Source organism: Pelophylax lessonae (assembly GCF_965119305.1).
Source record: "Pelophylax lessonae genome assembly, chromosome: 5".
Lineage (NCBI taxonomy): Eukaryota > Metazoa > Chordata > Amphibia > Anura > Ranidae > Pelophylax > Pelophylax lessonae.
In genome coordinates, this window is record NC_138772.1 from 499,458,351 (window position 1) to 499,602,529 (window position 144,179).

Below are 144,179 nucleotides of genomic sequence, written 5' to 3' on the forward strand. Positions count from 1 at the left end.
GGGCAGGAGAATGCTAGGAATGTGATTGGAGTGACTAGGGGGTCCCTAGGCCAATCATTAGTGAATACGCCCCCCAGTATATAAGATCGCCCCCGCCATATTTCTAGCATTGTTATACTGGACATGGAAGAGAGTGGAAGCAGTTCTGTTAATTTTACTTTAAAAGTGTCATTTAGCATTTATTAGTGTGAGGAAAGGGATATCTAGTGTAGTTAGAGTGCTCCTTTACACTTAAGTTAGCTTCAAAAATGGGTGACCATACCCTTCCATGTCAGGGTGACCGCTATAGAGAAATGATCATTTCTCTGAGTTGCTTCGGAACTGGAATATGGCTTCTCACCAGCCAAGCATTTTTTATGCTGCAGGGGCTGCCACTGCCAGTGCTTTTTTGAGGACATGTTTGATGTTAGACATGACATCTGAACATGTGTATAGGGGGTATATATACACATATATGTCTGAATATATACCCCTAGACATATATAGGTGTGATAGTAGCAGAAATAAATGCTTGCGCTAATGAAATCATTTACAGTAATATATTTCTGCTACTATCACACCTATATATGTCTAGGGGTATATATTCAGACATATATGTGTATATATACCCCCTATACACACGTTCAGATGTTTTGCCTGCCTCAAAAGAACCCAAAAAAATGCAAAAAAAAAACGCTAGCGTCAAAAAAAAAAAATGCCCAGGTGTGTTTTTGCTGGCATTTTTTGGGGGGTTTTGGAGGCAGGCAAAACATCTGAACTTGTGTATAGTGGTGTATATACACACATCCATATATTTATATACACACCTAGACATATATAGGTGTGATAGTAGCAGAAATAAATGCTTGCGCTAATGAAATCATTTACAGTAATATATTTCTGCTACTATCACACCTATATATGTCTAGGTGTGTATATAAATATATGTATGTGTGTATATATACCACTATACACAAGTTCAGATGTTTTGCCTGCCTCAAAAGAACCCCAAAAAATGCCAAAAAAACGCTAGCGTCAAAAAAAAAAATGCCCAGGTGTGTTTTTGCTGGCATTTTTTGGGGGGTTTTGGAGGCAGGCAAAACATCTGAACTTGTGCAAAGTACCACTATACACAAGTTCAGATGTTTTTCCTGACTGCAAAGAACCCAAAAAAATGCCTTCTATTAAACCGGCAAGGTGTTACAGCAGCGGAGCCAACCTCCTGTGCTGAAAGTTTTCTAATACAAACAATCTTTTTTTTCATGGTTCTGGACATGCTACAGAGCTGAAACTTCACATGTACACTTTTTAGACCCCCCAGATACGAAATCCAAAGTAAAAATCAAAAAAATCTCTTTTTGTTTTTAAATTTTTCAATAATTGGCTTTTTTATCAAAAATGACAATTTTTAAGAACTTTTTTTGTGTGATTTGGTATCTGGGGGGTCTAAAAGGTGTACCTGTGAAGTTTCAGCTCTGTAGCATGTCCAGAACCAGAAAAAAAGATCATATAGGTGTTAAAGTTAAAGGAGGGTCCCGACCCACATCCCTGTTCTACTGAAAAATTATCTTTTTTTTTTTCATGGTTCTGGACATGCTACAGAGCTGAAACTTCACATGCACACCTTTTAGACCCCCCAGATACTAAATCAAAAAATCTCTCTTTTATTTTTTTTTAATTTTTTCAATAATTGGCTTTTTTATCAAAAATGACAATTTTTAAGAACTTTTTTTTGTGTGATTAATAGTTAATGAGGCATGACCCAGAACCCTAGGCACTTTTTAGGGGCATTTATTGGGTTTTAGGGCTTAAAAATGGCGTTTTTTGATTACCGAAGTTCGGGTCCCATTGATTTCAGTGGGGTTCTGAAATCCGGGCCGAACTTTTGGAAAATTCGGGTGTTCTGGTCGAACCGAACTTTTCAAAAGTTCGATCATCCTTAATGTGTATTTGTAGATTATTTTTTGGGAATAAGGATATCATTTAGTATAATTTTAAGAATCGTTAAGTTAGAACCAGATAGTTTATGACAAGGGTTAGAGGAGCCAAAAAAAAATCACGCACTTAACTAGTGCAAACCACAACAAATCCTTATTAAAACTGAAGGTGTTTATATGTAATGAGTTTCATTACATGCAAAAAAATAAGAGGATTATTTCTAAATTATTCAAATGTATCCTTTATGCCTCAAGGCTAACTGTGTATCCAGAACCACCTGTTTATAGTACCGGTACAGCCTAATATTACACAGCGATTTATTCCAAATCCCTTTAACTGCTATGACTGTGTCCCAGCTGGTCATGATCAAGGTAAGATTTAGGAACTAATAGGACAAGATAAAATTGGCTTAACCACTTGAAGACCAGGCCTTTTCTGGCACTTTTTGTTTACATGTAACAATCAGTTTTTTACTTAGAACCCCCAAATTTATATTTTTTTTAAAGCAGAGACCCTAGAAAATAAATTGGTGGTTTTACATCTCTTTAACAGTATTAGCGCAGCGTATTTTTAAATGCAATTTTTGGGAAAAAAGTACTTTTTTGAATTTTAGTGCAAAAAAACACAATACATAACGCAATATTTTTGTAAAATATAAAGGATGATGTTACGCTGAGTGAATAGATATCAAACATGTCATGCTCTAAAATTGCGCATTCCCATGCCCCTCACTGGCAACAAACGACGTAAATTTTACTATCCATAGGTGATGCTTTAAAAGCCTTTACAGGTTACCATTTTAGATTTACAGAGGAGGTCTGGTGCTGGAATTACTGCCAATGATCTAAAGTCCACGGCGACATGTGTGGGACCTGTTTGCATGCGCGCGGGACTGATGTGTGCGTTTGCTTTTATTTTTTATTTTTTTTTACACTGTTGCTTTCATTTTTTTTTTTAAACTTTTTTATTGCGTTCGCAAGGAATGTAAACATCCATTGTGACAGCAATAGACATATGACAGGTACCCTTTATGGAGGCATCTGGGGGTCTATAAAACCCCAAATTCCTCCTCTTACCTTGAAAGCATTCTCAACACCAAGATTGGTGTTTTTGAATACATTTGATTTTCAAACAAATGGTGCTGTTGACATCTGGGTAAACCAGAAGTGATGCTTCTGAACAGCACAGTTTAAAGCTAATCCCGGCTTTGCTTGGCTGTCTGGCCAGCTGGCAGATGCACTGGCGGAAGTCCCCTCCAGCTGCTTGTAAAAGCAATCCAGCGGCAAGTTAGCTGCTCCAATTGCTATTACAATAGAGCAGACCGTCGGCTCTATAAAACGGTACCGGACTGATGCCGGTACAACCACTTGAAGTCAAATGATGTACTAGGTACATGATTTGGGGGCAAGAGACATAAAATCCTCTACTGAACCAAAGCATTCAAAGCATGACTGAGCCTCCTTCAAACAGAAGATATTTAATTTAGGGGTTTTCATCATAATCTATAAAACAAGGGATTACAGTATTCCTTGTTTTAGCAATGTGAGTGGAGCATGGCAAGTCATGCCAGCTTAGCTTCCAGAACCGCTGGTTTGGATACCAGTTAAAGCCTAACATTATGCAACAATTTTATCAGCAACATAATATACATTTGACTATTTCAGGCTGGTGACCATCAGTATAAGGAAACTATGACTTCTTTGGAGCTTGGGGTCCAATGAGAAAGTATACCCAGACAAGCTGTGGTAAGCGAGTATTAAAAACCCAAACTTTCTCCAAAGGGCCGGTGTAAAGCAGCAAAGACATTATTTAAAAAAATGTCCTTTTGAGTTATATCTGTTATTGCATTTATTAACTGTAGAGTATCTACAGTTGACAGGTACCCTGTCTGAATAGGTCCCTTATATTGTTGAGTTGAAGTAAAGCACCAGCGGTATATGACAATTGACTGAGCTACTTTGAATTGGAAGCCCTATAAACAGAATCATCAAAGTCTGTACATCCTCCGCAGTGCTTATGGCTTGCTTGCTGCCAGACCTCAAAGCTACGCCTTCCTAATGGTGCTCAGATAATTGTCATGCATATTATGGTTTCCTGTTTGCTGCCGGCTTATGGCTGACACCCGTGATGATGCAAAAAGGGTACCCCCAATTGTTTGGGACTGTAAATGCCACTAAAACACTGAAAAAAGTATACACTGAAGTATTAAAAATTCAATTTTATTGTACACAGAAAAATCAAATACTAATCATACACAGTTGCATATTCCAAACAGAATTGATTGGATATACATCAGAATTAAAATTGCATTCAAAAACAGACCATTTTCCTTACAGAAGACTCCTAGGTACATCTGGTGGAGAGAGCCGGACAGGACCCTACGGGTTTCGGGTATGATACCCTTCTTCAGTGACAACCAAAGTTCAATACACTAATTGTGCCTATATGGATAGATTTGCTTTTAGTGTTAAGACACCCTGATGATGGCCCTGATCAGGAATAAAAGGGAGTCTTGATTGCTGGGATCATGGTACTTTAATGACTGTGCAGTTTGAATGCCTATTCGGCACTCATTGTAAGGATGAACATTTAGGCAAATGTGTAGATTTTTTAGGTGCTCCCAGTACACCTATGACCAGGGCTGCTGTTAGAAATCACTGGGCCCCGTACAGCCTACCTGGCAGGGCCCTCACCCCCCCCCCCCAATATATCAAGACACTATCTTCACTAAAAATACACTAAAATCATTTTTAGAGGACACAAACATAACAGAGGACCTGTGTAAATGTTTACAATAATTTTATTTTACAATTTTTTTAATTATTTGTTACAGTGTTTAATTATTATTTTTTTTAAATACATGATTTTTTTACAGGACAGGGAAGCCTGCAGCGCTGTAAGGGGGGGGGGGCACAGTGAAAGGGGGCACACTAGAGGGAGGGGGGATCAGAAGCAGGCAGAACAGCGAGGGGAATCGGTGCTGGAGAATCAATTACAGGAATAAGGCCCTGTGTCTGTGTCTCCCACGGCAGCAGCTGAAAGCTGGCAGGAGGGGGAGTAACTGGCTTTCAGCTGCTGCAGAGAGCTGCACAGGGCTTCCTTCTGTAATTGCCCCTCCGCCTGACTGCACAAGTTCTTCTTGCTGTTGGGGCCCCCATGTGTGCACGGGCCCTCTACAGGAGGACTGGTGGTCCCCCCTATCAGCGGCCCTGCCTATGACTAGCATGTTCTTTTTCTATCATCATTAGTAATTTGCCTTATGTTCAATTGGCACTATTTAATAAAGCCACGGTCTTGCCTTTTTTCATTTTGAGTTTGTGTTTGCTTCATAATTTGGGTAAGACTGCTTTCATGTAGTGTTTTATTCGTGTGCTTCTCAGTGGTCATGGCCAGTCATTAGTTGTCATGCGAACAATGAAATACAGAAATTTGCTTACTTATGTATGATAAGCGTTGTTTTGCTTAGACAAAGAAAGAACACAAGGGAAGAGAGTCAAGGCTGATAATTTATTATAACACTATAGACTGGAGATGTGGGACTTGGGTGTTCTCCTGATTAGGTGTCATTCTGACAATGGCTCCGATAATTACAGACCTGTTGTGCCAAATGATAAATCCAGCCCCACTAAAAGACTTCTTCATGAAAACGTTAACAGCAATATTATAGTGTTCTTTATATTTTGATGGCATGTGTATTCGTATTCAAAGTCATTTTTCTTTTGCAGTAAGGATAGGTTCATTTATATGTAGCATGTATAGTCCAGCACTGTATGGTAGTAAAAATATACCTTGATGTGGATCAGTAGCCTTTGTGACTGCCACTCTTCAAATTTCCCAAAGGATCATATAAAAAAGATATACAGTTATGAGGTGCAAAGCACAGGACTGCCTAGGCACAGGAAAAGCATGTTTTTTTTTTTTTCTGCTGGAATCCAATAGAAAAATTGGCCACAATTAACATTTCTGGATGTTCACTAATAACTAGCAAAATGGTCACTATTTGAGTTCAGGTGCACCGTAATGCTTGTAATACAAAGCTTGATTGATTTTATGTAGATGAAGGCTGTACTCATGTTCTTGTCTGCCACTATACAATGTATCTCCAATTCTCTAAGCGTGGGTTTCATGTCTGCCACTATACAATGTATCTCCAATTCTCTAAGCGTGGGTTTCAAAGTGCAGCTTCACTTTTGTTGAAAAAAAAAAAAAAAAAAGCCACTCTCCAAATGCAGAATCATACCTGCGTCTGTTCTTAAGAAACTGTTGTTTGCCTTACCGTATTCTTTCTCCAACTGATTTCTGAATGTGAAGGTCAGACTCCCAGTCCTGAGCATTATCAGAGCTCTGATGAGAAAAGCTTCATCCGAAGTCAGAGATTATAAAACGGATTGGCTAAAAAAATGGAAAATCTTAATACTATACTGTAGATTGTAGCTGTGCTCACTTTGAATATCCAATCACATGCATAAATGAACAGGAATTTGCTTTTCACTTGATTGAACAATTTGTGATCTTCACTCAGATTATCAAGTGGAGATTCTCAATTCGGGATTTTTATCTCACTTAAAATTGCAGGGGATGCTTGAAATTGGACTTGTATCTCAGTACTTCTGGCAAAAGCAGTAAGGCACACATGCTCTATACAAGTATCATGTACAAAAGTCCTCCAGATTACTATTCTGCAAGGAGGCAACCTTTAGTTTAAAGAAATTTCAATGTCAGCAGAATAAAAAGTAAAGGTCTTTTATTATTAACACTGAACTACGATGAGGCCTGCCTATAAATTATGCACAATATTTTATTATTTTTAGAAAACACACTGTTCAAAAAAATTAAAGGAACACTTTTAAATGTATAGCATCAAGTCAATTAAACTCCTGGGATATAGATCGGGTCAGTTACTGTAAGTAGTAGAGATGGTTGTTAATCAGTTTCAGCTGCTTTGGTGTTAATTAAATCACTAGATGGGCAACATCAAATGATGTGGCATCCTTTCAATCCTAACACATTACCCAGTCCATATCAGTATAGATATCCAGCTTGATATTTTTCCCCATGGAGATCTGATGTTTTTTCAAACAGTTCCTTTAATTTTTTTGAGCAGTGTTCATTTGTGTGGCTCCAACTTGTGTTTTGTGGTGTTATTGGTAGGTTGGATCAGTGGCTTGCTTTAAGTTTCCCCTCAGAAGGCGTCGATCCTCCAATCCCAGTTGACGCCTTCTGAAGGGAAACGCGTTGGGTAGGAGAAGCCCCACTGTCATATCTCGCGGACTGCACTGCAGGCAGCCGCGATTACCTGTATTTCTTCAAGCGATTTTCATTTGAAGGAATGTAAGTGTCCATTTTTAGCTTAATAAACTGTTCTATTGAGGTAATGCAGCTCTTACTTTTCTTTTGTGTGGAGTCTATCATCCAGCGCCTGTTAAGTTTAGTATGGAGCAGCATTTGTCTGTGTGAAAGAGCCTTTGTGAAACCTCCTATGTGGATAGCAGCAGTTTAAAGCGGAGTTCTGGCCTATTTTGCAACTTTAGTGATTCCTGGAGTGTTCGCTATGATGACCAACAATTGGGCATTTTGGACATTGGGGTCCCTTACCTTATTTTCAGGGCATTTTTTATTGTACTTCCTCCTTCTCCCCCCTCTCTGGCCACGGACACCTACATCACTTCCACCTTTGCATTGCATCCTGGGAGCTGTTTGTCATCACTCCCAGGAGGCTGGAACTCCCAGAACACTCCCTGGAATCAGGAAGAAGGACACAGCAGATTACACTGCGGCTTCAGATGCCCACATCCAAGATGGCCATGCTCGGACAGCATTTTTAAAAGTAAGATTTTGACTAAAATCCAATACTGTATACCTTGTAAGTATGAGAATAGCGGTTCTGTAAAGGGCAATGGATTAGTATTATAGGGGGTATTTTTAGTTATAAAAGGTATTTGAGGTCAGAACTCTGCTTTAATACAACACCATCCATCCCTGTGGTTCCATTGTGGTCCCTTTATGGGAATATCATTCCAAGTTTTCTTTCATTGACCATCCATCCCTGTGGTTCCATTGTGGTCCCTTTATGGGAATATCATTCTAAGCTTTCTTTCATTGTCATCTGGTAAGAGGCACATATTTTTGTTAACACGTGGTGTCACACTGTGTGTGGGGAAGACACTGTGGCTTGTGGACCTTGTTTCCAGTGATCTAATGTAGATTATATGCTACTTTTTGGTGGAATGTTGGTAAGGAGCCAGCATACTACAGTGTTTGGATCATGTTTATGTCACATGGAATGTTTGATATTTGTTGACCTTTGAGAAAGGATTATCACAATATCTGGAACACTTTTGTGAAGATTTATATGTCACCTATATAATACCTTTGTACTAATTCACGTTTGACATTATATTTTATTATAATGGATGTTATCACTTTTTAACACTGAGGTGTTACACAGTTCATTATTATTATTTTTCACCTATGTAATTTCTTTGGTTTTATTTTAAACCTTTATTGGATGTGTTTATGTCCATGTCATTTATTGTTTAGCGCACTAGTTTAACTTTTTTTCAATACTGGCTGATTTTAACATTAATACGATATACAATAGCTCACCTATAAAGGAGATAATAAGATTAACTTATCGTTAACATCTTTTTCTTGGAATATATTATGGGAGGTAGTGTTCTGAAACATTGGATTATATTGCCACCTTCACTAGAATGGACACTGGCAAAAAGCAGCCCAGTATAACCCCCACTCCCAGCATGCCACAGTTTTGTAGCAGAAAATAGTAGTGAACCACTACAACAAGGAACCTTTGTTCATTATTGTACTCCAAGAAAATGATTTTACAGGTAAGCCAAAGTCCTCTTTTCTTACTAGTAGATTAGGGGACATAGGAAAGTATCCTAGAACATTAGGATGTCCAACCACCATCCTTTTCAGGAGTGGGGAAGAAAACAACATAGGCTAAGAGGCCCACAAAAATCAGCATAAACCAAAAATGCTATTGAATTCATTTTCATATTTAAAGCAATCGCCCCCATCCATCCATGTCTCCATGTTTAGAATTTGCTTAAAAAAATAAAACCCTAGCATTTCTGACTGTGGCCATCTTCAGTAAGGGAAGATGATTCATGTATTATTTACTTCCTAAAATCCATCTACCCTTAGCTCTAGCATGCAGACACGAGGGTGTGCTTAGCTTAGAAAACCCCTCCTTCCTTCCTGAAGACTCCTGGGATGTATAACATAATTTGCCCAGGCCTGGGAACCATGAAGTAACTAAAGGAATGGAAAAAAAAAAGGTTAAAACAAATAAATACGATATACTTTTCTATCATTTATCAATGCTAGCAGTATAAGGATTATAAATCGTCAATGTTGATTGAGAGAGTGAAGTTCCTCTTTAACACATGTTACATAGTTACATAGTAGTTGAGGTTGAATAAAGACAATAGTCCATCCAGTTCAACCTGTGTAGGTGTGTGTGGCCGTAATAATTTCTCATACCCCTAAATGTTCTGATCCTTGAGATGTATGTCCAAGAGTCTTTTGAAAGTAGCCATACTTACTGCAGAAAACTACCTCTTGTGGCAGAGAATTCCACAGTCTTGTAGTCCTAACAGTAAAGAACCCCCTGCGTTGCCTGAGGTTAAAACGCTTCTCCTCTAATCGAATTGCATGTGCTCGCGTCCTCATGCAATCCTTGCGACTGAATAGTTTTTTTTCTATGCTGAGATATTTGTAAATTGCTATTATGTCCCCTCTCAGGCGTCTCTTCTCCAGGGAGAATAAATTGAGCGATTGTAAATGCTCTTCATAATTTCATAATTAACCACTTGCCGACTGCCTAACGCCGATCTACGTCGGCAGTCAGCCCCTCACAGGCAAAGTGATGTAGGGCTACGTCACTAGCTTGTGAGGGTCTAGGGAGGGAGCGCGCGCCCCCGGAGGCGCGCTCCCGCTCCCGCGTGGTCACGGACCCCCCCCGCGCGTGTGACCAGCGGACCCGATGTCCGCCGGTCACTCGGCGATCGGCGGGGGAGAGGGAGAATGTCAGGCAGCTTGTGTAAACAAGCCACCTGTCATTCTCCTCGCTGTAAAGACACTGATCAAACGGATCTAGTATGTAGATCCGTTGATCAGTGTCCTTACAGCTCAAGCCACAGCCAATCACAGTAGAAAGCACGCCCCTAGGGATACACACAGCCCCTCCCTCCCAAATAAAGTTAACCCCTTCACAACCAGTGTATTTTTACAGTAACAGTGCATATGTATAGCACTGATTACTGTAGAAATGTCACTGGTAACCCCAAAAGTGTCACAAATGTCAGTCAAGGGTCCGATCTGTCCGCCCCAATGTCGCAGTACCGCAAAAAAAATCGCAGATCGCCGCCATTACGCGTTAAAAAAAAAAACAACAAAAATGACAAAAATCTTTCCCTTTGTTAGTAAACGCGATAACTTTTGCGCAAACCAATCAAAATACGCTTTTTGTGATTTTTTTTACCAAACATATATAGCATAAAACAAATTGGCCGAAAATTTTAAAAAATTTAGATTTTTACTTTTTTTTGGGGGGAATTTCATATAAAAAAATGTGAAAAATATTGTTATTTTTGCAAAATTGACGCTCTTTTTTTGTTTATAGCGCGTGATCAAAAAATCGCACAGGTGATCAAATACCACCAAAAGAAAGCTCTGTTTGTGGGAAAAAAAGGACGTCAAATTCGTTTAGGTACAGCGTCGCACGACCGCGCAATTGTCCGTTAAAGTCACGCAGTGCCGAATCGCAAAATACCCCCTGGTCAGGAAGGGGGTAAAATCTTCCGGGGCTTAAGTGGTTAAGGTCCTCCAATTCCCTAATTAGTTTAGATGCCCTTCTCTCTAGCTCCAACACATCCCTCCTGAGGACTGGCGACCAGAACAGGACAGAATACTCCAGATGCGGTCGGACCAGAGTTTTATAAAGTGGTAGGATTATAGTTTTATCTCTGGAATATATCCCCTTCTTTATGCATGCTAATATTCTGCCGGTTTTGGCAGCTGCAGCTTGACATTGCATGCTATTGCTTAGTCTATCCTCTACTAAGACTCCCAGATCTTTCTCCATTTTTGATTCCCCCAAAGGTTCCCCCTAAAGTGTATTGTGTGTTTATGTTTTTAGTCCCCAAGTGCAAAACCTTACACTTCTCCACGTTAAACCTCATTTGCCATGTAGTTGCCCACTCTGTTATTTTGTTCAGGTCATTCTGTAAGATATCTGCCTCATGCTGTGCAGTTATGGCCCTGCCCAATTTTGTGTCATCTGCAAAAACTGATATAGAACTAATGATCCAGTCCTCAATGCTGTTTATGAATAAATTGAACAAGGTTGGTCCCAGGACTGAGACTTGGGGGACCCCACTTACCACCCCAGACCAGTCTGAGTATGCGCTATTTATTACCACCCTTTGGACACGCCTTTTTAGCCAGTTCCGTATCCAAGAGCAAACCTTGTGGTCGATGCCTGCAGACCTTATTTTATAAATTAAGCATTTCTGGGGAACTGTATCAAACGCCTTAGCAAAATCCAGGTACACCACAAGCACTGTTATAACAGAAGACTAGAGGGCAGCATTGCAAATCTGAGAAATCAATACCTGAAACTGAAGTCCAAGTAGTATGAGCTGAAGTAATGGAATAAATAAATGCTTAAACACTACCAGGCCTAATGTTTAGATACATTTTAACATGTTTACATGCAGTTTGGTGCATCAAGCATTTTTTCAGTCCAAAAGTTTCTCTCCTGAAGTTATGGTTGTTTTTTCAGCCTCTATTATGCCTGTAGGCACCTATGTGTATAGGCTAGCATGATGGGGCGTTTAGAGGCATAAACAAAAACTCAAAAGCCCTTAACAGCTCAGTGTTTGGTATTATTATTAACACTGAACTACAAAGGGGCCTGCACGCTTTTTTATTTTTAATGTCCAGTGTGCATGAGGCCTAAAGAGGCATGATCTGTGAATTTTAAAATAGGATTTACATTTTTTTTTTTTATTTGTTTCAATTTTTTGTTTGATAGATAGCTATGTGAATGGAATAAGCTTGACATAGCTATTCTCAATCTTCATTAAAGGAAGGCCGAGAGACTGAATTTATGCATGTTACAGCCTTAAAAGCCCACACAATTTTCTTTCTTAAAAACAGTGCATCACAATGCATGCTATGTGCACTGTGGGGCTTCTCAGCGATTTGTGCACTGCCCCGTATTGTAAAGTGCATTGGGGTGCTATTCACGATGAATGACACCACAATGCACATATAGCAGGTGTATTGCCATGCGTTGCAGGAATTCTGTAATTTTGCTCATTCAGAGCATTAAATGTAAAAGTCTTTTAAAAATACATCTAATGTAAAAGTTACTATAATAACAATTCAAACGTGTTCTATTAAATATAAATTCAAATTATTTATTTTTTAATTATTATTTATTTTTAATAAATCCTACAATAATTGTTGAAAATATATCTGTCTTATTGCTATTAGATTAACCTTTCTCAAACAGGTATCTATGGAACCCTGGGATTCATTCAAAGGTTACTGGGGGTTCCCTTGAGCAATGAACAATTTCTGCTTCTTACAGTAAGCTTTTGACACCACCTAGATGTAAGCGGGGATTCTTCCCAATGACCACAAATGTAAGGAACATCCTTCCCAGTCACCATACCACCAATGCACCCTCACCTGTAGATAGAGTAAATATTAGTAGGGATTCTCTGAGACTGAGAAGTTGCTTTAAAGGTTCCTCCATCCTAAAAAAAAAATTGAGAAAGGCTGCTGTAGACTACTGTAAATCGTCTTTATTACTTCCATTATACTAAGTAAAGCCCAAATTTTTAACCACAAAAATAACATTCCAGATGGTAAGCTCCTGCAACACAGAACTGATGTATGATGGGATGCCACAAAATAAACCCTATATAACTGCAGATAAAAGATAAAAAAAATACACGTGTACATATTTGAGAATAAAATAGAATTTATTTAAAATTTTATTACTTAATTTTTATTACACATTTTAGAACAAAATGTCTCACAGACAAAAATATTAAAAGGTTTTGCTATATTCTACTTTAGCTAAAATACATGGAGCTCATAAGTGAAATGTAACTGGTATAAACTGCAAGTACTAAAGGATATAGAGGGAGTTTCTGAATCCTTAGGTTAAACTTGTGGTCATATACACATCTAGAAAGGTTTTAACATTAAAGCAGGTATGGAATTTATTTTACAGTCTTTATCTGCAGAGCACATCTAGAGCCCCCCAAAACTTCTTCCTGAATGTCAGGGCATGGGCATGTCATCCTCCCTCATCCCAGAATGCATTTTTCAGTATCTGAGTGACCTACTGGAGTGTCCAAGCATTGCCACTTGGAAGGCACAAGGTGTATGATTATATGTCGACTCCCAAGAAGTCAGTATTTGAATAATTACTTTAGGGGTCTCAGGAGGCCACCTTTAGGCATTTATAGTAAAATATAAGGTATATCCTGGCTCATTTTTTTTGTTGCCTCCAGCCTTGTTCCCACAATACAATGCACAGGGTGCTAATTAACCTTCTTCAGGCATATACATTGTTACATAAGGGTATATGGATATGCAAGCAGTATGTTTTTAAAAAAGTCATTATTTTCATAGGCACTTCAGGAGGCCGATGGGTGTTGCTGGAGGGACACATCACTGTGGGGAATTACAATCTGACTGCTTAATCTGTCAGTTTTCGTACAATCAGAGTTTTCTACAGGTATATTATAAAAAATTAGGTGGTCAATGCTTTATTTTATAAAAAAAAAACATATCAATATAATAATAAAAAAAAAAACAATTTCATTTGTTTCCCTATTTGTATGTGAATTATTATTTATATTTCATACAGACCCCTTTGGTCACCAACTATGTTACATGATCAGTGCAGTGAACAATAAAATCAGAATACATCTAAGACCTCATTCCTCTGTGCTAGTATCGCACCCTCTTTATCATGGTCTTATCCTTCCTCTGTTCTCTCTTTTAATAGCCTCTTTAACTCTCCTTTCTATTCCTTTCCCACCTTTTGTCTCTTCTCTTTCTCTTCTCCACACAATTTTCTCTTAAGCATACCATGCTGGTTGTGAAGTTTTTGAGACGCTAGTTGCTCCCTACCTTCACGGTATTGGAAGCCTTCTCGAATCGTAGGGTTGCATATTACTCAATAGCATTTTGATCTAAATGTATAACTTTATGGCTTTCTTTTATATGGGTAAATCATTAATACCTCAACTTGGTTTGCCAGAGCTGAGTAACGGGGGAGCCGGGGTTGCCCTATCTCTCCTGAGGGGACAGTCTTAGCCACCAGTAGGGGTCTCCTTGGGATTTGGCAGGCCTCTCCGGATCTCCATTTCACGGCGCATAACTTTTCCTCTGCGCCTTTCGCATTGTGGAACATGTGCAGACCATTTGCTTACTTACACTTTGAAGTTTTCGAAAGTTGTATGTATTCTGTTTAGTATGTTTCAATTTGTCAAATATTTGCTTCTAGTGCATGGTTCATAATTGCTTGTTTTGTATCTGTTCCATTATATTACAAATAAAAATCTTTTGAAAGTAAAAAAAAATCAGAATACATTACTAAAGGGATCATGAGCCGTAGAGTCTTAATACTGGCCCATATGTGCTTGATGCCTAAAAAAAGGTCTCAGATTATTATGAGAACAGTGGATTGGGGTAAACACAGCTTCATCTTATTAATTCAACTTCCTCTACTTCTTTCATACTATAAATCAACTCCATAGTTAGCCAAATAATGAAAACTTTTTGTGTGGCTGATATCACTGTAGCTGCTATGCAAAAAGCAGGAAGAGTGACAGTACATAGCCATTGATAGCTCCCTCAACTGGCTAATGTGCAGATCTATACATGTAATGCAATTACAAAAGTATGAAAAAATCTAGCAGGTAAAAAAATATAGCAATTATTTAACATGAAACATTAACTGAAAAGAATTCTAGGAAGGTTTTCTTTTTTTTTGGCAGAAGAGACATACTATATGACTGACCTGCTAAGAGAGTTGAGAATCTTCACTCAATAAATTATGTGAATATTCAATTCAATTATCCAGACAGGAAAAGAGAAAAACAAATTTCTGTTCAATTTGAATACTTAAAAGGGTGCTGATGAAATAGGTAAACAGGAATTTGCTTTTCACATGATTGAATAATTGAAGTGAATAGTCATCTTATTTTTTAAAGCTGATTTATGGGCTCCCCTTACCCCCCATCACCCTATAACTGATTGCTGGCATTAAAAATAAAATCCTAATTATGCCTTTTTTACTCACCTAAAGCTGTAGTCATGTGACACTCCAGTCCAGTGTCATCTCTCTTCTTCTGTTTACTGGATGTGGAGTTCTTCTTTAGGCGTTCAAGTCACTCCAATGGCTGTCCAAAAGTGGGGTCCTCTCTGAATCCAATAGAGGGGACTTCAGGGAAGATGCCAGTGAGAGGGGACTGTCAGGGGCCAGCTGGTGTAGGCACATCTGCAGTGCTGGACAAGCGATTCCCCACACCTGAAAATATCGAGGGACCTGGATGGTGGACTTAAGTGAATAAAGTTAGAAATAAGTGAATAAAGTGAGTAAAGTGAGTAAATATCTTACTTCACAAGGACTGGTGAGAGGAGGGAGGGAGGGCAGTTAATATTTGCTAAGAGCTGAGCTTTAGATAAAGATTATCAACTCCCCTAGCAAATCAGCCATGTCTCTTGTATAATAAAACCTTCCTAACTGCCTGCTTGCAAACTTGTCTAGAATGTACAATGAATGAGCTTTAGTTCCGCTTTAAGGTACATGTTGAAAATTAACTTAACATATGAGAGATATGAATGAACACTTCTCTTTAACCGCTTGCCGACCGCTGCACGACTATTTACTGCGGCGGTCAGCCCCGTACAGGCAAAGTGACATAGGACTACGTTGCTAGCCTGTGAGCCTCTAGGGGGCGAGCGCGCAAACCAGAGGCGCGCTCCCGCCCCCGCTCGTTCCCTAACAAGTCCGCACGTGTGACTGGCGGACCCGATGTCCGCCAGTCACTCACAATCTCCCCGTGGAGAGGGAGAAAGACAGGCGGCTAATGTAAACAAAGCCACCTGTCATTCTCCATGATCTAACTGCAGAGATCATACGATCCTGCTATGTAGGATCGTATGTCTCTGTGGTTACATCACTAGCCACACCCCTTTACAGTTAGAAGCACGCCCCTAGGGACACACTTAACCCCTTCATCACCAATAAAGTTAACCCCTTCCCTGCCATTGTCATTTTTACAGTAACAGTGCATATTTATAGCACTGATTACTATAGTAATGTCACTGGTACCCCCAAAAGTGTCAAAAATGTCAGTCAAGGGTCTGATCTGTCCGCCGCAATGTCACAATCCCGCAAAAAAAAAAAAAAACGCAGATCGCCGCCATTACTCGTTAAAAAAAAACCCACCAAAAATGACAGAAATCTTTCCCTTAGTTAGGAAATGCAATAACTTTTGCGCAAACAATTCAAAATACGCTTATTGCAATTTTTTTTACCAAACATATGTAGCAGAAAACAAATTGGCCAAAAATGTTAAAAAATTTTGATTTTTACATTTTTTGGGGGGAATTTCATATAAAAAAACGTGAAAAATATTGTTATTTTTTCAAAATTTACGCTGTTTTTTTGTTTATAGCGCAAAAAGTAAAAATCGCACAGGTGATCAAATACCACCAAAAGAAAGCTCTGTTTGTGGGAAAAAAGGACGTCAAATTTGTTTGGGTACAGTGTCGCACGCGCAATTGTCCGTTAAAGTCACGCAGTGCCGAATCGCAAAATAGGCCCTGGTCAGGAAGGGGGTAAAATCTTCCGGGGCTTAAGTGGTTAAGGAACTCAGTGATTAGGACAAGAAAGCAAATTTCAGAACTTTCAGTGAGATCTTTATATAAAGCTGATCATACATATTACAATCTGATTATACAATCTTCTTCAGATCTACCAACAGTGATGTAGTGCAAGGATTTCATTGATTTGGTACAAATTGATTTGATTGTTTAGATTTCATTTATGGTAATTCAAAGGAGAGTGTATTACATTATAATACGAATGGCCATCTAAAGAATGTTTGCATTGAGTAGATACTGTCTGGCTTTAGACCTACAGTATACAAGAGTGCAGTTCTTCCTCTAAGCTCCTCATTAGTACAGGACTAGCACATAGTGAGGGGATGTGTTCAAAGGTCAAAAAAAGCATAGCCCAGTCCAAGAACACCTCTAAGTACCAAAGAGATGCATGAGGTCATTGGGCCATTGGTTGACCAGGAATCTGAATCATAATTATACACTGCCTGGCCAAAAAAAAATTAACTAAACTAAGCATGCAGTAACTATCCAATAGGATAATTACTGCATGTGCCCAAAGAGCGAGGTCAGCTCACTACCTGAATATATTGAATGACCAGGTTATTCCATCAATGGATTTTTTCTTCCCTGGTAGCACGGGCATATTCCAAGATGACAATGCCAGGATTCATCGGGCTTAAATTGTGAGAAAGTGGTTCTGGGAGCATGAGACATCATTTTCACACATGGATTGGCCACCACAGAGTCCAGAACTTAACCCCATTGAGAATATTCGGGATGTGCTGGAGAAGGCTTTGCGCAGTGGTCCGACTCTCCCATCATCAATACAAGATCTTGGTGAAAAATGAATGCAACACTGGATGGAAATAAATCTTGTGACATTGCAGAAGCTTATCGAAACAATGCCACAGTGAATGTGTGTTGTAATCAAAGCCAACGAAATATTAGAGAGTGTGACCTTTTTTTTTTTTGGTAGCAACTTTTTTTTTGGCCAGGCAGTGTGTTTCACAATTTATTTAATATTTTCTGAATGTTATCTTTCTTCTGTTCTCATTGCAGAGCTCATACTTAGTGAACTATATCATTCCACATGTCATATTTTCTGTATTATGTGATTGCAGAGTCAACAGTTTCCAAATCAAGTAATTTAAAAGATCATGCATCAGGGATTACATTGTATCACATCATTAGTGAATACAAGTGGAAACCCTCCTATTCTTTTCAGGCAAGGAAGCTGCCATCTTGACCTCTGTTTAATCTTCAACTGCCATGATGTTGCACATGTGATCAGTATGGACACCAGCCATTGGATGGTTTGACAGTTTGGTTGAGAGCACAACCAATGTGACAGTTAGCATTCCCGACATGCTGGAAATGTAACTGCTTGTTATACCGATGGGTTTATTTCCGCTTATTAAACACAAAAACAAAAATGGAATATATTGCAGCTTGCCAGTTCTTTGCTGTATTGGCTGCATTTGTTTTCTTTTCTAAGCATTTTCCCCTTTATTTTCACCTGGTGGTATGGGCTGGAACATACTTGCTGCCTTTGGTTGTCTCTAGTCCACTGAAAGAGCAAGGGAGATACCTTTGGACAGCAGCATTGTCAGTCTGGAGGGGAGGGTAGTATTAGATGCACCAGAAGATCTAGATGGTCTTGACTAGCAAATTGAAGCTGAACTCCAGCTAATACTTAGATACAGTAACCACTTTTTTCCCTTCAGGTATAAAGGTTTTACATAAATGTATAAAAGCTGACAATTGTAAGCACCCTTGTCTGTGTTAAAGAGTTTATCTCAACCCTCTAACTTTCACTTTTGCATGACCATGTAATTGTCAGTTAAAGTAATGCAGTGCCATATCACAAAAAATGGCTTGGTCATGAAGGGGGGTAAATCTTCCAGAGGTCAAGTGGTTAAACAGCTAGTTCACCTTTACAAAAAAACTGGAGAGAGCTTTTCTCTGATTCAACCCCTTCACATAATCTTTACCCCCCCCCCCCCCCCCCGATGCAGTAGCTGTAAGCTCAGAGTTTGAGAGCTCACTCCTGAGATGGAAGAGGTGATCAGTAACGACTAGGCCTCACTTAGAAACCTCCTAACAGTGCCCTGAAAGTATTCCAGTCAGGCTTTAGGAGATACATAAATGGCCCGTTAATGGTCTACACCTATAGCAAGAGCTTTATTCAATTTTAGTCTGAACTGCACAGTTTGTTTTTCATCTACAGATGCGCCTCTTTTTTTGTAAAGGTGAACTAATCTTTAAAAGGAAGTTGAAAAATAAGACACAAAATATATACAAAAGTATTGGGACACCTTCCTTTATACTCACAGGAACTTTAATGGCATCCCAGTCTTAGTCCGTAGGGTTCAATATTGAGTTGGCCCAATATTGAGTCTGGGAAGGCTGTCTAGGAGTGCGTTTATGGGAATGTTTGACCATTCTTCGAAAAGCACATTTGTGAGGTCAGGCACTGATGTTAGAGAGAAGGCCTGGCTCACAGTCTCCACTCTAATTCATTCCAAAGTATGGTGTTCTTTCGTGTTGAGGTCAGGACTAGCCAGTCATGTTTCTCCACCCCAAATTTGCTCATCCATGTCTTTATGGACCTTGCTTTGTGCACTGGTCCAAATAATTTGGTGGAGGGTTTTTTGGTATGGGGTTGTTGTTCAGGGGTTGGGCTTGGCCCCTTAGTTCCAGTGAAAAGAACTCTAAAGGCTGCAACATACCAAGACATTTTGGACAATTTCATGCTCCCAACTTTGTGGGAACAGTTTGGAGATGGCCCCTTACTGTTCCAACATGACTGCGTGCCAGAGCACAAAGCAAGGTCTATAAAGACATGGATGACTAAGTTTGGGGTGGAGGAACTTGACTCTCTTTCAAAGAGTCCTGACCTCAACCCGATAGAACACCATTGGGATGAATTAGAATGGAGACTGCGAGCCAGGCCTTCTTGTCCACATCAGTGACTGACCTTACAAAGGTGCTTTTGGAAGAATGGTCAAACATTCCCATAGACACACTCCTAAACCTTGGGGAAAGCCTTCATCTTGTCCACATCAGTGACTGACCTTACAAATGTGCTTTTGGAAGAATTGTCAAACATTCCCATAGGCACACTCCTAAACCTTGTGGACAGCCTTCCCAGAGGAGTTGAAGTCTTTATAGCTGCAAAGGGTGGACCAACTCAATATTGAACGGACTAAGACTGGGATGCCATTAAAGTTCATGTGCGTGTAAAGGCAGGCGTCCCAATACTTTTGGTAATAGTGTGCCTATTGGCCAGGTCAACAGGTGAAAGTAAAGGTAAAAAAGAGAAAGAAAAGAAAATTAATGTAACCACCACATTTAAAAGATTGGTTAGGTGCAATACATTACATTTTTTGTTTTGTTTTGTGGTTTAATAACATTTTATATTTTTGTTTTTGCCTTTAATAGCACTTCAAAGAGAACCTGTAACCAACTTTAAAAATTGCAGGAGGGGTCTGATGAATTTCGATTCATGTATGGATTGTTTGGCTTAGGGCTGATATTATTATTTGAGATAAAAAGGCAGAGGCAGGATAAACATGTATTTTTGCACTTATCAAACAGATGTAGCAAAACTCTTTTCTAGTGGTATATTTACCAGACTGAAAAGAAAGAAATAAGATCAAGAAAAAGGGTTGTCTTATGCTTTAATGTTCCTCCTGCTCTACAGATATGTACTGTATATAATCTTCCTTATTGGTGATTCCACATGTTCCAATCTAATTGATTTTGTAACACATTTTTGTAATCAAATGTAGAAAAGCATCTAAAAAAATTAACTATATTTCTTCATTCTTTTAGATAATATTTTTTTTATGTTCTCAGTTCTTTGTAGCATGCTAGTATTAAAAACTATTTATTTTGCTGAAATCCCTTGGAGCATGAAAAAATCTAATGAAAATGAGATGAAAATTCTTCATGGGTTTGCAATCAAAATGGGTTCAAATGAATCAAAATTCATAATGGGTTTACAATCAAACTTTTGAAAATAATTTCAAACTATCTATAAAAGCAGCAACAATATTTGTATTAGCACTGAACAAGCATGTTACCAAATCTGATAAAACTTTCCAAAGAAATCTACAAATTTTAATTCGTAGGGACTTCTTTAAGATCTCATAACAGATGTTTTTGTAGCACCATGGCCAGCAGCCTGTACAAATCAATGACTGGCTAACAGACACCATAGTTGTACACACAACACCGCACATTTAGGTGGAAACATAGCACCAGCACACTATGGATCTTCAGGTTAAAGCGGAGTTCCGGGCACAAAATCGGTATTTTTTTTTTGTGCCCCTCCGCTAGCTACACATAACCTGAAAAGGAATTGGATAGTTATTTTTTTTTTGTATACTCACCTTGTAATTGAAGATCGTAAATACTCACCTCAGGGTACTTCCTCCTCCAGCGCCGAGGCTCACCCCGTCACTTCCTGCCTCGCGATGATTCCTGGGAGCTGAACGTCATCGCTCCCAGGAATCAATGACGGCACCGGCCCCGCACGTCACTTCCGGGCGACGCCGCATTCCCCTGCTAAACAGCTTCTGGGCATGCCCAGAAGCTGTTTAGGAATACGGCGCCGCACCGGAAGTGACGAGAGGGGCCGGTGCGGCGCATTCTGGGAGAAGAAGACGCGGAAGAAGACACCGAAGAGGACCGCGCCGGCCTCAGCTGCCCACAAGAGAGATGGAAACGCTGTGGAAGAAATTTTAAAAGTAAGTATTTCTTCTAAAAGGTAAGTGGGAACCGGGACAGATCAGAGGCTAGCCATTGTGGAATGTGCTACCCCTAAATGTCCCGGGGGTATGTTCAGTAAAAAATCATTTCTGTGCCCGGAACTCCACTTTAACATCTATACATTTAATAAAGCGTAACTCCACTTTTGTTGAGAAAAAAAATTTCCCTCTGGGTGATCTCTGTACATTGCAAGGATTATAACAACCTTTATTGCAGATTCCTACCTTTTGTTATTCTTAAGTAATCACTGTTTGTTCCTCTGTGCCCCTGTGCTGAGCGGGTCTAATGGTAGTCGTTTCATAATTATCAATCAGCTGTGCATCTGCAGAGCACTAATAAAGAAATCTGCTGGGCCTGCATCCCTTTAGATGTGTTCCTATTTGGAGTATCTCACCAAAAATTACTTTTTTTTTGCAGGGGATGCCAGCAATCTGACTTGTATCTTATTCAGACTTCTGGGAAAATAAGTGAGCCAATCACACAAGCAGGAAATTATGTTTCTGGGGTGTGGTCAGTATACATTCTGTGTACAAAACAGCTCCAGGTAGCCATACCCACATGGAAGGAAAATATATTTAAAATATATTTTTAAAAAAACATTTTTAATTTATTTCTCCCAAATATATTGGAAATAAATTTGAAATGCTACAATTTTGGCCATATTCAATATATTTCTAAAGTTTTTTCCCTAAATTTATTGGAAATATATTTTTCTTCCATATGGGTATTGCATTGCATTTTCAGAAAATTACAGCGGCTGCAGATTGAAAAGGAAAGGTAATTTTTATTACCATTCAATTACAATATGATTTGTGTCACAATTGTATACGCTATATTATTTTTTCTTTATTTGCTATTTTTTTCCCCCACGAAAGTGACGTTACCCTTTATTCACTTAAGGACCTCCCCATGCAGATATACTGCGGCAGGGTGCCCCCCCCCTGCGCGAACTGACGTACCTGTACATTAGAGGTGATTTATTTCCTCTACCTTTTCACACTGGTACTGACTAGTATTCTCTGGAATCTCTTTTCCCTCAGTTTCTCTTCCTCTCTGCTAAAATGACCCCAGTGCTGACAGAGAGGGGCAAGGGAGGGGCAAACAATGACAAGATGTCATTGGTTGTTAGGGTGCCAGTGGCAGACCCACGTGGTGCCCAAGGTTTTTTTTTGCTGTACAATAAAATCCTGTGGTTGCCAAAAAGGCAGGCTTCATCTACTCGCTGGTTTGTTGCCAATATTTGGGAAATTTGTGGCAATATTTAGGCATTTTGCCAAGGCACCCCTGAAGAGCCCAGAAGGCATCCTGGTTGAAAAAGGCTGATCTAGAAGATCCATGATGTGCTGGCAATATATGCTGTAATATACGATGTTACTGGTTTCCAGCTGATTGTTGCTACATTACCCACTTACTCCTTGCCATTTCCAGGAACATGTGCTATGGGAATATTAAACATCACACATTTAAGTGGTTACATACGTACAGGGTTGAATGAGTGACCCTGGACACAAACCGCCTGTGTCCAGGGACACTCATCTGTTCCTGTAGACATGTATGAATGTGTAGTTACAAGCATATGGCCATGGTGTCTGTACGACTGTCATTGATTTATAAATGTCCTTGTTATTTACTGCTGGACTGTCTGCTAGTAATAAGTCTGGGTGGGGGCAGTTTTATTGCATGGTTAGTGGTCATCAGTGGCAGAAGGTCCAATAGACAACATATCTAAGCATCGATTTACATCCACTACGAAGTATACATTAAACAGGTTTTTCATCTGTAGAAGACCTCATAATGATCTTTTTTCAAGTTTGCAGAGAAATTAAAGGGTAAGTGCACACCAAAATTTATATTCCAGATTTAGGTAGATGTTGAAAAGTTACAGCACTCAAAGTGTTACTAAACCCACAACAGGAAAATCAATCTGTATATGCAGTAAAACATGCTCGTTATACTTTGTGGATAAGGAGTTAATTCTCTGCATTGTGTAAAAAAAGTCTGTATGATAATAAAGAGCCAGGGGGGCACCCTGAACATGCTCAGTTTGGTGTGTATTGCTAGAGAGTTTTTTTTTTTCTTGGGAGGGTGCATGTGATCAGCACAGGGCCAATCAGCACTGTCCAGACAGAGGATCAGGGGTCCTGCATCCTGATAGGACAGGGAGTGCAGAATGAAAACTCCTCCTACAAACTTTAACCAGACACTGATAGAAGTCACAAGACTGCTATATATTGCTGATGGGAAAAGGTATTTAGCAGTTTATATTTACTAAAATAATTGCATTTCCATGTTCTATGTACTGTGGGAGACCAGATATGGTGACTGCAGGCTCCTGGGTTTAGTAACACTTTAGGCTTTTCTTATATCTCTCATGGCCTTGGCAGTACAATCTCTGCACCTGACTTTCCAGGTCTGCGCACCTTTTGAAGCCATGACAAGAAGGTTCCTCTCAACTGCTAGATGTTTTCTTTATTTTTATATTACAGAAAATCTAATAAGAGGAGCAAAAGAAAATCATTTAAGTGTGCAACATAACTATAGGGACGGCAGGCATACAGCCACCAACTGTGGCAGACTCAGCCAATTATAATTGACTTACAAATGAAATTACATTTTTTGGCAGTGCTGATATACACTTGGAAATGTAAATATACACGTTTTATCCTTTTGCATAATGAAAGGGAAAATATAGTGATTTTTGGTTAATTTTATTTAAATTTGTTTCTTATTTTTTACATTTGTTTTATTTTAAAGTTTATAAAATTATATTGTATCTATATTTTCATTATTTGTGAAAAATCTTTATTTTTAATTTTTTTTTAATGAACATTTAAAAAACACTCAGTTTGCAGGTCCGGGTAGGCTTTCTAAATGAAAACCCAGCACTAGCTACATGCTTGTTGACAACCCGTGTAAACTGACTAATCTATATAAGGCCCAACACTGTTAGGCTGGCCATACATTATACACTATTCCTGATCGTTTTCCTTTAGATTTACCTTCAACTATGTAGTGCAAGGGCCTGCCTGATTGCATACAAATTGAAAGTGTTTAGGTTTGACCTCATTTTATATGGTTTTGGTCAATCCAAAGAAAAATTGTGCAAGAATTTTGTATAATGTATGGCCAGCCTTAGGAAAAAGGGAGGGGGTGTCACTCTTCTGACTCATTCAGTTGTGTGTGTAATCTAACATCCAGAAATTCAGGGGCTAGTCACAGCAAAGAAATAATTCATCTTCCAGAAAAGATTATGCTGTGACATCGAGCTCAGCACCAGGCTCGGTTCACACTGCCGCAACTTGAGATCTGACTTGTGAGACCCCAAGTCACGTTAAATCTCATGTTAGTCATCACTCCGACTTCAGAAAAGGTTCCTGTACTACTTCAAGGCAACTTCTATCCGACTTGTATTCTATACTTCTATCAAAGTAGTACTCAAGTCGCCAGGAAGTCACCTGGTAAAGTCGCACCACATGTCGTGAACCAAATATAAGAGGTGAATTTGTAGTATTCATATGCAATAGGTCATGTTCACTAATTTAAAAAAAAATAATATTTGTTCAGTCTAGTGCATGATACCTAAATAAATAATCAAATACAATATATACAAAGACATATTCCCTTTAAAGGTTATGGCTATTTTTGCTGGTTTTGAACCAGTGTTCTAAAAGTAAAATGCAATCCTGGCATGGAATGTGAAATTTAGCAGCACTAAGATGGGGCAGAACAGTGGCAAAGTCTTATGAGTACAATCTCTACACCACAAAATATTATCCTGATTGAAGCATTTTATATGTTGCAAGAAACATTGGAAATCAGCCCAGTCATCTCATTTATGACCCTAAAAAAAAGTCCAGCCAGAATGCTTTTCTTTTAGTTGTGGATAGATTTGGGAAAATAAATACTTCTGCCACATTTCCATTGCTTTCCGTGACCCCATTGGAGAGGTTTTACTTGATTTCTTGTCCCTGTGACAGCAGCAAAAGAAAGAAGGGGAGCTGTTGTCACTTTAGTTGACAAGACAGACACACTAAATAATAATCTAACAATAGTAGCCCTTCCCAGTTTACTGAAAAACATGCTTTGCTGTTCTCTGTATCAGTGTTAATTTCGTCGACTAAAACCGACTAAAACGTTTTCGTAGACTAAATTAACACAATTTTAGTCGACTAAAATACGACTAAAATTAAAACAATTCAGGTGACTAAAATACGACTAATACTAAAATGGCATTTTAGTCAAAAGACTATAACTAAAACTAAATCGAAATTTGCTGCCAAAATTAACACTGGTGCATGCTCAAAGCTTAATACCATAAATAATAACATATTAGATTTTTCACTCCAGGACCAGCAGTAGTATATAATGAGTTTGGAAATTGTAGAGAAATGCATTACAAATTACAATTGAACTACACCCATTCGATTTATAGATGACTAAAATGAGTTTTAGTCAACTAAAATGTAGGAGGTTTTAGTCGACTAAAATGTACTGGAGTTTTAGTCGACTAAATACGACTAAAACACTTGCAGAAGACTAAAATGGGACTAAAACTAAAATGCCATTTTAGTCCTAAGACTAAGACTAAAACTAAAATGAAAATTGCTGCCTAACACTGCTCTGTATTCCCACTGGAGGGAATTAAAATTACCTTGGGTACCCAGTAGAGAGATTTTCCATCACTTCCTGTCCCTAAATAATGTTGTCACTGTTGAAATGATAGATCACAAAAAAAACTTTCAGTGCTAAAATCACAACAGGATTTTTCTTGCAGAAAATGGTCATGATATGCTTGAATCCATCCAGCAGCTCTGTAGGAAACAAGCACCAGAAGTGGTGCCAGGAAAGTCATACACAAAGATTCCAAACAAAATGAGCGCTTAGAGGAACCCTTGTCAGATGTAATAGTAGCACTGTATATCACGTGTGGGTATAAGAATTACACCAAATTGGTTTGGTAGAGTAAATTCATACTGTAAGTTTATTAAAGTGAAGATAAAACCATTCAAGTAAAAACCATGGGGTTACCACTACAGCCACAGTATGCAGAGGGTGTCCAATGGGTTGCAATGGATCACTATGAGGAAAACACCCAGTATACAATGCTTACTCAGCCCTTGGAATTCGCAGTAAACTCTGCTGGTGCTGCGGTGACCAAGGCAGCTATGCAAAGTGTAGGTGGTGGTGATATCCCAATGGTGTGGGGACCTGGGTTGGAGAAGTCAATGCCCCACTGGGAGAGAAGCCGAGACCGGCACCCCAGTTGTGATGTCATCCACTCGGAGTTGTGCCCTCCAAAGCGAGGTTTGGCCTGGAGCTGGAGCATGTGTGGCTAGTGTAGAAAGGTGAAAGCTGTCACCATGACAATGCGTTTTGCCATTGCCCTTTGTCCTTCAAGTGCTGTTTGGAATCTTTGTGTTGAAATGATGAATGGGTAATGTGGCTCTGAAACATCTGTATTCATGTTTTGGGACTAAATAAAGCTTTTTTTTTAGCAACATTGGCATACTGTTGACAATTATATATGATCTGAATTGTGTGGGATGGGACTATCTGTTCTGTTTGTTGCTTCAGCCCCCACTATTTTGAGGTTCCTTTACTGTATGGAATGTGCTAGGTTTTATCTTCTGTTCGTTACCCAAAATGGACTTAGATCAGGACCTGACATTCTATTTCTTCTCCATTCTATCCACAACTCAAAGAAAAGTTTGGACTTTAATTGGGCTCTATTACATTGGCAGTCTAGGAGCTGCCTGTGCTGACCTCCTTCTAAAAAATGCCACCTATCTCTGCTGCAGTCCAACATGTCCCAATGTGTTAGGGCTAGAGCCCTCCAGGTAGAAAATGCTGATTGAAAGGCTCCAAATCTGACTCAGAGGGTGTAAGACTACAGGAGAGAGGGCTGCTGATTTATGTAGTTTGACTCTGCCGCATGACAACCGGGGATAGACTTTAGAAAGGCTGTGGGCAGATTTACTACCTAAATGAGCAGTAAAACTCTAACTTACCATTGTAATAAAAAAGAGGCAATTGGCATTTTATTTTAAAAATAGGTTCAATAGGGCTTTGTTACTTTCTGAGTTATTGACCCAGAACAAATATACAGAACAGCAAAAGCAGAGTTTGGAACTCCTTATCTGCTTTCTATGTAAGCGATTTTAAAGTATTGAAGCCAAAGGGTCAACATGGCAGGCAACTAGCATATTCAGACAGAAGCCAGCTATGGTAGCCTCCATGTTTATGTTTCTATAACAACTGGTTTACTTTAAAGAAGAATGATTTAAGTTTCCAGTATAATTATTAGTAAATATCAAAGAGAAAAGATGGGATTTTCAAAAACATAAAAAGTGAGAAATTCTAAAAGCATGTCTGGACACTTCACACTACCTGCAAATAAATACACAGAAAGGAAATTATACATTTAATACTGTATAAAAAACATCATGGGTTACCAAAAATCATCTCCACCACTGCTTCTCGTACTTGCTCGCTCTCTGGTTTTTAGTCGTAACATCTCCATGACACTTTTGGCATAAATGTCTCGCAGGTTCACATTTATGTCCGATTCCGTACTTATGTTTTTCATGAGTTTCTTCAATGCTTCCCTCTGTCTGAGTGCAGCTTCTTTCATCTTTAATGTAAAGTAACAGGCAGCAAATCGGTCATTTATAATGGCAATGGGCAATGCTAAGACTAAAATCCCCGACAAGATGCACAGGAAGGCAACTATTTTACCAAATGTCGTGTCCGGCCTAATATCACCATAACCAACAGTTGTCATTGAGGTTGTTGCCCACCACCAGGCACTTGGTACACTAGTAAAGCTTGTGTCAGGGACGTTGAATTCAACAGCATACTCCAGGGCAGAGAATATGGAGATACCTACTGACAAGAAGAGAAGTAACAGACCTACTTCTTCATAGCACTGGGCAATTGTCAATCCCAAAGACTTCAAACCTGCAAAGGAATAGCAAAAATGTTATTTTGTACGTACTGAATAAAGTGATTGTAAAGCTTTTTTTTAAAAAAAAAAAATCAAATAACAAACATGTATACCTGTACTTACCTGCTCTGTTCAATAGTTTTGCACAGAGTGACCCTGTTCCTTCCCTTCTGGGTCCGCCCCCCCCTCCCCCCAGTGATCTTGGCTTCTCCTATTCTGTGTATGCCCCCATAGCAAGCCATTTGCTATTGAGGCAGATGTGCGGGCTCAATCCCAAGCTAGGCTGCATTTGTCTATAAACACACACAGTGTGGCTTGTCCCCACCCCCACTTTCTCCTTACTGGATTTAATTGACAGCAGCAGGCTAGCACTGCCAGCAGAGCTTGCTCTGAGGAAGGGGGGACGTCCCTGTAAAATGCATCAGGTTGCCAATCGAGTTGTGCATTGGATCAGGGGCCACTCCACTGTCAGGGTGCCAGGAAACCTGACCACACAGGGATGCAGGTAAAATAAAGTAGTTTATTGGAGTAAACAACAATAAACGCACAGCAAGAGTGAGGAAGTGAGAGCAGGAACAAGCCAGGGTCAAGTCCAGAAGCAGGTAGTCATCCAAGCCTGGGTGGAGTCCATAAGCGAGTAGTCTGCTGATGTCGGGTCATCTGCCAAAGCAGGGTCGTCTGCTGAAGCTGGGTCGAGAGCCAAGGGAGTCATTAGCCAAGCCAGGTCATACATGGAGGAACGCGGAGAACAGAAGACTGCTAACAGAGAGGCACCTTGGAGCACAAACACAAGGCCAAGGACTGCAACCCATCAGGTGATAGATATGGTCAGGTGTGCAGCATCATCACTGTGCTACACCCAGGCAGCAGGCAGACAAACCCAGGAGCGTTCCACAGGACCATAACCCTTCCAGTGCAGGTATTGAACCTGACAGACGAGAATCCAAGATGCTACTAACCTCATACTTCTCATGATTGCCCACAGGAATGGGACAAGGGTTAGGAAGTGAAAAAGTATAGCGATTGCAAACCAGTGGCTTCCAAAGTGACACATGAAAGACATTGGAGATCCAAATGCCAGGGGGGAGACCAAGGGCATAGGCCACCAGGTTCACCTTACGGAGGATGTGAAAAGGCCCAACAAAACGGGGTGCCAGTTTTGGAGTGGGCACCCTGAGATTAAGATTAAGCACACACTCTCTCCCTGACCTGGTAGGAAGGAGCAGATAAACATCTCCAGTCTGCCTGGAGTTTCTGATGCTGTGTAGAGACCCGTAAAGTCTCTTGAATCTGCACCCAAGAGGAATGGAGGGCACGAAGATGATCCTCCACAGCCGGGATGTCCTGTTACGAGAACGACTTGGGCAACACAAGCAGGTTGGAACCCATAATTGGCCATGAATAGAGACATTCCGGAAGACGAGTTGATGGCAGATTTCCCGGCAAACTCCGCCCAGAGTAGCAGATCAACCCAATTGTCCTGATGGTCCGAGATATAGCAGCGGAGTAATTGCTCCAGAGCTTGGTCGGCGCCACCATTGGACTGTGGATGGTAGGCCGAGGAGAGTTGAAAACCAACTGGGAGCAAAAGCGCGCCAGAACCTGGATAAAAACTGGCTCCCATGGTCTGAGACAATCTCCTTATGCAACCCATGTAAACGGGAGACCACCCTGGCAAACACCAATGCAAGCTTCTGAGTGGTAGGCAGCCGCTTAAATGGAACAAGGTGGCACATTTTGGAGAACCAGTTGACAACCATGAGCATAACTGTACAACCTCGAGACACAGGAAATTCCACAATAAAATCCATGGCCAGGTGAGACCAGGGACGCTCTGCATTGGAAATGGGATGCAGTAGGCCCAAAGGAGATGTGTTCTGGGACAGACCAAACAAGCAGGCACATATGCAGCAACATCAGTGCAGAGAGATGGCCACCAGAACTGACGGGAAATAGCCCAGGACATCTGGTTCTTACCAGGATGACTGGCAGTCTTGGAATTGTGGTACGCACACAAAATGTGCAACCCCTCAGGTACAAAACATTTGCCAGCAGGTCTCTCAGTAGGAGCATCAGGTTGGGCAGCCAAGATCTGTTCCCCAAGAGGAGAGGTTAAGTTGGTGCGGATGGCAGCCAGGATATGATCTGAAGGTATGACCGGTGTCGGCTCGGAGTCTTACTTGGACAACTCAGAATACTGGCGAGACAAGGCATCAGCCTTAAAATTCTTGGAGCCGGGCAAATAGGAGATCACATTGTTAAAACTAGACAAGAATAAGGCCCATTTGCCCTGACAGGGTGTAAGCCTCTTGCCCTCTGAGAGATACTTAAGATTCTTATGATTGGTGAGAATGAGAACTGGAACCACATAACCTTCGAGCAAGTGTCTCCACTGTTTGAGTGCCAGGATAATGGGCAAGAGCTCTCATTCTCCAATCTCGTAATTGCATTCAGCTGGAGACAGCTTCTTGAAGTAGAACCCACAAGGAAGTAAGGGGCCATCAGGTGTCCGACGCTGAGACAGGAGGGCGCCTACTGCTGTCTCAGACACATCCACCTCTAGAACAAAGGTCAAACCAGGAATGGGATGAGACAGAATGGGAGCCAAAGCAAAAGCAGACTTGAGGGCCTTGAAAGCTTGGATGGCAGCAGGCATCCAATTGCGGGAATCGCTGACCTTCTTGATCAGATCTGCGATAGGTTTGGCCAAAGAGGAAAAGTTCCTGATGCATTTCTAAAAATAGTTGGCAAACCCAAGGAGAGGCTGAATGGAACTGAGACTGTTGGGGCGAGGCCATTCTATAACAGCCAAAACCTTCTGAGGGTCCGTGGAGAACCCTTCAGCAGAAATGATGTAGCCCAAGAAGGCAACATGAGACAGATGGAATTCACATTTTTCAAGCTTACAGAAGAGCCTATTCTCACGTAACCATTGTAGCACCCTTCTGACATCCAGGTAGCGTGATTCAATAGAGTCCGAGTAAATCAAGATGTCATCCAAACAGACTATCACGCATTGCTGCAACATATCATGCAAGACACGATTGATGAAATCCTGGAAGACAGCAGGCGCATTGCACAAGCCAAAGGCCATCACCAGAGATTTGTAATGACAGGTTCTGGTATTAAATGCGGTCTTCTACTTGCTGCCCTCTTTGATCCCTACAAGGTTATACGCGGCCCATAGGTCAAGCTTGATAAAGACCGTTGCTCCCTTGAGGCGGTCAAACAAGTCAGTATTCAACTGAATTGGGTATGCATTCTTGACTGTGATGTGATTGATGCCCCTATAATCAATGCAAAGTCTCAACTTACCCGCTTTTTCTTTACGAAGAAAAAAATCAGCACCCACTGGAGAAATGGACTTGCGAATGTGCCCCCGGGCAAGCGCATCTGCAATGTACTCCTCCGTGGCCTTATTCTCTGCAACTGAGAGAGGATAAACCCTACCATGAGAGGGAATGGCACCAGGTTGCAAGTCTATGGCACAATCGTACGGATGACGAGGAAGAAGAGTACAAGGGCACACATTGTCAAATACATCTTGATACTTGATACATCTTGATAATATTCAGTAGGAAACACTGAATCCGAGGAGGTACAAAATACCTTAACAGGCCCATAGATACAGTGGGTACGGAAAGTATTCAGACCCCCTTAAATTTTTCACTCTTTGTTATATTGCAGCTATTTGCTAAAATCATTTAAGTTCATTCTTCTTCCTCATGAATGTACACATAGCACCCCATACTGACAGAAAAACACAGAATTGTTGAAATTGTTGCAGATTTATTAAAAAAGAAAAACTGAAATATCACATGGTCCTAAGTATTCAGACCCTTTGCTCAGTATTTAGTAGAAGCCCCCTTTTGATCTAATACAGCCAGGAGTCTTTTTGGGAAAGATGCAACAAGTCTTTCACACCTGGATTTGGGGATCCTCTGCCATTCCTCCTTTCAGATCCTCTCCAGTTCTGTCAGGTTGGATGGTAAACGTTGGTGGACAGCCATTTTTAGGTCTCTCCAGAGATGCTCAATTGGGTTTAAGTCAGGGCTCTGGCTGGGCCATTCAAGAACAGTCACTGAGTTGTTGTGAAGCCACTCCTTCGTTATTTTAGCTGTGTGCTTAGGGTCATTGTCTTGTTGGAAGGTAAACCTTCGGGCCAGTCTGAGGTCCAGAGCACTCTGGAGAAGGTTTTTGTCCATGATATCCCTGTACTTGGCCACATTCATCTTTCCCTCGATTGCAACCAGTCGTCCTGTCCCTGCAGCTGAAAAACACCCCCACAGCATGATGCTGCCACCACCATGCTTCACTGTTGGGACTGTATTGGACAGGTGATGAGCAGTTTTTTTAGCAAATTTTAGCAAATGGCTGCAATATAGCAAAGAGTGATAAATTTAAGGGGGTCTGAATACTTTCCATACCCACTGTACAAACAGTACCACACTGTGGAGAGAGGATCTCGACCGACTGCCAATCAAAGGTCGGATTCTGTTTCTGAAGCCAAGGGTACCCCAAAACAACGGAGTAGTGTGGGGACAAAATAACCTGGAAACAGGTCGACTCCCTGTGAACAGCCCCTATCGCCATATTAACCGGAACAGTCTCATGGGTAACCTGTGTCAGTTTCAGGGGTCTGCCATTAATCACCTTGATAACTAGTGGAGAAACAGGAGGTTGCAAGGGTATGGAATTTGCAGTAGCATACATACTGTCAAAAAAATAACAGCCAGCACCGGAGTCTACCAACACCTGATTAACCACTGAACCTGCTGCCCAGGAGAGGACAACTATGATTAGCAGTTTACCTTTACGGGAAATCAGAGATCTGTCCTCGACAGGACCTTAGTTGCGAGCGTTTCCCAGACGGGTCGGGCAAGATTTCAGGAAATGCCCACCAAGACCCCAATTTAGGCACCAGCCCTCCCTCCTCCTTAAGGCCCACTCAGCCTCAGAAAGGTGAGTGAACCCCAGCTGCATGGGTTCACAGCCAGATACACCCTCCCCAGGAGGCGTTGGAGGTGAGGGAGGAATGAGTAGGAAAGAAAAGGTAGGAGCCAACCTGGTAGGAGGTCTCCGCAGGCTCTCCTTAAATGATGGTCTCTCCCTGAGCCTGGTATCGATCAAAATCAGAAAGGAAATGAGAGCCTCGGGCTCATTAGGGAGATCCTTGGCTGCAATCTTGTCCTTCAATGCAATGGTGAGACCATGAGAGAAGACAGCCACCAGAGCCTCATCATTCCAGCCCACCTCAGCTGCCAGGGTACGAAATTCGATGGCATACTCGGCAACGGTTTGTATACCCTGTTGAATGGATAGGAGCAGTTTGCCAATGCTGGGTCATCTGCTGAACCGGGGTCGTCTGCTGAAGCCGGGTTTAGAGCCAGGAGAGTCATCAGCCAAGCTAGATTGTACACTGAGGAACATGGAGAAAAGAAGACTGCTAGCAGAGATGCACATTGGAGCGCAAACACAAGGGCAAGGACTGCAACCCATCAGGTGATATATATAGTCAGGTGTGCAGCATCATCACTGTGCCACACCCAGGCATCAGGCAAGTGATGATGCAATCAGAGTTTATAAGAGGCTGCTAGCAGTCTGCACATGTCCAAGATGGCTGCCAACAGGAGGGCAGGGTAAGACCTTGACATCCACCAGCTCTGGATCTGTGATTGTGTAATACAATGCTTGCATCTTTCTCTTTTTGTGAGTATGAATTTGGCTCATGTGTATATAACAATAAATCTTCTGGTAATGCACTAGGCCGTTTGCTTTTCCTACAGTCCCACACAAAGATCTCAATGGAATGTGCCAAACCAATGCAGATGTAATTTTGGACCCAAACTAGACCATAATGAAGGGGTACCATATCTTTATTAACTCTGGTTCCTAAAGGACCCTAAGACCTCGCCCAGCTGTAGTGACAAATTAGTAGATACAAATAATATCTTATCGGTATTCACTACACTTGGTCCCAGTCTGGAAAGATAATACAACTAAGAGCAGAAGGTTGGGGATGTTCACCTGACACTGCATCACGCGTCTGAACATTAGGTGGTCTCTCAAACCTCCTTACTCCACCTCCCATACTCCTCTAACACCACATGGAGTTCTAAACATTGTAAGTGTCTAACCCATCACACCACATCTTTCCCTGTCATTAACCATCTACAGCTCTGTCCTTTCAAATCCTGTCAAGCAGGACTTATGTTAATGCTTCTGTACCCAGCTCCAGGCCTGGCTTTCCTATTACTGTAGCAACAGTTGCTTTGCAGTGGCTTGGAAAATATCAGGGTTGCTTACATAATAAGATCTATATAAAAAAAAAATAATAATAAAAAAATAAATAAATATAAAAAAATAAATATATATATATATATATATATATATATATATATATATATATATATCATTGGGTTTCATAATACAGCCCTGTTTTCTTGCTGGGTGAACTAAAAAATGTATAACCTGTAAAGCTCTTACTTCAAATACTTTGCATTTTCATTCCATGCTCTGTTGAATATTAATACATATGTATTTCCTTTTGACCGTGTTCTGCCACAGACCTGATCCTATGGGAGTCTGATGAGAATTTTAATAACTGGCTGCCTTTGGCATCAGCGTCGCAATAACAGGGAAGGTTAAAGGATGAACAAATGTATTTAATAATAATTATTTTTCTGGTATATTAATGTTTCACAATCTCCTGAGCAGCAGTCAAAAAGAAATGAATGTATTTTAATTATTTATGTTTAGGGCTATAAGAAATGAGTTATGGGTGTTTGAACTTTATTATGTATTTTTTTTTTTTTTTTTTTATTAAGAAATTATACCATAGGCTATATTTACTATTGTTGAGTTTTAAATGTGATTTGAATTGTCATTATTTTAAGGGCTGGACCATCGAAAAAATAATTGGTGTGAGATAATAAAAGTCATAATCTTATTTGAAAAAAAAAGTTTTTTTTGTTAATCCGCCTTAATTTTACTAGCATATATACTTAAAATGGGAGTAAACTCCCATCTCTGACTTTTACCTATAGATAAGCCTATAATAAGGCTATAATAAGGCTTACCTATTGGTACTATAAATATCTCCTAAACGTGCACGGTTAAGAAGATATTTACTGTACATGCAGCCGATGACATCACTGGCGCATGCGCTCGGAAGGAATCGCCAACCTAGGTCGTTCCTTCACAATCCTGTGCCGTAAATGGCAGCTCCCATGCACAACCCAGAAGGAAGACCGGGTAAAGATGGGAGTGTCTGCAGCAGGGCAGCACGGCGCTGGAAGGCTTCCTTTTCAGGTAAGTTTAACATAATGTACTAGTGTGCTAGTATGCAGGTTCAGGGTACAAAAAAAAAAAAAAACGCCCAGCGGTTTACTACCACTTTAGGATTGTCTTCATACTGGAAGACTGTTTTATATGACTTCTAGATGAAGTATCTAGATATACAACCCCAATTCCAAAACATTTGGAGCACTGTGTAAAATCTACACACAGCATAATGCAATGATTTGCAAATCTCATAAACCTTATTCACAATAGAAAACATAAAAATGTTTAAACTGGAGGAAATGTACCATTTATAGAAAAAAAAAAATAGGGTCATTTTGAAATTGATGGTACTAGCAACATGTCTGGAAAAAAGTTGGGACAGGGCAATAAAAAAGCCAAGAAGGGCTGGAAGAACATTTTGCATCTAATTAGGTTAATTGGCAACAGGCAAATAACATGATTGGATATAAAAAGTGCATCTAAGGCCCCTTTCACACAGGCGGACCGTTCAGATCCGCCTGTCTGTTTTTTTTTGGTGGATCTGAACGGTCCCCCCATGCATCCCTATGGGGCATCGGATGTCAGCGGAGACATGTCCGCTGACATCCGATCCGATCTGTCAAATCTGGATGGATGGAAACCCTATTTTCCATCCGTCCAGCGGATTGGATCGGATGGGATCGGATGAGAACGGACCCGATGGTCCATTCCCATCCGATTCCCCCATAGAGATGCATGGGGAACTGACAGCTGTCTCTGCACACAGCGCGGAAAACAGCTGTCATCCTCCTGCTCACCGGGGGATTGGCAGATCGATCCCCCGCTGAGATAAACGGATTCCGTCCGACAGACGGATAGTGTGAAAGAGCCCTTAGCAAGATAAATAAAGTATGGGTTTTTGAGATTTGCAAATCATTACATTCTGTTTTTATGTATATGTTACAAAGCATCTCACAACTATTCACATCAGTCACAGCACCCAAGGGAGGTTTATGCTTGAAGCCCCCACCAGAGTCATACACAGTACAATTTTGGTGGGAACTAGTATCTACAGGCTTTTTTGGAAAATATAGGAATATTTAAAAAAAACTGCCACACTGGGGAGATTTTCCTTCACTTCCTGTCCTAGAGACACAATGGGAATAGGGTTGCCACCTCATCCCTTCAAAACCAAACACATATTAATTACACAGGTTCTGGGGCTAATTTGATGCAGACAAGACACTAAAGCTGGATACACACTATCCAACTTTTGTGGTTAGATTTCCTTCAGATTTACCTTTTCTATGTAGTGCAAGGGCCTACCAGATTGCATACAAATTAAAAGTGTTTAAACACTTAAGCCCCAGCTCTATTTTGGACACTTTTTGTTTACAAGTTAAAACCAGTATTTTTTCCTAGAAAACTACTTAGAACCCCCAAACATTATATATATTTTTTTAGCAAAGACTCTGGAGAATAAAATGTTGGTCATTGCAAAATTTTTTTGTCACGCGGTATTTGCGCAGCGGTCTTTAAAATGCAATTTTTTTGGAAAAAATTTGAAAAATCACATTTCGCTGCATTTAAAAAAATACTAAACAGCAAAGTTAGCCCATTTTTTATATATATTTTGAAAGATGATGTCACGCAGAGTAAATAGATACCCAACATGTTACGGTTTAAAATTGCCCCCCCCCCCCGTGGGATGGCGACAAACTACGGTCAATAGAGATCTCAATCTGCGACGCTTTAAATTTATTTAATGGTTACCAGTTTAGAGTTAGAGTGTAGCTCTTTTTTTTAAATTATTGCCCACACTCTGGCGATCGCGACGATACCTCACATGTGTGGTTTGAACAGCGATTTTATTCGCGGCTCGACTTGCGTATACGTTTTTTTTTGTGCGCGAGCTAACGGTGACGGTTTCCTATTTATTTTTTCTTTTTTTTTAACTTTATTACAGGTTTTTTTTAAAAAAAAATCTGATCACTTTTATTGCTGTCACAAGCAATGTAAACATCCATTGTGACACCAATATGTAGTGACAGGTACACTTTATGGAGGGATCGAGGGTCTAAAAGACCCTAGACCCCTCCACTACACTTCCCTGTATGCAAAACACCGAAAACGGCATTTTTGCATACAGCCGTTTTTCAAATCTGCCGCCTTTTGCAGCACAGTAACCCGGAAGTGACGTCATGGATACCGCCTCCGGGTTACGTCATCGGAGACCCGATCGATGCCGTTTCCGGCATTCATCGGGACTCCATCCAGCCGGCGGATGTGCCGGCTGGGTGCTCGGGGCTCCCGGTGGGACGGGAGCCCCGAGCAAAGATACGGAAGGCGGCGGCTCACCCGGGTAACGATCGAGCGGCTCCCGAGCCGCATCGGTCGTTACCGACGGTAAGCCAACCGTCGGCTTCAAACCACGGTACCGGGATGGTGTCTCTAGCTAGAGGCATCATCCCGGTATAACCCCGCAAAGTCAGCCGACGTACCGGTATGTTGATATGCGGTAAGTGGTTAAGTTTGACCTCATATTATATGGCTTTGGTAAGTCTAAAGGAAAAAGTCTTCAGAAAATCTTATAGTGTGTATGGCCCATTAGTGAGTTTAATTACAACCTTAATCAGCCACAAAACCTGCATATTTCATGTGTGTTCAGTTTTAAAGGGATGAGGTGGCAACCCTAAATTGGAAGCAACTAGAAATTTGTCCACAGTGATTGCAAATCCCCTTTTTAACAGCTGTCACTGGAACAGATTTCCCAATTGATGATTTACCTCTCTGCTCCTGTCCTGGTTTAGAATCACTTTCTGTCCTGGTAACAAATAACGAGGGTGACTCTCCCCAGCAGGAATACAGATAACAATGAAAACATAAGGGAGGTGCTAATATTTTCCTACTCTGTTAAAAAAAGCGTGCTAACCTATTCATCAAAAAATGCATTGTCTACTGCTGAACATTTTAGCTTTAAATTGCTGACTTCTAAAGCTGAAAATCTTTTTCTTTTAGTTTTTGGATAGAGTAGGGGATGGTTAACAGCTATGATTTTTATTTTTGTCTGGGAAAATTCACATCTCTATTTGTCCAATTGACCACTGTTACCTAGACTAAAGTCTAGTACACATGAGCCAGTGGCAGGCCCATCCATTGGGGGCGCAGGGGCGCCGCCCCCCCCCCCTCTCCATGCATCCGGCCCCCTAATCTACATGCAGGGTGCAAGATGCATGGGATTTCAATGGGTTTCTTTTTTTTGGAAGCACGTGATTAAAGCCAGAGGCTCTAATAGGCTTCAAAAAAGGGTGGGCTCAGGGTGCAGAGCACTGCGCCCTGAGCTCACCCAGTTGTGTAACAATATTGAATGAATATTCGCTATTGTCACACGGATTCTCCTCCTGGCCAATCAGGAAGCGGGTCCTGGGACCCATTTTCCGATTGGCTGAAAGGAGAAGCCATGCTATTGGCCAAGGAGGAGGAGGGAGGAGATGCAGGGGAAGCCCCACCTACAGAGGAGACTGGGGGGTTATGGTATGCGGGCTGGAGCTGATGTGGTCCGGGGGGTATGGTGTGGTCCGCCTGCCGCCCCCCCCTCCTCCCCGGCTCATGGAGCACCAGCTGCCACTGACATGGGCTGAAAGTCGAGCAGCATTGGCCTTGTTCAACAAAAACTGGCTGACATTCGACCTGTGTGTACAGTAGCCAGTCCAACAGAAGCCAGCCGAAGGGGCATGACCCAAAAAGGTCTACCCACCAATAGCTGAGAGAGCGCTGACAGGAGTATTCTGGTGGCGACACAATAGAACAGCAGGAGAGATCGCTGTACTATCATCGGATTGTTAGTAAAGTGGCTCCGACCTTGTCATTTTTTTTTTCTTTCAGCCTGCTGGGTTGAATGGAAAAAAAAAAAAAAAATTAGCAGTGTGAACTAGACTTAACAATGAGGAAACATCTAAAAGTTGAGTTGTCACTACAACAAAAATGTAGATCAGGAATTCTTAGTGGACTCCACATTATTCTCTCAGTAGAGGCCAAGAGAATGACAGCACAGTATTACAGTAACTCAAAGTAACTAGAGGTTACTTGTTTGTGGTCAGATCAGATGTATTCTGATAGGTAGCTAATGAAGCTATTGCTAATTATTTATTAAAATGAATGTTTCACATTCAAGAGAGGAGCACTACTGCGCTGTATATTGTCTTTTAGTATTCAACTTACAAATAGAATATATTATGCAAAATGCTAGCTAACACGAGTCAGAAGCTTAAAATTAAAACAACTGAGAGAAAAATCTACATACATGGTTATGCAGAAGATAGCATACCAAAGGCTAAACATAAGGAAGGTTTGAAGACCTTGTTTATGAAGGTAAAGGAAAAAAAAAGTAGACTTACTGCTCACCATGAAAATAAAAAGCAAACCAAAATGATTTCACGTGGCTCTATTAATCCTCAGCTAATAGAGGGGAAACAATTTCAGACAGTAACAGAATTTATAAGCAAAAAATTGGGGGAGCATACCCATGTAATTCTAAAGCTGGTGCAGCTATGAACCAAGAGACAAGTGTATATTAAAAAAGAATAGCGCACACATGCAAAAGAAACTACCAAATTTTAAGACAATCCATAAATAAAAATGGGGATTTGGTCCCACCATATGGCCATATAGTGCTCAAGCCCACCACTACATCAAAGTACCCCATTATCAGTGGGTCCTACACTATCCATGAAAAAGAGATGAATCCAGCCCTTCTAACCCTTGGAGATAATACTCCTTGCTGGGAAAGATGTGGAAATGCACTACAGGGGACTCCACCTATATCTACTTGATAGTGGACACTGATAGAGTACAGGTGTGTGTGGGGGGTGGGGTGGGATGCTCAACCTCGGTAGTCTGGTCTCCCCCAATTTTTTGCTTGTTTATTATGTATTCAGTCTGACCAGACTACCGAGGTTGAGCATCCCACCCCACCCCCCACACACACCTGTACTCTATCAGTGTCCACTATCAAGTAGATATAGGTGGAGTCCCCTGTAGTGCATTTGCACATCCTTCCCAGCAAGGAGTATTACCTCCAAGGGTTAGAAAGGCTGGATTCATCTCTTTTTCATGGATAGTGTAGGACCCACTGATAATGGGGTACTTTGACGTAGTGGTGGGCTTGAGCACTATATGGCCATATGGTGGGACCAAATCCCCATTTTTATTTATAGATTGTCTTCAAATTTGGTAGTTTCTTTTGCATGTGTGCGCTATTCTTTTTTAGTAACAGAATTTATGATCTTGATTTTTTTGAAAATAGGAGCTTCAGATACAAAATCAAAGACCTTTGTTTCTTGCGGAAAGCAGTGCCAAACCTGCACAAGATATTACCAAGCAGTCACATACTTACAACAAAATTTCTGAGCCAGTGCCCTCTCCAGAAAAACAAATGTCTGCACAACTTTATTCTTAAAATACAAATCTGTTCCTCTGCTATCCCCTCCCCCTATTTTTCTCTGTCCTCTTTCTCGACATTAGTGTTACGTTGTAGCTTGGGACTTCCCCCACTCCTCCGTATGGAGTCTATTCCCCGCTCGCATGTTTGCTGACGTGTATGGGACATCCTTTACTGTTGGAGCCCCATCACGTATTGGCGTGCAACCGGTTCCCCAAATGTAACACAACCCTTATGGGTGCTTGGGGCTGGGGTCCTGCTTGCCAAACTACAGTCTCCCTTGTTTAGCCTCCTGCAATAGATGTTTTGGCTCCTGGTAGGACCGGGGGAGGTCTCATCATTACTACTGTCCTCCTTGTACTTAGCAATGTTATTCGGCCACACCTTTGGCTGATGCTTTTTAATGGCACGTATCTCTTCTTATTGGTACCACAAAGTTATTTCACATCGCTTATGATATGCTGACAATGTATTCTTTTATACTGAGTTGTCCATGTTGACAGTTTGTAACTCTGTTGTCATTCTCAATAAAAACATTTGAAAGTAAGTGCCCATTCACACTATCGCGACTTGTCAGGCGACTGGTCAGCCTGACAAGTCGCGGTCCATGCATTGCTACAGGAATCGTTCTGATAGGAGAGCTATGACTTAGAAAGTAGTTCCTGTACTACTTCGGGGCGACATCGGAGCGACTTGCATTGACATTCATTATATGAAGTCTGTGCAAGTCGCGTCGAAGTCACGGTGCACGCGACTTCACAGGTCGCTCCCGAAGTCGTGCAGCAGTAGTGTGAACCGGCACTAAGATCCAAATCTGGGCTTAAACTGCATGTCTGTTCTGCAATAAAAATAAACAAAAATGCTGTTTGCTAGCATTTTTTTTATTTTGATGTTAATTCCACTTTAAAGGGGTCGTAACCCCCCCCCCCCAAAAAAAAAAAAAAACAGAAAACCCTGCAAGACAAAGGCATAATGAACTAGTATACATCGCAAACTAGCTCATTATGAAATACTTACCTTAGAACGAAGCCCCCGCAGTGCCTGCCCGCTCAGCAGTGACACGCCCACATGTTCGGCTGTCCTGCTTCCTGGTTCGCATCCTCCAGCCATCTGATTGGCCGGAGGCGCGATTACATCACTCCCGCGCATGCCTACGGCACGGGTGGCCGTTCCTTCAGAGCCCATGTGCCGATGACATAATCGGCTGCATTAAAAGTAAATATCTCCTAATCGGTGCAAGTTTAGGGGATATTTACAGTACCTATAGGTAAGCCTTATTAAAGGCTTACCTATAGGTACAAGTTATCAGAGAGGGTTTACAACCTCTTTAAGATTACATGAAATAAAACACAGCTACTACAGAGTTGTACTGTGCATTATCTAAAAAAATATTGAAACAAATGAGTAACATGTACACATTCAAATAAAAGAAAAATAAAACCCTATTCTTACAGTAACAAGCAGAATAAGAGGGATTATACTGTGAGTTTTCTTGTCCAAAGCACTGCACTTTAAAGCCACCCTTGTATTAAAATGCAAGGTCCCACTATTTCTTAGAATTAATGCGTTCCCTCATGCAGGAATACATTCACAACAGCTTTTAAACCAGAACTCCTTGCTTACTGCCACTGGAAAAAAAGTCTGTTTTTTACAGAACTCAATAGTTCAAGCTGAGATTTACTCATGAGTGAATAAGCAATAGGATTATTATTAGAATCTCAACTGCCGGACATGGGGTATCTCAGTTGTGAGGGCTCAAAGTGGAAAAATAGAATGTGCTCATATATTTGCACCTGCACAAAGGAACCCCAGTGAGTTTTCTTTTGCAAAGCACTGCACTTTAAAGCCACCCTTGTATCAAAATGCAGTCCCACTATTTCTTAGAATGATTGCGTTCCCTCATGCAGGAGTACATTCACATTAGCTTTTAGACCCGAACTCCTTGCTTACTGCCACTGGAAAAGTCTTGTTTACAAAGCTCAATAGTTCAAGCTGAGATTTACTCATGAGTAAATGATCAATAGGAGTATTAAAAGAATCATAACTGCCAGACATGGGGTATCTCAGCTGGGAACGCACAAAGTGGAAAAATAGAATGTGCTCATATATTTGCACCTTCACAAAGGAACCCCAGTGAGGTGAATTGTTGATTTTTTTTGTATTACACTTGAATAAAGAGCTAATTTTACTAAAGATGCAAGTGATGTGTTGGTGACTTCTTGGGAATTTGTAGTCTAAACAGTAAATCCAGGACTAAAAACCTGCAAGTAAAGATCTTTTACTGTTCTCACTCTTTAGAAAAGCTATAGTGTTTTGGTAATTTTTTTGTAATGCAATAAATATTTATTTGTAAAAACAAATAATAAAAATAATTAAAATTAAAGTATATATTTATTAAAAATTATCTAAAACACGTTCACAAGACATTCCCTGAATGAATGAATGGTTTAAAAAAATCAACAAGATTGCCGAAATGGAGGAACTTATAAATATTGGCAAAGATACACCAACGAAATTCTACCAGACTTGGGCACGTTGGTTGCACTTCCGAACCACAAACCAATACACAGAACTTAAAGACGGGATTATCTTACAACAAACATAACACATTTTACAGGAAATCCGCATATAAATTAGGGGTAGTAAACTTTTTCCCTCGTGAAATTCAAACTCTATCTTTACAGGGAGATATCCCCCCCCCTACACCAGGGTTGTGTGGGGCTATCTCCCCTCAAACAAATTGGCTATACAGTGTTAAACATCTTTGATCCAAACTGACATATGTAGAGTTATGTCGTATCTTATAAATTATGGTCTAAATTGATCCTGTATTTCTTCTTGCCTTTCTTTTACATCCCCCCCCCCCCCCCAACATTTGTATTAAGTTCTAAAAACCTATGCTAATAACTTCACTTGTTTATGTACCAAGAGGACAAGAGGAGTGTTACTTTCTATGTATTCGATGTATGTTGATTATTGCTGTATTGTAGTTCATTTAATTTGAATAAAATAAAACTTTTATTGAAAAAAAAAATGATCTAAAACACAAGTTTCAATGGTTGAATCTTAAACTAAAGTCATTATAGTTTCCTATTAAATCCCGAAAGCCTGAGCAAATGGTCGTTGGAATGGGGCACCTATCCATGCTGCTATATTTGTTTTGGAAAAATGGGATTCAGTTATCTGAAAAGAATATTTGCTTTACAAAATTAAACTTCATTTAGCTTGGAGAAGAAGATAAAGCTGTGTTCACTTCAACCATTCAATTGTGTGCAAAGAAAAATGCATTTTTTTTCTGTTAATTTCCTTTACCCCTGATTGGGTATTTAAAGTAACATAGTTGACCTCATCCACTAAGAAAAGTAAAGGTTCGCCTTCATTTTAAACAAAACTCCTATCTAGCCCACAAGCTACACTTAGGGATTAAAAAAATAAGATCCACTCATTTTGCACAGAGTTTTAAGTATTTTGGTGGAGCTTACAGTTATAGTGATATTCTGAGATGCTGAATGACAGTTGAACTTGTTTCACCTATTTCCCCAGCAACAACATTTCCAGTGTAACCCTCAGACATTATGGCAATAGACTTAAAGAAAATTAAAGTAGGTTTTGTGTACCTCCCATGCATTGCTCTTTTACATGAGTGGTAAATAGGGGATATTTAGGTAACTGTAACTCCCTTGCTGACTGCCAAATCCTTCCAACCCCACCACCAATGGCATTCTACAATGTCAGTGATGGAGAATAGGCCCACCCACCTCTGGCATCCTACAATGAGCTAACCAATACTTAAAGTGGTCCTAAAGGTTCAAGGTTTTTTTTTTTTCTTTTTTTTTTTATACCCTAATGCTTTCTGTCCTTTCACACTGAGGCACTTGAAAACTGCCCATAAAACACTGAGCACTTTTGAGGTGCTTTTCAGGCATTTATCATGCGCTTTTAAAGTGTTAGTGGTGTGCATTTTTTAAGGACACGTGACTCAAAAACTGCTTCAAGAACAATTCTGAGGCACTTTTGAAGCACTTTTTAGGCGCTTTCTTTTCATTTCAAAGGACAGGGGCATTTCTGAGGTGCTTTTTTTAGCGCTTCAAACATGCTCCAAAGATGCTGCTTGCAGGATTTTTTTCACCGTCCCACCAGTGCACTGCCCCAGTGTGATTGCATTCATTGATTTTATTGGGAATAGGTTTTTGTGAGCTTTTCAGACTTTTTTTAGTGCAAAAGTGCTTGAAAAGCTCCTCAGTGTGAAAAGGCTCTTAAGGTCAAATACCTTCTTGTCGCAGGTTCCCCCAGCCCCTTTTATACCTACCTGAGCCCCATATTGATCCATCAATGTGCATGAGAGCAGTGTCTCTCCTCGGTCTCTCTCTCCTCATTGGCTCACACTGCAGTGGGAACCATTGGCTCCTGCTGCTGTCAATCACAGCCAGTGAGCCAATGAGGAGAGAGTGTGTGAGGGGGGTGGGCGTATGGACAAGCCACGCTCTTTGCTTGCAATTTTGGGCACTCAGCAGCAGGAGCCAAGACTGCCGGCAGGGGACCCAAAAATAAGAGGTTTAGGGCTGCTCTGTGCAAAAACATTGCACAGAGCAGGTAAGTATAACATGTTTGTTATTAAAAAAAAATCCTTTAGAATCACTTTAGGAGAACTTTTAACATGTATTGTCATATGCATAGTTAATTCATTTAGTCTTGTTTCCACATCCTATGCAAGAAAACATAGGAACTAGGGTGCAGAAAAATGGCAGCAAGTGTTTTGTACTGATGAGTCAAATTTAATATATATTGTACTGTAGCAGGAGGCAGTTTGTTCACAAAGGGCCACAGAGTGGTACAATAATGAGTGTCTGTAGGCAACAGTGAATCATGGTGGAGGTTCCTTGCAAATTTGTGGCTGCATTTCTGCAAATGAAGTTGAATATTTGTTCAGGATCAAAGGTGTCCTCAATGCTGAGAAGTACAAAAGATACTTATCCATCATGCCATACTATCAGGAAAGCAAACAATTGGCCCCAAATGTATTCTGCAGGAGGACAGCAACCCCCAAATATGCAGCCAATGCCATTATCTTCAGTGAAAATAAGAACAAGGAGTCCTGGAAGCAGGGCCAGACTAGCCTACAGCCTTCCTGTACCATGTCTCCACTGATTCCTTCCTGATTCCCCAAAGAGGCAATCAGATATTCCCTGGATAAACGTTACCTTTAAATATTAGTATCCAGTTATATTATGTGTATATAGGAAAGAATCCAGGCTTTTCTTAAAACAATCTTTTGAGTTGGCCAAAATCAGCTCTTGAGGGAGTCTATTCAACATTTCAGAAATCTTACTGTGAGGAAGTCTTTTAGTATTTGGAGATGAAATCTCTCTTTTCCTCCAGACATAAAGAGTGCCCCCTTGTCCTCTCTAATGACCTTAAAGTGAATAACTATATGGACCACATATGTATTTATTTATGCATGTTGATCATATTCCCCCTAAATATCCTCTTCTCAAGAGATAAAAAATTTAGTTCCTCTAATCTTTGCTCATAGCTGAGCTCCTCCATGCCTCTTATCAGTTTGGTTCCCCTTCTCTGCACTTTACACTTTGCTCAAAACTGGGCCCTAAACTGAACTGCATATTCCAGATGAGGTATTACTAATTATTTGAACAGGGGCAAAATGATATCTCTCTCTCTGGAGTCCATGCCTCTCCTAATACAAGAAAGGATTTTGCTTACTTTGGAAACTACTGCTTGGCATTGCATGCTATTAATAAAGTGGAAGTGGAAAGCCGCTGCTTGCCATTGCATGCTATTATTAAAACGGAAGTGGAACTTTCGCTTTAAGTGGTCCTGACCCCCTGACATGTGGCATGTCATTTTTTTGTGGGGGGGGGGGGAGCAGGTATCTAGTTTTGATGGGTACCCACTCCCGCTCGGGCCGCCTAGGCGGCTCGGGTAGAAGTTCTTCTCTCCCCCTCCCTCCCTGCAATCTTCTGGGGAACGTCACAGGTCCCAGAAGATTGCCCGTCCATTCAGAACGCACAGCGTGACTTGCGCACCTGGCTGTGAAGATGCAAGCTGGCCGGGTGCCCACACTAGAGATGCCAGCACCATGGGGAGAAGATGGAAAAAACCGAGGCTCCCCCCGGCCGCATTGCTGGACCGTGGGACAGGTGAGTATGTGTTTATTAAAAGTCAACAGCTACACTTTTGTAGCTGCTGACTTTTAATAAACAAAAAAGCCAGTGGAACTTTGCTTTAACTTATTATCTACCAGAACACCCAAATCCTTCTCCACCATTGACTCCCCCCGCTATGCTCCTAGTATGTATGATGCATGCATTTTCTTAGCCCCAAGTGCATAACTGTACATTTATCAACTTTAAACCTCATTTGCCACATAGTTGCCCAATGAAACAATGCTTTGAGGTTGGCTTGTAAGTTGGAGACATCCTGTAAGGACATTATTCCACTGCATAGCTTGGTGTCATCTGCAAACATCGAAATGGTAATTTTTAATTTAGTGATCGACCCATATTGGTTTTTCGTTGCTGATACCGTTACCGATATTTTGGCCAATGCATATAGGTATCGGCCGATATTGGCCAATATTTTCGTACATTTAAAAAATGTTTTATTTTTTATTTTTATCACTTGACAGGTACTCTTTTGGAGGGATCTGAGGGGACCCCTAAACCCCTCCTCTGCACTTAAAAGCATTCAAAACGCCAAGTTTGGCTGTTTTGAATGCTGTCATTTTTTTTAATCTGGCGCTGAGTACCCGGAAGTGATGTCATGACATGGGTTTTTACACTGAGACCCGATCAGAGCCGAATGCGGCTTTGATTGGGTCTTCGGCGGGCGTGCTGGCTGGTTGCCCGGGTCTCCCGGTGGGACGGGAGATCTGGACGAGCTGCGGAATGCGGTGGGAGGGGGGACATCCCCTCCCGCTCCTTTTAATGACAGCCGAGCACTTCTCAGCCTCATCGGTTGTCATTACAAGACAGCCGACCGTCGGCTATGGATGCTAGTACCGGGGTGTTGCCTCTAGCTGCAGGCATCACTCCGGTACAAGCACTTTCCCGAAATATCGGCAATATTGGTGACCTTGGTGGCCGATTCAGATATATCGGGGGAAAGTGCAGATCGGCCCTCGATATATCGGCTTTGCCGTTAATCGGTCGATCACTACTTTAATCCCAGATCCCATATAATTTATAAATACATTGCAAAGTAATGATCCCAACACTGAACCTTGGGGTACACCACTGATAATCTTAGGCCATTCAGAGTCTGAATCATTAACCATTACTCCCTGATGTCCGTCTTTTAGCCAGTTTTCTATCCATTTGCAGTTTGATTTTTCCAAGCTGTAGACTTTACCTTACACATTAGCTGTGTATGGGGAACTGTGTCAAGCACTTTGGCAAACGCTTTGGCATTTACTTTCCATTTTGTTAATTGATAAAAATAAACTATTAACATTTCTATTCCTGAAATCATTCCTAATTTACAGCATTTTTTCACACTTGCCTATACAGTATATACAGTGCCTTGCGAAAGTATTCGGCCCCCTTGAACTTTGCGACCTTTTGCCACATTTCAGGCTTCAAACATTAAGATATAAAACTGTAATTTTTTTGTGAAGAATCAACAACAAGTGGGACACAATCATAAAGTGGAACTAAATTTATTAGATATTTCAAACTTTGTTAACAAATAAAAAACTGAAAAATTGGGCGTGCACAATGATTCAGCCCCTTTACTTTCAGTGCAGCAAACTCTCTCCAGAAGTTCAGTGAGGATCTCTGAATGATCCAATGTTGACCTAAATGACTAATGATGATAAATAGAATCCACCTGTGTGTAATCAAGTCTCCGTATAAATACACCTGCACTGTGATAGTCTCAGAGGTCCGTTTAAAGCGCAGAGAGCATCATGAAGAACAAGGAACACACCAAGCTGGTCAGAGATACTGTTGTGGAGAAGTTTAAAGCTAGATTTGGATACAAAAAGATTTCCCAAGCTTTAAACATCCCAAGGAGCACTGTGCAAGCGACAATATTGAAATGGAAGGAGTATCAGACCACTGCAAATCTACGAAGACCTGGCCGTCCCTCTAAACTTTCAGCTCATACAAGGAGAAGACTGATCAGAGATGCAGCCAAGAGGCCCATGATCACTCTGGATGAACTGCAGAGATCTACAGCTGTGGTGGGAGACTCTGTCCATAGGACAACAATTAATCGTATACTGCACAAATCTGGCCTTTATGGAAGAGTGGCAAGAAGAAAGCCATTTTTTAAAGATATCCATAAAAAGTGTTGTTTAAAGTTTGCCACAAGCCACCTGGGAGACGCACCAAACATGTGGAAGAAGGTGCTCTGGTCAGATGAAACCAAAATCAAACTTTTTGGAAACAATGCAAAACGTTATGTTTGGCGTAAAAGCAACACAGCTCATCGCCCTGAACACACCATCCCCACTGTCAAACATGGTGGTGGCAGCATCATGGTTTGGGCCTGCTTTTCTTCAGCAGGGACAGGGAAGATGGTTAAAATTAGATGGGAAGATGAATGGAGCCAAATACAGGACCATTCTGGAAGAAAATATGATGGAGTCTGCAAAAGACCTGAGACTGGGACAGAGATTTGTCTTCCAACAAGACAATGATCCAAAACTAAAAGCAAAATCTACAATGGAATGGTTCACAAATAAACATATCCAGGTGTTAGAATGGCCAAGTCAAAGTCCAGACCTGAATCCAATCGAGAATCTGTGGAAAGAACTGAAAACTGCTGTTCACAAACGCTCTCCATCCAACCTCACTGAGCTCGAGCTGTTTTGCAAGGAGGAATGGGCAAAAATTTCAGTCTCTCCATGTGCAAAACTGATAGAGACATACCCCAAGCGACTTACAGCTGTAATCGCAGCAAAAGGTGCCGCTACAAAGTATTAACTTAAGGGGGGCTGAATAATTTTGCACGCCCAATTTTTCAGTTTTTTATTTGTTAAAAAAGTTTGAAATATCCAATAAATTTTGTTCCACTTCATGATTGTGTCCCACTTGTTGATTCTTCACAAAAAAATACAGTTTTGTATCTTTATGTTTGAAGCCTGAAATGTGGTAAAAGGTTGCAAAGTTCAAGGGGGCCGAATACTTTCACAAGGCACTGTATACACAGTGTGCACTAGTGCCAGAAATGCACCATATAAATCTTCTGTTAATGGTTGAAAAAATATATGTTCCTATTTCTGAAAGCTAACATATGTTTAAGGTCCACACAGGTTTAAAAATGTTAAAAGACAAACTTTGTCTCCAAAACTATCTCACTATACGAATAAAATGTTTGGAATCATTTTTAACTTTAGAAAAAAATATCCCCATTCTACTACTCAGTATTTTTTTTAGCTCCTTTAGTCTTTAAAAGCTAAAATTTTATGTATGTAAATATTTCCTAGCAGAGCACAGAGGCTGTTTTATGCTCTACACCCCAGGATTCTGCAACCCAGCTGCATAGAGGTAATAATCAGAAATACAACCAGTGCTTGTGTGTATAAAGCAAAGCTTTTAAAGTCAATAAGAAATGTAATTTTATTTTTACTGACAAGTAGAATCAATTCCCTGTGCGAAATAGGTGTGGATTCTTAAGCCAAGGAGCTGAAGTTAGGCAACGTTTTTATTTTGGAAGCTGTAATGTGCATTGAATATGGTATTTCTTTATTTAATAGGAAATTAAAGCTTTACCAGGCTGTTGGCTCTTCTTTATTGGAGTTTTCAAGTTGTACACAAATAAGCAGGTGGTGATATACACAATGTACAGACCCATAAAGGGCTTTTTCCTTTTGGCCCTCCTCACCATAACTTCTCTGGTTATACTTTTCATTGCCCCCCAAGCCATGCTTTACAGGCTGTTGTTTCCATGAACTGTTTTGTTGAGGACTAAACAAGCCTGAAACAGCTGTATGCAGTTTGGAGTAAATGGATCAATGTGATATTAGGATGCCAATGGTTCTGGGTGTAGAGTTTGCCACCGGGCAAATAGAAGGTTTTGCATGCCACTACCCACTATCCTCAAAAATAAATGTTGTCTATTGGTGGAAGTGAGAAATGAAGATAACTGTTTAACCCCTTCCCTACCGCACCATTATAAAATGACGTCGGCAGGAATCCTTTCTCCATCCGGGCGGATGTCATATGACGTCCGCCCGGTCTCGCCGCTACTGCGCGCCCCCGGGGGCGCGCAGCGCGGCGATCGGGGGTGAGGCTCGTCCCTCGGACTGAGCCCAACCCCGATCAAGGTAAACAGCCAATGAAATTGGCTGTTTACCACGTGATCGGCTGTGTCCAATCACAGCCGGTCACAAATGTCAACAGAGAACAGGTAACTAGCTGTCACCGTGTTCTTCTCCTCACACACTGATCCTGTGTGAGGAGGAGATTGTGGTAACAGCTAGTTACCAAGTACAGTGCACGCCAACCACACTGATTGCCCCCCCAATAAAAAGCACCTGTCACTAGCCCATCAAAGTACCCGATTACCTGTCATCAGCCCATCAGGTACTCTGATGACAGGTACTCGGGTACTCTGATGGGCTGATGACAGGTACTCGGGTACTCTGATGACAGGTACTCGGGTACTCTGATGGGCTGGTGACAGGTACTCGGGTACTCTGATGACAGGTACTCGGGTACTCTGATGACAGGTACTCGGGTACTCTGATGACAGGTACTCTGATGACGGGTACTCGGGTACTCTGATGACAGGTACTCGGGTACTCTGATGACAGGTACTCGGGTACTCTGATGGGCTGGTGACAGGTACTCGGGTACTCTGATGACAGGTACTCGGGTACCCTGATGACGGGTACTCGGGTACTCTGATGACAGGTACTCGGGTACTCTGATGACAGGTACTCTGGTACTTTGAGTACCCATCACCGGAGTACCCGAGTACCCGTCATCGGAGTACCCGAGTACCTGTCACCTACCCATCAGAGTACCCGAGTACCTGTCACCTACCCATCAGAGTACCCGAGTACCTGTCACCTACCCATCAGAGTACCCGAGTACCTTCCACCTGCTCATCAGAGTACCTGACACCTGAAGTACCTGAGTACTTGCCACCTGCTCATCAGTACCCATCACTACTCATCAGTACTCATCAGTACCCATCAGTACCTATCACCTATCAGTATCAGTACTGATCATCTGTACCCATCAGTACAGTATCAGTATCACCTATCAGTATCAGTACTACTCATCAGTACCTATCACCTGCCTGTCACCTGCCCATAAGAGTACCCGAGTACCTGTCACCTGCCTATCGGAGTACTCGAGTACCTGCCACTTGCTCATCAGTACCAGAGTACCTGTCACCTGCCCAGCAAAGTACCCGAGTACCTGTCACCCTTCATACAGCCACCATGTCTAAGTCCAAAAAGGTTTATATACGTCCTCCGTTTAAACCTAAATACCAGTGTTATGGCAGCAGATAACGGTTGGCTTTCCGATAAGGGTGGTCCCAGCGGCGGATTCGCCGCGGGATGACCCTTCCGGGGTGGCGGAAGAGGTGCCCCCCCCCCGCCGCATTCTGGTCCTTTTCCCCGCTTACCGGTCCCAGATCCTCACAGACAGGATGTCGAGTGAGGGCAAGCTTGCCCTCACTCGACTCTATGGTCTTGGAGGACCGGAGCTACGGCAAACGTCATTGCCTAGCAACCAGTTTAAAGGTCCCTTTTTTTTTTTTTTCATTTTATTTAATTTTTTTTAATTTTTTTTTTTTCTATCTTTTAGTGTACTTGTGAGATCTGAGGACTTTTTGACCCCAGATCTCACAAAAAAGAGGTCCTGTCGCGCCTTTTTCTATTACAAGTAATGTAAGTAAAGTAGTGTTAACATTTCTTGTAATAGAAATAAAAATGATCAATTTTTTTTTTTTTTTTAAAAACAGTGTAAAAATAAAAAATAATAAATAAAATAAATAGTAAAAAAAAAAAAAAAATTAAAGCGCCCTGTCCCCGTGAGCTCGCGCGCAGAAGCGAACGCATACGGAAACCCCGCCTACATATGTAAACAGTGTTCAAACTACACATGTGAGGTATTGTCGCGATCGTTAGAGCAAGAGCAATAATTTGAGCCCTAGACCTCATCTGTAACTCTAAGATAGCAACCTGTAGAAATTTTTAAAGTGTCGCCTATGGGGATTTTTAAGTACCAAAGTTTGTCACCAATCTGTGAGCGTGCGCAATTTTGAAGCATGACATGTTGGGCATCTATTTACTCGGCGTAACATTATCTTTCACATTATGGAAAAAAATTGGGCTAACTTTACTGGTTTCTTATTTTTTTATTCAAAAAAGTGATTTTTTTTTCCAAAAAAATTGCATTTGGAAGACCGCTGCGCAAATACGGTGTGATAAAAAATATTGCAATAATCTCCATTTTATTCTCTAGGGTCTCTGCTAAAAAAAATATATATAATGTTTTGGGGTTCTAAGTAGTTTTCTAGCAAAAACAACTGATTTTAGCTTGTAAACACCAAATGTCAAAAATAGGCCTAGGCAAGTGGCTAGGAGGCATGATGATGCTCCTTGGATATTGGGCCCCTCTATATGGCTAGGCTGTGAAAAAGTCTCACACATGTGGTATTGCCATACTCAGGAGGAGTGGCAGAATGTATTTTGGGGTGTCATTTTTGCTATGTACATGCTATGTGTTAGGAATATCCTATAAATTGACAACTTTGTGTAAAAAAAAAAAAGTTTTTATTTTTTTCCCACATTTTCCAAAAACTTGTGGAAAAAAATTACATGTTCAAAGGACTCATAATGCCTCATAGAATATACGTTGGAGTGTTTGCTTTCCAAAATGGGGTCATTTTGTGGACTTTTCCATTGTATTGGTGCTCTAGGGCCTTGAAAAGTGTGATAGGTAGTAAGAAAGTTTTATGTGTATTTATGCTCCTAAAACGCCTTATGGTGCTACTTGGACGTGGAGTCTCTTTTTGTGGCCAGGCTATGTAAAAGTCTCACACATGTGGTATCACCATATTCAGAAGGAGTAGCAGAATGCATTTTGGGGTGTCATTTTTGCTGTGTACATGCTATGTGTTAGAAATAGCTTATAAATTGACAACGTTTTTGGAAAAAAAAGAAAAAAAAAATGTTTTTCTTCATTTTCCCAAGAATTGTGGGAAAAAATTATAACTTCAAAAAACTCACCATGCCTCTTACTAAATACCTTGGACTGTCTACTTTACAAAAAGGGGTCATTTGGGGGGTATATGTACTATCCTGACATTTCAGGGCCTCAAGAAAGGAGATAGGCCGTCAGTACATCTGGTGTGATCAATTTTCAGTAATTGGTACCATAGCTTCTAGACTCAATAACTTTCACACAGACTAAATAATATACACTAATTTGGGTTAATTTTACCAGAGATATGTAGAAGTATAAATTTTGGCCCAAATGTATGAAGAAAAAATTATTTTTTGCAAAATTTTATAATAGAAACTAAAAAAAAGTGTTTTTTTTTCAAAATTTTTGCTATTTTTTTGCTTATATCACGAAAAAAAAAACCCCAGTTGTGATCAAATACCACCAAAAGAAAGCTCTATTTGTGTGAAAAAAATGATAAAAATTTTGTTTGGTTACAGTGTAGCATGACTGAGCAATTGTCATTCAAAGTGTGAGAGTGCTGAAAGCTGAAAATTGGTCTGGGCAGGAAGGGGGTCTAACTGCTCTGTATGGAAGCGGTTAATGAAGACTATGTTGTGTTTCAGACAGAACACTGGAAACCCTACCAGTGGTGGGCTGAAGCATTACAGGGAGGGTAATATTACTATAGCCCCGTACACACGCACAGATTGTTGGCCGTAAATTGTTGGCCAACGTCCGATCTGCCGATTGTAGGCTTGTTAGTATGATGCTTCTGACAACCAACTGCGAATTTTCGGCCGAAAAAAATCTGGTGTGCATGCTATAAAACTTTTGTTGGCCAACAAAAAAGGGCCGATTGTTCCTCAGTCAGTACAGATTTCGTCAGACAAAAATCAGATAAGCAAGACTGGGCATGCTCAGAGAAGAAAAAACACAGGGAAAGTCAACCATCACATGACATCACTTCTGAAGTTGGTTGGTTTTTGTTGGCCAACAAAAGTCCAGTGCAAGTCTGGAGCACATTTCAACCAACAAACAACACTGGACAAAAGTTGGCCGATTAGTTGGCCAACAATCTGTGCGTATGTACAAGGCTTTAGGTCCTCACTAATCAGCAGCTTTGTTTTATAGACAGCATTAGCAGATTAATAATTATTTATCAATTGTCAATGACATGAGGGGCAAATTATAAAGCTTGTCTCAATGCTGTGGGGGTTGATCTACAGGAGGAATAAAGAATGTTCACTTATATTCTCTTCTTTGCAGCATATGTTACCAATACTCCAGAATAGTCAAAACTAACAACCAAAATTCACATCCTTACAAATAACATTAGTAATGTCTGTATTTCAGTCTTTTGAGATTTCTGGATTCAATTTTCTTTTCACTGCCTATTTTTTGCACTGCACGTGGTTTACAGGAAAGGCCGATCCCGATCTCACACATACCAGAAAAGTGATCACACCTGCAAAGCACTTCACATTTGCCATCAGGGCGAGATCACACAGTAGTTATAAATACAATGCTGCTGCTACTCGCCGAGTCGCCAATTATATGCTCTTCTTAAAAGAGAGTAGAGAAAAAGATTCTGTGCTTAGGATTATTGTTGTGTAGCTCTGCTTTGTTGGTGAATATGCTAAATATCAGCAGCTTTGTGTATGCGCAATAGATATTTTCAGGCTGAAGCTCAATGCAGTTTAATCTGTAGCATAAATAAAAACACAATTTAATCTAGTTAAATGAATCCAGTTATATATTTTTAGAACTTTTTTTTGATTCCACACTTTTGAATGATCATACAACTGCATTAAAGATGAACTGAACTGTGAAAAATGTGCCCAAAAAAGGCAAGCAAAAAGCAAGGAACTAGTGACCACTATTGCCTGTGGTTTCTCTGCATCTGATCTTTCCCTATTACTGACTTACCTTTTTTATGTTCTGTTATCTGTATGCAAACAGCCATATTTGGTTGAGGCAGGGCTTTGCTTTCCCATGTCAGAGCCTCCAGCAAGGAGAACAGTGAGGAGTATGATAGTGACATCACCAAATCTCACTCCTCTCTAATGCCCCGTACACATGCGTCGATAGTTGGCCGTGAATTTTCCAACGTCCGATCAGCCGATTTTCGGCTTGTTAGTATGATGCTTTTGACAACCGATAAAATCTGGTGTGCAGGTTATAAAATTTTTGTTGGCTGTCAACACAACGGACGATTTTCTGTCAGTAAGTACAGATTTCGGCAGACAAAAATCTGATGAGCAAGACTGGGCATGCTCAGAGAAGAAAAAACACACGGAAAGTAAACCAGCACATGACATCACTTCAGAAGTAGATTTTTGTTGGCCGAGAAAATTTGTGTGCAGTCTAGGCACATTCCAACCAACAAAACACCACTCTGGACAAAAGTCGGACGATCGGTCGGCCGATAATCGTTGCGTGTGTACGAGGCATTACTCTGCAGATATATACCTGTAAGGGTGTAGTAACAGGAATGCCTAAACCAGCCTTATTTATTTATTTTTTATAAGATTTTATTGGATTTCAGTTGCACCAACAAAATACGTTCTGTAAAGGTGGTACAAAAGAAGAAAACACAAAAGCATATGCAGACAAGTATCCGGGTATCGGGGGGAAGAGGGTCCAGGGGGAATGAGGAAGAGAGAAAACAAGGAGAAAGAGAAGAGGAAGTAGGGAGGGGGAGAGGACAGGGGGAATGGGTGAAAGAGGGGGAACCCAGGCCTGGATTGACAAGCTTTGCGCTAACAGTGAGCTCAGATATATCAAGCAAGCTAACATAAACTAACTAAGGAGTAGGCAGGTACCAAACTATTTAGGACAGGACATCAGAACATGTTGTATGATGAATATATTATGGTGAACATTACTGAAGATGCAAACATCTTGAGAGCACTATCAGGGCAGATGAGTCAGTGGAGCCGTGGCGGAGTTCAGAAGAGGGGTTGGTGGGAGTATTGGAAGGTATTTCCCTGATCCAGGACACAACCCACAGAGGGTGAGTCTCTGAGGCTGGTAGTACATAGGCAATGTAGTTGTCCCATTTATTGTGGAAGAGAATAGATTTATGATGTTGTGAGAGAATTATATCCAGTTTTCTGTACATCACCGGACACAGAACAGCCATATTCATTACTATATGGGTTATCCGGCACCTATAGGTGAATGGACACCGGCAACAAACTAGACACAATGTAAACCCATATAACTCCTCCCATAAAGGAAGCACCTCCGTTTTTTCGTCAGTGTCTTAAAATCACGGAGGAGAAGCTCTCAACATTTTTGTGTTTTTTTTCACAGAAGAAGAAAGAAGATTATGCTACAAACCCTGATCAAAGATCTCTGAATCTAAAGGGATTAGCCATCAGATCCATTCAAAAAAAGTCAAAGACTAAAAGGATGGTACCTGAGCCTCGGGAAAGGAGATACAAGGTTTTGCCTGTAAGGTTATCCTTTTTAGGCACTGGACCCTGGGATCTGGACCCTTGGTAAAACCAACCCCAAAGGCACTCCCGCAGGGTGCTCTACAGGTCCAAGGGAGTGGCCCCTCAAATCAAGGGGACCCAGTCCTTGAAGGTCGGCAAGTGACAGAAACTCACCGTGGTGGGTGAAGATTGGATTCTTATTATTATCTTGCGGCAGGACTGGTAAGTCCACTTGAAAAATATTTGTAAAACTATTTTTATGCACTGTTCCCTTTACGAATAACAGATACCGAGTGCCATGTTGGGTCTCTACAAGAGATAGTAGGTGTATTAGCTATGTCAAAGAACACCTTGTTTGTTTAAACATATTTTTGCTCTCTCCCTGTGCAAAACAGTAGGTGAATCAGTTGTGTCAAAGCACACCTTATTTGTTTAACCACTTCCCATCCAAGGACGTACCCGTAGGTCTTTGTTTTTCAGTGGTTATACCGGGATTATGCCTGCACCTACAGGCATCATTCTGGTACCATGATTTTCAGCCAGCGATTCTGTAGAAGGCAGAAGTGATCTGAGTGGCTAATTAGCCACTCAATCACTTCTGCGCGTGGAGGAAGGAGGTCCCACCCCTCTTCCCGTCACTGCCACCTCTCCCAGGCTCTCTAGTCCCATCGCAGAGGCTAGGAGAGATGCGGCCAGTGGCAATGGCTGCCTGGGACAGAGAGAGAGGAACTGATGTCATTCCCCTCTCTCTGTAACCCTGAAAACCGGGAGCAATGAGTATTCATCACTGCCGGTTCCTCCCCTTTGTTTACCTAGCCACCAGCGGACAGAGAAGCAGCTTATCAGACCAATCTCAGTCCTATCAGCTGCAGGGGGGGCCAGTGGAGAGATTTGGGGTCTAATAGACCCCAAATCTCTCCATAAAGAGGACATGGCCCATGCTATCACAAGGGATCTTGTTTATCCCTTGTGGTAGCAATACAGTTTGTACAAAAAAGAAAATGGAAAGAAAAGTTGAAAAAAAATGCATTGAATAAATAAATTAAAAAAATTTAAAGCACCATTGTCCCACCGTGCTTACGCGCAAATGCGAACGCATATGTTACTCCCACACGCATATGTACCGTGATCGCACCACACGTGAGGTATTGTCGCAAACATCAGAGAGAGAGCAATAATTCTAGCACCAGACTTCCTGTGCCACTACAAAACTGGTAATCTGTAAAGGCATTTAAAGCGTCACCTATGGGGAATTTTGAAGCATGACATGTTAGGTATCTATTTACTTGCCGTAACATCATCTTTTACAATATACAAAAATATTGGGCTAACTTTATTGTTTTGTTTTTTTTATTCATGAATGTGTTTTTTTTTCCCAAAAAATTGCGTTTGAAAAACCGCTGCGCAAATACTTTGTGACATAAAAAATTGCAACACACACCATTTTTCCTATAGGGTCTCTGCTAAAAAAAAAAAAAAAAATATATATATATATATATTTATAATGTTTGGGGGTTCTAAGTAATTTTCTAGCAAAAAAAGTAGATTTTTACATGTACAGTAGGAGCGAAGTGTCAGAATAGGCTTCTGAAGGAGGTGGTTAAACATATTGCTCTCAGCCTATGTTGTTCATCTAAAACAGTAGGTGCATCAGCTGTGATAAAGCGCACCTTGCTTGCTTAATCTGCTTTCACCCCATGTTGTTTGGTGCGCAGGTTTTCGCCTTGGCACGAAAGTGCCAACGTTTTCATCTCCCAGGAAGGCTCCAGATCAGGCAGCGCCTCCAGTGATGTGTCTGTGGTGAAGGATTGTCCAGGTGCACGTGCAAATTTTTGCCATTTAAGCTCAAGCGTTACATGGAGCCAAGAGGGGCATGTCTTGATGCGATTGGTGTGCACGTGGATGCGGCCGTGCCTGTAGCATGCCGCACATGTGCAGTACAAGCGCAAAAGGTGCGATTTCTTAAAGAAGTGTTTCCACGTGCAAGCCTCTGTCAGAGGCTAGAGGGAACGCAGAGCAGCAGCAGCTGGGTGCATGCGTCACTGTGGTGCATGTTTACAGGCACCGACAGATTCTGTTACTTTGGGATAATCAGTGCTGTGATAAGCTGTATAGCTTGGCACAAACCTTGAGTACACTAAAGCTAATACCTCAAGTTTGTCTTGCCTAAGAGCAATGTCCACCCGAAAGAGGAGTAGGGGGGGGGGGGCACAGTTAGAAGGGGCACTGTGATGCCACCATCAGGGCTAGAAGATCCTAGCCGTGCTTCCTCCCCTGAAGGGCCAGAGGCTACTAGCCAATCTGAGCCATTACGGTTGTCAGGCATAGTAGCCACATCCAGTGCTTCTGTCGCAGCCTACGTCACTAAGGATGATTTGGCATCGGCGTTGGCCAACCTTAAGGGTAAGATTGCTGTCATGATTGTAGCTATGTAAGGAGGGAGGAAACATGATAGATCCCCCTCACCTGAGCCACCCCCTAATTTAGTTCAGGATTGGGCAAAGGATGCAGAAGAAGAAAATGGAGTATACACGCTGTTGATGCGGCCATTTTTTAATTTAACATAAGTTTAACTTGTCCTGTGGATAATGCCCAGGATTTTAAAGATCCAGCTGGTGAGAAGTTGGAATATTTGATAAAAGCCTCCTTTACTGTTGCAGGGTCTGCAATACAACCAGCAGTGGCAGCTATAGGAGTTTTTCAGTCTTTAAAAGACCGTATTAAGATGATTCCTTCTCAAGAAGAGTCTGTGGAACATTTGGCAGATCTACCTAGAACTTTGTTTCACAGTAGATGCTCCTAAAGACTCCATACAACAAATGTCACATGTTGCTCTTTTGTCAGTTAGCATGCGCAGAATCCTGTGGCTAAAAAGCTGGTTTGTGGAATTACCGTGTAAAAAGTTGCTGGCAGGTTTTCCCTTTCATGGAGAACGCCTATTTGGAGATGATCTGGATAATAATATCCAAAAATTTGGGGGGGGGGGGGGGAATAGTGCATTTCTACCTGTTAAAAGGAAAAACAAACATCCTACTTTTAAGATTCCAAGCACTCAGACAACCAGTGCTTCTAATACCAGGCAGTTGCGGTGGCCCCAGCCATCTGGATCTAGAACCAAGCCTTCAGGGCAAGGGCAGAAGAAACCCTGGGCCCAGAGACCTATCAAGTCTAGCTCTAAATTTACCTTGTGAAGGGTCGCCCCCACTCAGTCGAGTGGGAGGAAGGCTGCTACAGTTCTCGGAGGTCTGGGTAGAAATAACTCAAGACAACAGGGTTATTTCCACTATCTCGCAGGGGTACAAACTGGAATTTTGGGTGTTCCCGCATCCTCGGTTTGTAAAGTCAAACATATCTGCAGATCCTCTATAATGAAGATCTCTGTTTCTGGCTATTGACCATTTAAGGTCCCAAAGAGTAATTACAGAGGTTTCTAAACATTCATACTTTCCGAATTGAGTCAATTCTCTCAGTCATGGCCTCCCTTCAGGGAGAGGAATTTCTAACATCCATAGACATCAAGGATGCCTACCTTTACGTGCCTATTTTTCAGGCCCATCAAAGGTTTTTATGCTTTGCAGTAGAAAACCGTCATTTTCAGTTTGTGGCTCTGCTCTTCAGGTTGGCCACTGCTCCAAGAGTGTTCACAAAGATCCTAGCTCCAGTATTGGCTGCTCTAAAGTCTCAAAGGATATCAGTGATAGGATATCTATATGATCTATTACTAATAGAACAATCGGCTTTGGCTCTAAGCCGGAAAATATGTTCCGTACAGTTCAGTTCTTAGAATGTCTGGGTTGGATTCTGAACTTGGCAAAGTCCGCATTACAGCTGGTCCAGCATCTGGAATATCTGGGTTTCCTTGTGGATACAATACAAGCAAAGGTATTCTTGCCAACAAGAAAGGTCACAGACCTGAAGGATCTGGTTCGGTCCGTAAGAAGGAAAAAGTATCCTTCTGCACGTTTTTGCATGAGGTTATTAGGGAATATGGTGTCCTCCTTCACAGCAGTCCCCTATGCTCAATTCCATGCCAGACCTTTACAGAACAACATTCTGTCAGCATGGGCCAGAAAGGTCCAGTTCCTAAATGGGTACATTTCTCTAGTACCAAGAGTACGCCAGAGTCTAAGTTGGTGGTTGTTAACCATAAATTTTGAAAAAGGGGAATCCTTTCTTCCAGTAGTCTGGAAAATAGTGACTACAGACGCCAGTCTCTCCAGCTGGGGAGAAGTTCTGGAGGAAGCCACTGTTCAGGGAAAGGGGTTTTGGGTAGAAAAGAGTCTTCCGATCAATATCTTGGAAAGCCAAGCAGTTTTTGGGGCTTTAAAGTACTAGACGCCCAGACTTTGGGATTACCCTGTCAGGGTACAATCTGACAATGCCACAGCTGTGGCTTATATTAACCATCAGGGAGGCACCAAAAGTCAGTCAGCCCAGAAGGAGGTGAATCTCATGCTATCCTGGGCAGAGAAATTTGTTCCATGCCTATGAGCGGTTTTCATTCCAGGAATAGAAAACTAGCTGGCAGACTTTCTGAGTCGTCAACAGATGTTTCCGGGGTAATGGTCCTTACACCCCAATATCTTTGCATTGATCTGCCAACATTCGCGGATCCCAGATGTAGATCTGTTGGCATCCAGGTTCAACAACAAGTTGAATAGATTTGTGTCCAGGAACAGGGATTCACTCGGAATCGGAGTAGATGCCTTGGTGACTAAGTGGGAGGAATTTACCCTGATGTATGCTTTTCCTATGGTGCAGCTGCTGCCGCATCTTTTACGCAAAATACAGGTAGAGGGGAAACCAGTAATCCTGGTGGCTCCAGCATGGCCCAGGAGATTTTGGTATGCACAAATTCTAAAACTGGCAGTGGCCGGGCTTTGAGTTCTTCTACTATGTCTGGACTTGCTCCCTCAAGGTCTGATATTCCACCCTGCCTTACAGTCTCTAAATTGGGCAGCTTGGCTATTGAAGCCATGATCTTGAAAGAGCAGGGTATATCTGGCCATGCAGTTAGAAAAAACAGGGACAACCAGAACCAAAGAGGGGGAAGGCCCTAAAGCACACAGGGTAAACAGGGTATAAATGAAATAGTTCCCTAACAAAAAATAATGACACAGAAATACAGTGGGTACGGAAAGTATTCAGACCCCCTTAAATTTTTCACTCTTTGTTATATTGCAGCCGTTTGCTAAAATCATTTAAGTTCATTCTTCTTCCTCATGAATGTACACATAGCACCCCATACTGACAGAAAAACACAGAATTGTTGACATTGTTGCAGATTTATTAAAAAAGAAAAACTGAAATATCACATGGTCCTAAGTATTCAGACCCTTTGCTCAGTATTTAGTAGAAGCCCCCTTTTGATCTAATACAGCCAGGAGTCTTTTTGGGAAAGATGCAACAAGTCTTTCACACCTGGATTTGGGGATCCTCTGCCATTCCTCCTTGCAGATCCTCTCCAGTTCTGTCAGGTTGGATGGTAAACGTTGGTGGACAGCCATTTTTAGGTCTCTCCAGAGATGCTCAATTGGGTTTAAGTCAGGGCTCTGGCTGGGCCATTCAAGAACAGTCACGGAGTTGTTGTGAAGCCACTCCTTCATTATTTTAGCTGTGTGCTTAGGGTCATTGTCTTCGGCCCAGTCTGAGGTCCAGAGCACTCTGGAGAAGGTTTTTGTCCAGGATATCCCTGTACTTGGCCGCATTCATCTTTCCCTCGATTGCAACCAGTCGTCCTGTCCCTGCAGCTGAAAAAACACCCCCACAGCATGATGCTGCCACCACCATGCTTCACTGTTGGGACTGTATTGGACAGGTGATGAGCAGTGCCTGGTTTTCTCCACACATACCGCTTAAAATTAAGGCCAAAAAGTTCTATTTTGGTCTCATCAGACCAGAGAATCTTATTTCTCACCATCTTGGAGTCCTTCAGGTGTTTTTTAGCAAACTCCATGCGGGCTTTCATGTGTCTTACACTGAGGAGAGGCTTCCGTTGGGCCACTCTGCCATAAAGCCCCGACTGGTGGAGGGCTGCAGTGATGGTTGACTTTCTACAACTTTCTCCTATCTCCTGACTGCATCTCTGGAGCTCAGCCACAGTGATCTTTGGGTTCTTCTTTACCTCTCTCACCAAGGCTCTTCTCTCCCGATAGCTCAGTTTGGCCGGACGGCCAGCTCTAGGAAGGGTTCTGGTCGTCCCAAACGTCTTCCATTTGAGGATTATGGAGGCCACTGTGCTCTTAGGAACCTTAAGTGCAGCAGAAATCTTTTTGTAACCTTGGCCAGATCTGCGCCTTGCCACAATTCTGTCTCTGAGCTCTTCAGGCAGTTCCTTTGACCTCATGATTCTCATTTGCTCTGACATGCATTGTGATCTGGAAGGTCTTATATAGACAGGTGTGTGGCTTTCCTAATCAAGTCCAATCAGTATAATCAAACACAGCTGGACTCAAATGAAGGTGTAGAACCATCTCAAGGATGATCAGAGGAAATGGAAAGCACCTGAGTTAAATATATAAGTGTCACAGCAAAGGGTCTGAATACTTAGGACCATGTGATATTTCAGTTTTTCTTTTTTAATAAATCTGCAACAATGTCAACAATTCTCTGTTTTTGCGTCAATATGGGGAGCTGTGTGTACATTCATGAGGAAGAAGAATGAACTTAAATGATTTTAGCAAATGGCTGCAATATAACAAAGAGTGAAAAATTTAAGGGGGTCTGAATACTTTCCGTACCCACTGTATATCAAAATGACAATAATTTATTAGAAATATACAATGTAATCCAATGTGAAAGAAAAAAAGGCACCGAACCTTCCCCTTGATCACAGTAAAAAACAGACTATATTGTCATTAAAAACAAGAACACATGCACCCCACACACATACTGCTGCGAACCACCAAAAGAGCATATATAGAATAATTGATAACCAAGATCATCAAATCAAAATCATGGGTCAAACCAGGGCTATCACCCAAAGCCAATCAGTGTCAGGACCCTTACACATGCAAGGATGGATATCGGCTGAAACCAGTGAAGGATCCAGGCACTGAGCTAAATATGATGAATAGCTGCTGGATAGATACACACACACAGGCAGACCAAAATTGCACGTCCCAACCAATTCGGCAAGGGACCAGTACTGTCTGGGCGTGGTAAGCCAGCCAACAAGATGGAGCCTGTCTAACACTGGAAGTAAAGCATTACCTCATTAAGCAGGAAATGCACAGCAAGGCCATATCTCAAAGAGAAATAGCATAAAAAGAGGGGGCTCTAACAATTCCAGTGATGGACAGAAAGGAGCCTAGCATAATCACATAAAAAATTCCAATATCCATATAATAAATAAATGAATGGGGTAAGTGTGAACTAGGCAATAAACAGTGTATTCATATAACCAGTTCCTTCTGAGAGGCACAACGAGGAACCGATACTCTAAATGGAATGAAGAGAACAATGTCCCACATGGAGAGATAAATCCCTCCACAAGTGCTAAAGCCAATGAGCTATGGAGCTGAAAAGGACACAACAAAGTCAATTAATGATGAAAACTGATACCGTCCATACCGTCCAGCGGGGTACCTTTGGAAAATTGCATGCCAGAGAGTGCTTCTCAGTAATTTGCTTCCATCGAACAGCCCAAACACTTTAGAGTGATCCAGTATATACTTCGGAGGCCAGTAAATGTGTAGCAATCATGTAGCACCTGATGCAGCAAGAGTCATAGAACAGCACGTAAATAGGTGCAATATAGTGAGTAACAGAAAACCTCCGCAGATCAGTGCATCCACTCAGTGCGCGTCTCCAAAATTGGAAAGCAAATATTTCAAAGTCATGATGACCACACACTTAGAGCTATACTGCTTCTGAATATTAGCAGAAACTGGAAAGCTGTAACTCACAGGATACAATGATGCAAAGTTATCACTAATAGCACTGAAGATGGAACCATTCAGTGCGGGTCTCCAAGGCTGGAATAAAGGATATATTCACCATTGCAGGCACATGTACAGAGTCTGACACTGGGATTGGCCCTGGATCAAATGGCCGAGTGAACACTCCAGGAATAGAGGTGGTGGGGGTCGATGCAGAGCCCATAGGGCATGCACACAAAAAGAGAAGCACTAAAAATGAAGGTACCTCGCAGGACTCGTAGTGGATGGATCAGCAAATTTATGGTAGATCAGTACCGAAAAACTGCAGAGTCCATGGCATCTCCAAATAGCTCGAAAATAAAAGGCAGACATTCAATCTCGACCTCTCATCCTCCAGGCTGACGAGAGCTCAGGTGAGACACAGCAGACAGGTAGTGTGACGTCGATGCATTTCGCTGACCAATCAGCTTCGTCAGGACGTCTGGCCCTGCAGTCTCTACCTTGATAAATGCTAGAAAACCGGTCTCTAGAAGCATTTATTACAGAGTCATCTGGTCATCAATCTCGTGTGAGGACAGGAAATTGCATTCCTGCAAATACATGACTGGGAGAATTCTAGCCTTCTTGCAAGCAGGTGTAGATCTGAAATTAGAATTAGGCACTATTAAGGGTCAAATTTCAGCCTTATCGTTTTTTTCCAGAGACCGATTACTTCGCATTCCTAAGTCCAAACCTTTGTTCAAGGGGTGCAATGTATGCTTCCATCAGTGAGGCCACCATTGTGTCATTGGGATCCAAATTTGGTGCTGGCAGTTTTACAAAAACATAATTTTGAGCCCATGTGGCATATCCCTCTGGTTCTGTTAACCAGAAAATTGGTCTTTTTGGCTGCAGTAACTTCAGCCAGAAGAGTATCAGAATTAGCAGCTCTCTCTTGTAAAGAGCCAATCTTGATATTGCATCAAGATAGGGTGATTCTACGTCCACACCCAGGTTGGTTTTTTGCCGCTTGGTGATGTCCGCTTTTCATTTGAATCAGGACATTATACTGCCTTCCTTCTTTCTAAATCCTCAAACAGTGGAGAAAACGTTATTAAATTCTCTTGATGTAGTACGTGCATTCAATATTTATTTGAAAAGATAAGCTCAGATTCATAATACCGACCTTTTGTTTGTGCTCCCGGAAGGGCCCAGGAAAGAGCAAGCAGAATCTAAATCTACTATTTCTCAACGGATTTGCCAGGTTATTATCCAGGTGTATGGTTTAAAAGGGAAGGTTCCACCTTTTCCAGTAAAGGCACATTCTACCAGAAAACGAGGTGCCTCTTGGGCAGTTCTCCATCAAACTTCTGTGGCTCAGATTTGCAAAGCTGCGACTTGGTCGTCAGTGCATACGTTCACTAGATTCTATCAAGTGGATGTTAGGACCCAAGGAGAGTCTGCATTTGGCCACAGTGTTCTGCAGGCAGCTATGTAGATCTTCTGTGGTCTGATGGTGGTATTTTATGGTGTCCCCCCCCCTCAAGTGCATTGCTTTGGGACATCCCATATAGTAATGAATATGGCTGCTCTGTGTCCCGTGATGCACGATAAAGATATGTAGCACCCTTGTCTTAATGCAAGGTTGCTGTTAAATTTAGTTTGCTGAGCCTTAACTAGCTTGGCTGTAATTATTCTGTGGTCATTGAACTTCCCTTCTTAATCTGGGTTTGACTGCGGTTCTCCCTTCCGTCAGTAGGTGGCACTGTTGCCTCTGACACTAGAGTGAGAATTACAGTTAAACAAACTGTTAATGTCCATGTGTCTCTCAGCCAATCACAGTGTCACTACGGCATTGTGGGAGATCTTATTTAAGCGAGGGGAGGTTCAATAATCGGTCTCTTCCCGCCCGGACCCCCTTGGGGGAGGGTGTGTGCTGCTGTTTGCTGCTGACTAGGCCTGAAGCCTGAGGCCTGGTCAGATACCTGGGATTCTGCTGAGGAGAGCCAGCGACCCACATGGGAAAGATCATCCACAGACATCCAGTAACCTGTGTGAGTAACCTGCTTGTTTCTTATGGAGGACAACTGTCCAGACAGTACAGACCACAGAAAGGGATTGTGTCTAGTGGAGAGAAGATGTCTCCCAGATCAATCTGAAGCTCATGGATACCTAATGATTCTCAAGGTCTGCTATCCTGTACTGCTGTCTGAATACCTGTCTTTTGCAATGGGAGTCTGCCTAATAGACTGTTCTTAAAGGGTGTCCTGGACCCTACCCCTCTCTCCCCCTGTTTATTCTTGTCCTGTTGAGAAGAAATAAACTATTCTTTTACTTCAGCATAAAAGTGACTGGCGCCCAGCATTTATTTTACCTGCATCACTACCCACCATGCCTGACAATCCACACCCACAGGAGGTATGTAGCCCCTCTCTGCCTCTGAAGGTTATCACTAGGCCCTAGGGGGTTCTGGGGGTGCGCTACAGATATATGGATTTTTCCTACAGCTTACCTGTAAAATCCATTTCTTGGAGTACATCACGGGACACAGAGGTCCCTCCCCTCTTGTCTGGGATGTTTATTGCTTGCTACAAAACTGAGGTACTTCTTATATGGGAGGGGTAATATGGGGGGACTTCCTGTCTGATTTGTTGCCAGTGTCCATTCACCTATAGTTGGCATTAAACCCCTATTAAAATGAATATGGCTGCTCTGTGTCCCATGATATACTCCAAGAAAAGAGAGAGAGGGAGGGAGAGGGGGGTCACATGACCTGCACAATATTTGAAAGAAATAAGGTACAAAGGAACATTTTTAAAAGTTTAGAAGGATACAGATTCATTTCTATTGCTCATTACATGTGAGTAATGAGTTTTAGGCTCTGTCTCCACTAGTGCGACTTGTCATGCGACTTTGAACATAAAGTCACAGCCCATTGATTTCAATGGCACCCATTCCCATCTATGCCATTTTGAAAATCAACAACTTTGAAAAGGTACCTGCACTACTTTAAAGCGACTTTGATCCAGAGAGTGTAAAGTTGGATCAAAGCTGCACTCAAAGTGGCACTCTAAATCACACAACTTAAGAGTCGCACTAGTGGAAACGTAACCACTAGGCTACAGTGCACCTTTGGAGTGAGACTTTGATGCGACTTTGAGTGCAGCTTTGATCCAACTTTACACTCTCTGGATCAAAAGTTGCATCAAAGCAGTGAAGGTACCTTTTAAGGTCGCTGATTTTCAAAGTCGCATAGATGGGAACGGTGCCATTGAAAGCAATGGGATGTGAATTCTCATGCGACTGTGTGTTTAAAGCCACCTGACAAGTCACACTAGTGGAAACAAAGCTTTAGTCTATGTTTCCACTATTGCGATTTAGAGTGCAACTTTGATGCAACTTTGATCCAACTTTACCCTCGCTAGATCAAAGTCGCAATAAAAGTTGCATCAAAGTAGTGCAGGTACCTTTCCAAAGTCGCATAGATGGGAACGGGTGCCATTGAAATCAATGGGCTGTGACTTGCCATGCAACTTTGTGTGTAAAAAGTCACATAACAAGTCAAACTCGTGGAAACAGAGCTTTAGTCTATTTTTCCACTATTGTGACCTCAAAGTCGCGTGACTTAGATCCAACATTACACTCTTTCAAAGTAATTTGTTGTGTCCAAAGTCGCATGACAAGTCGCACTAGTGGAAACGTAGATGTAGTGTAGTTGCCCCTACTATGGTCATTGTAGACGGTGAGCTGAGACCCCATTCAAAGCCCAACACAGCTATACTGTATTCCTTTTTTCAACTTGGCACTCCGTGACTTTAACTGACAATTGCGCGGTCATGCAATGCTGTACCCAAATGAAATTTTTCCCACAAATAGAGCTTTCTTTTAGTGATATTTGATCACCTGTGCAATTTTTATTTTTTGCGCTACAAACAAAAAAATAGCGACAATTCTGAAAAAAAAAAAGAAAACAATATTTTTCACATTCTGCTATATGACATTCCCCCCAAAAAAATTTAAAAATCAAAATGTTTTAACATTTTAGGCCAATTTGTTTTCTGCTACATATTTTTGGTAAAACAATCGCAATAAGCATATTTTGATTGGTTTGCGCAAAAGTTATTGCGTCTACTAACTACGGGAAACATTTATTTCATTTTTATTGGGTTCATTTTTACTATTTTTTTTACTAGTAATGGCGGCAATCTGCGATTTTTTGCAGGACTGCGACATTGGGGCGGACAGATCGGACCCGTGACTGACATTTTTGACACTTTTGGGGGGGGGGGGGGCAGTGACATTACTACAGTAATCAGTGCTAAAAATATGCACTGTTACTGTAATAATGACACTGGCAGGGAAGGGGAGAACATTGTGGGTGATCAAGGGGTTAAATGTGAGCCTAGGGGAGTGATTCTAACTGTGGGGGGTGTGGCTTGTGAAATGACCATAGAGACCTGTGATCCTATATAGAAGGATCACAGGGGCTCTATAATCATTCCAGGGGGAAGAACGGTCAGCTGTGTTTACAACAGCTGACCGTTCTTCTCTTTTCTCTCTGCGGGAGCGCACTGCTAGTGGCACGCACTCGCCCCCTGGTTGCCTCCAAGCGACCGACGTAGACCTGCGTCGGTTTGCCTGGGAGAGCCACACTGCTACAGTAAATATGCGGTAAGAGGTCGGCAACCCAATAAGGGAGAAAAAATTGGATTTTTTCATTTCGACATATAAGGCTGAACTACGCTGATGTAGCACCCTCCAAGGTAGGTGCTAGGTAAATTGTAAGGGAGGCCTTGCCTACTTATCAGCAGGTCCATATTATTCAGCTAGGCTGCCATGTGTTTCCAGGTGTGCCTGTTGTGTTGGGGAGTCTCCCCACTGCACACAATGAGGGCTCTCATTGGACAGTGGAGGAAACCTGACCAATAGCACACCAGGGCTTGTATCTATCCCAGTGAGGGCAGATTCTGCCGCAATGCATCCTGGGAGGGGGTATAAGTCTGTGGGGAGCACATGACAGGTTGTCTTTGGCGGGAAGCAGAGTCCCAGGAGGGAGGTGACGGCTGTCTCTCCTCCTTTCAGAGGAAAACGGGTGTCCCATGTGACTTGCTTGAGTGGACACGGGGCTGAACTGAGCTGCAGAGGGATCCAGTGTGCTGAGGGCCAAGTGGAGCTGTTGGCGCCGGAGTTTCAGGAAAGCATTCTGAGTCTTGAGTACTGCAAACTACCCCTGGGGTCTGCCTAGGAGAGGGGACCACTCCGGAGAGGTCAGAGGGATCCAGGAGCTAGCTAGCCGGTGCAAAAGTAGTAGCAAAGGGGGTGCCAGAGTTAACCCTGAAGAGTAAAGGGGGTGCCAGAGTTAACCCTGAAGAGTAAAGGGGGTGCCAGCGGTTGGGCCCTGAAGTGTTAAGAGTTGCAGCAGTGACCACATGTAGCTACCTGAGTCAGTGAAGACTAAAGGGAGCAGTGTAAAAGGACTTTTGAGACACAAGGGGGTGTCAGAAGTCAGAGAGAGTTCACAGACAGCAAATCAGTATTGACAAGAGCCAACGGGCGTTGACCGGCATTCAGCCAGCGTCAAGTCAGCGTCAAGAGGCATTTTTCTCAGTGTCCCATTCTTTGTATATAGTTGAGCCAGAGGAGTATCCCACTCATTCCCTGCTCCCATCCAAGTTCTCAAAATAAATACAAAAACCACAGATGCCGAACTGTTCCTTGTCTCAGTGCTCACACTAGGCTGTACTTCCACTTTAAGTCCTGTAAGATGTGAATTGGGGCCTCCATGGATCAGACCTGTGTTTCCGGCACATCTAACAGATGTTTGATTGGATTAAGACAATTTAGAGGCCAATTCAAAACTCTGAAAATACTTTCTTCCATTGCTTTTTGTGGTCCAGTTCTGATGCTAATATCCCCCACTGAATGCACTTTTGGCTGTGGACACAGGTCAGCTTGGGCATCCTATGCAGCCCCATAGGCAACAAACGGTGATGCACTGCGTGTTCTGGCACCTTTCTATTGGAATAAGCATGCATTTTTTCATTAATTTGTGCTTGCTACAGTAGAGTGGAGACTGTGAGTCAGGCCTTCTTGTCCACATCAGTGCCTGACCTCACCAATGCACTTCTGGAAGAATGGTCAAACATTCCCATAGACACATTCCTAAACCTTGTGGACAGTCTTACCAGAAGTATTAAAGCTGCTATATCTGCAAAGGGTGGGCCAACTCCATATTAAACCCTACGGACTAAGACTGGGATGCCATTAAAGTTCATGTGCGTGTAAAGGCAGGCATCCCAATACTTTTGGTAATATAGTGTATGTGTAACTGTGCATAATAACCAATCAGCTACTAACTTCAGCTTCTAACTTCAGTTATGCTTTGACAATAAAACCTAGAAGCTGATAGGTTACCATGCATGGCTGCACCAGATTCTGTGGGCACCAGTTTTAGTAAATCCCCCCCCCCCCCCCATAAAAGATGTAGGGTTCACACACACTTTACTTGCTGCATGTGTCATCACTAGAGGAATTTCCTGTTTTGACGAGGAAAAAGAATTAGATAAAAGGGCGTTAAACGAAGACTCCCTGATATTTAAAATCATAATATTTAAACAGACTGTTTAGATATAAAAAGTCATATCTTTATTACAAATCGCTAAATGAACATAAAAACAATCCCCCCTTCTCCTCTTCGACTCTCCCCCCTAATATTATATATATATATATATGTGTGTGTGTATTTATTCATTTTTTTTCTTCTCTTCGCTTTCTTTCCATGGGATAGGAGGTTTTTATATGTGTATCTGTATTTACATTTCTCTATTGCTATGCATTGATTACGTGTGTTTATTAACACTGGGTATCTAGTCAGACATTAAAAGACTGAAGCCCTGAAGAAGTGGCTGTGACCACGCAACGTGTAGGCAATTTGTACTGTCTGACCATCAACCTTATTTTTGTTTTTATATCTGAGGGCTTTTTGTTGCCCTTTGATTTGATATGTTTTTTTTTTTTTTTTTTTATGATTTATAATAAAGATATAACTTTTTTATATATAAACAGTCTGTTTAAATATTGTGATTTGAAATATCAGGGGGTCATGGTTTAACGCTCTTATATCTAATTCTTTTTTCTCATCTTACATGACACTGGGTTGATGACCTCCCGATATTTAGCTGGTTAAGCTATCCATATCTGCCCTTTGTATATACCAACTCTATTACTATGACAATTTCCTGTTGTGTCCGAGTCCCACGAAATAGACAGGAAGTGAGTAGAAATCTGGCAAAAAGGAAAAACAAGGAAAAAAAAACAAAGAAGCTGACAGAAGTTTTGACTTTTCTACATTCTAAAATAAGCCAGCAAAGCAGAAAAGGCGTATTGTGCTTTCCAACTTCCAAGTCAAGAGAATTCAAGCTTAATTTCAGTCTGATTTCAAGACAGAATCAGGTACTTATTCTACTTTTGCCAGGGGGCATTGGTACTCTTACCATGTCCATTTCCTCCAAAGTATCAATTTTGACACAAGTGGCATGGAATTTAAACATAGCTACAGACCATGAATTCATCTTCTCATCTCCTCTTCTCTGCTCCTTCACAGATACACCGAATTAACCTCTGCTTTACTGCAAATCTATGTAAAACTCATCCTGTGTAAAACTGTTTCTGCAGTCCTCTGTAACACTGATACACCAACTAACCCTACAACTGTTTATATTTTTTATAAAATTGAGACAGATTTATCTTCCTACTTTGTTTGATCAGACCATCACCTGTTTTATTCATAAATAATATTGCTGTGCCAAGTGAATAAATCAATCGATGTAGAAATAATGTCAAAAATAAATATCAATCTTATCAAAACCAATGAATAAATTGTGACATCAAGTGGTAATATTAGTCCCAGTTCACAGTGAATATAGAAGTGACATGATAGTAAACGAAACAATCTTCATCTGTGAACGTGATCAAAAGTGCTGCATGCTCCACTCCAAGTGCTCCTAGTGACTGGTATAAGATTAGCAGCTCACCTTGAAATCGGACTCCTGAGAGTCAAACACGCTTTGGGATAACCACATCCCCCTGATGTCCCTTCCTATCACCGCCTTCAAACACTCTCCAAGCATATAAGGAATCCGGTGGGTCTCTATTTTAAATAGGCTATTTATTCTCACAAAACAGATGTACTGTATATACACTTACATTGTAAAGCACTTCAAGTAGTGCAGACTTACAGAGCATCAAAAATATTGCCTGTAGCCTCCAGGAATCAACGTAGTGATGAGCAGGCTCCTCCCCCGTACGCGTTGCGGCAGAGACTTCATCAGCGGCTTAGCCCCTCATCCCTCCAACCAGCAGTTACCCAAAGAAACATTTGCCTCTATGACAAAATCTCACCCTTGTCCTGCCTTGACCTGGCCACTTCTCTTTACAACAGCTCACTCTCTTTCTCCCTGGACACACTTGCTCTTCTCACAGAATTAAGCCCTGGCTGCTCAAACCAAACAAAGGACTCCAGAAGTGTCAAAAGACATAGTCATGCTCTTAGCAAGCACATCACTGGTTCACTAACTGATATATCATTCTGGATGTCGCACCCCCTTTCTTAAAATCAGTCTTTCAAAAACTAATTTGGCAATTTTTTCTTCTCCCGTGCCCCTCTCCTGACTTTTCCTTTCAGCTCAGTAGCACAGCTACCCCCTCCAAAATACCAAGGTGATAGGTGTAATCTTAGACTCTGATCTCTTTTATACCCCTCATCCAATCATTGTCCACATTTTGCCTTGATATTCTGTAACAATTCCAAAATATGCCCCTTTTTTACCAGTGACAACACAAAGCTACACCAATAATTCATTACGTTGTTATCTCTCACCTCAACTATTGCGACACCCACCTCATTGGCCTACATCTTCACAAGTCTATCATGAAAGCTGCTGCCAAACTCATCCTCCTTACTAACTGCTCAGTGTCCACTACCCCTCTCGGCCAATCCCTCTACTTCACAGGTGTCAAACACAAGGCCCGCGGGCCAAATGCGGCCCCCCAGGCCATTTAATGTGGCCCTCGCACCTCTCCTGCAGCTGCAGCAACCCCCCTTGTCTCTGCCCCCACCTTGTCTCTGTAGTCGACAGCAGAGAGGACAGAACTCCTTTGCCAGATCCTGCACTCCTCTGTGTAGCTGTAGAAAGGCTCCTCTTTGCCCCCCCCCCCCCAGGACATGGGGTGCTCTGGAGATCTAATCCTACAGATATAACCGGCCCTTTAAGGGCAACCATAATGCTGATGCGGCCCACGATGAAATGGAGTTTGACACCCCTCCTTTTGATCACCTAAGTGAACTTCAAAATATTTACAACAACATACAAAACCATTCACAAATTTGCTCCCAGCTACATGACCAGCCATGTCTTGATTCAAAATATTACCCAAACTGTGATATTTGCTCCCAAAATCTCCTGCTCACCTGATTCCTACTCACCCCCTCCTTTGATCACATCCAGGACTTCTCCGGAGCCTCTTTCATCTTCTGGAGCTCCATACTCCATTCCTGCATAGCTATCTTCTACTCTGCCTTTAGTCAATTCCTGAAAACTCATTTCTACAGGAAGCCCTATCCTGAATCTTCAACTAAAAGTGATCCTTCCAACCCTCTTGCCTTGAATTGTTTTGTAATTAGACTGTCTTTTTTATTTATTAAAAGTCTACTCAAACTGATTGCACAAAATCTAAACCCTAAATAAGAGTTAGAGCCGGTTCACACGGAGGCAACACGACTTCGGGGGGCGACCTGTGAAGTCGCGTGCACTGCTGTGCACCGCGACTTCGGCGCGACTTGCAGGGACTTCACATAATGGAAGTCTATGCAAGTCGCTCCCAGGTCGCCCCAAAGTAGTACAGGACCCTTTTTCTAAGTCAGAGCGACTTTTTTCGCTCCTATTAGAACGGGTCCTGTACTACTCAATGGACCGCGACCGACCACGACTTGTCAGGCTGACAAGTCGCCTGACAAGTCGCGACAGTGTGAATGGGCTCTAATACTAATAACAATAATAATAATAATTCTATATAATTTTTTTTAAATAAACACCTAACTAGGTTGAATTGTGTCTTTTTCATATCTGCCTGAAATAGAGAATGAATTATGTATTACTTTTACTACTCACAGTTTTTAATATTTTATCACTGTAAACAATCCAACATGCAAAATATAACTTTTTTTTGTCTAGCTGTGGTAAGGGTGCTAAAAGGTTAGATCCTCCATGAGACTTTATTGCACGTTGTGTCTGTGAACTAGTTTCCCTAATTTCATGTCCTAGTGGCCAAAGCTGGATTATCCAGAAGGCAACCAAGATAAGAGCATAGGGCCTGGTGGATGCCCATCTATAGCCTTAATTCTCCTGCAGTAAACCCTGGAGATAGTACAATCGGTCAACGTTGTTTACCCACCTGTCATTTCACAAGAAAGGATGTACTTTTAGGTAGTTGATGTGTGATGGGGCAGGATATACCAGTACAGGCGATGCAAATGAGGCAGCTTCCCTGTACATATTGCAATCCTTGTCAGTGTCAATTGAAATGATGATGGACCAAAGGTACTGCCTTGCCTAGGGCCCCATTGTTCTTTAACTTATCTCTACTAGTCACAGTGGCGACCCTAAACCTTTCCTGGAATGCATTCTCTATACATTTCTTAGAAGAGTTCAAAGGAGGGTCTATATATATACTGTATACATATATTTAGCTTAGCAGTTGATTTTCATGACAGTCCTCGGCTACTTGCAGAAAAGTGCCTGTCATTTGTTTCCATTGGGGTTTTCTCTGGCGGATCTGGAAGATAGCTGCTGTCTCAATTGTGGATCTGCTAGTTTTAGTATTAATAAGCTTGCTTTGATGTGTTCACATTTTCCGATGTTAATTTGGGGCATAAGTGTTGACTACGTGGGCATTTTTGTCTGCTGGGAGGAAGAGCCATAAAGGCGGATTGAGTAGCCCCCGAAGAGCAGGGGACAGCTGTCCAAGTGTCCATGTGTTAACACTGAGCAGAAAGGGCATTGTTCAATGGAAAATGGCAGTGTGATTGAAAAAGTAAGGCTTGGCAGTGACTGCTGAAGTTCAGGTCTGTCAATGAGTCTAAACCTTTGGCGTGATACCTTGCTATGATCACCCTGTGTGATCACAAGCATTATCATACTTTGGTGGGTGAGTGCTTTCAGTATAAGTTGTATCCTGAATGCAGCAGTACTGGGTTTTTTGCTAGAAAGCAAACCAACCAGGTGCAGAAAATTAGCACTTGAACTGTCCATATTGAACACTTTGGGATGTTTTCCATTTTTATTTCATGTACCTTCCGTGTAGTAAGTCAAAACCTCTAATATACTGTTATATATATATATATATATATATATATATATATATATACAGTATATACACTATATTACCAAAAGTATTGGGACACCTGCCTTTACTTGCACATGAACTTTAATGGATCCCTGTCTTAGTCCGTAGGGTTCAATATTGAGTTGGCCCACCCTTTGCTGCTAAGACAGCTTTAAGTCTTCAACGAAGGCTGTCCACAAGGTTTAGGAGTGTGTCTATGGGAATGTTTGACCATTGTTCAAGAAGCGCATTTGTGAGGTCAGGCACTGATGTTGGAGAGAAGGCCTGGATCACAGTCTCCATTCTAATTCATCCCAAAGGTGTTCTATTGGGTTGAGGTCAGGACCCTGTGCAGGCTATTTCATGAGAGTGTAAAGGCAGGCGTCCCAATATTTTTGGTAATATACTGTATTCAGCTTCATGAGTTTTACCCAATTAAAAAGGGTGATTAACAAAGATTAGAAAAATAATGTTTTGGGGTCGGATGGGAACAGCATTTTATTCTTGTCAGTCTTCATTATTCCTCATGGATTTTTTCTGTTTTGTCCCTTTTAGACAATCCTCTCTTGGGGCCTTTTTCAGCAGAAGCAATTCATTTTTGTTAGGTAGCTGCAGTAGTAAGTGCGGGTTACATGTGCATCAAAGATGATGTGTACCTGGACAGATCTTAAAGACTGAATAAAGCAAAACATTTTTTCAGCCATGAAAATCTTATATTGGGAACCTAATGGTAAGTCTGAAAAGTGTAGAACTCCTGACCACTGTCCTTCTCTTTTGTGTCAAGCCCTCCTTGTCCCCCGATATAGACCCCTTCATCTTGACCTACACTCCATCATTAACCCCATTGTAGAGTGCAAGCAACAACCTGCAGTGGATACTGTCAAACACACAACTGCATTCACTCTCCATTCTGCAATATTGAACAGCTCCTGTCAAATTAAGTTAGATGGTAAATTAGATGCAGCTATAACAGCTTCAACTCATCTTGGAAGACTGTCCACAAGGTTTAGGAGTGTGTCTATGGAAATTTTTGACCATTCTTCCAGAAGTGCATTTGTGAGGTCAGGCACTGATGTGGACAAGAAGGTCTGGCTTGCAGTCTCTGCTCCAATTCATCCCAGGTGTTCTATTGGGTTGAGGTCAGGACTCGGTGCAGTCCAGTGAAGTTTCACCAACCCAAATTGGCTCCTCCATATCTTTATGGACCTTTTTTGTGCACTGGTGTGCAGTCATGTTGGAACAGGAAGGGGCCAAAATGTCTTGGTATGCTGATGCCTTAAGAGTTCCCTTCACTGGAACTAAGGGGCCAAGCCCAACCCCTGAAAAACAACCCCACACCATAATCCCCTGTCTACCAAATCATTTGGACCAGTGCACAAATCAAGGTCCATAAAGACTTGGATGAGCGAGTTTGGGGTGGAGGAACTTGACTGGCCTGCACAGAGTCCTGACTTCAACCTGATAGAACACCTTTGGGATGAATTAGAGAGGAGACTGCGAACCAGGCCTTGTCCACATCCGGGCCTGACCTCACAAATGTGCTTCAAGAAGAATGGTCAAACATTCTCATTAACACACTCCTAAACCTTATGGACAGCCTTCCCAGAAGAGTTGAAGCTGTTATAGTTCCAAAGGGTGGGCCAACTCAATATTGAACCCTACGGACTAAGACTGGGATGCCATTAAAGTTCATGTGCATGAAAAGGCAGGTGTCCCAATACTTTTGGTAATATAGTGTATATATACAGTATATCAGTCATAACATTAGGACCACCCACCATAATATGACCATCCACCTAATACTAAGTAGGTCCCCTGTGCCAAAACAGCCCTGATCCATAGACTCCACTAGACCCTCTGAAGGTATGCTGTGGTATCTGGTACCAAGCCATCAGTAGCAAATCCTTTAGGTTCCTTTAAATTGTGAAATGGGGCCTCCATGGATCAGACTTGTTTTTCCAGCACATCCATCAGATGTTTGATTGGATTGAGACCTGGAAAATTTGGAGGCCAAGTCAACACCCTGAAAACATTTTCTGCCACTGCTTTTTTGGTCCAGTTCTGATTCTAATGTCCCCATTGTAGGCACTCTTGGCTGTGGACACAGGTCAGTTTGGGCATCCTATGCAGCCCCATACGTGACAAACGGTGATGCACTGTGTGTTCTGGCACCTTTCTATTGGAATAACCATGAACCTTTTCATTAACTTGTGCTACAGTAGCTCTTCTATTGGATTAGACTAGAAAGCCAACCTTTGCTCGCCCACGTGAATCAATAAACCTTGTCCGGTCATGACCCTGTCACCAGTACACTGGTTTTCCTTCCTGGGATCATTTTTGGTAGGTCCTGACCACTGCAGACAGGGAACATCCCACAAGAGTTACAGTTTTGGAGTTGCTCTAGTTGTCTAGCCTTTAGAATGTGGCCCTTGTCAAAGTCAAAGCCTATTTTTTTTTGCCTTTAACCACATCAACCTCAAGGACAACATGTTGTCCTCTTGCTGCCTAATATATCCCATCCAATTTCGGGTGCCATTGTCACCAGATAATCAATGTTATTCACATTATCTGACAGTCGTCATAACATTTAAATACAGGGGGGAAATAATTATTGATCCCCTGCAGATTTTGTAAGTTTGCCAAATTACAAAGAAATTAACGGTCTATCGTTTTTATCATAGTATATTAAATTACAGAGACAGAATATTAACCAAAAATCCAGAAAAAACACATGATACAGATGTTATAAATTGAGTTGCAGTTCAGTGAGTGAAATAAGTATTTGATCCCCTACCAACCAACAATAATTCTGGCTCCCACAGACTGGCTATAGTATGAGGTCATGTGGTACACAGATTAGTCCTGTCAATTTAAGAAGATGCTCCTAATGACAACTGATTATGTGTATAAAAGACACCTGTCCACAGAATCTCTTTCTTCCATTCAAACTCACCATTATGGGCAAAACCAAAGAGCTGTCATAGGACGTCAGGGGCAAGATTGTAGACCTGCACAAAGCTGGAATGCGCTACAAGACCACCAAGAAGAAGCTTGGTGAAATGGAGACAACTGTTGGAGTGATTATTAAATGGAAGAAATACAAAATAACCATCAATAGCCCTTAGTCTGGAGCTCCGTGCAAGATTTTGCCCCATGGGGTAAGCATGATCATGAAAAAAGTGAGGAATCAGCCCAGAACTACGCGGGAGAAGCTTGTGAATGATCTCAAGGCAGTTGGGACTACAGTCATCAAACAAACCATTGATAATACAATATGTCGCCATGGATTGAAATCCTGCAGTGCCTGCAAGGTCCCCATCCCCAAGAAGGCACATGTACAGGCCCATCTGAAGTTTGCCAATGAACATCTAAATGATTGGGAGAAGGTGGTGTGGTCAAATGAGATGGAAATTGAGCTCTTTGGCATTAATGCTAACTATTACCCTAAGAACACCATCCCTACAGTCAAGAAAGGCGGTGGAAACATTATGCTTTAGGCCTGTTTCTCTGCTAAAGGTACAGCCAGAACACTGAAGATGGGTCTTCCAGCATGACAATGACCCAAAACATACCACCAAGGCAACAAAGGAGTGGCTCAAAAAGAAACACATTAAGATGGAGTGGCTTAGCCAGTCTCCAGACCTTAATCCTATAGTAAAGTTATGGTGTGAGCTGGAACTTTGAGTTACAGCCAAGAAACCTTAAGGATTTAGAGAAGATCTGTAAAGAAGAGTGGACCAAAATCCCTCCTGAGACGTGAGCAAACCTGGTAACCAACTACAACAAACTTGTCATTTTTTTTACTTACCTCGTGTACCCTGTGCTGCTTGCCAACAAAGGTTTCTCCACCAAGTACCAAGTCATGTTTTGTTTGGCGATGAAATACTTATTTTACTCACTGAACTGCAACCTAATTTATAACTTTTATATCATGCATTTTTTCCTGGATTTTTGGTTGATATTATGTCTCTATCATTTGAAATACACCTATGATAAACATATTAGACCCTTCATTACTCTGTAAGTAGGCAAACTTACAAAATCCCCACTATATATATATATATATATATATATATATATATATATATATATACAGTGGGTACGGAAAGTATTCAGACCCCCTTAAATTTTTCACTCTTTGTTATATTGCAGCCATTTGCTAAAATCATTTAAGTTCATTCTTCTTCCTCATGAATGTACACATAGCACCCCATACTGACAGAAAAACACAGAATTGTTGACATTGTTGCAGATTTATTAAAAAAGAAAAACTGAAATATCACATGGTCCTAAGTATTCAGACCCTTTGCTGTGACACTCATATATTTAACTCAGGTGCTTTCCATTTCTTCTGATCATCCTTGAGATGGTTCTACACCTTCATTTGAGTCCAACTGTGTTTGATTATACTGATTGGACTTGATTAGGAAAGCCACACACCTGTCTATATAAGACCTTCCAGATCACAATGCATGTCAGAGCAAATGAGAATCATGAGGTCAAAAGAACTGCCTGAAGAGCTCAGAGACAGAATTGTGGCAAGGCACAGATCTGGCCAAGGTTACAAAAAGATTTCTGCTGCACTTAAGGTTCCTAAGAGCACAGTGGCCTCCATAATCCTCAAATGGAAGACGTTTGGGACGACCAGAACCCTTCCTAAAGCTGGCCGTCCGGCCAAACTGAGCTATCGGGGGAGAAGAGCCTTGGTGAGAGAGGTAAAGAAGAACCCAAAGATCACTGTGGCTGAGCTCCAGAGATGCAGTCAGGAGATGGGGGAAAGTTGTAGAAAGTCAACCATCACTGCAGCCCTCCACCAGTCGGGGCTTTATGGCAGAGTGGCCCGACGGAAGCCTCTCCTCACATGTAAGACACATGAAAGCCCGCATGGAGTTTGCTAAAAAACACCTGAAGGACTCCAAGATTCTCTGGTCTGATGAGACCAAAATAGAACTTTTTGGCCTTAATTCTAAGTGGTATGTGTGGAGAAAACCAGGCACTGCTCATCACCTGTCCAATACAGTCCCAACAGTGAAGCATGGTGGTGGCAGCATCATGCTGTGGGGGTGTTTTTCAGCTGCAGGGACAGGACGACTGGTTGCAATCGAGGGAAAGATGAATGCGGCCAAGTACAGGGATATCCTGGAGAAAAACCTTCTCCAGAGTGCTCTGGACCTCAGACTGGGCCGAAGGTTTACCTTCCAACAAGACAATGACCCTAAGCACACAGCTAAAATAACGAAGGAGTGGCTTCACAACAACTCCGTGACTGTTCTTGAATGGCCCAGCCAGAGCCCTGACTTAAACCCAATTGAGCATCTCTGGAGAGACCTAAAAATGGCTGTCCACCAACGTTTACCATCCAACCTGACAGAACTGGAGAGGATCTGCAAGGAGGAATGGCAGAGGATCCCCAAATCCAGGTGTGAAAGACTTGTTGCATCTTTCCCAAAAAGACTCCTGGCTGTATTAGATCAAAAGGGGGCATCTACTAAATACTGAGCAAAGGGTCTGAATACTTAGGACCATGTGATATTTCAGTTTTTCTTTTTTAATAAATCTGCAACAATGTCAACAATTCTGTGTTTTTCTGTCAGTATGGGGTGCTATGTGTACATTCATGAGGAAGAAGAATGAACTTAAATGATTTTAGCAAATGGCTGCAATATAACAAAGAGTGAAAAATTTAAGGGGGTCTGAATACTTTCCGTACCCACTGTATATACTGTATATGTATATACAGTATAAGCACAGTTTGAATTGAGTTCCACTTAAACTCGTGAACAGAAATTATCTAAGTTACTAATACCATGTAGAGAATTAAGACTGGAAAATGTAGCTGAGTCAGTCTGCTAATTGGTAATATTGTGCATTTAAATGTTTTTCTTCTCCAGAGAATATTTAAATGTATTACCACAGAGGTTGGTAATTAAAATGAAGACATAAAAGTGTATTCCTGTTTAAATTACATATATTATGTGATGCCAAAAACCAAATGTATAACAAAATGACTTACAGAAAATGGAAGGCCCTTATGACAAACTAAATTATGTTTTTTTTTTTTTTTTTTTTTTTTTTTTTTAGGCAGAAATGAAGGCTAGACCTTTCTTTTTTTTTTGGTAGAGTAAGGGAGGGTTACAAACCTTGCCAGTTTTTTTTTGTTTGCCATCTATGTCTCATTGGAGAGAAGTATCTTCATTTCCTAGCCCATAGTTAAAGCAGGTTAGAAAAAATCTATCCAAAGTGAAGGAACCTCTGGTTGTCACCAGGGTCAACAGAGCTAGTGTCCCCATTGGAGGTTTTCCCCTTTATTCCTTATATGGTGCCAAACCCAAAATGTGTAATCTTTTTTGACGTTCAGTGATTATGGTAAACAAGAAAAATAAAGAGAGTACATCTCCCTAACGGGAAGAGGAGGGGGTGAACACATCACACAAATGTCCAAATTCAAACTCTTCACTCTATCCCAGAAAAAGGGTAACTGCTTGTTTTATTAATTTTACCTGGCATCTTGAAATGTTTTGGAATTTAAAATGGAATTATGGGCAAAATAAAAAATGGCATTTATGATGCAATTTGTCAATAGCATTATTACATCAGTTTTAATTTTTTGAGTCCCCCTTTATATTAGTTTTACTACTTGTTGTCCCCCTTCATCATTAACAATGCAGCAGAAGGGGTGAAGCTGCATAGCTATTAGAAGAGGGGAAAAGAACCACTTGCATTAGAGGAGATATTTCACAACTGATTGACTTAGTCTACCACCACTTTTTGAATTCTATAAGCCTACTTATTCCCACACCATTCCTATGTCGCAGTCCCGCTAAAAATCGCAGATCGCCGCCATTACAAGAAAAAAAAAAACAATAAAAATTACATAAATCTTTCCTGTAGTTAGCAAACGCGATAACTTCCGCACAAACCAATCAAAATACGCTTATTGCAATTTTTGTTACCAAAAATATGTAGCAAAAAACAAATTGGCCTAAAATGTTAAAAAATTTAGATTTTTACATTTTTTGGGGGGATGTCATATAGCAGAATGTGAAAAATATTGTTTTTTTTTTTTTCAGAATTGTCGCTTTTATTTTTGATTATAGCGCAAAAAATAAAAATCGCAGAGGTGATCAAATACCACCAAAAGAAAGCTCTATATGTGGGAAAAAAAGGACATCAATTTTATTTAGGTACAGCGTTGTATGACCGTGCAATTTTCCGTTAAATTAAAATGGCCTGGTCATTAAGGGCGCAAATCCATCCGGTCCAGAACTGGTTAAAGTAATGCAGTGCTGAATAAAAAATATGGGCTGGTCATTAAGGGGGAAAATCTTCCGGTCCAGAAGTGGTAAAGACAAGGACAGTGAGTGGCAGCTGGTCCATAAGGGGCGCAAGGGCGCTGCCCCCTTAGTTTGCATAATCAAATCATATAAAGATTTATTTTTAAAAAACTGATAATATGACTAACATTTTTTAACATCTTAAAGTTCAAAATTGTTAGTGATATTATCATTTATTTTAAAATCAATGTGTGTGGCTGTGCACTGTGCAGGGCGCCAGACTAATAGGTTTCTATTAGGTCCCTCATTTTTTTACAAGCACGTGATTAGAGCCTGAGGCTCTATTCGGCTTGTTTTATGTTGTCCTCAGGATGCAGAGCATTGCACCTCGGACCCTCCCACTTTATGATTTTTGTGAATCAATCTTTGCCATCGGTTTCCGGCTTTCATCCCGGCCAATCAGGACAGGAGGCTGAAGATTTGGAACTCTTACATAAGCCTACTGAAGTGGCTAGTCTTATACCTCCTACATAAGCCCACTGAAGTGGCTAGCTCTAAAACTCTTACATAAGCCCACTGAGATAGCTAGACCTTATAACTCTTACATAAGCCCACTGAAGTGGCTAGCCCTAAAACCCTTACATAAGCCCACTGAAGTGGCTAGCCTTATACCTCCTACATAGGCCCACTGAAGTGGCAAGCCTTAAAACACTTACATAAGCCCACTGAAATAGCTAGACCTTATAACTCTTACATAAGCCCACTGAAGTGGCTAGCCCTAAAACTCTTACATAAGCCCACTGAAGTGACTAACCTTATAACTCCTACATAAGCCCACTGAAGTGACTAGCCCTAAAACTCTTACATAAGCCCACTGAAGTGGCTAGCCCTAAAACTCTCACATAAGCCCACTGAAGTTGCTAGCCCTAAAACTCTTACATAAGCCCAATGAATTGCCTAGCTCTAAAATTCTTACATAAGCCCACTGAAGTGGCTAGCTCTAAAACTCTTACATAAGCCCACTGAAGTGGCTAGCCTTTAAACTCCTACATAAGCCCACTGAAGTGGCTAGCCTTATAACTCCTACATAAGCCCACTGAAGTGGCTAGCCCTAAAACTCTTACATAAGCCCACTGAAATAGCTAGACCTTATAACTCTTACATAAGCCCACTGAAGTGGCTAGCCCTAAAATTCTTACATTAGCCAACTGAAGTGGCTAGCCCTAAAACTCTTACATAAGCCCACTGAAGTGGCTAGCCTTATAACTCCTACATAAGCCCACGGAAGTGGCTAGCCTTATAACTCCTACATAAGCCCACTGAAATGGCTAGCCCTAAAACTCTTACATAAGCCCACTGAAATAGCTAGACCTTATAACTCTTACATAAACCCACTGAAGTGGCTAGCCCTAAAACTCTTACATAAGCCCACTGAAGTGGCTAGCCTTATAGCTCCTACATAGCCCATTGAAGTGACTAGCCCTAAAACTCTTACATAAGCCCACCGAAGTGGCTAGCCCTAAAACTCTCACATAAGCCCACTGAAGTTGCTAGGCCTAAAACTCTTACATAAGCCCACTGAAGTGGCTAGCCCTAAAATTCTTACATAAGCCAACTGAAGTGGCTAGCCCTAAAACTCTTACATAAGCCCACTGAAGTGGCTAGCTCTAAAACTCTTACATAAGCCCACTGAAGTGGCTAGCCTTAAAACTCCTACATAAGCCCACTGAAGTGGCTAGCCTTATAACTCCTACATAAGCCCACTAAAGTGGCTAGCCTTAAAACTCCTACATAAGCCCACTGAAGTGGCTAGCCTTATAACTCCTACATAAGCCCACTAAAGTGGCTAGCCTTAAAACTCCTACATAAGCCCACTGAAGTGGCTAGCCTTATAACTCTTACATAAGCCCACTGAAGTGGCTAGCCTTATAACTCCTACATAAGCCCACTGAAGTGGCTAGTCCTAAAACTCTTACATAAGCCCACTGAAGTAGCTAGCCTTATAACTCCTTCATAAGCCCATTGAAGTGGCTATCCCTAAAACTCTTACATAAGCCCGCTGAAGTGTCTAGCCTTATAACTCCTACATAAGCCCACTGAAGTGGCTAGCCTTATAACTCCTACTTACGCCCACTGAAGTGGGTAGCCGTATTACTCCTACATAAGCCCACTAAAGTGGCTAACCCTAAAACACTTACATAAGCCCACTGAAGTGGCTAGCCTTATAACTCCTGCATAAGCCCACTGAAATGGCTAGCCCTAAAACTCTTACATAAGCCCACTGAAATAGCTAGACCTTATAACTCTTACATAAACCCACTGAAGTGGCTAGCCCTAAAACTCTTACATAAGCCCACTGAAGTGGCTAGCCTTATAACTCCTACATAGCCCATTGAAGTGACTAGCCCTAAAACTCTTACATAAGCCCACCGAAGTGGCTAGCCCTAAAACTCTCACATAAGCCCACTGAAGTTGCTAGGCCTAAAACTCTTACATAAGCCCACTGAAGTGGCTAGCCCTAAAATTCTTACATAAGCCAACTGAAGTGGCTAGCCCTAAAAATCTTACATAAGCCCACTGAAGTGGCTATCTCTAAAACTCTTACATAAGCCCACTGAAGTGGCTAGCCTTAAAACTCCTACATAAGCCCACTGAAGTGGCTAGCCTTATAACTCCTACATAAGCCCACTAAAGTGGCTAGCCTTAAAACTCCTACATAAGCCCACTGAAGTGGCTAGCCTTATAACTCCTACATAAGCCCACTAAAGTGGCTAGCCTTAAAACTCCTACATAAGCCCATTGAAGTGGCTAGCCTTATAACTCTTACATAAGCCCACTGAAGTGGCTAGCCTTATAACTCCTACATAAGCCCACTGAAGTGGCTAGTCCTAAAACTCTTACATAAGCCCACTGAAGTAGCTAGCCTTATAACTCCTTCATAATCCCATTGAAGTGGCTATCCCTAAAACTCTTACATAAGCCCGCTGAAGTGTCTAGCCTTATAACTCCTACATAAGCCCACTGAAGTGGCTAGCCTTATAACTCCTACTTACGCCCACTGAAGTGGGTAGCCGTATTACTCCTACATAAGCCCACTAAAGTGGCTAACCCTAAAACACTTACATAAGCCCACTGAAGTGGCTAGCCTTATAACTCTTACATAAGCCCACTGAAGTGGCTAGCCTTATAACTCTTACATAAGCCCACTGAAGTGGCTAGCCTTATAACTCTTACATAAGCCCACTGAAGTGGCTAGCCTTATAACTCTTACATAAGCCCACTGAAGTGGCTAGCCTTATAACTCTTACATAAGCCCACTGAAGTGGCTAGCCTTATAACTCCTACTTAAGCCCACTGAAGTGGCTAGCCTTATAACTCCTACTTAAGCCCACTGAAGTGGCTAGCCTTATTACTCCTACATAAGCCCACTAAAGTGGCTAGCCCTAAAACTCTTACATAAGCCCACTGAAATGGCTAGCCTTATAACTCTTACATAAGCCCACTGAAGTGGCTAGCCTTATAACTCCTACTTAAGCCCACTGAAGTAACTAGCCTTATAACTCCTACTTAAGCCCACTGAAGTGGCTAGCCCTAAAACGCTCACATAAGCCCACTGAAGTGGTTAGCCTTAGGTGATACAGATCGTCAGCAGATAATTATTTACACTCAAAGGGTGGATACATAGGAATTTTATCAAAAACAGTAGAAAAGGGAACTACAATTACAAAAAAATGGTAAAAACTATACAGTAAATTATTAGTTATGCAATTGTCTCAGGTAGCACATTTATATAGGGAGTGACATTTTAACATTTGAACAGTTTACATCATTATTTAAAATGTTATTGTATGCACACATTTATGTCTTATTGTTTGTGACATAAAGTGACCTTTACATTAGATGCAGAATGTCATTCCAATTAAGCAGATAGTAGATACATGTGTTTTATTCCTTCCATGAGGCAAGGAGAGGGTTGTGTCTAAAGAGCACCCCTAGGCAAAGCACAGAGGAGGGTCCAGACCTAACCCTCTGGACTACAGCTGCCCTATGTTCCTGTGCAGTCTGTGGGCACAATGAACTAATCTGTTGTCTTCACATTAGAGGTAAGCAATGTAAGTGTGAATCTGATCACAAGAGTTATAATTAGGATTTGCTATCACTATGTAATCTACAGAACTAAAAATACACTATATTACCAAAAGTATTGGGACACCTGCCTTTACACGCAGATGAACTTTAATGGCACCCCAGTCTTAGTCTGTAGGGTTCAATATTGGGTCGGCCCACCCATTGCAGCTATAACAGCTTCATCTCTTCTGGGAAGGCTGTCCACAAGGTTTAGGAGGGTGTCTATGGGAATGTTTGACCATTCTAACGTTGGAGGCACTAACATTGGAGAGAAGGCTTGCCTTGGAATCTCTGCTCTAATTCATTCCAAAGTTATTCTATCGGTTGAGGTCAGGACTCTCTGCAGGCTAGTTCATGTGCGTGTAAAGGCAGGCGTCCCAATATGTTTGGTAATATACTGTATTTGGCTTCATGAGTTTTACCCAATTGAAAAGGGTGATGAATAAAGATTATAAAAATAATGTTTTGGGGTTGGATGAGAACAGCATTTTATTCTAGGCAGTCTATATTATTCCTCCCGGATTTTTTCTATTTTGTCCCTTTTAGACAATCCTCTCTTGGGGCCATTTTAGGGGAAGCAATTCATTTTTGTTAGGTAGCTGCAGTAGTAAGTGTGGGTTCTGTTGCTGGTAACATGTGCATCAAAGATGATGGTGTACCTGGACAGATCTTGAAGACTTAATAAAGCAAAACATTTTTACAGCCAGCAAAATATTATATTGGGAACCTAATGGTAAATCTGGAAAGTGTAGAACTCCTGACCACCGTCCTTCTCTTTCATGTCAAGCCCTCCTTATCCCCCTGATATTGTCCCCTCATCTTGGCCTACACTCCATCATTACCCCATTGTAAAGTGCAAGCAACAACCTGCAGTGGATGCTGCAAACACACAACTGCATTTACTCTCCATTCTGTAATATTGAACAGCTCCTATCAAATTAAGTTAGATGGTGCACACCTGAGAATCAACAGGTGAACGACTTTTGGGACTTTGCTAAACCAAATAATTCTAAAAAAGGAAAGGCAGCATGGCATGTGAAGCCCGTATGCAGCAGGGTAGCATGCTATTTATGACAAGTGCCTAAAGTATCACTTTGGGACTTACAGAATAGGGTTAAAGTGGTTGAAAACCTCAGACATGAAGTATGTACAAAGCATATCCCTGTATTGTGTGTGCTAATCACAATTAAGAGCACTAAATGTAATTTCCGACTGCTGCTTCATTCCTCTGTTATCAGCATGATTAACTTCTGGCAAAATTTCCCAACACCAAGAGAAAAAAGGGAGCTCCAGCTAATTGACAGCCTCAAATCTGTTCCTGTGTGAAAAGGGGGTGGGATGAGGGGGTTGGGGGGGGGGGTGTTCCTTTCCTCCAATCAGCTCTCAGAGCTCTCCTCACTGAGCTCTGTAGAGTGTAACTTTAGCTCTCCACCCCCTGTTTTCAAACAGCTCAGACAAGCCTTAAAAATTCCAGACTTTGAACCTATGTAGAGAGGAGAATACTGCAGGTAAACTGGTACAACTCATGTAGGAGGATTTGTTTGATCTCTGTGAGAAGCTAGTCACTTTAATGGGTTTACAACCACTTTAAAGAATACTAGGTTAAAATCAGGAATCTTTTCAAAGTTTTTATATATACTATTTAGTTCAGATTGTTGTCTCCCTGGTTTTATTATACCAGAAAAAATACATATACTGTACTTTGAATATTAATTCCTTGATATTACATTACACACTGCATTATGAAGGTAAGTTTTTGTTCCTGCCATCTTCCAATTATTACTTCAAAATAACACTACATATATTACTTGACAAATTTTAATATTTATATTACTTTAACCACTTCTGGACCGGAAGGTTTCCCTCTTAATGACCAGGCCATTTTTTGTGATTTGGCACTGCGCTACTTTAACTAACAATTGTGCAGTCGTGCGACGCTGTACCAAAATAAATTTGATGTCCTTTTTTTCCGACAAACAGAGCTTTCTTTTGGTGGTATTTGATCACCTGTTCAATTTTTTTCTTTTGCGCTATAAAAAAAAACAGCGACAATTCTGGAAAAAAAAAAAAAAACAATATGTTTCACATTCTGCTATATAACATTCCCCCCAAAAAATGAAAAAATCAAATTTTTTCAACCTTTTAGAACAATTTGGATTCTGCTACATATTTTTTGGTAAAAAAAAATCGCAATAAGCGGTTTGCGTAAAGTTTTTGCGTCTACAAATTAGGGGAAAGATTTATGTCATTTTTATTTATTTATTTATTTTTACTAGTAATGGCGGCGATCTGCGATTTGTAGTGGAACTGCGACATTGCGGCGGACAGATCGGACCCCTTACTGACATTTTTGACACTTTTGGGGGGACCAGTGACATTACTACAGTAATCAGTGCTAAAAATATGCAAAGTTACTGTAATAATGACACTGGCAGGGACGGGGCTAACACAGTGGTGATCAAAGGGTTACATGTGAGCCTAGGGGAGGGTTTTCTAACTGTATGAGGGATGGGCTTGTGAAATGACCACAGAGACCTGTGATCCTATATAGAAGGATCACAGGCACTCTGTGATCATTTCAGAGAGAACAACAGTCAGCTGTGTTTAAAAACAGGAGACCACCCTTCTCTCTTAGCGGGGAGCGACCGCGGACGCCAGTCCCGTGGATTAAAATTCCCGCTGCCTAGTGGGCGCTGCGCATGCTTGCCCCCCAGCACCACTCCCGGGAACCAACTTACCCATACATCTATTGAGCCAGCCTGCCGCAGTATATATGCTGTGGGCGGTCGGCAAGTGATTAACTTCTTCCCGCCCACGCTATATCCGAAAGACGGCTACAGCGCGGGCTCTAATTTCCGGGAGGCCGTCTTTAAACGGCCTCCCAGTGACAGGCTCCCCGCGCGCTCCCGTGAGCGCACATCGGGGAAGATCTGTGTAGGCCGTGTCCCTTGGACACAGCCAATCACAGATCGTGGTGAATGGCCAATCACAGCGGCCATTTACCACGTGATCGGAAAGTCCAATGAGAGATGATCTCAAATATAAACATATGAGATCATCTCTCATTGCCAGCTCTCCTTCCTCACACAGAGACTGCGTGTGAGGAAGAGCAGAGCCGATCAGCGGTTAGGGGACACAGAAAAATGTAATCAGGGCACTGATCACCAGTGCCCTGATTACACAAGAGGTAAATAAAATACAATAAGTGCCCACCATCAGTGCCCACAGTGCCCGCCATCAGTGCCCCCCATCAGTGCCCACAATCAGTGCCCATAGTGCTGCCAGTCAGTGCCCATCAGTGCCTGCTCATCTAGGCACTGATGGGCACTGACTAGCAGCACTATGGGTACTGAGTGTGGGCACTGATGGTGCTGCCCATCAGTGCTCATCAGTGCCGCCCATCAGTGTCCATCAGTGCCACCCATCAGTGTCCATCAGTGCCACCCATCAGTGTCCATCAGTGCTGCCTCTCAGTGCCCATCAGTGCCGCCCGTCAGTGCCCAGCAGTGCCACCTATCAGTGCTCATCAGTGCCGCCTATCAGTGCTCATCAGTGCTGCCTATCAGTGCCACCTATCAGTGCTCATCAGTGCGGCATATCAGTACCTCCTCATCAGTGCCACCTCATCAGTGCCCATAAGTGCCACCTCATCAGTGTCCATAAGTTTCACCTCATCAGTGCCCATCAGTGCCCATCAGTGCCGCCTCATCAGCACACATCAGTGAGGGAGAAAAACGTATTTATTTTCAAAATTTACTCGCAGAAAATAAGAAAAACTTTTTTTTTTTCAAAATTTTCTGTCTTTTTTCTTTTTTTTTTTGTAAGAAATAAAAAACCCAGAGGTGATTAAATACCACCAAAAGAAAGCTCTATTTGTGTGAAAAAAATGATAAAAATTTCATATGGGTACAGTGTAGCATGACTGCGCAATTGTCATTCAAAGCGTGAGAGCGCTGAAAGCTGAAAATTGGCCTGGGCAGGAAGGGGGTGAAAGTGCCCAGTAGGCAAGTGGTTAATAAACAAAAGTCCCCTTAGTGGAGAAACCGGAACGCCATTGACTGTATTCAAGTAATGGCTAAATTCTTCCCTGGTCAGTAATACCAATAATGGTGGGTGCTCTACCATAAACTAATGCCTAATAGACACGATAAGATTATGGGATGAATGATTGTCCGTTTTGCAAGCTAGTCCTCTATCGTAAACCAACAGATGACTAAAGTTACAAAAATTCTCGCATTACAGAATACAACTTTGAAAGTGATGTAATGTATTGTAATGTGATGTTTCGTTGCGTTGTCTTGGTCACTCAATATTTTGTGCATGTCCCTTTGGATATTTTTGCATGAACTGTCATGATAAGCTCTAGAAAGCTGTTAATCAATTATTCGATTATCGGAAGATCGCTCCGAAAGTTTTTCCTCCAATTTTCTAGTAGGAATCAATATTGCCAGCCTTGGAGGTGATTAAGACCATGTTAGCTATGAAGATAATAGCAGAACTGATGGAGACCATCCCAAAGGCCCATCACAGAAGACCCTGACCTTTCCAGGACTCCCTAGAGTTTTTCTTTCTTTTACATCTGTTCCTCTGCATTATGGAAAAAAGTTTGAATTGCAGCAGATTCCCCATTATCCACTTGCCGACCGTCCCATAGCAAAAAATATGTCATTATTTTGATATTAAATACCAGTGTTATGGCAGCAGCTAGCTGCCATAAACCCGGTATTGTTTTTTACTATGGCCGATTCTCTTTCCCGTGGGCAAGTTTGCCACAGGATCATTTTTAAAAGGGGCAGGAGGGGTGCCCCCCCACCCCCTTCCCGGTTGCTCCCAGGCTTATTTAACCACTTGCCGACTGCCTAACGCCGATCTACGTCGGCAGTCAGCCCCTCACAGGCAAAGTGACGTAGGGCTACGTCACTAGCTTGTGAGGGTCTAGGGAGCGAGCGCGCGCCCCCGGAGGCGCGCTCCCGCTCCCGCGTGGTCACGGACCCCCCCGCGCGTGTGACCGGCGGCCACTCTGCGATCGGCGGGGGAGAGGGAGAAAGTCAGGCGGCTTGTGTAAACAAGCCACCTGTCATTCTCCTCTGTGTAAAAACACTGATCACACGGATCTACTATGTAGATCCGTTGATCAGTGTCCTTACAGCTCAAGCCACAGCCAATCACAGCAGAAAGCACGCCCCTAGGGACACACACAGCCCCTCCCTCCCAAATAAAGTTAACCCCTTCACTACCAGTGTATTTTTACAGTAACAGTGCATATATATAGCACTGATTACTGTAGAAATGTCACTGGTAACCCCAAAAGTGTCAAAAATGTCAGTCAAGGGTCCGATCTGTCCGCCGCAATGTCGCAGTACCGCAAAAAAAAATCGCAGATCGCCGCCATTACGCGTTAAAGAAAAAAACAACAAAAATGACAAAAATCTTTCCCTTTGTTAGTAAACGCGATAACTTTTGCGCAAACCAATCAAAATACGCTTTTTTTTTTTATTCAATAAATTGTATTTTTCTACAAAAAAGAAAATGTATTTGAAAGGCAGCTGCGCAATTACTGTGTCATAATATATTGCAACAATCCCCATTTTATTCTCTAGGGTCTCTTCTGGAAAAAAAAAAAATATATATATATATATATATATATATTACACCCCCTGAATTGATACAATGGAAACCCCACCTCTTAGTCAAAGCTCATCTTGGGACATAACTCTGGTCAGTGAGAAAATATCGGGGAGTGCTTCTTAAAGTATAACATAATAAGGCAAAACTTTTTTTTTTCGTTTTTGACAGAGTGGAGATGGATTAGATTTCTTGTCAGTTTTTATTGCTGTCTGTGTCCCCGCCAGGGAGATTTACCCTCTCTATTTTTCTGTTTACACTTATCATCAAAAGTGAAAGTAAGAGAAAATCTAAAATTTTGGGTTGTCCCCAGAAAATTAATAGAGGGAAAACTTCCAATTGGGATACTAGTTCTGGTGACCTATGGGGTCCCCAATGAATTCCCTACATTTTCAGGGATTTCCTTTCACTTCCTGTTTGGCTATGGGACAGGAAGTGAAGGGAAATCTACCCAATGGGACACAGATTGTGAAAAATATCTGACAGGGGTTATTACTCTCCCTTACTCTGTCCATAGTTACATAGTAGTTAAGGTTGAATAAAGACAACAGTCCATCCAGTTCAACCTGTGCAGGTGTGTGTGTGTGTCAGTGACGATAATACTTTCCCATATCCCTTAATATTGTGTTCTTTGAGATGCATGTCCAAGAGTCTTCTATAAGTATCGATACTCCTCGCTGATACCACCAATTGTGAAAGAGAGTTCCACATTCTTACCGCCCTGACAGTGAAAAACCCCCTACAACAGTTAAAGTTAAACCACTTCTCCTGTAATCTCATTGTGTGGCCACATGTCCTCATACGCTTCCTGAGACTATCCAAAATGAAAAAATAAGTTTTGCCTATAGCAGTGGCGGCTGGTGCTTCATCAGTCGGAGGTGGGGCGGCAGACAGACCTGACCCCCCCCCATATCACTTTGGCCTGCACCACCACATCTCTCATCAGTCAGTCAGTCAACTTACTTTATTCCTCTGCAATGACAGACGGCAGCAGCTTTCCCCTCAGGTTCCTTCATGTTCCCTCTCGGCCGCTGTCTCCTCTCCTCTTCTTGGCCAATAGCATGCCTTCTCATTTCACCCAATTGGGAAACAGGCCTCAGGACCCGCTTCCTGATTGGCTGGGAGGAGAATCAGTAGGGCAATAGGGAATATTCATTTGCTGTTGTCACACAACTGGGTGGGCTCAGGGTGCAGTGCTCTGCGCCCCAAGCCCACCCTTTTGTGAAGCCTATTAGAGCCTCTGGCTCTTGGAATCCATGCATCCGGTGCCCTGCATGTAGATTAGGGGGCCAGACGCATGGATGACGGGCTGCCACTGGCCTATAGTTTTACTTTAAGTAACCCATGTTTAACTGACCCATACCTCTATTAGTACCCAGGGCAGTCATCAGAAATTTTGGGGCCCCTTACACAGCTTTAGGCCTGGGGCCCCTCCGGGCCTGACAACCAACATTCCCCAGGGCCATCCCATCAAATCCGCCCACTAGCCATCCTACCAAGTCCCTCAGGGCGCCCACTTTTATTTTAACATTCTTACAACTTAATATATGAAAATTAATCCAATCCACCAAAGAGACATCCCCATATTTTAAGCAAAAATACATGCCAATCCAGCAAAGAGATGGCCTCATATATTCAGCAAAGAGACAGCCCAATCCAGCAAATAGACATTCCTTCGGCTGCATCGGCTTACTCTGCGGCCGTCCTGCTTTAGCAACTGCTCGGGGTTGTAACTACAGAGGTTGCAATTACAACCGGGCCCCATGCTCCAGGGGGCCTGTGTGGCTCCCCTGTACACCTGGATAGGAGGAGTGGCAGGGGCAGCATGTAGAGAAATCAATATCCTCCTTTTTCCTCCTGTAGCTGCAGGAGGAAAAAGGAGGAGATTGGTTCCTCTGTATGCTGCCCCGCCATTCCTCCTATCCAGTTCACTTGTGTTCTGGTGTCTCTGCGCCCCTGTGTGCTCCTCTGGTCCCCCCCCCCCCCACTGTGCTCCCCCGCCCCCACTGTGCTCCCTCCCCTCTCCTGCTGGCTTCTGCAGGGGATGTGTCACAATAGAGAACCAGAAAGGGGTTGATAAATATGTATTTTACCAGCTCCTTCCTTTTCTGAATGGACAGAGTCATAGTCAGTGACATTGTAAAAAAATAAAATAAAATGATAAAAAATAATGCAATTAAAATACCAAAAAATAAAAACTACTGACACCAGTGGGTGAACTTCCAAGATCGCAAAGGTCACACTTGCGACCGGGCCCTGGCATTCCACCACCGTGGGGAGGCCCCAAGATGGCAGGAAGGGGGCCCACTGCAGAACTTGTGAAAGGGTCCCGCTGCAGGACCGTAATAAAGGGCCCCGCAATGAGAGTAAAGGGCCCCAGGATCAGTGGGAAGAGCCCCAGGCTTGAAGAGAAGGGCCCCGGTCAGGGGGGCCCTTCATGGTTTCTTGCACCGGGGCCCTGAAGGTTCTAGTTACGCCTCTGAAACTGCTAGTTACTACAACAACAACTCGTTCTCGTTGGTTGGGCCCCTCGGGATGCCTGGGCCCCCTACATGTGCATGGACTGTCCCCAGTCACAGATCAGCAGAAAGGGAAAAGAGAACCGCTCCAGTGATAAGGTAATCCCAAACCATCAAAATAGCAAGGATCCGCAGTCCCGACAATGGTAGTGTATAGAGAGAATCTGGCCCTCTTCAATCCAGAATTCTCAGGTCCAGGAAATGAATCTCCTTATTACTTGACTCATAGGTCAAGCTAATGCCTCTCTGGTTATTGTTAAGGGTCTCCATGAATTCCTGCAAGGAATCCCCCGTACCATCCCAAAGGAAAAGGATGTCGTCGATGTACCTACGCCAGAACACAAGCTCCGGCCTAGGCACACACAAGACGACATCCTCCTCCCTCTTGGCCATGAACAGGATGGCCATAATACAGTCAGAGACAAGAGATGGGCGCATAGTAGTTGACGCGTTTCACGGATAAATGTCCTCGTAACCGTATGACTAAGTGGACGTTTATCCGTGAAACGCGTCAACTACTATGCACCCATCTCTTGTCTCTGACTGTATTATGGATACACCTTGAATTGGTTCTAATTGTTTGGATACGAATAAAACAGATTTTATATTTTTCACCTTCAAGTTGGAGTGCGGCTATTTCTCTCTATACACTACCATGGGCTGTCCCCCCCTGGTGGAAGCCCTGTTAGTACCTGCAAAATGAAAACTTAATGATTGTGTGAGCCAGAATAAATTACCTGTTGAATGTCTGCCAAGTTTTAACATCCTCAGGGATCTCATGAGCCTCAAGACTTGCACTATTCTCCCGACGTTTTCCAGGTCGGTACTCTCACCAAACCAGGTTTCCACCAAGAGAGTAATATAAAAGGGTAAGATAGCAATGATGTCTATGATGTTGATGACACTCATCATGAACCGGCACTTGTCCCTCACACAGAGGAACCTAAGGATTAGCTCTACTGTAAACCATGAAACACAGATGTATTCCAAAACATTCAATAGTGGGGAATCCATAGAGCCGACCTCTGAGGAGATCAGGACCATGTTAGCTATGGAGACAACCACAAAAGTCATGGAGACAGTTCCAAAGGTCTTTGCAGCCACAGAAGAGCCTGGTTTCTCCAAAACGTCCCAGAGCTTCTGCCTGAACTCCTCACAGACCACCCCAGTGAAGTCATCATCCTCAGTCTCCATCTCCTCTTCATCTTTCTTAATGTCCAACGTTTCACTCTTCAGCTTCTTCCTGAAGTACCTGTCTCTGCAGCAGTGGTCAATACTCAGCTCATCAATGCCCCAATATTCGATCTCCTGGAGGAAGGAGACGGCACACAGCTGGTCCATCACATGGAGGCGCCCGGTCTTGTAGTAATTCATGATGTACTCAAACATCTGAGAGCTGCGATCAAAGAAATACTCATTGTCCAGTAAGTTGGCGTCATCGCACAGATCGAAGACCTCGTCCACCCCGGAGGTGGCCAACCTACCCAGGCGGGTGTGCGGGTGGCAGGACAAGGTCTGCTGGGACAGGACAAAGCGGCTCCCCCCGACATTGATGGTCAGATGGTCCCGGGGAGCCGCTGAGTAATCGCTGCAAAAAACGCTGGAGTCCAGAGACAGGGCAGAGTCGGAATCCCCGTCTTCATAGGCGCTGAACGGCGTCCCTACATGTATGTTACCGGAGCGCACCGGCATCCTGAGACCCCCGCCATCCTCCGACTGACACGGGACATCTGAGCAGAGCAGAGTCGGTAACATGAGTGCGGTGTGCCGGTGTGTGCTCCGTCCTAATCAGCCCACCAGCTGCTGCCTGACAACTGCCACTGCTACTGCCACTGATACTGCTACAGCTCAGCTCTAAAGTCGTGACTACCTGGGGAGAAATGCCTCCTCCTGTACTGGCTCAGAAACACATAACCGGCCCCTATTGTCTAAAGCTGATTCCTCCCATGGGGGCTGAAAACTTGTCCAGGTCAGGAGGGAGAAGGGATGGAATGCCGCTCGGTTGCTTCACATTAATATGGCATCAGATTCCTGAGAGCTTTTAGTACCTTCTGCGTGGACAGTGTACTGCACAATATAGAGCTTCCAGCATGGACATTGCACTGTGCTATAGAACTTCCAGCATTAACATTGCACCGTGCTATATAGAGCTTCCAGCATGGACAGTGTACTGTGCTATAGAGCTTCCAGCATGGACAGTGTACTGTACTATAGAGCTTCCAGCATGGACAGTGTACTGTGCTATAGAGCTTCCAGCATGGACAGTGTACTGTGCTATAGAGCTTCCAGCATGGACAGTGTACTGTGCTATAGAGCTTCCAGCATGGACAGTGTACTGTGCTATAGAGCATGCAGCATGGACAGTGTACTGTACTATAAAGCTTCCAGCATGGACACTGTTCTGTGTTATAGAGCTTCCAGCATGGACAGTGTACTGTACTATAGAGCTTCCAGCAAGGACAGTGCTCTGTGCTATTGAGCTTCCAGCATGGACAGTGTACTGTGCTATAGAGCTTCCAGCATGGACATTGCTCTGTGCTATAGAGCTTCCAGCATGGACAGTGTACTGTGCTATAGAGCTTCCATCATGGACATTGTTCTGTACTATAGAGCTTCCAGCATAGGCATTGCTCTGTGCAATAGAGCTTCCAGCATGGACATTACACTGTGCTATAGAGCTTTCAGCATGGACAGTGCACTGTGCTATAGAGGTTCCAGCATGGACATTACACTGTGCTATAGAGCTTCCAGCATGGGCATTACACTGTTCTATAGAACTTCCAGCATGGACAGTGTAGTGTGCTATAGAGGTTCCAGCATGGACATTACACTGTGCTATAGAGTTTCCAGCATGGACATTACACTGTGCTATAGAGCTTCCAGCATGGACATTACACTGTGCTATAGAGGTTCCAGCATGGACATTACACTGTGCTATAGAGCTTCCAGCATGGACATTACACTGTGCTATAGAGGTTCCAGCATGGACAGTGTACTCTGCTGTAAAGCTTTCATCACCTTCAGCATGGACATTGCACTGTGCTCTATGTGCTCTAGGGATATTTCAGCACCACCACGGTGGACAGCTCCCTGTGCTCCTGTTAGCCTCCTCCAGTGTGGTTTCAGCACCTTCACCACATGGGACAGTGCTCTGTGCTCCTGTTAGCCTCCTCCAGTGTGGTTTCAGCACCTTCACACTGGACAGTGCCCTGTACTCTGAATGCTTTCAGCACCTTCACAGTGGTCATCGCACTGTGCCATTGATTGCTTTCAGCACCTTCAGCACCCTCCAGCGCACTGTGCACAGGAGCGGAACGGGCTCTTCCTCGCACGTTTCAGCACCCAAGACTAAAATAAACTCACTTTCTAGCCAATTAGGTTTGCCTTGCTCATGTCACTGTGTCCTCTGGTGCAGAAAGTTCCTGTGCTTCTGTTAGGTTGATTCTTTTTGTGTTATGCAGAATCATCAGGAGCATATATTCACATCTTTGCTTTGCCTTACTGATGTGTTTGTATTTTCAGCTCATGGTACATTACAGTGATCTGTAAATTGTGTATAAGATAAGCCAACAGAATAGGAAGTTTTTGGCATATTTGATATCCAGAGCCGATTATTTCTTTAATGACCTCTCAGTTCTATACAACAAAATTGTTTTTATCGATATTCATCACTCTAGCTCCCTTGTCATCTCCTTCCTTGCTTACCTCCAGGACTTCTCCAGTCTCCACAGCCTCTCCTATCCTCTGGAACTCCCTGCCCTAATAGGTCTGGTCAGCCCCTACCCTGTCCACCTTTAAAAGTGAAAACTAATTTATAAATAACCTGATTAAGTGAAAACTCACTTATTCAGGAAAGCCTACACCACCTCCACCTAAGAACTGTATTGGAGTCACCTCCATCAGATCATCCCCTCAGCCATTACCTTTTGTACCACCTCCCCCTCCCTTTAGATTGTAAGTTCCATGAACAGGGCCCTCCTATTCCTTCTGTATTGAACTGTTTTGTAATTGTATTGTCCCCCCTCTACATTGTAAAGTGCTGCATAAACTAAACTAAATATCTTTGCACTGTCTCTTAGGGTCCTTTCGCACGATCCGCCTTCCAATGAGCTCTGTTCTCTGCTCAGCGGGGATCGATCCGCCGATCCCCGCTGAGCAGGCGGATGACAGCTCAGTTTCCGCACTGTGTGCAGAGAGGGAGGTGTCAGATCCCCGCTGTCCTCTATGGGGGAATTGGATGAGAATGGACCACCTGTCCGCTCTCATCCACTCTCATCCGATCCCATCCCCTGGATGGATGGAAAATAGGGTTTCCATCGGTCCGGATTTCACGGACAGGATCGGATGCAGATGGCAGCGGGTGTCAGCGGACATGTCTGCGGATGTCTCCGCTGACATCCGCTGCCCCATAAGGATGCATGGAGGATCTGATCAGATCCGCCTAAAAAACTGACAGGCGAATCTGATCGGATGGTTCGTGTGAAAGGAGCCTTATATTAAATTTATATGTGTGTTTTAATATTAATACTGTTTTAGTGTCTGCTGCTTTTCTCAATTACCTGGGTGATCCTGCTTGTGCCCCTACTGGTGATAGCAAACTGACCAAGCTAAACATGGCAGCAGATCCATGCTAGCATGGTCAGTGTACATCCTTTGTCATCACTCGCTGTGCGAGAGCACAGGGCGTCTGTATCTTCTGTGGTCAGTGTAAAGGCATGTCCCCCACCAATCCCTCCTGCCCAACTCATGGTGGCTTCCCCAGCCGGCCATTACACTCCTACCCTTTGTGACACCCTGGTAATGAAGATGCTTGGCGGCAAATATCACTTACTACAGTAATGTGGTGCCCCGTTCTGTATGCGCCCACCCACAAGTCTGTGAATAATTTTGGCATTAATAGTGATCATGTGACCTGCAGTTGCAAGCTGGAAAACAAATAATTGGCAAGTTTTTTTTTTTTTTAATATACAGATGAGTTTATAAACAGAATAAATGTATGTGCTCAAAAAAGTGTGATAACCTTTCTTTACTACTTTTAAGGTCTAGTGCACACTGGAGAGATTTGAAGTGTGCTTCCTGAAGTGTTTCAACACTCAACATCAAGATTTCCATAATATTGATTGGTGCCCTTCACAATCAAGAGTCATGTCGCTTAAAACTTGGTGCTCGGAGCTTGAAGAAATACGTGAACTTCTTTGGGGAAGAGTTGCATGTTTTTGATCTCTGTAAACTTCAATACATGTGCCTGAGAAATGCCTAAAGACAAAAGTAATGTTTATTTTTTGCATGCTTTCTCTCTTTTCCTTCTCATAATCAGCTTTCTATTTGCTCAAACAAAAACTCTCAAGCCAGTGAATGCTTTTAGAACTTCTGTACATGTGCTTAGGCCTTTTTTCCTTCATTTTTGAGTGCGGATCCAGCCAATAAATCTGTTATTCTTTCTTCCTTCAACAGACCAAGCTGTCTTGAAAAGTTAGCAGTTAGGGGGTTGAGACAAACCCTTTGATACTGACAGGGGTGCTTACATAGGTCAGCTTTTATTCATTTTTGTAAAGCCTTTATCCCAAAAGGAGCAAAAAGAAAAAAAAAACTGTTGCTGCAACTGCTTATCAGCTTCCTGTCTGCCATATATATATATACAGTATATACATCTTCATATGGTAATGGTGAAATATTGATCATCACTGCAGCTGGAACAACGATTGAGGTATCACTTTATAGAGCAGGCTATGGGCTTTCATGTAAAAGTCAGTATCAGGCAGTGGAAGGGGTTCCCCATCCTGCCGCCTTTACCAGGCTCTTCCATCCCACTTGGGAGCCCAGAGCCCAAACTGTGACTGGTCACTTTGGTAGCACTAGAAAGAGTGGGAGAACTTCCATTTTTCCTCACCCTCCTTAATGTCAGAAACCAGAAGCACTGAAGATTTCATCACTTGAGGTTTTGGCTTGTTCATTTGAATGCCGTTAACGTCTTGTAAAGCATCTGTGATTAAATCAATTTCAGTTTGATCAGATGCAGTGGAGGTCAGTCCATAAGGGGCACAGGGGTGCCACCCCCCCCCCCTAATTTCCATGCGCCGCCTCCCAATCTACAGGCAGGGTGCCGGACTCAAAGGTTTCTATGATTTTTTTAATTTTATTTTTTAAGCACATGATTAGAGCCTGAGGCTCTTATTGGCTTCAAAAAGGTTGGGCTCAGGGCGCAGAGCACTGCTTTCCAAACCCACCCACTTGTGACATTAGTGAATCAATATTGTCTTCTGGCTACTCCTCCTGGCCAATCAGGACAGGAGGCAGGTCTTAAGAATGGATTAGCCAGGAGGAAAAGCCAGGAAAACCACAACCTGGATGGGGTAAATGTGGACCTGGCAGGGGGGCTTGTTTGCCTCCCCCCCTCCAAAAAATAGAGCACCATCCACCACTGATCAGATGGATTAGAGGGCAAAGGAGAGATCTGAGGCCTAATAGACCACATATCTTTCCAAAAAGACCTGCAACAGACCATGCTATCACAAGGAATATTGTTCATCCCTTATGATAACAATAACATTTAAAAATAAATAAATAAAGGTACAATGTCAAAAAATGTAAATAAATAAATAATAATAGTAAACAAAAATTGAAGCTCCCAAGTCCATCCATGTACAAATGCAAACATGCACGCATATGTAAACGATAATTGCACCACACATGTGAGATATCATCATGAATTTCAGAGTGAGAACAATAATTCTAGCACCTGAACTCCTGTGTAACTCTAAACTTGAAACCTGTTTAGGCTTTTAAAGCGTCACCTATGAAGATTTTTAGGTACTGTAGTTGGTCACTGTTCGAGCAGTAGTTAACTATTCACTCAGCATAACATCATATTTTATATTTTACCAAAAAGAAAGTATTATATTACGTTTGTCTGCACTAAAATTCCTTAAAGTCTATTTTTTCCTGAAAATTTGTGTTTGGTAAACTGCTGCACAAATATTGGGTGGCATAAAAAATTGCAACAACGGCCATTTTATACTCCAGGGCCTCTGCTTAAAAATATATACAATGTTTGGGGATGCAATGTAATTTTCTGGCAAAAATATACTGATTTTTACATATAAGAGAGAAATGTCAAAATTGTCCAGAACTGGAAGGGGTTCAAAAGTGTTAGATGGAGTTTAGCTTTAATTTGCTAGTCAAATTCTTGTAAATGTGCATCTAACATTACCCTCTCCATAGTTTAATAATGCTGCTGTTAATGAGCGACCCTGTTGTTCCTCTATAGCAGGGATCTCCAAACTACGGCCCTCCAGCTGCTGCCAACCTACACATCCCTTGAGGTATTGTAAAACGCTGACATTCACAGACATGACTAGGCATGATGAGAATTGTAGGTCCTGAACAACTAGAGGGCCTTAGTTTGGAGACCCCTGCTCTAAAGAGTGGAGCCACCCTAAGACACAAGATGTGTTATATGTAATAGCCATAGGGTGCAAACTAAACGGTGATCAGCTGGGAAACACACACCCCCATCCCTTTAGAATGGATGGTAAAGGCACAATGGGACTTTGAATGAGACACCAGCCTGTAAAGCAAGCGTCTCCATCCCTGCCTTTACCGTCCATTCTAAAGGGATGGGGGTGTGTGTTTCCCAGCTGATCACCGTTTAGTTTGCACCCTATGGCTATTACATAGCCATTAGTTTTTCATTACCAGTCATGGATGGGAGCAGGTTGGAGGAGGATTGGGCCAGCTCTAAGCCCACCTGTTTCCCATCCATCCATCAGCATTCATGTGCTTCCCTTGTGGAGACACTCAGGTTGAGTAGTGTTAGGAAGTGCTAGGACTGCAAGATACACAGGGTGCCTTGTTGTTGGCCTTGCAGCTTATACATGCGTTTGCAAATGTGTGTTAACTAAACCCCTGTTTTTAACCTATTTTGTTAGACAGGTTTATTTGTTTTTTTAGCAGACTGGTGGGTAAGTACATCTAACTAAGGACCGGCTGGTTTCCACACACCTTCTTTTATTCCCCTTGCTCTTCAGTTTTGTTATATACAGGGATGGAGACGCTGAGCAGTGCTCACCGGTGTCTCATCTAAAGTCCCAAAACTGCCCATTTTTTGTATGTTATCAGGGATGGAGACGCTTGCTTTACAGGCTGGTGTCTCATTCAAAATCCCCTTGTACCTTTACCATCCATTCTAAAGGGATGGGGGTGTGTGTTTCCCAGCTGATCACTGTTTAGTTTGCACCCTATGGCTATTACATAGCCATTCGTTTTTCATTACCAGTTATGGATGGGAGCAGGTTGGAGGAGGATTGGGCCAGCTCCAAGCCCACCTTTTTCCCATCCATCCATCAGCATTCATGTGCTTCCCTTGTGGAGACACTCAGGTTGAGTAGTGTTAGGAAGTGTTAGGACTGCAAGATACACAGGGTGCCTTGTTGTTGGCCTTGCAGCTTATACATGCTTTTGCAAATGTGTGTTAACTAAACCCCTGTTTTTAACCTATTTTATTAGACAGGTTTATTTGGTTTGTTAGCAGACTGGTGGGCAAGTACTGTACATCAAACTAAGGACCGGCTGGTTTCCACATACCTTCTTTAATCCCCCTTGCTCTTCAGTTTTGTCCTTATATTAGTATCTGTTGTAGTGACCCCTTTCATTGCTGGTCAGTGTAGTTACTACTTAAATTGTTGGTCAATGAAAAAGAGCTCCATTATATTGGTAATCAGAAAATACATATCCTTTTACATGGTCAGCTGATAAATGTCCCTTTGCATTTGAGATCAGTGTAGATTGTGCTTACATCAGTTGCCATCGGATACAGTTTCCCTTGTATCAGTAGTTGTAGTGCCTTCTTACATTGGTGGACAGAGGAAAAATGCCCTCAAACTGGTGGGGAGGTTTCCACTTATATTGGTGGTCAGTGGAGAACCCCCCATTGGTGGTTGGTAGAAAGAATTCCCTACTACATTGATGGTCGGGGGAAGAATGCTTCTTGCCTTGGTGGTCAGTGGGAAAGGTACTTCTCTTAGAGACAGATAAAAAGGTAATTGGTACCAGAAGTAAAGAGGAGAAAGACTTAGCTGGTTCCTTGTCCATGCCAAGTGACTGAGATAGAAAATGTAACATACACACTGATTTTTTCCTTTTTACTTGAAAACTTCATTAGTCCAGCAGTGACAGAAACACACCATCACAACCTCCCTCTCACAGACTTTACACACTACTGGTGTTTAACCATAGAGCACAATATCCTAAGGCATAGGACATGGGTGGAATGTCTCTGTTGCTGTTGGACTAATAACATTTTTAAGTGGAAAGTGTATAAACAGTGTAGCTAGCTACAGGATGGGCTGCCAGTTTGACAGCTGGTATGCTACCTGGGAGTGGGACATAGAATACATGATTGAGCATCACTGGTGGGAGAGACATCTTCCATTGCTCTCTGTTCAGGGAGCAGATAGTCATCAAAAATGTTCCTGTACTATTTGTTTCTGCTGTATTACATATTATATGTATTAAAATATGCAACATGCATTTTTTTGTACGTCAATTTGTTTTTCTAATTTGGGTCCGACCCAAACATATGATATAATGTTTTTTTCTAAATTTGCATTACTATGTGCATTATTAACCACTTAAGCCCCGGAAGATTTTACCCCCTTCCTGACCAGGGCCTATTTTGCGATTCGGCACTGGTTAAATTTAACGGACAATTGCGCAGTCGTGCGACGCTGTACCCAAATTAAATTGACGTCCTTTTTTTCCCACAAACAGAGCTTTCTTTTGGGGGTATTTGATCACCTGTGCGATTTTTTTATAATGCGCTATAAACAAAAAAAGAGCAACAATTTTGCAAAAATAACAATATTTTTCACATTTCTTTATTTTTTACATTGCGGCGGACAGATCGGACCCTTGACTGACATTTTTGACACTTTTGGGGGTACCAGTGACATTACTTCAGTAATCAGTGCTATACATATGCACTGTTACTGTAAAAAGGACACTGGCAGGGAAGGGGTTAACTTTATTGGAGAGGCAGGGGTTAAATGTGTCCCTAGGGGCGTGCTTCTTACTGTAAAGGGGCGTGGCTTTTGATGTAACCACAGAGACATACTATCCTAAATAGCAGGATCGTATGATCTCTGCAGTTACACCAGGGAGAATGACAGGCGGCTTTGTTTACATTAGCCGCCTGCCTTTCTCCCTCTGTAACGGACGATCGCGAGTGACCGGCGGACATCCGAGCCACCGGTCACTTGCGCTGGAGTGTCCGAGAATGAGCGGGGGTGGGAGTGCGCCTCCGGCGGCGCGCACTCACCCCCTATTGGCTCGCGGGCGAGTGACGTATATATACGTCACTTTGCCCAGGAGGGGCTTACCGCCGCCGTATATAGTCGTGCGGCGGTCGGCAAGAGGTTAAGCAAGTGGTCTACAGTATTAACTGAAAGTATATGTGAAAAATAGCAAATAAAGTATGTCATATGTGTGTGTTACTGCATGCCTAGACAGGTTTACACATGAATATATAAATATGTACTGGGTGACAGGTTTTATTTAATAATCTGAGATAATTATTTAAAATACCAAATAAATAATAGGCAATATATATATATATATATATATATATAATTGGTCTTAAAAATGCATGACATTTTACAGTGACAAATCACTAAATGTCCATATTTGTGAGTATCTCACTTGTTTGCAAAAACAGCATGTATTTAAGAACTAATGTTATGAAATGTTATACATTAGTTAAAATTCTCATTTCTGTATTTTAAGTGGACCATACTCACTGTGACGGAATCCGGACACCGTGACTGGGTATCTCCGCCAAGAAGCTGCTTCCTAAGCAATCTGGAACACCGGATCCGTGAATCTGGCTATAGTTACCCCAATAACTCGACAGTACAAGTTATGGAGTGAAACCAGAATGAACTGTTTATTCAAACACAAAGCACAAAGATATACACTTCTGGGACAACCCCTCCCCCCAATCCACACAAACATACACATGCCATAATAAGCTTACTCAAGGCAGACAGGAACAATAGAACAATGGAAAGCAGGTATTCAACAACAACAAACCCCCACCCCACTAGCAAGAGTCTGAATAGTGCAGAGCAGACCTGACTGGGGTTCTTGGTCACCCTGTGCCCCTAATAGACACATGGTGACTTACACATAGGGAGGGCTGGGGAAACTGGACGAGGAGTCTCCCAACCTCCCTAAAGCAATCTGGGTTCCACAAGACCCCCAACCAAAGTGACTCACGTCAGACTCAACAAGAATGCACGTTATATATCTAATAGAGGAGAGTGTGACCAGGGATAATGTGAAAAGTTTGGTCTGATAACACCTTGACTTTTACCAGATTGGAGTACTCAAAACAATAAAGGATGATTTTGGATTGGTTGTGGTCATTGCCCTTTTTAATGCTGCTTGAGAATATACACTGCTACACTGTCAGTGTTTATTGAATTATCAAAGTTAAACTTGAAATGCTTACATTAAACACTTTTTTATGATCAAATTTAGTAAACATTATCTGACTACTGGTTGAGGTTGGAAAGACTGAAAACTCCTAGAATGGGCACCAGTGCTGGGACAAGGTCATGTAGAGCCCAGGGCGAAGATGATTACTCCCAAATCACTCCTCCTAGCACAAATCTTCTTCCCCCATCTCCCCTCCCAACACTAATTTCCCCTCCAAGAACAATACTTGACCCCCGCTGCCCCCCAAGTGCCCCCTTCCAATGCAAATCCCCCCCTACAATCTCCTTGTGGTGCCACCCCTACTTCACATGATACCACAGTTCCCAGGACAGCCCTCCCTCCTGCCCACCCCTTGTCCCAGCCCTGATGGGTATGTAGCAAGGTTTCCAGGCCTGTGGCCTGATATGGGTCTGCCATTGTTACCGGTTACCTCTCCAGGCCATGTGAGCTGCGACCCTGGGTGTGAGAACTGAGACATTGATAACTCCGGCATCTTTGTTTTGTGGTTTTATTGTAGATAAGGGGATGGGAGAAGGGAATCAGTGGGATACTCCTTAGGCTCAACTAAATACACTTTATCCAGGAAAATTTTCTGTTAACGTTGCCTTGATGCCAGCCAATGCTAGCCAATGCTCACTGACTCTCAGAACCCACTGTAACTTGATAGAAGTGCTGAATCCTCGACTTTAAGTCCAGAAGATCCAGGACTGTGGATTATAGAACTACTGACACTGCGGTACTGCAAAGTCACTGGCTACTTCCCCCCCCCCCAGCCTTGCACTGGCTGGGGGTAGTTGGTTGTAGGTTCCCGTATGGCTGCAACTCTCAACTGACACTGTACAATTCAGGGCCCAAACTGCAGGTGCCCCCTTTAACCTTGAACTCTTCGGGGTTCACTGACTCTGTACCCCCTCAGTAACTTCATACCTTCAGGGTCCACAACCTAGGTACCCCCTTTCCTCAGCTAGCTGAAACTGGATCCTAGAACCTCTTCCGGAGTGGTCCCCTCTGACTCTAGGCAGACCCCCAGGGGCAATCCTCAGTACTCATGACCTGTGTAGGCTTTCCTGGGACTGGACACCTCTTGCATTCTGCAGGTTCTTGGCACACCGGATCCCCTCAGCTCAACTCAGCACTCTCTGGATTCCCAGGCGACACCCCAAGACATCCGCTTCCTCAGACAGGAGGAGAGACTGCCGTTCTCTCCCTCCTGGGACTCTGCTCCTGAGTCATGCGCCCCCTTCAGACTTATACCCTCCCCCAGAATCCTCTGCAGCAGAATCTGCCTCTTGGGGTAGATACAAGCCTGAATGTGTCTCTGATTGGGTTTCCTCCATGGCCCTATCAGAAGCTTCCAATAGAGCCAGTGGGGAGACTCCCCTTCCCAGAGGACACACTTGGGAGCCATGACAACATACCTGACAAAAAGAAACATGACCCTGCTGTTAAGCAGACAAGGCCTACTATGCATTTACCTAGCACCTACCTGTAGGGTGTTACAGGTATATTTACTTTAAGTTAAAAACATTGTTGGCAACTAAAGGCAATATTAAGGGGTAAAGCTGGCCATACAAGGGGTGAATGTGGTTTGGTTCATAACGAACTGGACAACATTTTTGCTATGCGTAACAGTGTCAGTACTCTCCCACCTGACATCCCTTGATCTGAAAATCAATGGAATCATGCACAAAATTGTTGGCCTAACCATGGGTGCATCCAATCAGTTGCACCCAGTGTTCAGATATTCTCACAACCGTGGATGCCAGTTGTCAGAATACAATAGTTGGCAGAGAAGATTCTTACATCTGCGCTGCTCAGCATGGATGGAGGAATCAAGAAAAACTTCTCTCATTCAGTCCTTAGGACTGAGCAAAATAAATCTTACATTCTATGGCCAGCTTAACTCAGAGATCATGAATAAGAGATGGTAGTAGAGCTAGATGGATAATAAGATGCAATAAAACAACATAAAAATGTATTTTGTCCTTGGTACTGCATAGGTTGGCAAGGCTAATATGAGGGTCACAGCCCCTCCCTTGCATTTTTTGCTCTGAAGTTCTATTAGGGACATCACCAGGAATCCTATGGTACATTATACTACATACGACCCCAACTTATCAGCTTGGGGCTCCAGTAAAGTAATAAAGGGGTGAGGCTTTATGCTTAGAGCTTGCACTGTGCCAGGGTGACCTGTCCACATGGTGCAAAAATGGCCGCTGATCTTTGATGCATGTATCATTGTGGTTGGATAGATGAAGATGGTGGCTTGGGGAAGGGGTCCCTACTCACTGTGTGGGACCCTGCTCATACTGGACTGATCCCCTGAACTCCATCTTAGGTACTATTAAAATTTGACGTCTGTGTTATTTACTACTGACCTCTGCCTTACTTACTCCTGACTCCTTATTTCTCCAAAACTTACTCCTAACCTCTGAACTCTGTGTTACTTATTTCTGACCTCCTAACTCTGCATTTCTCACTACTGACTCCCACACTCTGTGTCACCTACTCTTGGCTCTAAACACCAAGTTATATACTACTAACCTCAAAATTCTGGGTTAATTAATACTGATCTCTGAATTCTTCATTACTTACTTCTGAACCCTTAAATCTGCATTACTTACTACTGACCTCTAAACTCTGTTACATACCTTGGCCATTAAACTCTTGGTGCCACTTACTCTTGACCCTTGAACAATGTGTTACTTGTTACTAACCCCTGATATCTTTCTTACTCGCTGCTAACCCTTGAATTCTGTTTTACTTACTACTGACCTCTGTCTTACTTACTCCTGACCCATGAATGTTTTATCACTTACTCCTGACCCCTGATTTCTGCTGCATTACTTACCTTTGAACCCCTGGACTCTGCTTTACTTAGTACTGACCCTGAACTCTGTGTCACTTACTATTTACCCTTGAGTTATCTAGTACTAACCCCTGAACTCTGCATTACTTACTGCTAAGCCTCATATTCTATATCACATACTACTGAGTCCTGAACCCTGTGTTACTTTGTACTGACCCCTGAATTCTGAATTACTTAGTATTGACCCTGAACTATGTTACGGGTTAGTACTGACTCTTAAACTCTGTATCACTCCTTACTAGCCATGACAATAGGTTTTGTCAGAACCTAAGTTCAGACTGAAAATTGTCTGTTTGGGCTTATGCGATGGCTCCTGTGCTGAGCAGGCAACCTCCTGTTTTCAGAATGCAGCAAGAGAGACATTCATTGCTGGAACAGAATGCGGATGGAGATCATTAGAGTAGCTGTGTTTTCCAGCTTATAAGGGTCAGGTATAATACAGTATGTGCATAGTTACTTTGGTCAAGTTGGACCAATGTTATTATGTATAAAATGTCCATATGTGGAATATCTCTCTAAAGTTTTCTTCCGTTGTCAGTTTAGATGCAGACAGTGCTTAGCAAAGTTCTGAGATAGCTCTTGTGTATGTGGAATATTGGAATGTAACATATTTTTCTAAAGACAGAGGTGACAAAGCACTCTATTCGTTTTTGCATCAAGCCAAGAGAAATAGTTCAAGGTAAAATGTGTTGCTAGTTATAATGTAACGTCAAAGTCAATTACATTGGGTAAAGCACTGAGGCATTAATTATAAGTTGTGTTCGAGACACAGGGAAAAATCACTTATGTGAAACAAAATACATTGACATTAGTGTCCTGTGATAACCCCCAGTTTATGATTCATTTCTTTGGTACCAGGTGCTCATAAACTGTAAGCAATTTGGGCTCTTTTACAGCATATTTGAGTGTGTTTATGCCATAAAATTCTCAATAGAGAATGTTTTTCTAGAAATGCAGAATATAAATGAAAAACTGAATATGTATTTTAGAATTGGTAAGGCGAGTCCCCTTCAATTTGCATGGAAATGAAATATCTAATAAAGAAAGTCTTATGAGGTGAGTTCAGTAAAATATCCAAGGTGTATTTGTCATTTTAAATGGCTTTATCACACAATTTCAGAATTCAGTGGACTATAATAACTCAAAGATATACCTCTCTAAAATATATTTATAGATCTTCTTCCGACCCAAACAATGGAGAGCTTCCCACCTTTATATGTTCCAGCTCTTCCAGAAGCACTCTCCCCAAACGTGAGATTAATGCCTCGTTTCCTCTGAGCGGATCGGTTCGGGTCAGTTCGGTACGGTACGCTATTTTGGGTGTTTCCATTATGAAAGTAGCCCATACAACCGAACCAAACCGCACCATTCCTGGTCCTCCTTCAGATGTAGGGCCAGAGGAAATGGTAGGGTACGGCTAGGGTGGAGCTACTGGCGTCACATGATACATTCCACTGATGCTGGAGAGGAAAACGTCAATGCTCATGTCAAATGAAAGCACAAAACAAACACCACGTTTGGTGTGAACCCTGCATGGCCCCTGGTGGTCCGACTTGCAGTGGAAACGCTCACCTGAATAGGCTGGACCATTCTAACCCTTCCAAACTGTACTGACCCGAACCGTTCCACTCAGTGGAAATGAGGCATAATACTCAAAGTAAAAAAATAAAAATTAAATCAGTAAAAAGAGGGCCCAAAAAGGTAGCAGTAGATAGCTCATATTTTACTGTTTAGATCACTTGAGTACCTAAAATCTCCAAAAGCATCCATGCAAATGCCAGTTTCATAAATGTCAGAGCATAGACATGTCCTCAGCTTCTGACCCATGACTCCTGGGATAGGGCCTCTGTATAGGTCATGGTGGACTTTTTACTACAATGTGGGTTAGTAAATTACTTACTGTGCTTCAGCTTTCATCAGGTAGTTTGGATGTCAGGGGATTCCCTGGAGAGCCATCTTGTATAATCATAGGTTTATGTATTGGCAATTTAAAGTGAACCTGTTGGTTTTAATAAGAAAAAGCAGAGGTAATTGCCACATAACAACATCTGGGAGCTTTGACACAGCTACCTCTCTTCCATACCAGCATTCACTGCTGAGGAGCACCATTTGATATTGGAAATGTGGAAGGACAAGTCAAGTTCAAAGTAATTTAGAGCTCTGAACGCAGACATTAGCTTGGTTTCTGAGTTTCTGGATTACTTGAAGAAAAAGTAGACAAAAACAGAAACTACGTGAAAGCACCTTGTAGTACCTGCACTGACTCTGACACAGATTTTGAGCTTGTAAAACACAAACTTTAAAGTGTATGTCCAATCAAAACTTTGTTTAGTTAGTTTTGAACAGAGTAAGGAAGGGTTAGAACCTCTTTCAAGTGTTACTGCTAGGGCTCCATTAAATAGATTCTCCCTTACTGTCTGGTTTACTTATTGATTTATACTGTCTTGATCCCAACCCAATTCTCAGTCAAACATTGGTTTGTGTACTACTAAATTGCATATTAATCCATTAATTAATGTTAAAAGAAAAACGGTGTTGTAAAGTAGGGTATTATGAGAATTATATTGTGTTATGTGACAATAATTGATATCTGTCACTAGTCAGTGTACGACAAGCTCTACGGGTGGACTAGTGTAATCTTCCAATATCCTCACTTCAGTTTCCTCATGTAGAGGTACGAAAATGAAGTCAAACTCTCAAACACTAGGGGGTCAATTTAATTGGTAAACCACAGCTTTTATTTTGTGACTGCAATCTTCCCTGAGGTCCATTAATCAAGAAATATGAAACATAGGATTGAGAATCGCTAATTATATTCAATTTCTGCAGAAATTGTATGAGTTCTCACCATGGGTAATATCTTTTATTTGGAAAAAAGACTGACTGGTTTACTAACAAACTAATTAACACTTGCTGAATATTTCCAAAATGTAGTAGAATGTTTATTTTGAAGCTGAAAACTCAGCATGTATCAGCCCTACATGGAAACGGCATACAACTACAGAGCAGAGGCTAATTTGGAGGATTTTTTCTTTAGCACAACAAAGACCCAAATCTACTTAACCACTTGCCGACCGCCGCACGACTATCTACGTCGGCGGTCAGCCCCTCACAGGCAAACTAACGTAGGGCTACGTTGTTTGCTTGTGAGGGTCTAGGGAGCGAGCGCGCGCCCCCCGGGGCGCGCTCCCGCTCCCGCGTGGTCACGGACCCCCCCGCGCGTGTGACCAGCGGACCCGATGTCCGCCGGTCACTCGGCGATCGGCGGGGGAGAGGGAGAATGTCAGGCAGCTTGTGTAAACAAACTGCCTGTCATTCTCCTCGCTGCAAAGACACTGATAAAACGGATCTGGTATGTAGATCCGTTGATCAGTGTCCTTACAGCTAGAGCCACAGCCAATCACAGTAGAAACCACGCCCCTAGGGACACACACAGCCCCTCCCTTCCAAATAAAGTTAACCCCTTCACTACCAGTGTATTTTTACAGTAACAGTGCATATGTATAGCACTGATTACTGTACAAATGTCACTGGTAACCCCAAAAGTGTCAAAAATGTCAGTCAAGGGTCCGATCTGTCCGCCGCAATGTCGCAGTACCGCAAAAAAAATCGCAGATCGCCGCCATTACGCGTTAAAAAAAAAAACAACAAAAATGACAAAAATCTTTCCCTTTGTTAGTAAACGCGATAACTTTTGCGCAAACCAATCAAAATACGCTTTTTGCGATTTTTTTTACCAAACATAGGTAGCATAAAATAAATTGGCCGAAAATTTTTAAAAATTTTGATTTTTACATTTTTTTTTGGGGGAATTTCATATAAAAAAATGTGAAAAATATTGCTATTTTTGCAAAATTGACACTCTTTTTTTGTTTATAGCGCGTGATCAAAAAATCGCACAGGTGATCAAATACCACCAAAAGAAAGCTCTGTTTGTGGGAAAAAAAGGACGTCAAATTCGTTTAGGTACAGCGTCGCACGACCGCGCAATTGTGCGTTAAATTCACGCAGTGCCGAATCGCAAAATACCCCCTGGTCGGAATGGGGGTAAAATCTTCCGGGGCTTAAGTGGTTAAAGAGGATCTTTAGTCATTTAAAAAAAAAAAGTCAGCTGATACAAATACTGTAGCTGCTGACTTTTAATAAAGAGACACTTACCAGGGATTCAGACCTTACCAGACCTTTTGCCGGTCTTTGGATCCTGGTGCTGCCATGTTGACTGTTGGAAGCTGGTTTATTATTGGCAGAGAAGGGAGGGAGGAGGAAGAAGAGTGGAAATTCTGTTTTTTTAATTGAAGTTCTGCTTTAAAGCTTCTAATTAGTAAATTTGTGTAAGTAATTTTAACTCTCCTTCACTTGACCCACTAGTGAGCTAGTTTAAATTGGTCTAAAAAACACTTACTAGTTGCTCATTTAGACTTTAGAGTGTGACAACGGGTTTCTCAAACCAAGTGTTTTTCTAGTCACAGCAAGTGGACTGTAGTGACTATAATTGAATAGATTTATTCATCCTTACACTTAACCACTTCTGGACCGGAAGGATTTGCCCCCTTAATGACCAGGCCATTTTTTGCGATTCGGCACTGCCTTACTTTAACAGACAATTGTGCGGTCGTGCGACGCTGTACCTGAAATAAAATGATGTCCTTTTTTTCCCACAAATAGATCTTTCTTTTGGGGGTATTTGATCACCTCTGCGACTTTTATTTTTTGCACTATAAACAAAAAATCGCGACAATTCTGAAAAAAAAAAAAATACAATATTTACCCCAAAAAATGTAAAAATCTTTTTTTTTAACATTTTAGGCCAATTTGTTTTCTGCTACATATTTTTGATAAAAGAAACTCGCAATAGGCATATTTTAATTGGTTTGTGCAAAAGTTATTGCGTCTACTATCTACGGGAAAGATTTATGTAATTTTTATTGTTTTTTTTCTTTTTTTTTTACTAGTAATGGCGGTGATCTGCGATTTTTAGAGTTTTAGACCATAGAGACCTGTGATCCTATATAGAAGGATCGCAGGCGCTCCAGAGAGAAGAACGGTCAGCTGTGTTTACAACGTGGGTGGCCGGCGGCAAACGGAGCCGCTGGCCCCATGCATCGGGGTCCCCATTGCCGCGCGCGCTCCCTTCCTAGCAGCAGGTGTGCGACCGACGTAGGGCTACGTCGGTTCGCGCAGGAGGGCCAGCCTGCCGCAGTATATCTGCGGCGGGCGGCCCATAAGAAGTTAAAGCAGAGTTCCACCCAAAAGTGGAACCTCCGCTTATCTGATTCGCCCCCCTCTCCAGTGCCACATTTGGCCGTGGCGAGGTACATCACCAGTTTGGCCCCCCTCCTCCTCCTTCACCTGCTGCATGGTCAGTAAAAGAGCGCAGTAGGGAACCGGCTGTGAAGCCACAAGGCTTCACTGCTGGGTTCCTTTACCGGCAGTTTAGGCGGCAGAGCCCGACAGTCAATAGAAAATCGGCTGGGGTGCCAACATCGCTAGATTCCAGGACAGGTAAGTGTCCTAATATTAAAAGTACATATTGCTACAGTATGTGTAGCTGCTGACTTTTAGTTTTTGGAGGGGGGGGGTGGAACTCCAATTTAAGTAAAATGATTTTGATGGCAATCCCTTCAACATTCAGCTTCAAATGTAAAGCTAGATCTAAAAATAAGATGGTGGTCAGAAAGATGTTTATGCTAAAAGACCTTTCTCTATGAAGATGCAAGATTGCTTCGGCCAAGCATGCACTTTTATGAACTTGGCTATGGAGCAGATATTGTTAGTGATGGTCTTATTGCAGGGTATCGTTTTTAAAAGATGGTTGTTAAAGCTCTTGTTACCCTAACATTCCATGTTCCTAATATGTGCCTGCTGTGCCATTTACTTGTATGAAAACGTATCCTGTTCTCTTTGTATTACTTCCTTTGTGTGAAATCCCTGGTGTTCCTGTCACTCCCGCTGCTTTCCTTTCATGATGAAGTGGGTGCTGCTTTTTGGATTGTCTCCCTGGCTTTAATTGGATAAAGTTGTATCTGGACCTCTTAGCAGTGGTGTGATGCTTTAACTTCAGTTTTTGTTACATTACACTACTAGCCAAGGAAATTGTGGAGATTCTCTGGGGTATAATAGCCTCCAGCCTGGACATCATTTTATTAACATCAATATAAATGCTTTAAGATAGCAATAGCACTGAGATAACCCCATGGATCCAGCACTATTTATTTCACTTTCCCCAACATAAGTGTTGTTTCGGCAATGCAAAGTGAAACAGTTCTGCTGCACAGCTACATGACATGTATTAAAGAAAAAGTCTCTGGTAGGTGGCTACATCAATTCTGTACAAGGAATTGTATTTTTTTAACAATTTATTCCATCTTGGGTATAATATTTTGTGTGATGTACAATAAGTCATTAATTTACTATTTCTTTCATCTATTTGGTAGTTCAGGCCTCCCTTTTATAGACTAGTTATTTGAACTGTATCTCGGGTTGTTGCATGTAAACAGCTTTTCACTTTGTGCATTTATGACAGATATGCATTATTCCCTGAGTTCTTTTATAATGTATCTATGGAATATCCTTCTGAAAGCAGATTGAATATTCATGTACTTCTGCTTCAGAATAAAAAAACACATTTAAAAGGAAACAGGTACTGAGATGATAAAGAAGCTGCTATATTCAGATCTTTCCTTCCAGAAATGCTAGTTGTTTAGCTGTCATGCAGGCCCAGTGGCTTAATTACTTTCTGACCTAGAACAAGTAAACCGATCAGGATCAAGTTCTGACTTTAGGGATGGATGAACGGTTTGGCCCAAGCATGAGTTTGAGCCAAACAATTGCCTGTTTGCCCATTTGCCCTGATGAACACCCTGCAATAGACTGAGCACAGCACAATGCATTTTGCACTCTGATTGGGAAAAGCTTTGCCCAACCAGGGCACAGTGTAAGCTGGTTGCTAAGGAGCAGGGCCAGGAAGCCGGCCACAAAGGTCTTAACAACTCAGTTGTCACTAGGGTTCCCCCGCTGACAGCTGAATTAAAAAAAAAAAGGAAAATACGGGGTCCATTACAGGACTCTGGAATACCGGGTCTGGTATTGATTTGAAGCGGAACCCCATGTCAAAATTAATAAAAAAAAGGGCGTTGGGTCCCCCTCAAAATCTATACCAGACCCTTATCCTGGGCAAGCAGCCTGGCAGGTCAGAGAAGGGGGGGGCAAGCAAGTAGTGCATGACTCACAGACATCTCCAATGTTCATATACACACATTCAGATGCAATGTTACCGCCCCCCGAACCAATTGGAAGGTGGAATCTAGCTCAACCCGGACACAGCGGGTGGTGCGCACATCATCCCGCACTTCTGGGTTTAGATGCCACGCCATGTGCATATTACAGGCACCAATAGGAATCTGCAGGCTATTGAAACAAACGTACAAACAGAATAACAGAATCATCCCTTCATATAGAATAAAGCTTGAGGTATGGTACTTAAGCTTTTATCTAGTCTATTTATCTATGTGAGTTGAATTTGTTGATTTTGTAGTTTATGGTTACTCTTATTGCTTTGAAAATAGTGGGATCCATATGCTTGCTGTTATATCTTTCAAATGCTTTCGGAACATCTCCACTTCATTATCCCCTGAGGAAGACTAAATGCAGTCGAAAAACGTTTGGACATTTTTGGGGTTGTGCAACTATTAGATTATGTATATGTTACCTCTACTCCCTATCAGGAGTATGAGAGAATACTTAATACTAGGCCAGGATTTTGATTGTATAGACTAGACATATTTTATTCTGAAGTCCCATGGGAGATGCATCTGGTTTTCAATTAATCAGGGTCGGAACATCTCCACCTCATTATCCCCTGAGGAAGACTGAATGCAGTCAAAACACATTGGGACATTTTGGGGGTTATGCAACTATTATATTATGTATATGTCACTAGTGATGGATGAAAATCGGCCAGGGCGATTCGCGCACATTATCCGCAAACTTTCTCAAATGTTTGCGAACCTCAAGTTTGCGGCGGGCCCCATTGACTTTAATGGCAGGTGAACTTTAAAAATCTTCAGGTCATATTTGCAGCCACAAAATACTTACTAGCTGTGCACAAATAGTCCCACAACATGGACACTGTCATAACAGAAGTATTGCTATTGTAAAAGTTGCCATAAATTTTTTATTTTTTTTCTAATATAGGGTCCAATCACACGTCTGTAAAAGACTGCATATGTAAACACTGTTGTCAGCAGCGGACACATTAAAAAAAGCCCACACTGCGGAGCCATGTGCTGGCGTCCTGGGAGCGCCAGATGCGGCTGTACAGGGTTGATGGCTTGCTCCTGATATATTAGCAGTCTGCTGCTTTGTCCCTATGCAATGTAAGTTCCGCCTGCTTCTCCTCCCTATCTGCTGGTCCATCTCTCCCTCTGAACTCCCCTCCTCTTCCTCTCTTGTGGGCGCCCACATGACATCCATTGACACGTCATTATCGACGTCACCTTCCCCACCACTAACATTTGAGATCTCGGAGTAGGCAGCAACAGCGGGGACCAACCTCCTTTGGCTGATCTGGCTACTGTCGTTAGACTTCTGGGTGGCGGCTGTTGCTATCTCCTCTTCCTAAACCGATGCCAAGAATGGATGCGCATCGCAAATGTCTTGTGATGGATCAGAAAATAATTTCAGTGACTCAAGCGGAGGGTATATGGTGGTGGTGGTTTTTGTGGTGGTGTCTTTGGGGGTGCACACAGCAGAGAGTGAAGAGGGTGCAGATAGAGAGGATGAGGAGGGTGCAGAAGAAGAAGGCTGAGTGAGCCACTCAACCAAGTCTGGTGCGTCCTTTGACGTAATCGAACGCACCTTCTGAAACTTCACACTTTGGCTCCGGCCTACTGCTCCTGCCACACCCCTGCATAAGGGAAGCCTCTTCCTGTCATTTTTTAAATTACCCTGTGACAAAAGTCTCTAGAGAAGCGCAGTATATGTGGAAGAAGGTATATAACTCCCCACTTCAATCTGTGGTATTGGGGGGCCACAGGTTTATCACACCAGTTCTACAAATAATTGGCCAGCAACTGTTGTCACTGTGTGTAGCACAGTTAACGCAGCAAAATAGGCCAGATTTTTGCAGGACTAAAATACACTCTTATAAAAGTATACTGTTAAATAACACCCCACTTCAATATGTGGTATTCGGGGGCCACTGGTTTATCACACCAGTTGTACAACAAATTGGCCAGTGAGTTTGGCACTGTGTGTAGCAGAGTTAACGCAGCAAAAGAGGCAATATTGTTGCAGGACACAAATACACTTATAAAAGTATACTCAGATAACACCCCACTTCAATATGTGGAATTGGGGGGCCAATGGTCTATCACACCAGTAATACAAAAAATTGGCCAGTAACTGTTGTCATTGTGTGTAGCACAGTTAACGCAGCAAAAGAGGCAATATTTTTGCAGGACACAAATACACTGTTATAAAAAGTATATTGTTAGATAACACCCCGCTTCAATCTGTCGTTTAGGGGGGCCACTGGTCTAGCACATAAGTTATAATATTTTTTAAAAGTGCTTTTGTCACTCTTTGTAGTTGTAGTATAGCTGCGGAAACGCTCACCACACCAGTCACAATGCTGCACAGTGCACAATACAAATCCACTATAATATGCTTTCTATTTTACAAAGTATATTATGAGTGTATTACACCCCTATATAGTGCACTGCACACCAAAGAATAGTACACCCATACCAAACACCAGTCCTTGAAAGGACTTTTGTGGTCCTATAACAGAACGATCTGTGTTACTGACAATCTGTCCCTTCTCCCCACAGCAAACCTCTCCCTACACTGACAAAAGAGACAATATAGATAAAGTATAGTACACCTATACCAAATACCAGTCCTTAAAAGGGCTTTTGTGGACCTATAACAGAGCGATCTGTGTCTCTGACAGTCTGTCCCTGCTGCACACAGAAAACTTCTCCCTACACTGACAAAAAGCAGAATGTAAAATGGCCGCCAGATCAGGTCTATTTATAGGGTAGGGGATATGTCCATGTGCTGAAATGTCTCAATTGGCTGTCCTGTTCCACCTGATAGATGTGTCATGGATCAAAGTTCTCCCCAATGTAAACTTATATGGCCGCCGCGAACAACGCCATATGTTTGCATTATCGGCGGACTGCGAACGAGCAAAGTTCACCGCGAACCGACCACCGGGCAAACCGCAAGGCCATCTCTATTCATATGGTCTGGTCCTGTCCCAGGCTTGCCTCCTTTTGGCAGGCTGTGACGGGCACGCTTGGTGATGTCCTTGATACACTGGTACCTCTGGAGCTTGCGGTCACATTGCTCAACAACCTGGATGATGTTGTAGGAGATAGGAATGCGAAGTTGTGTATCACATATGCCTTGTGAAGGGAAATACTTTTGAAATGGAAATCGGTTGACCCCCCGACTCCGACACCTCCTGGATAGCCTCTATTGTGAAGACATTGCCCATTTACTGGCTTACCTATGAAAGCAGGAATTGCCCTAGGAAATTCAATAAAATTTGGTCCACCTGGATTGATGCTGTGGGTAACACCCGTGACTCCCATTTTGGGTGATGTAGGTTAATACCCAGGTGCAGCAGGTGCCGTTATTCTTCTTGCTTTATCTGCCCCCCCCCCCCATTTTTTTTCTCTCTTTGTCCTGTCTCCCTTAACTGGTGAAGTTGTTGTGCAAACCATGAGAAATATACTTGACTGCCTTCGCTGTTAGAACTCTGTATGTTGCCATACCTATATTAATACTGTGTAATCAATGTGTAACTATTCATGCTGTCTAAAATGTTGTGCCCTGTGCGTAGGGTGCGTTGTCCCATGTTATTTGTTTTTTCTTTCAACCTTTGTATTGTTTGCTGTTGGTTCAATAAAAGTTCTGAGAAAGCATTGAAGCTGTAGAGAACCAAGCAACTGGAATTTGTATAAGTAGGTCCTCAGTTCAAGATCCGGTATGTCTCTCTATCAGGGCTTTTTTTCTCAGCGAATAGGTGCAGGAACTCCCCCTTTCTGAGTCACACCTTTTCTTCGTCTCTACCCACCTCCCAGCACCATTCCTTGGTTCCATTCCCTACCCACCTCCCAGCACCATTCCTTGGTTCAATCCCCTACCCACCTCCCAGCACCATTCCTTGGTTCCATCCCCTACCCACCTCCCGGGAACCATTCCTTGGTTCTATCCCCTACCCACCTCCTGGCACCATTCCTTGGTTCCATCCCCTACCCTCCTCCCAGTACAATTCCTTGGTTCCACCCCTACCCACCTCCCAGCACCATTCCTTGGTTCCATCCCCTACCCACCTCCCAGCACCATTTCTTGGTTCCATCCCCTACCCACCTCCCAGCACTATTCCTTGGTTCCATCCCCTACCCACCTCCTAGCACCATTCCTTGGTTCCATCCCCTACCCACCTTCCGGCACCATTCCTTGGTTCCATCCCCTACCCGCCTCCCAGCACCATTCCTTGGTTCCATCCCTTACCCACCTCCCAGCACCATTCCTTGGTTCCATCCCCTACCCTCCTCCCAGCACCATTCCTTGTTTCCATCCCCTACCCACCTCCCAGCACCATTCCTTGGTTCCATCCCCTACCCACCTCCCAGTACTGCCCTTTTAGACAATTCAGAACAAAGTATCATTTTGTGGTACTAAGTAATTTGGATAGAATTCGGTAATGATAACAGGCAAAGCAGTAAAATAGATCCCCTGCAGCCAGCAATAATAGATCCCCATAACAACAATGGACCATCCGCAACAAAATCCCCCCCCCCCCAGCAACGATAGACTCCTGGAGACAACAACAGATCTCCCCCCATCCAGCATCAATCGACTGTCCAGGAAGCACCAGCAACAGTAGATCTCTCCCAGCAACAATAGGTCCCCCACGGCAACAATAGACCTCCTCAGCAACTGATCCCCACTAGCTAGAATAGATCTGCCAGCAGCAAGCATCAATAGACCCTGCAGCCAGTGGTGGTATTCAGCCGGTTCCATAGAGCCAGTTACTAACATTCTGCAAGTTCGCAGAACCGGCTGATCCCTCTGCGCATCTAAGGATGCGCAGTACAATTGGGAATGTCCCGCGCTCGGACCGCGCAGCCACAGACGTGGCGGCCGGGTAGCAGAGGAGTGCGCCCCGACCCGCCCATTCTGTGACAATGGCGAATGAAAATTTGCTATTGTCACACGGATCCTCCTCCTGGCCAATCAGGGAGCGGGTCCTCCCGCTTACTGATTGGCCGAAAGGCAAACCCCATGCCATTGGACGAGGAGATGGGAGGACTTTGGACTTGGAGACGCGGGGAGACGGGGACTGAAGAGAAACTGCGTGACCGTCCGTGAGGTAAGTGCATGGGTCTTGCGGGGGGATCGCTGGCACTCTGCAATTATTGGGGGCAATGCTGTGGCACTCTGCAATTATTGGGGGCAATGCTGTGGCGCTCTGCAATTATTGGGGGCAATGCTGTGGGCACTCTTCAATTGTTGGGGGCAATGCTGTGGCGCTCTGCAATTATTGGGGGCAATGCTGTGGGCACTCTACAATTAATGGGGGCAATGCTGTGGCACTCTGCAATTATTGGGGGCAATGCTGTGGGCACTCTGCAATTATTGGGGGCAATGCTGTGGGCACTCTGCTATCATTGGGGGCATGCTGTGGGCACTCTGCAATCATTGGGGGCATGCTGTGGGCACTCTGCAATCATTGGGGGCATGCTGTGGGCACTCTGCAATTATTGGGGGCAATGCTGTGGGCACTCTGCAATTATTGGGGGCAATGCTGTGGCGCTCTGCAATTATTGGGGGCATTGCTGTGGCACTCTGAATTTATTGGGGGCAATTATGTGGCACTCTGCAATTATTGGGGGCAATGCTGTGGGCACTCTGCAATTATTGGGGCAATGCTGTGGACACTCTGCATTGATTGGGGGCAATGCTGTGGGCACTCTGCAATTATTGGGGGCAATGCTGTGGGCACTCTGCAATTATTGGGGGCAATGCTGTGGGCACTCTGCATTGATTGGGGGCAATGCTGTGGGCACTCTGCATTGATTGGGGGCAATGCTGTGGGCACTCTGCAATCATTGGGGGCAATGCTGTGGGCACTCTGCAATCATTGGGGGCAATGCTGTGGGCACTCTGCAATGATCATTGGGGGCAATGCTGTGGCACTCTGCAATGATCATTGGGGGCAATGCTGTGGGCACTCTGCAATCATTGGGGGCAATGCTGTGGGCACTCTGCAATCATTGGGGGCAATGCTGTGGCACTCTGCAATGATTGGGGGCAATGCTGTGGCACTCTGCAATCATTGGGGGCAATGCTGTGGTCACTGTGCATTGAAAGGGGGCACGCTGGTCTCTCTGCATTGAAAGGGGGGCTCACTGGTCACTGTGCATTGAAAGGGGGGCATGTTGGTCACTGTGCATTGAAAGGGGGCACGCTGGTCATTCTGCATTAAAAGGGGGCACGCTGGTCATACTGCTGGGAAAACCAGAACTGGTTACTAACATTTTTGAATCCCACCACTGCCTGCAGCACACCTCAGAACCCCTTGCCATTACATACAGTCAGCCCTAGAGGTGCCGGAACTGTGTTCCCTGTGTTCCTGTTGAAAAAAAGTCCTGCTCTCTATACGGGAGGTGACACTGTTAGCAAACATGCAGATTTGAGAAAAATGTTTAGGTTTAGATGTCTGTAAAATGAGTATTACTTTATATAGTTAATGTGCATCTTTAGCCAAAATGCTATTTTGGATTTGGATACAGCGTGGAAATTTCAGAACCCCTGTCAGGTTGTTATTGACATCTTTGTCCTTGCAAGTTAGATTCTGTCTGTCTATTTGTCCTGAAGACCGTTGTCATTGTGACAGAAAATGATGGGAAGTCCAACATTTTGGTGCTGTCATGAGAACAAATGGTGAACGAAAATCTTCCAATGATAAAATCAGTGACAACTATTGTATCTAAGAAGGGCTTTCCCTTAGATTTCCTCACATGTCCTGTCATGCCCCTGGAACAGACACCAAAGGGAAATCTTTCCAATGGGCACAGGCAGTAAGAAAAAGCCCAAACGGGTGGAGGTTTAAAGTGCCCTGCCCTGGGGGCGGAAAAACATTTTTAAACAACTTGCCTACTGGGCACTTTCACCCCCTACCTGTCCAGGCCAATTTTCAGATTTCAGAGCTGTCACACTTTGAATGACAACTGCACTGCCATGCAACACTGTACCCAAGCAAAATTTTTATCATTTTTTTTCACAGAAATAGAGCTTTATTTTGGTGGTATTTTATTTTTTATTTTTTGTAAATAAACAAAAAAAAAACAATTTTGCTAGTTTGTTATAAAGTATTGCAAACGGGTCATTTTTCTCCTTCACTGATTTGCGCTGATGAGGCTGCACTGATAGGCTGTACTGATAGGCTGCGCTGATGGGCACTGATGTGGCAGCACTGATGGGCACTTAAAAGTTTCACTGATAGGCAGCCCTGATAGGCGGCACCGAAGGGCACTAATAGGTGGCACTGATAGGTGGCACTGATGGGCATTGGTATGCGACACTGATAGGTGACATTGGTTGGCAGCACTGGTGGGCACTGATTAGCAGCCCTTGTGGGCAGAGATTGGCAGCACTGGTGGGCATTGTTTGGACTGCACTGATAACCCCCTGGTAAAGGGCTGCTGATCACGTGGTAAAGTTCCAATGATTGGCTCTTTACCTCTTCTGGACACTGCGATCACAGAGCGCACCGCGTGCAATCATGGGACGCCGTCATATGGCGACATCCCAAAACTAGACGACTGTGCTGTAGCCGTCATTCGGCTGTAGCATGGTTGGCAAGTGGTTAAGGGACCCTGCCAGCAGTCAATTCATTTTAACAAAAATTTACTATAAGATTATATGTGTAGAATCCACCCTTGTGTGGAAATTCAAAAGCCCTACCATCTTGGATGTGATATCAGCAGCCTCAGCAGACTCAGAGCTGTCACACAACTATAGCATTCCCCTTCATTCCTTCCCCAACAGCTACATAAAAGGTTATATAGGAGGGTGAATGGAGGGGCAGAGATGCTGGGCCAGTACAGAGAGTAATTAAACAGAAGAAGAAAGGGCTATGACATGCAAGGAGGGAGGTGGCTGTGCTAGGGAATTGACTGTTCCTGGAGTAATCATATTTTATAGCTCAAGTTCAAAGGCATATTACAAGTGAATAAAAAATAATTTATAAAAAAGGAAAAAAATATGGCAAGTAAACATTTAGAATACTTAATTTTTCTGTGCTTTTACCTGCAATTGTTTAACCACTTCTGGACCAGAAGGTTTTTCCCCCTTAATGACCAGGCTATTTTTTGCAATTTGGCACTGCGCTACTTTAACTGATAATTGCGCGGTCATGCTATGCTGTACCCAAATAAAAATGATGTCTTTTTTTTTTCCCACAAATAGTAGAGCTTTTTTTTGGTGGTATTTGATCACCTCTTCGATTTTTATTTATTTATTTATTTTTTTCGATCGATTTTTATTTTTTGCGCTAAAATAAAAAACAAAAAAGAGCGACAATTCAGAAAGAAAAAGAAAACAATATTTTTTACTGCTGTATACCATTCCCAATACAATTTATTTTTTTAAAAAATCTAACTTTTTCATCCTTTTAGGCCAATATGTATTCTGCTACATATTTTTGGTAAAAATGCCAATAAGTGTATATTGATTGGTTTGCGCAAAAGTTAGCGCATCTACAAACTAGGGGAAAGATTTATGTCATTTTTATTTATTTTTTTATTGGTAATGGCAGCAATCAGCGATTTTTAGCAGGACTGCGACATTGCAGTAGACAGATCAGACCCCTAACTGACATTTTTGACACTTTTGGGGGAACCAGTGACATTACTACAGTAATCATTGCTAAAAATATGCCCTGCTCTGTACTAATGACACTGGGGTCAGGGGTTAACACCAGGGGCAATCAAAGGGTTAACTGTGTGGTGGATGTACTTATGGAATTAACACAGGGACCTGTGTTCCTAAATAGGAGAATCACAGGAGCCATGTGTTCATTGCTGACAGAACAATGGTCTGCCGTGTTTTCAACAGCATCGTGGGTGCCCGGTGGACATTGCGGCAGCCGGGCCCACAGATCTGATCCCCCTGTGGTGAACGGGTGGTCCTGGGAAGCGACATAGAGTTACGTCATTTTGCAGGACAGAGCAGACCTTCCGTAGTATATGTACTGCTGGTGGTCGGCAAGTGGTGAAAGGATAAGTTCACCTTTACAAAAAAGGAGCCTTTTGTTAGGAGCCTGTAAAGCATTGCTCTGAGGATCAGAAGATCATGGGTGTAATGGAATGGTCCTGTAGAGTGTGTAGCTGTCTGCCAACACCTTGATATGGGCAAGCAGTTACACTCTGACAGTAAAGCCCCATACACACGATCAGATTATCGAACTATCTGTCATCTGTTTTTTGTGGCATGCTAGTCTGATGTGGAAAGTGAAGAGGTTCTAATTCAGAACTGATGTCATGTGCTGGATTGTTTTCTATGTGTTCTTTCCTCTCTGAGCATGCCTAGTCTTGCTCTTAAGATTTTTTTCTGTCAAAATCTGTACTAATGAGATGAAAATCGGACGTTGTTTTGACGGACGATAAAAATTTTATAGCCTGCACATCAGGATTTTGTCAGCCGAAAAGTCGGAGTTGGCTGTCAAAAGCACCATACTAACAATCCGAAAATCGACAGATCGGTCGTCGGACGAAATTTCCCTTCAGAATTTCTTATCGTGTGTACGGCCTTAAGACTCAATGAACTACTAGAGCACTCAACAGTGACCTTGTTTTTCCTTGAGAACTAGAAGCCTTTGTAGCTGTTGGTACATTTTCACATTTTCCTGGTAGTGTTCACATTCACAAAACACTGTGAATGAATGATGTGACTGGGTGGGGGGAGAAGATCCCCTGCTTGCTGTCAAAATGGGGGATGGGGGGGGGGCGCGAATATGGGCGTGGCATGTAACATGTTACAAAAGGTTAACTTCTTGTTTAACCACTTCCAGCAAAATCACATACCTGTACGTCATTTTGAGGAAGTGGTTGTACTGGGGTGATAGCTGCAGGACTCACCCCTGGCAGTGGTGTATTTAGGTTTTGTGCTGCCCTAGGCCTGACTAAACTTGGGCACCCCCTAATTTAAATATGACCCACCCCTTCCTGTACAGGCCACACCCCTTCATGTTTATGACCCGCCCTGTTATCTGTAAACCACAGACTACAACCAGTTTTTCAGTGCCCATCAGTGCAGCCCCATCAGTTTCCATAAGTTCAGCCTCATCAGTGCAGCCTTATGAGTGCAGCCTCATTACTGGCCAGCAGTGCAGCATATCAGTGCAGCCTCATCAGTGGCCATCAGTACAGCCCCGTCAGTGGCCATTAGTGCAGCCTATCAGTGCATCATATCAGTGCCCATCAGTGCTGCCTTATCAGTGGCCATCAGCGCAGCCTCATCAGTGGCAGTCATTGCAGCCTCATCAGTGGCCATCAGTGCAGCCCATTAGTGCCCATTAGTGCAGAATATTAATGCAGCCCCATCAGTGAAGCTTATCAGTTCCCACGTTTTTGCTGCCCCCCTGCAAAGTGCCGCCCTAGGCCTGGGCCTTGTTGGCCTAGGCCAAGATACAGCACTGACCCCTGGTACAATTTTTTAGAGCGGATGGTTGGCTTTCATGGGATAACAATCAAGGCGGCTAAGCAGCCGTTCGGCAGTTATCACAAGCAGCAGGAGGGGACAACCCCCCCCCTTCTGCAGCCTCCCTCCGCTTCGCCCCGGTTTCCTATCCCACTGGCTGGCCGAAGACCTGAACAAAGCTTTGATCAGGTCTCCAATGTAACTGGAAGCGACGTCATGGCGTCACTTCCGGTTTACTCAGCAGCCAACGGCGCCAATTTTAAAAATTCACAGCATTTAAAAAGGAAGACCTTGGCGTTTTAAATACTTTGAAGTACAAAGGAGGGGTTTTTGGGGTCTTTTAGACCCCAGATCCCTCCATAAAAAGAATCTGTTACTGCCTATTACTGTCACAAGGGATGTTTACTTTCCTTGTGACAGCAATAGAAGTGATCAGAAGTTTTTTTGTTTTTTTTAAAGGGACATTGTAAAAAAAAAAAATAAAAAAAATAAGAACAATTTTTTTTTTTTTAAAGTGCCCCCGTCCCCGTACGCTCATGTGCCAGTGAAAATGCATACATAAGTTGCGTCCGCATAATTATGTGAGGTATTGCTGCTATCGTTAGAGTGAGAGCAATAATTCTATGAAAAAACTGGTAACCGTTAAAAATGTTTAAAGCATTGATTATGGAGATTTTTAACTACCTTCATTTCTTGCCATTCCACGAGTGTGTGAAATTTTAAAGTGTAACATGTTAGGCATCTGTTTACTCGGCTTAACATCATCTTTACCAATATACAAGGAATTGGGCTAACTTTACTGTTTAGTTTTTTAAATTGAGTGAAGTGTATTTTTTCCCAAAAAAATACGTTTAAAAGAACACTGCGCAATTACCGTGTGACATAAAATATTTATATTTATTAACCGCCATTTTGTTCTACAAAGTTTCTACAAAAAAAAAATGTATATAATGTTTAGGGGTTCCAAGTAATTTTCTGGCAAAAAAAACTGATTTTAACTTGTAAGCAACACATCTCAGAAATAGGCCTAGTCTTTAGGTGGTTACGTTGGTGACAAGGTCTCTTTAGGTTTGCTGAATTGAACAATTTAATATTTTAATGCCAGTCTCAATGATACACTTTGCTCACTGGCTGTATAAACATCAGCAGATCTGCTTGTCTTACACAATAATAATAAGATTTTCCTTTTCCGTGAAATGTTACTCCGGTAAACAACCAAAGGCCAAGTTAATTTACATACCGCTAAGGTCATTCTTCGAATTATACAGTCTAATGTCACACTGCATCCTCTAGTGTATGCAAAATAAATTAATGGATTTCCTGTACTTTAAGTTATTGTAAGCGCTATATATTAACAAAACAAAAGAAGTTGAAGAGAACTAGCATTCAGTCTGTCTTTGCAGCACTTGGGACCTGTGCTCAGTTCCCACCAGTAACATTATGGGGTTGATTTACTAAAACTGGAGAGTGCAAAATCTGGTGCAGCTGTGCAAAGATAACCAATCAGTTTCCAGGTTTTTTGCCAAAGCTTAAGGCCCCTTTCACACATGCTGTCCATTTTTCATCCATCCATTGACGGATGAAAAACGGACATCAATGTATCTCTATGTAAAAAGGATGACAAAGAATGATCATCAGTTAACATCCGTTTTCATCAGCTTCCGTCAACGTCCGTTTTTTTGAACGGATGAATGCCCTATTTTTCGTACATCAAAAAAAACGGATCGGACGAAAAACGGATGACAACGGATGAAAAACGGATGAAAACGGATGAAAGACGGATAACAACTGACAAAAAACGGATGAAAAACGAATGACAACTGACGAAAAACGGATGACAACTGACGAAACACGGATGGAAAACGGATGAAAAACGGATGGAAAACTGATACATTTTGACGTGACTGAACTCATGAACTTAGGCCCCTTTCACACATATGGTCTGTTCAGTTCATGAGTTCAGTCACCTCAAAATGTATCCGTTTTTTTCATCCATTTTTCATCCGTTTTTTTTTTACATCCACTACCAATGCAAGACCGTTTGTCCGTTTACATTCGTTTTTCATCCGATCCGTTTTTTTGACAGATGAAAAAATGGGCATTCATCCGTTCCACAAAACTGACATTGACAGAAGCGGATAAAAACGGATGTTAACAGATGATCATCCGTTGTCATCCGTTTTTACATAGAGATGCATTGATGTCCGTTTTTCATCCGTCAACGGATGGATGAAAAACGGACAGCATGTGTGAAAGGGGCCTGATGCCCCTTTCACACAGGTTTTCCGATCCGGTCCACCTGTCAGTTTTTTCAGGCGGACCTGATTGGATGCTCCATGCCCCCCTATGGAGCAGCAGATGTCAGTGGTGACATCTCTACTGACACCCCCTGCTATCTGATCTGATCCTGTCCATGAAATCCGGATGGATGGAAACCCTATTTTCCATCCGTCTGGAGGATCGGATAGGATCGGATGAAAATGGACAGGTGGTCTGTTTTCATCCAATCTCCCATAGAGGAGAGCGGGGATTTGACAGCTCTGTCTCTGCAAAGTAAGTGGAGACGGAGCTGTCATCCGCCTGCTCAGAGGGTATCAGTGGATCAATCCCCGCTGAGCAAAACGGAGTCAGCCGGGCAGAAAGCCAGTGTGAAAGGACCCTAAGGGCTCTTTCACACAGGCGGACCGTTCAGATCCGCCTGTTCGTTTTTTTTGGCGGATCTCAACGATCCCCCCATACATCGCTATGGGGCATTGGATGTCAGGGGAGACATGTCAGCTGACATTCGATCCGTCAAATCTGAACGGATGGAAACCCAATTTCCATCCGTCCAGCGGATCGTATGGGATCGGATGAGAACGGACCGACGGTCCATTCCCATCTGATTCCCCCATAGAGATGTATGGAGAACTGACAGCTGTGTCTCCAGGGGATCGATCCCCCGCTGAGATAAACAGAGTCCGTTTGACGGACACAGAGTGTGAAATAGCCCTTAACCTCCCTGGCGGTATGATTCTTTTGGATTTTAGGTGCTGAAAGCTGTACCATTATTTTGCATGTAATTCTTGAGAATGATCAGCCCAAACCAACTATTTACATTTTTTTTTTTTTTTTTTTTTTACTGTGCGTTCTTCTTTATAACATCTTGGGTATGATAAAGTTTGAAACACAAAATCATAAATTTTAATATAATAAAAAACTATAAATAAGTTAAAGTATGTATGTACGTATGTATACATATACATATATATATATATATACACACACATATACGTATATATATATATATATATATATATATATATATATATATATATATTATATATATATATATATACGTATATGTGTATACATAAAAAGTACAGTAAAACTGCAGGAAAGGGCACTGGGGGGCAATGTAATGTGAATTTATTTTATTTTGAATGGTATCAGTGTGTTTGGTGTGTTTTACATTGGAATTTGCCGCCAGTTCCACCCCCCTACGAATGTCACGTCGCAGGAGATGGAAGCCGGGGCACGGAGAGGATTGGGAGGAAGATCCGCCACCGCATACCGCTCGCATACATCGCTGGATCCCGGTGACAAGGTAAGTAACCTCTTTTACAGGATCCAGCGATGCTTCTGGCGGTACCCCGAGTGTGGCTCGGGGTTACCGTTTTTGGCTCTGAAATGTAACCCCGAGCCACGCTCAGGAATACCGCTAAGAAGGTTAATGAACGAGCTGAAGTTAGAAGCTGATTGGCTACTACGCACAGCTGCACCAGATTTTGCACACTCTAGTTTTAGTAAATCCCCCCAATGTGAGTTGAGTTTATATGTATTCCTTGTCTGTGAAAACTTTCTTTAACCTCTTCAGCCCCGGAAGGTTTACCCTCTTAACGACCAGGTCATTTTTTGCAATATGGCACTGCGTTACTTTAACTGACAATTGCACGGTCATGCGACGTTGTACCCAAATAAAATTGATGTCCTTTTTTCCCACAAATAGAGCTTTCTTTTGGAGGTATTTGATCACCTTTGTGGTTTTTATTTTTTGCTATATAAACAAAAAAAGCCGACAATTTAAAAAAAATATATATTTTTGACTTTCTGCTATAAAACACATCCAATAAAAGAAATGTAAAAAATCTAATTTCTTTATCAATTTAGGCCAATATGTATTCTGCTAGATGTTTTTGGTAAACAAAAAACAAAATCACAATAAACGTGTATTGATTGGTTTGCGCAAACGTTATAGTGTCTACAAATGATGGGATATACACTCCCCGTGTTGATGAAGTGAGGATAATTTAAAAAATGACCCCCTATTATATCAAGAAACACGTTTTTTGTGTTCTATCCTAAAGTGCTAGTGCGATTATCTCATAAAAGCGTGATGAATAATTGCCACAAGAATAATAAATATTACATATAAAAAATACAATCATAAACTACAAATTCATATAGTGCATTACAAATATATGCTGTAAATCCAAAATCAAATATCATAATTAAATTGATCCAAAAATCAGAAGCCGCAAAATTTGCCCATATGTCATAAAGTCCCGGAAAAAAGGCGCATGTTAGAATCGCACTTACTGCTTCGGAGTGACAGCCGGAGGTAATACAGATACATTTTAACAAAAAGCGTTTGATCCTTAGTGCCGGGTAGACACTTTTATAATGTGAGTGATACAATTGTGTTTTTTAAATAAACTGATACAGTGTTTATGCATTTACGCTATGTGGATTCTCCTGATTATAAAGACGGGAATATAAACTATAGAGTTAAGAGCCAATCTGCTGGACATTTTATAAGATTGAAGCTGTTTTACAGCCCATTCACACTGCTGCGACAGATTTTGTGGGGCGACCTATGAAGTCGTGGTGCACAGCGTGCACCGTGACCTCGGCGCGACTTGCACGGACTTCATATAATTGAATTCAATGCAGGTCGCCTCCAGGTCGCCCCAAAGTAGTACAGGACCCTTTTTCTAAGTCAGAGCGACTTGTGTCGCTCCTATTAGAACGGGTCCTGTACTATTTAATGGCGAGCGACCGACCGCGACTTGTCAGGCGACCAAGTCGCCTGACAAGTCGCGCTAGTGTGAATGGACCCTTATAACTTTACCAGCCACTCCACCTGGTGAGTCAGTTTGGGGTGATCGGTGGAAGGATTGCACAGGGATTTGGCTGTTGCAGATTTTTGCACAATGCTTTCTGCACTTTTTGCACTTTTTGACCTTTTGTCTGGGACTTTATGACAAATGGGACAATTTTTTGCGGCCTGTAATTTTTGGATCACTTTATTATGATATTTGATTTTGGATTCCCAGTATATATTTGTCCAAAATAAAAAATCATAATAAAGTGATCCAAAAATTAGAGGCCACAAAAATTGAGATGTATGGAATTTTAAGAAGAAAGGAGAATCCACATAACGTAAATCCATAAACACTGTATCAGTTTATTTAAAAAACACAATTGTATCACTCACATTATAAAAGTGTCCACCCGGCACTAAGGATCAAACACTTTTTGTTAAAATATATCTGTATCGCCTCCGGCTGTCACTCCAAAGCTGCGAACGCGATTCTAACATGCGCCTATTGTCCGGGACTTTATGACAAATGGGACAATTTTTGCGGCCTCTGATTTTTGGATCATTTTATTATGATATTTGATTTTGGATGCACAGTATATATTTGTCATGTACTATATGAATTTGTAGTTTATGTTTGTATTTTTTATATGTAATATTTATTTTTCTTGTGGCACTTATTCATCACAATTTTATGAGCTCCGGTTCACACTAGGGCGACCTGTGAGGCGACCTGGTCGCCTCACAGGTCGCCGCAGGTCGCCTCCCATAGGAAAGCTGCGGACCCGTTCTAATAGGAGCGACACAAGTCGCTCCGACCTAGAAAAAGGGTCCGGAGCTTCTTTGGGGCAACCAGGAGGCGACCGCCATAGACTTCAATGTTATGAAGTCCGTGGCGGCCGCTCCGAGGTCGCGGCGCGCTGCTCGCACCGCGATCTCGGAGGTCGTCCCTGAAAGTAGCGTCGCTCCTATGTGAACCGGCGCTGAGAATGATTGTTTATAATTGTTTACAATAGTTGCTCTAGCACTTTAGGATAGATCACAAAGAACTAGTTTCTTGATATAATCATCAACTAGGGGAGTGTAGATCTGCTCTGACTATTTTTTTATTTTATTTTCTCATTACTCTGATGTCTGCTATATCTGCAGATAGTAAGCAGCAGTCAAAAATAATAAATAAACACTTGTTTTTTCTTCTTGCTTGTAACTTTTTATAACCTAGGTGCCAGATCCATATTCTGTTATTGCAAACTATGGGATATATTTATGGAATTTTATTTTTTTTTTATTGTTTTTACTAGTAATGGAGGCGATCAGCGGTTTTTAGCGGGACTACAACATTGCGGCAGACAAATCTGACACCGAGTGACACTTTCTGGGGACCAGTGACACCAATACAGTGATCAGTGCAAAATGCACTGTCACTGTACTAATGACACTGGCAGGGAAGGGGTTAACATCAGGGGCGATCAAAGGGTTTAATGTGTTCCGTGGGAGTGCTTTCTAACTGTCGTGGGGGGAATGCTTTGACTGGGGGATCACAGAGATCAGTGTTTCTGCTTAGCAGAAACACAAGATCTCCATCTTCCCCTCTCACAAAACAGCAGTCTGCCTTGTTTACATAGCCAGACCACTGTTCTGCCTTTCTTTAGACCGATCACCCAGTGCCAGCGTTCAGCGGGTACATCGGACCCGCTGATTGGCTCCCGCTGTGTCCAATCACAGTGAGAGCGGGTCGTCGGCGGCGTGCCGCAGACCTAGTGCACAAAATCACGTACAGTCTGCTGATTCAGTGAGTCAACTGACTCTGATGCGATCAGCGATACTGCTGGGGTATCCCTGGTGTAGCAAGCGACATCTGTCCTAATATGTGCCTGTTGTACCATATACTTGTGTTAAAAAGTATCCTGTTCTCTTTGTATTGCTTCCTTTGTGTGAAATCCCTGCTGGTCCTGCCAGTCCCCCTGCTTTCTTATTTCAAGCTGACAACACTAGGCATAGAAGCGCATCCTTGCCTGTGTGGTCATTTTTCTAGCTGTGTTGGGAGAACGGCCTGCCAGTCTTTCTATTGCAAGGACTTGTGCTGTCACACCCCAGTAGCACAGCCATTCTCTGAGAAGATCAGTGTACTGCTGACTGCTGTTTGTCCATCCCTACCTCTCCAAGCCCCTTATGCAGGGGAGTACAGAGGGCATATAATCACTTATAAAAATAGAAAAAAGAGGTTTTGCCTTTTTATTTCTATTTTAAATGGAGGGCTCAAAAATACTTTAATAAACCCTGTAGTTGTTTTTAATCCTCGCATATGGACCCTATTTTGTAACACTGTTTTTCACTCAGAGGACCTGGGAATTTAGGCAGTTTAGAAGGTAGCAACTTTGTAACCTTTGACTCTATACAAACATTTTGTAGAATTATAATAAATGAATACTGCCAGGTTTCAGACAGCTAGATGTTAAAGCAAACCTGTTTTGAACAAAGACATGGAGGCTGCCTTTGTCTTAGTCAATTCTCATTCTGTAAATACTAGTTGTCTGGCTGTCATGCTGACCCTTTTGCTTCAACGTATTGAGTCTGACCTTGAACAACTAACTTGTTAAGGGTTTTTTAAACTTTTCTGTAACTTTACAGATCTGCATACTTGTTCTAGGACAGACACTGATACTTTTTCTAGGAGGACAGGAGTGGTCGCCCCTGATAATGTGATTGTGACGAAACACACTGGGTGGGCTTGCTGGCGTCACTTCCATCTACCTAATTTCAGTCTGTGGAATTGTTGCCGAGTGCTGGAACCGCTGCATTACATTACATGAGATTTAGCTTGTGAGCAATAGAGTAGATTTTTTTAATATTTTTTAATCTTCAATAAACAATATCACACTATGGGGTATTGCCTGGTTTATGTTTCCCTTAGCATGCATGCATAACAGAACAACATACAGGAACATCTATCCATCAAAAGCCATAACAATGGAGATAGTCCGAGCGGAGGCTGTTGGTATATAAAAAGTGAGTACAACATCTTGGTTTGGTGGGTGTGGAGGCAAAGGAGGGGAGCATGGAGTGGTGACCTGCACACAAAACACTGGATGAATGTTTTTGAAGTTTGACTGCAAAGAGCACTTTAAAGCACAACAAATTTCTTATGTATACAGTATGTAAAATTTTATCATTTTAAAATCTGGATGGACACTTCACGACTTTATGATATAGGAATTGATTTATTTATGGCACTTATATTATGAGTTGTTTATTTTGGAACACAATTCGTTTGCACTGCGCTGCAGACATTTGTTTTTGAGTTAGCACTATGTAATGTAAAAATGACATCAGTTAGGCTTTTTGTAACATATAAAACACACTATATTACCAAAAGTATTGGGCGCCTGCCTTTACATCCACATGAACTTTAATGGCATCCCTGTCTTCAACCATAGGGTTCAATATTAAGTTGGCCCTCTCTTTGCAGCTATAACAGCTTCCACTCTTCTGGGAAGGCTGTCCTCAAGGTTTCTGAGTGTGTCTATGGGAATGTTTGACCATTCTTCCAGAAGCGCATTTGTGAGGTCAGGCACTGATGTTGGAGAGAAGGCCAGGCTCGCAGTCAGCAGTCTAATTCATCCCAAAGGTGTTCTATCGGGTTGAGGTTATTACTCTGTGCAGGCCAGTCAGGTTTCTCCACCCCAAACTCGCTCATCAGTGTATTTATGGACTTTGCTTTGCGCACTGGTGCGCAGTCATGTTGGAACAGGAAGGAGCCATCCCTAAACTGTTCTCACAAAGTTGGGAGCATGAAATTGTCCAAAATGTCTCGGTATGCTGATGCCTTAAGAGTTCCTGTGACGGTGTTCACCGTCACTGGAATTTAAGGACAGATGGGTGATGGTTTGGATTGCTTCATATTTGTCAGCAAGGTCTCCATGTAGAAATATTGAGATTTGTTCCCATTTGCCCTAAGGTCTCTGACCAGGAAGTACAACTCCTAATATGGTTATTGCAGAAAGTTCAATGAAGAGACTGACTGTCTAACAATGTTGCTTTTGTCTGAGGTGGCTTTCCATTCACCTATTGTCGTGTGTGCTAATGAACCCACCTGTTGTCTGCTAAGGGATGTATTGACACTCAGAGTAATGTATATTGGGGGCTCGTTATGGAACCATTGTTCTTTGTCTGGCTATTGTGTACATTGATTGTCCCCTGGGGGCTTCTGTCTCATTACACATAACAGTCCTTCTAATCAAGCTATCGGACCAATCCCTGCTGACTCATTTTCAAGTCCTCATTTGCATGACTAAGGAGGACCTGAAGGAGAACGACATGTACTTTGCAATTGACCAATGGGAAAGCGGTTGTTGGGGGCAGGATTTTCCAAATTCTGTATAAAAGTGTGTTGTGTACTTCCAATAAATGTCTTCCTGTTTGAACTTACATACAGCCTGCCTGGTGTTTGTTCTAATGGATTCCGAACGGCACATAGCTGTAGTTCGGATCCCGGAGCCTTGGTTGACCGAACCATCAGACGTTACGATCTGCAAGCTGACTCACTAGAAACAGAGGAGTGTCGGGAGAGCGGAAGCGAGCGAGCAAGGGTCTCGTCACAGTTCTCTTCACTGGAAGTAAGGAGCCAAGTCCAACTCCTGAAAAACAACCCCACACCGTAATCCCCCCTTCACCAAATGATTTGGGTCAGTGCACAATGCAAGGCCCATAAAGACATGAATGAGTGCTTTTGGGGTATAGGAACTTGACTGGCATGCACAGAGTCCTGACCTCAACCAAATAGACAACCTTTAGGATGAATTAGTGTGGAGACTGCGAGCCAAGCCTTCTCATCCACATCAGTGCCTAACCTCACAAATGCGCTTCTGGAAGAATGGTCAAACATTCCCATAGATAAACTCCTAAACCTTGTGGACAGCCTTTCCAGAAGAGTGGAAGCTGTTATAGCTGAAAAGGGTGGGTCAACTCAATATTGAACCCCTATGGACTAAGACTGGGTTGCCATTAATGTTAATGTGCATGTAAAGGCAGGCGTCCCAAAACTTTTGGTAATATAGTGTATATGCTTAGCTCCTTCCCTCAGTTATACACTTTTCTTCCCCAGGGTACAATGCCACTTCACAGCTGCTGTAAAGCAGTATGCCTAAATGTATCCATAAACAGACAAAAGCTTCACAAAGCACAGGAAGTTGCAGTGCCTCCTTTAAGATGAAAGGCATCCAGTTGGGCCCCTTCACAATATCTCTGGAAGGTCAAGCATCCCCCATTGGAACATCCATTTTTTGTATCTTGAAGCAGACCTGAAATGAGAAAAAAAGCAAGCAGAGGTTAATTATACAGTCACCAGTATTGCTGGTGGTCTCCTTGCAGCTGATATTTTCCCAATTACTGGCTTGCCATGCTTTGTTCTGCATTGTTTGTTTAAGCGTGAGGGCACCATCTTGGTAGAGGCAAAGCCCTGGCTTTGCTTCTTTGTGTCAGAGCCCCCCCCCCCTTATCTTTGGTTATCTAATGACTGGTGGGGGAATTATCAAGAAGCATCAGGAAAGGACGAGGAAGCACAGATCCAGAAAATGATTGAAGCAGAATTAGGGAGATCCTTGCACTACATGTCCTTCAGTACAGTGTCCTTGTCAGCAAGGAGAACAATGAACAGCCTATCATCAAATATCACTTCAATCTCCAGAAACAAGCAATCAGAGGCAGCAAATCTCACAGATGTACAGCTACAAGGCTCAAGGTACAGGGGTGCCTAGGCACAGAAGTGTGCTGCTATATGTCAATAGGACCAAAACCACAAATAACATTTCTAGATGTTGTCTACAAGATAGGAAATATTCCGTTTTTGAGCTCAGGTCTACCTGAAATGATTGGTTTTGAAATATTTTGGTTTCATGATAATGAATTCTTCAAAAGCTGTGCAGTTGTGACCCAAGAAAAAATGTTTTGGCTCCCACAGTGTTTTCCTGCTCAGTACATTAATATAAACTGTGATGTCAGCCTGCATCATAATTTCTAAGTTGTCATAGATACACATATTGTGAGGCTCCATGGATGTCAGCCAGCATCATCATTTTGATGTTGTCATAGATACACATATTGTGAGGTTGTCGGTCCTACTTCTAATTTCCATATTAACCATGCTTGCATTTTATGTAATATAGGTAACAATGTTAATTGGGTTTATTTACTATTATGTCAGAAACACGGCAGTTATGTTAGCAATGTAACATTGCCTGGGTTTGCATATTTATGTGGTTTCCTCTGGGAAACCCCCAGTCATGTTATATCTCTCAGCTTACCATGACCTTGGTTCCTGCAAATGTATTAGGCCAGGGGTCTCTAAACTACGGCTCTCCAGTTGTTTAACCTCCCTGGCGGTATGATTATGTCTGGAATTACATACCAAAAGCGGTACAATTCTTTTCATGGAAATTTGGCGTTATGTATTATAGGCCTACAATTCTTAGTAATTACTGACTTAAACCTGACCAAAACAAGACTCTAGTAGACATCCCTGATGTAATAAATTTGAAACACAAACGCATGAATTATAATCGAATCAATAATATTATTTTATTATTTAATATATAATATATATAATAAAATTATATTATTGATTAGATTATAATTCATGCATTATATATTATATATAGATATGTGTGTGTGTGTGTGTGTATATATATATATATATATATAATATATAACGCATGAATTATAATTGAATCAATAATATAATTTTATATATATATATATATATATATATGCATGTATATATATATATATATATATATATATATATATATATATATATATATATATACATATATATATATATATATAATATAATATAAAGTGTGTTTTGTGCAATGTTTTTTTTTTTTTTTTTGAATTTCCCTCCCTAGTTCCGCTCCCATGCAGCATTGCTGCTGCAGGGAACGGAACTAGGAAGTGATCGTACCGACGGAGGGACGGAGGAGCGGCGGGACTCTCGGCTGGCGGTCGCAGCAATGAGAGATCATCGCTGGATCGCCAGGATAAGGTAAGAGAAGCTCCGCTGCGCTCTCTGCAATCCACCCCGAGCGTGACTCGGGGTTACCGCTCCTGCAATGAAAAATCAACCCCGAGTCACGCTCGGGATTACCGCTAAGGCGGTTAAGAACTACAGTTCCCATCATGCCTAGTCATGTCTGGGAATGTCAGTGCCTCGTGGGGCATCTAGTTCTGCAACAGTTGGAGGGCCATAGCTTGAAGATCAGTGTTTTAGACTGTGGAAGAGACATTGGACTATAGTAGGAATTAACATAAACAGCCGCTCTACTATGCAAGACTCACACAATGCTGGGGTTATGTGAACAGTACATTTTGTGATTTCAGCATTAATTTAACACCAGCATGTCAGAAAAAATATCAAAAACAGAATCAATACGTTGGAAAAAAAAGGACCACCCTTTGTGTCAGTACTTTGTTGAACCACCTTTTGATTTAATTGCAGCCTTTAGTCTGTTTGGATATGTCTCTCTACTAACTTTACACATCTAGAATTTGCAATATTTGCCTGCTCTTCTTTGCAGAACTGCTCAAGTTCAGTTAAATTTGATGAAGATCATGTGTGGACTGCAGTCTTCAAGTCATTCCACAGATTTTCAATGGACCCTGACTATGCCATGCCAGGACATTCACCCTTTTCTTCTAGAACAGTGATGGCGAACCTTGGCACGCCAAATGTTTTGGAGCTATATTTCCCATTACTAAACATAAAAGTGAAGTCGGCACCTTAAAATTAAATACTTAATCAGCAGCTTGCAAACAATGTGAATATACAAACATAAAAAACATGTGAAAAAATTGGTTGCAGAGCGCATGAGCATCATGGGAAATTTAGTTCTAAAACATCTGGGGTACCAAGGTTCACCATCACTGTACTGTGTGGTCATTTTTGCTGTGCTTTGGGTCATTGTCATGGTGGAAGGTAAACCTTCTTACCATTGACAACTTGGTGGCAGAGGACAGCAGATTTTCCTCAAGAATGTGACAGTATTTTGCCCCATCCATTTTTCCTTCTAGCCTGACAAGTGTTCCAGTCCCTGCAGGCCCATAACAGGATATTTCCACCTCTATGCTTTACTGTAGGAATATAGTTATTTGCATAGGGAGCTGTATTGGATTCCATCAGACATATAATTTGGTGTTGAGGCCAAATAAATCAGTTTTAGTCTCATCTGACTATAATACTTTTTTCCATGAGACCTCAGAATCTTCAAGGTGCATTTTGGCAAAGCTCAGTCATGACTGCATGTGGCCTTTCTTGAGGAATGGCTTTTTTCTTGCAACCCTCCCATACAAATTGTAGAGAATTTGTGATATTGTTATCACATGCACACAATGACCACTCCTTGTCATAAATTTCTGCAACTGCTTCAGATTTGCTGTAGGCCTCTTGGTAGCCTCCCTGACCAGTTTCCTCCTGGCTCTTTCATCCAGTTTGGAGCGAAGTCCTGATCCAGGGAGGGTCTGTGTTCTACCAAATACCTTCTACTTATTAATTATAAACTTCGCTGTCTAGACATTGATATACATTTTTGTGTATCCATCTCCTGACTTGTGCCTGGCCACAACTTTAGATCTGTTGACAGTGCCTTGCCACCCAGAGTGGATTCTTTGCTTCAGTTGCACTACCCGGGACTGAAATGCTCCAGGAAAGCTATTTTCATGCTGAACTAATTAAAATGACCACACTGATTAGTTGAAAGTCAAATGCCCTAAGATTGAGGAGGTGATTAGCTACACCTGATTGAGTTTGCAAGTTATTTTTAGGATGGGGGGGGGGGGGGTGATCCTTTTTTTAACTTCTTTTTTTTTAATTTTGTTTTATTTTTATGGCAAGTTGGTGGTATATCTTTCACTTGTATATTTTAAGATGCACTTAAATGAGTAAATACAGCTAGATAAAACAAAAACTGTGTCTGCCTTCATTAATAACTAAAAAAGCAACAAAATGTGATTGGTTTTAAAGCGTGTGTGTGTGTGTGGGGGGGGGGGGGGGATTTTCTTCTATACCCACTGTATACACAACTAGACTGGCACTGATGCACTCTAATATGTTTTCAAGGTAAGATTTATATTGGGCACTGGAAAAGTGTTTCTCTAAAAATAGTGCAGTCATTTCCTTCTCACCTTCATTCAAGAGACCTCTGATTATAATGACTCAGATGTGCAACAAGGTTCAATCAAGCATCAGTATGGACTTAGAAAAAAAGGTGTGATAATAATTGCCCTTTATTTTCTAAAAATAAAGAATGTGTTAAAGGGGAGTGTTTCTCAGTTAGTGGTACCACAGACAGCACATACTTCCAAAAGGGATATTTCTTCCTGTTAAAAGCAGCCATAAAGTGTAACAGCAAAAAATAGTGAAAATTCAATTCAATTCAAATGGTGCACACACTCTCCAGCTGCATCCTGGGAGATGGCTGTCATCTGGCTTCCTACCTATAATCTGATGTATTGTGACAGCACAAACTACTTGCTGAGAGCTAGAAGCTAAGTCTTTCCCATGGCTCTCCCAGTTGCAATGAAACTGGAACTCCTGGAAGGGATGGTAAATGCAGAGGCAGAGGAGGCTCTTAACTCAAGTACTATGGTTTGGTCGGGGCCTTTTTTTCTCAGAGAAAAGGTGAAGGAACTCCCCATTTCTGAGTCAATTCTTGTCTCTGCCCCCTACCCTTCTCCGAGCACCACCGTTTCTTGATTCCACCCCCTATTCACATCCCAGTACCCCCCCCCCCCTCCTTCAGAGAATACAGAGCCAAATGTAATTTTGTGGTGCTAAGTAATTTGCATGGAATTTGGTAATGATAAAAAGAAAGGCAGTAAAATAGTTCCCCTTTAGCCAGCAGCCATAGACCCTCCCCAGCTACCACAGATCTCCCAGCAGCCAGCATCAGTAGACCCCTTTCCTCAACAGCAGATCCTATCCAGCTACAATTGACTCCCCCCAGCAACATAAGGCACCCTCCAGCAAACCGGCAACAATAGACTTCCCCAGAAACAATTAACAATCATGGAAAAATAGACCACCTCCAGCAACAATAGACCCTCCTGCACACCCCAGCACCCCTTGCCATTACATACAGTACCATTTGATACTGAAAGAGCCGGAACTGCACTCCCCACGTTCCAAATGAAAAAAAGCCCTGGGTTTGGTGATGGGGGGGGATGGACCACCTAAGGCAACTAAGGCAGGAACCTCTCTTCCTGCTAGAGCCCTGCAGTTTATTTAGGGAGAGTGGCTTTCCAGTGTAGTCCATGTGGCTCCGCTTTCAGTTTGACAGTTGCTCTGCTCTGTATTTTAGGGGTGCTACAGCTTACACTAATAGAACTGCTGATTTTATTGCCTCAGGAAACCAC

The 144,179-nt window shown here is 42.3% G+C and overlaps 1 protein-coding gene across 2 annotated transcripts; it reads right to left on the bottom strand.

Annotated features, from left to right (window-relative positions):
* Window positions 1–15,358: 15,358 nt before the first annotated feature.
* KCNV1 (potassium voltage-gated channel modifier subfamily V member 1) lies at window positions 15,359–98,402 on the bottom strand. 2 transcript variants are annotated; one of them, XM_082259773.1, is made up of 3 exons: window positions 97,350–98,402; window positions 28,044–28,548; window positions 15,359–15,499 (listed from the first exon to the last, which is right to left on the bottom strand). In XM_082259773.1, the coding sequence occupies exons 1-3, from the start codon at window positions 98,365–98,367 to the stop codon at window positions 15,415–15,417; spliced, it is 1,608 nt and encodes a 535-aa protein (XP_082115899.1). In that variant the 5' UTR covers window positions 98,368–98,402; the 3' UTR covers window positions 15,359–15,414. The 2 variants fall into 2 exon arrangements, with proteins under 2 accessions (XP_082115899.1, XP_082115900.1); XM_082259774.1 differs by lacking the exon at window positions 15,359–15,499 and having other exon boundaries at window positions 27,952–28,548.
* Window positions 98,403–144,179: the final 45,777 nt, after the last annotated feature.

Coding starts and splice junctions, on each gene's coding strand:
- KCNV1 (XM_082259773.1), bottom strand. CDS start 98,367: ATGTTACCGACTCTGCTCTGCTCAGATGTCCCGTGTCAGTCGGAGGAT. Junction 28,549..97,349: donor ACTTGGCAGACATTCAACAG/GTAATTTATTCT, acceptor ATTCCTTTGCAG/GTTTGAAGTCTTTGGGATTG. Junction 15,500..28,043: donor AGTGGTGGAGATGATTTTTG/GTAACCCATGAT, acceptor CGATATTTTCAG/GTGTGGGGAATCGCTTGTCC.